Genomic DNA, 143851 nt, shown 5'->3' with positions numbered 1-143851 from the left:
ACTGGAGCTTGGGATAAGGAATCAAACGACAGGCTTTGGAGAATCTGTCTACAACGGACAGAATCACAGTCTTACCCTTGGAGACGGGGAGGTCTACCAGGAAGTCGATCGCTCCAAAGACGGGAAGGTGTGGGCAGGGGTTCCAGGAGCCATGCAGGTTTCAGAGTGGGGGTCCGGGCTTGGGAACAGATAGTACAGGCTTCCACGTAATCTCGGACATCATCCGGTAAAGAGGGTCACCAGAACCACCCTTGGAGGAGGGCTAGGGTTTTCCGGACGCCAGGATGCCTTGATTCGGGGGAGTCGTGGACCCTCTGCAATAGAGTGGACTGTAGACTGGTAGGCACGTATTCCAATCCTGCAGGTTTGCCGGGAGGAGTTGGTTCCAATGCTTAAGCCGCCTGGAAATCTTGAAAGAACTGCCAAAGAACTGGATCCACTATGCACCTGTCAGTAGAATACCCTCAGGGAGGTCCTGGGGATGCTCTGGGTCATGGATCCAGGACAGGGCGTCTGCTTTGACATTCTTTGACCCTGGTCTGTATGCAACTGTGAAATGAAACCAGGTAAAAAACAAAGCCCACCGAGCCTTACGGGAATTCAACCGACAAGCTTTCTCCAGGTACTCGAGGTTGCAATGATTGGTAAGCTCTAAAAACGGATGCACTGCACCCTCTAGCCAATACCACCACTCCTCTAGTGCGAGTTTTGCGACCAACAGCTCGTGGCTCCTGATCTCATAGTTGCGCTCGGCTGGTGAAAACTTGTGTAAGAAGTAGGCGCAGGGGAATAGTTTAGGTAGGGTTCCTTGTCTTTGGGAGAAAACTGCTCCTACTCCTACCTGTGACACATCTGCCTCGATCACAAAAGGCAGAGTTGGGTCGGGGTGTTTGAGCACTGGGGCTGACGTGAAGCCGTCCTTCAGGTCTCGGAAGGCTTTCTCTGCGTGTCATTCCAGGGTAATTGGGGTCCCTTGGAGGTGGTCAGAGCTGTGAGTGGGGCTCCCAGGGTAGTGGAACCTCTAATGAAATGTCTGTAAAAATTCGCAAGGCCTAAGAAACGTTGAAGTGCCCTCACCATAGTGGGTCTAGGCCAGTTAGTAACTACACTGACTTTCTGGGGGTCCATAGCCACCCCGTCTGGGCTCAGAATGTATCCCAGGAAGGATATGTGGGTTTGATGAAACTGGCATTTCTCAACCTTCACATACAACCGGTGTCTCAGGAGTCGACGCAATACTGCTCACACCTGCTTGATATGTTCCTCTCGGCTGTGGGAAAAGACCAAGATGTCGTCCAGGTACACCAGCACAAAGCCGTTGATGAAGTCTCCTAGTACATGGTTCACGAATGCCTGGAACACTGAGGGAGCATTCGATAAACCGAAAGGCATTACCAGGTACTCATAGTGTCCAAGGGAGGTGCTAAATGCTGTCTTCCGCTCATCTCCCTCACGTATGTGGATGAAGTTGTAAACACTCCTGAGATCCAACTTGGTAAAGATTGTGGCTCCCTGGATCCTTTCCAAGGCTGCTGTGATCAAGGGTAAGGGGTTAGGATAACGGATGGTGATAACATTTAAACCACAATAATCGATACAGGGACGGATACCTCCATCTTTCTTCTCAACAAAGAAAAACCTGGTGGGTGAGGTTGAGGGCCTGATGATGCCCGCATCCAGGGCCTCCTGGATATATGCTTGCATGGCTTGCTGTTCAGGCAAGGACAGGGGGTATATACGGCCTCTAGGAGGGGTCGTACCTCGCAATAAGTCTATCGCACAGTCCCACGGTCTATGGGGTGGCACCTCAGCTGCTCGAACCTTACTGAAGACCTCCTGGAGATCTTCGTATTCCCACGGGACCTCTCCCGGGGAAGGGTTAGCATACATCGACCGATATAGCCCAGCATGGGAGTTGCAGGCACGACTGTCGACAACCAGCCCCCTAGGAGATCAGCTCTCCTGTGCTCCAACGGAACGCTGGGTCATTTCAGACCAACTGTCAAGTCCACGCCCACAACCCAATCAACAGCACCTGACTCCAGTTCAGCACTTACCCTTTAAAAGACACTCCGCAACGGTCTCGTCAGGGACAACTGCCCTTTCCCGTGACACTTCGTTCACAAGCATCGCTAGCTCTTCGTTCACGTCCTCGGGTAGTTGATTCTTCCCTTCGTTTCTCGACCACGTCCACGGATCCTCGTTCCTGTCCTGTTCGCCGTTCGACCAACCCTTCGCTAAGTCCCCTGACCTCACCAATGGATCTTTGCTCTGACCCTGACCGCCGATCGACTGACCCTTTGCCTGTCCCCGACACCGAGAACTTGCCTCATTCCTCGTCTCCGGACGAACGACGCTGCACTTGGGTCCAGCCGTCCCAGGACCCTATGTTTAGCGTGACACCAGCCAAGAGAAACCTAGAATTATGGGTGTGTCTAGGGCTTGGATTAAATAAAAAACCAGGTCCTGGTGGTGACATGCCCCGATTGTGACCCGCAGGGGCATTGTACAGGTGTCCACCACCCCGGACCTGATAGGTTGACCGTCCAGGGCCCTGACCCGTAGCTGGAAATTACAGTCTTGACCCAGGACACGGTTCATCTGCGAGAAGTCCATGTCCATAAAACAGTCAGCAGCCCCTGAGTCCACTAATGCGCGAGTGTATACTTGACCTCCCTCCCAGGTTACGTGGATAGGTACAGTCAGTTGCCTGGGCTGACCCAAGTGGCTTACCTGTGGGTCCCGATGGGTTCCTCGCTGGGGGCACACTGGGCAGGCCGAGCGGATGTGACCAGATACGCCGCAATAGAGGCACAGGTTGTTCTGGAACCGAAGTCTCCTCTCCTCAGGGTCCAACCTTCCCTGTCCCAGCTGCATCAGCTCTGGTTCAGTGCCTTGGGGGGTCTGGGGCGGGAAGAATTATCTGACCACAGATTGACCACCATACACCTTAGAGGCACTAATGATGGCTTTGGTTGCAGTTGGTTCACATACTCTTGTAACTGTTCTTGTTCTAAAAAAAATAATAATAAAAAGAAAGAAAGAAGGTTAAACAAAAAAACTGGTCAAACCAGAAGATTGTGTTTACCTCAGGATAAGTAGCTTGTTTGAGAGACAGTTCTAGATTTTTCACTGAAGGTTATCGGATGTGCCAGTGGGTTCTTGAGCAGGGAATCAAAGTGGCCACCTTTGATGATTTTCTTTTCATAAGAAGTCATGTCTCCCCCTCCAGACAGAGAAATAAAAGCAAGAACCAAAATCTATAGAAACTGAGAAAAAGGACAATTCTGTTTAGTAAGTACTGATGAAAATACAATTCTGAGTTTCATTTCTAGTTGTCATTTATGACCCTGAATACAGAGCTATGAAAAATTATTTGCCCCCATTGCAGTTTATTCTATTTTTTCATCTTTTGGAAGCCACATGTGATCAGACCTTTTTAGTACTGTATGAAGTCTGAAAGAGAAAAAAATGACACCAGTGCTATTTTTGTGTAATTTCCATGATGTGGGAAATAAAGGAATCTGCAGTTATATGTGTGGAATTGTCCTTTCTCAGTCAATAATTGGTTGTGCTACCTTTTGCTGTAATGACTGCAACTAAAGCTTTCCTGTGGCTGGTGACCAGAGTCTCACATCACTGCGAAGGACTTTTCATGAACTCCTCCATGCAGAACTGCTTTGCTTTGATAACATTTGCAGGTTTTCCAGCAGTTCTTTTCTTGTCTTCCCACATCATCTCAGCTGGATTCCTTGTCAGGGTGGCAATGCTCTGGAGCTTATCCCAGAATCACTGGGTGCTAGGCTAAGAGGGGTACATCCTGGATGTGATTCTAGTCCATCGCAGAAGACTTTGACTGAGCCATTTAAAAACTTTAATTTTAGTTTTTTCACTCCTTTAGATGTTTACTTGTTTGTATGTTTGGAATCATTTCGTTGCTGCATGACCCAGCTATACTTCACTCTCTAGGGACTGATGGCCTGAAATTCATTTTGAATTTTCTGATGCAAAGAGAAAATCATAACTCCTTCAATGATAGCAAGGCATCCAGGTCCTGCGGCAACAAAACATCCTTAGACATCACACTGCCACCACCATGCGCATGTGGATAGGAGATTCTCACTCTGAAAAACTGCATTTGGTTTCTGTCAGAAATAACAAGGCTCATTTCATCCAAAAAGTTCTACTTTTCTTAGCCAGTCCACAGACCAATCTTCTATAAATCTAATACTTCTAACTTGCTGAAATACTTTTTGACGCTACTAGATTGATTTGGGAAAATGATAAAAATCATTAATTTTTCCTAGCCCCTCGAAGCAGAACGCCTTGGTTGTAATTATGTCACGGTTAACCTTTGAAAAGGTAGTCTGAGTTCTCACGTCTGTCTGGAGCATGTTTCCATTATGGTGACAAAAACACAGTTGAAACATCTAAGAGATGGTTAATACTTAACCAGAGCCCAGAGGCACTGAACCATTGGCACTATCAAATCAATTATTTCTTAAAGAGTCAGCATTGTTCTCACACCTTCCCCTCTGAAGGAAATTGTTTCACAGTTTTACTTCATTGCCTGGTCACAGTGTGTCTTAATTTGATGACCACCAGTAAAAATGTTAAATGTTCTTCATATTTAAGTCTTGACAATTGGTTGTACACAACATATATGGTACAGCTGGTAGCACAGTGGTTAGAGCTACTTACTTGGGCCCTGAAGGTCACAGGTTTGATTTCCCCCTCCAGCTGTAGTACCCTTGAGCAATGTTCTTACACTAAATTACTCCAGTAAAATTACGCAGCTGTACAAATGGAAAAATAATTGTTGTAGCTTAACAGTGTAAGTTGTGTTGGAGAAAAGTGTCAGATAAATGTAAATACTCTCCATCCCAGTCATCTACTGTAGATACTTGAACTTTCAATGACTATCAGGGCTCATGTCATGTGTTTCTGTTGCATTCTGCAATGCTGTGGACTCTTTGGATTGTGTATACTTCACATTTACATTTAAATGCTTTTTATTTTGTTGACATTGCTATCCAAAGTGATCAAAAAGTCATAAGCACATCATCATGCTCGCCAGCAAAGACTCAGGAAGTGTGCTGTCTAGGTATTACACAGTAAAGTTATTTTTTAGAGTTTAAATACACTATGCAGCAAGACTGGGAACAAGTGTAACACAATGTATGTACTAACTATTGTTACTTATCTCAGGTATGTTCAGAGCCAAAAAGGTTCAGCATGGGCCTCCCTGAGAGCAGTGTTGACTCTTGCAGTGTGGAAACTTCCGCGTCATACAAAAGCAATTCATTTGTCAGCAAAATGTACAACAGAGTAAAATGAAGCAAAGTAATTAGAGTGGTGTTTCATCAGTTTGGGCCTCTTTGCTAAAATGTGCAACAAACCTGTTGTTTTCTGTCGGCGAGTAGTTCTGCTGTCTCATAGCACCTGGGTGGTGTGAGAGGACGTGGGTTCGATCCCCACTCAGTCTGTGTGGAGTTTGCATGTTGTCTGCATGGGTTTCCTCTGGGTGCTCTGGTTCCCTCCCACAGTCCAAAGACATGCTGTTTAGGTTCCCCCATAGTGTGTGAACGACAGAGAGAGTGTGTTCCACTGATGTATGGATGAGTGACCCAGTGTAAGTAGTGTATCTAGCAGTGTAAGTCACTGCGGTGAATAAGGGGTGTGGCCTGATAACACTACATCGAGTTCACTGGAAGTTGCTTTTGATAAAAGCGTCTGCTGAATAAATAAATGTAAATGTTTTGTTTAACTATTTTGAATTCATTTATTTTCCACATACCTATATCTGTTATCGCTGTAGTGCTGTGATGATTGTCATTAAATTCTCTTGAATGGAGAGCATAAAGCATGAATAGACACATTGCATACACTTCCAGCTCAAAATCCAAACAACTTTTTACTGCTTACAGTTTAAACATGGCTTTCTATTGGAATACAAATAAAAACCCGCAAATGTACTTTTTAAAATAACACATTCATTGACAATTAAAATTTATATGTACCATTTCCACAGCTGAAACAAGACGTGTACCTTGGACAGATTTATAGCAAGGAAAATGTTAAGTGAAAATATAACACGTTAAATATAAGTTGCAGAAAGGTGCAGTGCAAGCTCTTCTGCGCTCAAAGCATGAGCCTGTCCCGCTCCTTTGTGGGGACACATTCTGACAAGCAAGCGCCCGAATTGCCTTGGCAGTGTGTGTTTTCTGCGCCCGAGTGTTTTACAAGTCCCCCAGGGAGTGGCAGCGCACGGTCTTCGCAACGAGGCCGCTACAGCTTGGTGAAAGGGATGTCTCCTACGAATCCACGGTTGACACCATCAGCTCCTTCCTCAACAGGATGAGAAACCCCGTTGCCTTTGTCACATGCTTCTTCTTCACAATCCTCCTCCTCTCCCTCAGTCACACCTTTCTTTCTAGGGGATGCAAGGACACGAAGTGACACAACAGAAATGAATGTTTTACATTTTTTCCTTGCACCGTAGCTCATCGCCTTACCTTCTCTTTTGTATGAAGCTGGATATGAGGAGGGCAATAATTCCGACGCCCACCACACCGATGACCACGCCGAAGACAATGAGCCAAGGGGGGGTGCCGGACTCGGCAGGGACCGCCAGCGTTGGGGGGATGTTTAGGAACTCCAGAGTCTCGTCTGTCAGCAAAAAGGCATTGTTGATACGATTCCTTGATATTCTGGGAAACGAAGAAGAAGAACAATACTTTGAACATCAGAATGAGAATCAGAATGAGTTTTACTGGCCAAGTGTGCTGACGCACACAAGGAGTTTGCTGTGATTTAAGATGCTTCCAGTAATTACAGACAACAAACAGCTGACACAGAATTACAGAATAAATAAATAACATATTTACAGAGTATACAAACATGAGTATAAATAAGCAATTGAATAAATTCTTAATTTCTTTAATTTTTTAATAATTAATACTTAAATAAATATTTCAAAAAGTGATTGGATAATGTTGCACTGACAAAAATTTTGAGGCAGCAGATGGTTTCCTTTATGCACCAGTTACCCATTGTTCCATAGGATTTCGTGTCCTATCATATTCTTAGAACTATTCCTGCAATGTAGTAGTATGTGATATGCAGCTGTTATGACATGCAGAGCTATATAAAGTTGTTCAACAATGTTCTACGATTATAGTTTTGAAAAATGCTTTATCGCGCCATCTCTTCATAAACCCACGATGAACAGCCGGTGAATAATAAACTCAGGCAATGAAATGGAATTTTGCAAATCTGGTTTATGTATTTTGTTCTAAAGGTTAATCTTTTCACGATTTAACTTCCTTGGAGAGTGTTAAGATTTTTTCATTCGCTGCATGCAAGTCCTGCACTTGGTTTTGAGTTTTTCTTCTTATCGTGACATTTAAACGAATAATAAACTCATTAACAATAACACATTACAATTTTGCATATTGCTTCTGCCTTGTGTGTTTGCACAGCAATTTATAAAACTGTTTTAGTTCACACTCTTTATTTCTGTTTAATTTACCTCACTGCGCGCTCCACATCTTTCCCAGAAATCAGCTCGGAAGTGTTTTCTGGGTCTGTCACCACAAACCAGAAAGATACCCGCTGCGTCTCATTACACACCAGTACATCAGAGACTCTGAAAGAGAAAATGTGCATTATTGCATTAAGCAGTGCACCGGGAAACAGGCTCTGGATCAGGCTGCTGCTGTTCACTGCCTCTTTTGAAACACAATAATGTAATTTCAATTCAGGTAATGGGTCAGTATGGGCAAGAATAAGTTTGTTTCAGCCCAGCTTGCTTGTTTTCAACCCATTATCACTATGTGTTTTAGCTTTATGTTCTAGGTCATTTCTCTGAGCTATTTTTACACAGCCATTCAAGGTGGGGTTGTAAAAATCATTATAGTATTTTATTTTTTACGGTCAAGTGCATTAGTTAAGAACATAACCCATCGCTCAGGCTCGTCTCTATAAGCAAATTAATTGGGATGGATTGTAATTCTGGGTGTGTTTTCACTCAACAAGGATTACTTTAAAAAGAAAGTAAAATAAGTTTTTTTTTACTCAAAGTGCTTTACACTTTTTGTTATGCTCGACTCTATGTTTATGTATTGCGCAATGCTTGTCGAAAATTTCCTGTTGCATTACGCTTAATTTGTGAAATAATACTGGTGAACAGGTTTTTTGTCTCATGAAAAAAATGCCTGTTTTCTATGTATTTTTGCACGTAGAACTCAAATATGTTTTCAGAATTTCTCTATCACCCATAGTTTTTATGTACCAGTATATTTACATATCATACTGTATAGTATTTTGGTACCGTTACTAAATGGGGCATTTGATACAAAAATGCACTTTTTGGACTCACTCTTGGACTATTTCCCAGACAATCTTGGGGCAGTCGGTGATGAGCATGGTGAAAGATTTCACCGAGACATTTTGGATATGGAAAAACGATACCAAGGCAAATGGAGTCCCAATATGTTGGCAGACTATTGCTGGACACTGAAGGGGGATGTTCCCGAGGCCAAATACAGCCGAAAAGCATACGCTCGTACGTTTTACAAGTAAGTTTGTACATATTTTAGGTCTAATAACAGCCTTATTTATGAATAAGTAATATGCATTTTTTCAAAACTTAATTGCTTTGTAACTTTTAAACCCTGCCTGATAGGGAAATTCTGGAAAAAGATCTGAATTCAGTGTAAAAAGTACTATAAGGCACACATATTTTAGTTCATAGGACAAAAAAAGTTGGAATTTTGTTGACCAGTGTTGTAGTTCAAGACTCGATAGGAACAGTTGTGGCTGAGGTGCAATGATCTGTAGCACACTTACTCGTATGGTTTTTGGTTGTATTTCCGCATGGCAAAGGCAAGCGTGGCCCTGAAGAGGAACATCTCGCTCTCGTCCCATTTGTACTGCAGTGCGAACCCACACATTTCAGTCAGAGCAAACACCACCTGATTGTACCATGCCACACACTGAGACCACCCAACACATTACACCAAAGCACTTCAGACATATGCAAGCCACATCACTCACTTCCACACCAATAAGAATTAAGCATAATAAAAATCACATTCTAAAAATTGCCTTCAATTTACAGTACATGAATGATTGTAAAATGTAAAAATACTGTACTCCCTATTGCCACCGCAACCCTAGAAGGACAAGCGGTCTGGAAAATGGATGATGGATGGATGGAATGTAAAAATCAAAATGTAATTACATTAAATACATGTAAAATCAAATGTAAAATGAAATTACATTTACTGATTGTCAGGAGGCTTGAGGAATAAGTGAATCACTTTTTTCATGTTAACTAAAAAACCACAATGCAATCCCACTTCACCGGTAAAACTGAAGACTGCGGTAACTCGATATTGAGTACCATGTTTGAGTGTGTGGAACCTCTAATGCTTACCGCATCATCTCCCAAAGCTGTTTTGATGCTGAGTCGCACTTTATAGCCATCAGCAGTATCTAGAAGATGAGAAAAAAACATCTGGAATGGTCCCTCATTCTTTTACTTCTAGAAGAAGCACAATGTAGAGTGGCTAAAAAGATATATGCCTGTTTGTGAAAATAAAATGAAAGCGTACTGTACTCATGCACATGTCTGCTACAGATGGGAAGAAAAAGAAGGAGTTTTTAATACTTATTGTGCAGATGGCTTGATTTGGGCCTCACCACACTTATTTACTTAGCAGACGCTTTTCTCCAAAGCAACTTCGAATGAACTCTACGTAGTATTATCAGCCCACACACTTCATTCACCAAGGTCATTTACACTGCTAGATACACTACTTACACTGGGTCACTCATCCATACATCAGTGGAACACACTCTCTCTGCATCACTCACACACTATGGGTGAACCTGATCAGCATGTCTTTGGACTGTGGGAGGAAACCCACACAGACAGAGAGAACATACAAATTCCACACAAACTGAGTATCAAACCCACATCCTCTCGCACCACCCAGGTGCTACGAGACAGCAGCCCTACTTGATGTGCCACCATGCTGTCGAACTGTAACTGGCAATCAAGTCTCTGATGCATCAGCTGTATTTCAGCCCATTTTGAACCACACTTCAATCTGCCAGGCTCAGATTCTCAGATTTCATGCCTATTCATATTCATTTAAAGAGATCTAGGCCGGCATAAAACTTCAGCTTCACATCACCAGCAAAGTGCAGTTGCATTATTTAAGATGTAAGTGTAAAACATAACCTTTGCATAGGGACAAAACTGTTTTGATTATATTTATACATTCAATAATGTGACAAGGTCCCCTTACCTGGGCACAAGGTGTGTACCAGGGTAGGTCCCAGTACAGCTGTGAAGCAGACTGCAAAGTGCAGCCTAGGGAACATTCTCAAGCAACGGGAGGAAGCCTTTCAGCTGGATGGGGAATTAAACTGCGACGAGATCCAGCCCAAGGGGGAGGTGACAAGGGTTTAATCATTAAGCCCTTCTACATCTCGCCCCACTTGCTGCCAAAACATATATCTAAAAGTGACTCGACAGCAATAAGCTGCATATTTATTTAAATGCATGTTTGGTGATATGTGCAGCGGTTCGATACACCCACGTGAGAAGAGCAAACAGTGTTACGGCAAAGAACAGAGATATGATTCCGCACGGCTGGCAGAAACACCACGGTTCTTACAGGGTGATAAAGGCACTGTTCAGGTGAACCTGTTTACCATGCTGTTGGGCTACCTCACCCACCCCAGTGATCCCCACCTTTAAAAGGCCCAGCTTGAGTCACTTAGGTACCAAGGCAAACCATGGACAAGCAAGACGACGGGGATCAATACAAATGTTGGACCAAAAATCATAAATCATAAATTAGAAAAAGTAGTTTCCTGTCATATATCTACCTAAATAAAGACTAATTATATAACCATCATAGATTTTAGGCCCTTCCCTCCTACCAGTTTCTCCAGGATATTATCTTTCAGTGTCAATATTCAACTAAACACAAAGAACTCCTTCTGTACCACAATACCGGTGTAAGGATAACACTTCATTTGTCACACCACAACCAACACTGCATGGCACGAAAGTTAGTAAAAATTATTATTAACCTGCTGAACTTGCCTAAATCGTTTTAACACAAGGTTAATTTGTTACTGGTGAATGGTGTATATTAACTCTGTTGTCGCTGACAGAGGGGGTTCATTTACTGATTTTCAGGCTTATTTGGATTTATTAGAGATTACATGGAATTTTTTCTAATAATTTTTTCTTTCAATATATGCAATGTGGGGGGCGCGGTGGCGCAGTGGGTTGGACCGGGTTCTGCTCTCCAGTGGGTCTGGGGTTCGAGTCCCGCTTGGCACGCCTTGCGATGGACTGGCGTCCCGTCCTGGGTGTGTCCCCTACGCCCTGTGTTGCCGGGTAGGCTCCGGTTCCCCGTATGGGACAAGCGGTTCCGAAAGTGTGTGTGTGTGTGTGTGATATATAATGCTGTGCTATGCTAAGACCTTTAAAAGGAGGGATGGGACGACTGTAACATTTTTCAGCTGTGTCGGATCAAATGTTATATTCAAATTAGTTTATGTATTTATAGTATGTTGTTATGACTACCAGGTCAGTACAGTATGAAATGAGTAAAGGATGGCTCTCCCCGTTCCCATGAACCACCTATCTGAACAAGGTTAAGGTGATCTGGAGCCGATTGCATGAAGGACAGGATGGGGTACACACGCAGACATACACAACACCTAAACCACGTGTGTTTTGACTGTCACATTAAACCCACACAAACATGTTGAACCTGCAGTATTCACATACAGGGCAGGGGTTGAGTTCCAACCTAACAACTGTAAGAGCTGCCAGGCACCACCATACCACAATGTGTAAAGCAAAGGAAATGACTCAGGGGGTGACAAGTTTTATAGTGACACAGATGGCTGCGATAAAATTGCACACGGAAGAGGTGAAACTACTTGCCAGCTCTCAAATGGCTAGAACACATTACAAGCGGCAGACAACACCCAGAGGTTATTGGTTCTTAGGGACAGAGAATGACATTAACCTGTGTTGTCCATGTGCAATCGTCTCTCAGAAATATAAAATAACAACGCTTTCTCATACAACAACAACCCAGATGCAGATATGAGGAGAACAAGGGAACTGTTAAGAAAGACATTACACTGCATGGGGTTAATTCACTCCTTAAATCAGGGAGTTGCATTTTAAAGTTGTTACTTGGCAAACAAATGTATCGTCCTTGACTGTGCAATAATATTGGAATCATGGCGTTTGTGATGGGGCTTTAAAGACATCAGTTCACTTGAAACACATCTCTTTGGACTGGAGGAGGAAACCAGAGCACCCAGGGGAAACTCACACAGACACAGCATGCAAACTCCCCGCAGACTGAGCTGGAGTCCGACCTATCCCCAAACAGCCCAGGCGCTGTGAGGCTGTAGCGTTACCCCTGCACCACCGTGACACCCACAGTTCTACTATCACTGCTTTTACATCTATTCATTCGGCTGATGCTTTTCTCCTAAGCAACACACAATGTTCAGCTGCTTACAAATATTTACTGATTTATATAGATGGGTAATTTTACTGGAGCAATTTTTACAGTAAGTGCCTTGCTACTACAGCTGGAGATTGGGAATCAAACCTGTGAAAGGAAAGCAGCTCTAACCACTATGCTAACAGCTGGCCTGCTCCAATAATGTCTCTTTTAATAACAACAAAATAATAATAATAGTTGTTATTATTATAGTAATAATAATCGAGAAAAAAATACATCACAGTGCATTACATCAGAGATGCTTTTCTACATTAGTTGCCTGCCCTGGGTCATGATGACATTTTGAGCATCAAAAATGCTGAAAATGGCATTTGGTTTGCCAATCGCCCTCATTACCACAAGGTGGCAGCAAACTCACGATTTCGCTCACACAGCTGGACAAGTTGTAAAGAACAGCCCTATTCAAGTAGCAGAGAGTTTGATATTATATCATTGAAGAAATGTTCTAATTGTTAACTTTTTTCTCTTTTTTTTTTTTTACTATTTCCATACATGTTAAGACAAAATAAATGTATAGCAATATTATCACACACTGGTGTCTGTGTTACTGATCACCACGCAGGGATTGGAAGTGCCGTCGAGTCCTGCTGAGCAACCAGTCACGTGGCTTCCAAGACTACAGCGCTTCCCCTGAACTGATGCGGTACAACGCGCTGCTGTTTAAGTGGATAAATCCCTGTGAAACTGTCAGCTGCCCTGAACAAAGGCATCAGCTAAATGATCCACTAGAATGCTTACTGGGTTTAGTCTCTCAACAGCTAAACATGTTGTCACGAAGTAAAGTCACTTTCTCCCTCGGCCACGCTTCCTTCGCCTGCGTACGAGCTCTTTAACCACTGAGAACAGCCTCGTTTGTCGGGAGACGCGAGGACACATTGGCAGAGCGCGGTCTGACGTAGAGGCCCTTGTCTTGTACAGTGGCGACACCTTGCGGCCGACGGCGGTACTGATTCGCGCTGCGCCCGAGCGCGGACGGAACGCTGCGGGACTGCGGAGAGCGGGCTGTGCCGGATCCCCCGGATCCCCCGGCTCCCTCCTCTTCCCCGGCTTGGCCGGATCGCCGCGCTCCGCCGCGCTCCGCCGCTCTTCGCTTCATGCAGTCGATGCGCGAACCCGAGCGCTGTGTTCCGTGCATGTGGGCGAGCCGGGGATGGATCGGGCAGCGGGCGCGGCCCCGGGAGGCACTTTCATGTGCATGAGTGAGAAGGAGCAGAGGCGCTACTCGGGGTTGTACACTTTGTGTCAGGCTGACAGCTCGGGGAAACTGGCGCCCGGCAAAGTGGGGGAGCTTTTCAGAGCCTCGCAGCTACCTGCCGACACCCTGCACCAGGTGAGTGTGCTCAGTGATGAGTGATGAGTGATGAGTGATGAGTCCTGCCTGCATGCGGCTCCTTCCAGCCCGTCAAACACGGCCGTCTCCACGGTGACGGCATCCCGACCCCCCACGAAGTGGCACCAGGTGCCACCTTTTCCAGGGGCCTTCTGTCTGTGGTGCCATATATAATATAATCAGTGTAAACTTACTCAGGGTCCCTGTGCATTTTTTTACACCACTGTGGCGTATTGAATTAAACAGCATGAAGTTGGTCAGCAATCTTTTTTTTTTCCCTGCAATTATGCAACTTATTTCTACTCAAATGACGCAGTGGTTGGGTTTTCGGCGTGAACTTCGGACACCAGCATCTGGACTGTGTTTTTCTCAGTTGTGTTACAGTGTCAGGTTGGGACCCTCGTGGTGTCTTCTGAAGGGTGAACGTGTCACCCAGGTGGCTCGCCACGGCCATGCGCACGGCTGACGGGGACCACCTTCCTGCGTCTGTTTTTACGGCCCTCTTCAGCCTGTCTTATGGAAGTGGGCTAATAATTATTTCTGCACTGCAATAATTCCACAGCGGTGATGGAAAAAGTGTCGCTGTGTGTTTGGGTTCAACAACTGAATGTTAAACAATGGGGGGTTTGTTTTAAAGCTGTGCCTTGTGCAGATGGCAGGAAGTTGTGCTGTGCCGTTCATTCGGAGACAAAAATTCAAAATAACCACGGGGTTGGGATGGGTGTGACTGAAACATTAATAACTTGTCGGGTCACAAGTGTGGAACGGGGCCGTGCTGACGGGTGATGTCTAGTTTGACAGCAGAGCAGAGAGTAAAATCTCATACATGTCTTTAAGTCATATCTAGTCTGAAAGCATTTAATTAAATTACATGGAACATATGCATTGCTCTTTGCAAAAATACATATACTGCCATTGCATTGATGGCAAAAAAGATATTGAAAGTGTGGGCGGCACAGTGAGTAGCACTGCTGTCTCACAGTGCCTGGGTGGTGAGAGAAAACATGGGCTTGATCCCCATTTAGTGTGTGTGGAGTTTGCATGTTCTCCCCGTGTCTGTGTGGGTTTCCTCCGGGTGCTCTGGTTTCCTCCCGCAGTCCAAAGACATGCTGTTCAGGTTCACCCATAGTGTGTGAGTGACACAGAGAGAGAGTGTGTTCCACTGATGTATGGATGAGTGACCCATAGTAAGTAGTGTATCTAGCAGTGTAAATGACCTTGGTGAATAAGGTGTGTGGCCTGATAACACTACGTAGAGTTCATTCGAAGTTGCTTTGGAGAAAAGCATCTACTAAATAAATAAATGTAGAATATGAGCTGCTGTGTGTTCCTTTTCCTACTGTTGGGATGAACTTGTGACAAAAGAATGTAGTAGTGAGAGCAAATCGTGTCTTCAGTAAACCAGCTCCATGTGGAAGGAGAGTGAACGGGCCAGAAGGTGGAGCACTAGTTAAGAACGTGAACTTGTCAGGTGTCTGCCGAACCAAATAAATATTAATACCCCATCGAGTTAAGCGCAAATATTTGGGAGGGATATTTGGCTTACTTGGTCACTGGGAGGGCATGTCCTCCGGTTGCACCATTTTCACTCACGGATTTTCCTTCTCAAACATCACTCACGCTACTGTTTTCCCTGTACTGCGGTAAAATACCCAGGTGTATAAAAGGGCCAAATATTTTACTGTTAGTCTCTTTAGATAAAAGTATCGGCTAAGCATCATAATAATTAATATAAAGGACCCTGACGATTAAAACATAATTGTTATAATTTTGATTTTAATTTGTGTTCTTTATTTTTACGTATTGTTCTCGGAGAGAAAAAATGCCTTTGCTGAAGTGCTGCTGGAGTTTTCATAGTTTGTTGTCTTTGACACGAGTACAGCTGAGACATCCTGGAGGCGTGTGTATTGTGCCTCGCTCCCGTTTCAGGATGTGTGGACCCGCATGGCGTTTCCTCTGCATCCGGCAAGCGCATTCGGGCCTCCTGTGAGTCGAGCTCGATTGACAGTGAGCCCGTCCAGACCCCCGGGCTCCTCACAGCAGGACGTCAACTTCTGCGCCGTACATAAAACACCGGCCGCTGAAGTCCTTCGGATTACAAGTGGATGGGAGACGAAAAGTTTTAATGAGTTTCGACAGAGAGGGGGGTGCGGTGGCGCAGTGGGTTGGACCACAGTCCTGCTTTCCGGTGGGTCTGGGGTTCGAGTCCCGCTTGGGGTGCCTTGCGACGGACTGGCGTCCCGTCCTGGGTGTGTCCCCTCCCCCTCCGGCCTTACGCCCTGTATTGCCGGATAGGCTCCGGTTCCCCGTGACCCCGTATGGGACGAGCGGTTCTGAAAATGTGTGTGTGTGTGTGTGTGTGTGAGTTTCGACAGACTGTAAACTCACTCGCATATTTCCACATTAAAAAGAAGCACACGAAAAAAAAAACGGTGGGATATTTGCAGTGCTGCTTATCAATAATAACACAATGTAACAAAATTTTTCAAAGTTCTTATGTCGATTTTTGCATTGATTGTGGTTATTTAAAGTTTGTTGATTACAAAAATAGCACTAGTTTCTCTAGTGTCAGCTACAGAATCTTGTAGCCTTCGGAAGGTTCTAGACGGCACCGGAACATTCTAGAAAGCGTCCGATCGTAAAAGGTGCCGGAATATTCGGTGCTTGGAACCCGGTGCTGAAATTTGCCCAAATCTGCTAATTTCAAGAATGTGGAATATTTTTGTAAAAACTGACAAAGATGAACACCAAAAGTATGCTGAGCAAAACTGAATGAAAAATGCAAAAAAAATCAACGTACTTAAATTTTTTTTTTATGTTGTGTAATTTTGTTTTTCTCGATGACACACAATGAAAGTTTTAAGTCATTCGTTTCGGTGCTTCCTGTGCCTGTAAAACCGCAACAACTGGCATCCGTCGGGACAGTGAGGAAACCCCCCTCCGTGGAAACACCTACATTTCAGCAGCAGCCCTTTCAGCCCCCCCCCCCCCCCCCCCCCAGCTACGGTCTTCTCTGTCGCCATCACTCGCTCCCCCTCGCCACCACCCAGCCCCCTGGATTAACGCTCATTGCGGACCAAGGCGAAGACAGTTCCGAGAGGACGGCGCCAGAGAAAAGCTGCAGGGCCCGATGGTGCTAATGACGGTACAGATGGTAATCTGTTTAGTGCCCCAACTGTACAAGCAAGTCTAACCCCCCCAAATAATTCTGTATAATTGTGTAGGGTACTATGACAATTATTTTTGGTCCCCCAATACCTGTCAAGTTTCAACTGCACTCGTGTGTTTTTTTTTTTAAATAGTTGAAAAAACAGTATGCTTTATGAGTTGGGTAGTAATACTTTGCTAAAATTGTGGATTTTACACTGATTTGACATTTATTTACACATGGGATTTTTTTAGATAAACTAAAACACTTTTACTTAGATTGTGGTATGAATGTTGGTAGTTACATTACCACATCGACTCTACACTTATGGGATTTGGTGATGTTTCCTGGTCCGTAGAGCTTGTTCTTATCAGGCCTCCGTAGGGTTATGTCTCAGAGGCCCTGGACAAACACCTGGGTTGACGTGCTTCATCTTGCCCGAAGTCCAGGGGAAAGACATAACCCCCTCATTGTTCTTCAGCTACTTCTGAACTGAGCATAACATCTGTTTTTGGGATGGAAGCCTGTGCGCTGCTAAGGTCTGAAGTGCTCCATCACAGCTGTTCTTCATGACAAACTTGTGGACGGATGCACATCTGAAACCTTCAATAAAACGCAGCGGCGCTATTGAAAAGCTGGTTAAAACAGTTGCAGGTTAGTTTGACCCTTGACTGTTCCTCACATTGCTTTTGCGTTTTATTATAGGCCTATAAACCTCAGATTCCGGATGCTGGAAATTGTTGAGAGTGAGGTAAGGCTGAAAAAGTGACGGCAGACAAATTGATCTCGGCATTCCAAGTTATCGCCTGCAGTATGGATCGGAGATCCGGACACTTTTTTTGCGGGATTCTTTTAGGTCCAGTTGTCCGTTGAGGCTTCCTCGACTTTGCTCTATCAGTGGATCAAGTTTTCTTCTGTTAAACATTTACATTTAAATTGATTTATTTAACAGACGCTTTTCTTCGAAGCGATGCACATCTCAGTGAAAAATACAATGAGCGCATTACGTGATTCACGTCATGGCAGGTGAGCGATCCGTTTTGGAGGAGCAGCGGACACTAATGTCTTCCTCTCCGTGGGGTGTGACTCGGTACACTGCACAACTAATGGACCGTCTCACCAGACACAACTGGTTCCTAAACCATTCATACTGAATCGGCACAATTAGATCTTCATGTGAACCTAACCTGTCCAAATATATTCTTGGACAGAAGAATGAGAACTTCTGGACATGTTTTTGTGCCCTTCATAAGTGGTGTTAAGTGTGTATCTTATTAGTAAATCCGACACCATCTGTCTTTTGTGGGTTTTGGGCTTCCGCCCGCAGTGGTTTGCTCTGTCTGGCTCAGAGCGGATCACCTGCTGGGACGACACCCTGCTAACTGCTTATACCGAGCGTTAGGGAACGTAATTTCCTCTTAGGATATCGGTAGATGTTAGTGTTTTTAATTGTGGATCTTGTTTGTGGTCGAGATCAAAAGTGGCAGAATGCAATAATACAGGTGAGCGGAGGATGCAGAGGCCTCAAATATAAATTTTCTTAATACATTTCTCAGTTATGGGACAGCAGGTAGATTAATGGTTAGACATGCTCCCTTCATCTTGAAGGACCCAGGTTCAAACCCCACTTTAATTCAAGCTTTTCTTTCTGACGCCGTGTGCTGAACAAGGTTGCTGCTAATGGTCCAAAATTATCATTTTAACAGATGTAGTTAACAGTAGAGTGAGTCAGGAGGTCACAGAGGAGAGGAAAACAAAAGCTCCCACTCTACAAAGAAAAGGGAAAACTTCTGTGGGAAAAAACCTGAAGAGCTTCTCCTGCGGTAATACCCTCGAGGAAGGTACTTCAACTGTATTGCTCCAGTAAAAGTTACCTAGCTCTATAAATGGGTGAGTAATTCTAAGTAGCTTAACCTTGTGAGCAGACGGTCAGTAGAAGAATGAAAAACGTTCTGGCTGTTGATTAATAAATTGAATTATTTTCGCTTTTGCGTACTAGGAATCAAAAGCATCCGGAATGTTCCAGTTAGACATGGAATTTTATATGCCTGGTATTGATAAGTCATTTCTGTTGGAAACATTCTGATAGATTTTGATCAGGCCCAAGGTTAAGTCTGCCATTCTGAAGAAGTCAAGCCTGCATTGTCACGAGATCCCAACTTTGCAACATCTCACAAGAGTCTGGCGAGACCCCAGGAAGTTCACAGCCACTTTGAGTCCTGCAGAGATGATGATTTGGATTTCTAGTCACAAGGCCAATACCTCTGTGTATGACTGCAATCTAGCGCTTCAGTGTCCAGGGGTTGGACCCCAACAATACCCAGAAGAGATCAGGAAGTAGAGACTCAACCCTCAGCCCAATACAGTGGACAAGGGCAGACAGCACCGAATGTCCACATCTCTGTTTCCTTTGGACTAGACCGTCCCACAGTGTCCACCCACGGCACGCAATGTGTCTCCTGCAACGTGTAGCAAACGAGCGAGGACATGGATTCGCTGAGCAAAAACATCTAGAACATTTGAGATGATTACGTCAAAAGTATGTTCCATTGCAACCCCTTTTTTCCCCCTTTGTAGCAACAGAGTGAGCGAGAATCAGAAATTAATGAGCAAATGAATTCACCTTGCATTGTCTCGGAAAACCAGAGCTGCTCAAGGCTATTGCCAGCGCTGTCAAAATAGCTGAGAAATTAGATGGAATCAGTGGACGGAAGAGCCAGTGGGACAGTGGTGGGAACACACACACACACACACACATTTTCAGAACCGCTTGTCCCGTACGGGGTCACGGGGAACCGGAGCCTACCCGGCAACACAGGGCGTAAAGTGGTGGGAACCCTGCTGAGAATTTTTAATGGAGCTTTACCTTTTATTTCATCGCTGGCCTTGGTCAAATTGAAATGTGGTATTTGCTTGTCTTAATTCTAGCCGACTCTAGAAGTTATACGGTCTTAAAGTCGCTCATCTGCATTTCGCAAAATTTTAATCGACAAAGTGATTAATTAATTCTCTTTAACTATGGCTTTCTGCTTTTATTTTACGCCGAGGGCGACAGGGTACCTGTTCTATCCGGAAATATCCTGTAAAAAGCCGTAACGGTTTTACCAGGAAGCCTACAGTGAGGCTGCCAAAGGTTTCCGAGCGACTCGTATTGATCAGGACAAATTGCTTTGTAAGCCCGTCCTCGTGCGCGGCCCGAAATGCTGGCATTGATACTGATACACCCGTTACCTTCTCTCATTGCTTATTGGGGGGTCTTCGCCCTGGGGTGAGGAGTGTGAGGTTTTATAGAGCATACACCATCCTGGTGTATTGTTTTCCAGTTGTTATGGAAACGCGCTGCCTAATTTTGAGAGAAATGCAGGTCGTGCAGAGATGATTTAGTCTCACCCTTAGTTTAAAAGATCCCACCCCCTGGCTGTAGTGAACATTGGTTATTAGTACAACGCCACTCACAGTTGGGTTCTGAACACTTTCCAGGTTAATATGATTTTTCTTTGCCAGACAGCAGAAATTTTCTGTACTAATCTTGTCCCTGGAACTGCTTCTGTCATCGTATCTCTGCTGGGGACTCATGGAGGGCAGTGTGTGTGGCTGGGTGTGTGTTTGTGTGTGTGCGCAGTGGCCCAGCGCAGTTAGACCCTTAAGACTTCTTCGCGAGCGCGTGCACACGTGAGTGTGCCTGTGAGCGTCTTCACGCCTCCCGTGGAGCGAAATCCATTGTGATCCCATGAAGCCTCACAAAGCAGCGCACCTGTCAGGTGGGCAGTTCTGTGTCCAGCTCTGCGCTCAGCACTCCTGCTCGGTGACCCTCTCTTCTTCAGCGCCCGTGGAGCTGTGGCCACAATGCAAATGAAGAGAAAAACGAAATATGGAGACAAGGTGGAGACCCTCGACACCTTGTAGATGCATCATGCTATTTTTTTATCAAACCAGTCAACTGAGTTAAATATTCATTATAATAGAATTATGTATAATTTAATATATATTAGAATATATGTGAATGAGGGGGGTGTGGTGGGTTGGATCGGATCCTGCTCTCCAGTGGGTCTGGGGTTCAAGTCCCGCTTGGGGTGCCTTGTGATGGACTGGCGTCCCGTCCTGGGTGTGTCCCCTCCCCCTCCAGCCTTATGCCCTGTGTTGCCGGGTTAGGCTCCGGCTCCCTGCGACCCCATATGGGACGAGCGGTTCAGACAATGTGTGTGTGTCTATGTGAATGATATTATATTAATAACATCACTATATTATTACACACACACACACACACACACACACACGCACATTTCGGAACCGCTTGTCCCATACAGGGTCACGGGGAACCGGAGCCTACCCGGTAACGCAGGGCGTAAGGCCGGAGGGGACACACCCAGGACGGGACGCCAGTCTGCCGCAAGGCACCCCAAGCGGTACTCAAACCCCAGACCAACCGGAGAGCAGGACCCACTACACCACCGCACTCCCCATGTGTGTGTATATATATATATATAATATATATATATATATATAAACTATATTATCATGTGATAGGATAAATACTGGTGCAGTTCTGATAAAACACATTTATGAGCCTTGAGCCTTATCAGGTGGCTCTAATGCCTTGTGTTGGAGAGCAGGACCTGGTCCAACCCACTGCGCCACCGCGCCCCTATTATATTCAATTTATTATAATTTAATTATTGCTTTTTTAGTACTCGCTGCAGCAAGTCCACCGACGATGAGTTAAGCGGTGTTTAAAAAATTATTTGCATGCTTATCGTGCATGTTTTCGGCAAGTACAGCGAGAGCACTACTTACTGCAGATTTCACCAAGTCCCCTGTTCTATTAGTAGCATCTCTGCTATGACAGCAGTTTACACAGCCCAGAGTAATAAAGCCGACGTGTGTTTTCCACGCGGGGCACAATATGCCAGCAAGGTGTTTGGGTCATAAGAGAAGGGAAGGGAATCTGGAGACGTGTCTTGACTGAACTGCGCATTCATTTAACCCTTGAAGTTCTGTCGTTCTTCATTCAAAGGGTACGCTGATAGCAGTCAGTTGGCTCACGTTCCAGTGTGGGACTGTGAGCAAGTTTTATTATAGATAACCAGTATGAGATGGGATCATGGTCATCAGTTGGTTCCACAGAAGGTTGCAAGTAGTTAAATGTGGATTTTAAGCAGTGCACCCTTTCTGTTCTTCCTGTTTCTGATATCTGAAGTACGGTCAAAGAACTGGGCTCTTGGCCATCATTTGTAGGCTTGAATTCCTGTATTAGCCTTGGTGCTAAAGCCTGGTGCTGGAGGGTAACCTGGATCTGCTTCAGTTACGAATAAAACAGTATAAATGGGAGGTGTGTGATATTTTAAGTCACAAACATGTGAAATCATCTGGAGCAAGGAACAGTGTTGTCTATGAGAATACGATGTTTGCAGAACTTTCCGACTGAAATATTACATTTACATGTATTCATTTAGCAGACGCTTTTCTCCAAAGCAACGTACATCTCATAGAAAATACAATGTGTTCATCACATTAGGAGAAAGAGACACATAGATGCAGACGTGTGACTCTTAAGTACAGTTAGTTTTCTTCACCATGTGGACCGACGTTCATCACACAAGTAGCTGCATAAAAATTTACCAGAATGTCCTAATCACCTTCCTAGTAGTTTTTTTTTTTTTTTTTGAGATACATATAAACATTTACGTTACATTGCAAGAGTGGCTCTGTAAAGGATTGATCCGAACATGGTCATGAACAATTATACTTTACATGAGCTTAAGAGATCATGGGCAAAGTGAGTTCAAGGAGATCAGTTTTAAGACCCTTTTTAAATGTGGACAGAGTTTCAGCAGTTCTGAGTGAGAGGGGGAGGTCGTTCCACCACAACGGAGCCAGAACTGAGAACCTCCGCGCTTTACTTTTTGATTGTGGAATCACCAAGCGAGCAGAAGTAACAGCTGATCAAGTCCTGTAAATAGCTGGGAGCAATTCTATTGATACATTTCTAGACAGTAACCAGGGTCTTGAATTTGATCCAGGCAGCTATAGGAAGCCAGTGCGGAGAAATGAGTAGGGGAGATACATGCGAACGCTTCGGCAAGTCGAACAAAACTCGAGCAGCAGCGTTCTGTATCAGCTGTAGAGGTTTGATGGCAGTAGCAGGAAGGCCACACAAGAGAGAGTTCCAGCAGTCCAGATGGGATGTCAGCACGGCCCGGACTAGGTGTATATTATTATTATGCAGTTTAATAACAGCGGCAGTTGATCAGCATTTTAGTTCCAATCTGTTCATTCCATTTATTGAGCTTGAAGACTCATTCACAGTCATCCCAAATCTTGTGAGAACCATTGCTGTGTTTGTCATTCACATGGCTGCGAGTCGAGGTGGCTCCTCATCATTACCTGGACACCATCAAGTTATGAACACCTGGACGCCTTTAAGTCGTGAACACCTGGACACCTTTAAGTCAAGAACTGCTCAGGGCTGAGACCCGCCGTGCTCCAGCAGCTTGAGACCAGTCTCCTCTGCCACAGCCCGCCGACCTACAAACTAGTAATTCGACTGGTGGTGGGTGAGGAATGGGGTGGGGGGAATGGGGTTGGCTGAGCCGGCTGTTATTTATGAGCTGTCAGCCCACAGAGGGCTAAGGCTGGAATGGAGGCCAACCAGCAGGCTGTGATCGATAGCCTGCATCCAGCAACTGCAGGATGAGGCCAAAGAGCTGACAAAAGGCTTTTTAAATGATGAAAAGGAGCGTAGTATTTATTCCGTTACCTGCCGTCCCTCTCTCTTCTGGTCCATCATGCTACAGAGTTTATACGTGCTGTACACGTTTGATCCTCAATCTGACTACCCTTTGTTTTTGTCAACAAAGAATCCAGGGTGCTGTGTGGAAAAACTATCCAACAGTTTTGAGAGCATGGTTCGCTCACTGTAGTAAGGTGAAGCAGTTTTTTTACAGCTTTTCAACAGTGTAAACCTGGGAAGGGACAGATGATGGATGACACCGATGTGTCAACCTGCTGTGGTTCTCTGTGCTAGAGATTACCAACATTTCAGCCGTGGTCCAGACTGACAAAGCATCTCCATTGCTGAGTTCTGATTATGTAACGGTATTGATTGTGTCTGTAAGTGGGAAACGCGGTACCGCTCAGTCCCAGGGCTCAGCGGAGTAATGATTCAAAGTGACCGGTGCAGAATGATGGAACACAATCCACTCAGGAAGCCTGACTACGAATCAGGTTTGCATATCGTTCAACGCGTGGAAGAGCCTGGAGGTTGCTGTATCAAACCTGGCCATGTGCGTGCTTGCAAAAACGATGATCCCATGGCAATGGCCACGACCGGTATTCCCGTGTTTCAGTGAACCCATCTGCCCTGAAAGCAACCCTTGTCCAGAGGAACCTCTCTTATATTTACCATAGGCACAGTTTTTTTCAGAATTTTTAAAAAGGAATCCCGAGAGCTTGGATATGGCTCAATGTTTTGACTAATCAGTATCTTGCAGCTTTTAATTTGGGGACTTATTGTATGCAAAGCATATTGTAAATTTCTTGCATGTCAGCCTCGGATTCATTGCAGCCATCACATTTTGGCATGGGTCATGGCTCATTCAATGTGGCACCCTTGAGCACAGAACACAGAGCATGCACACATATACAGTATACATCAGGCACACACACCTACATCAGCTTACCGTGGTAGGAACCATGCCACCAATGCACATATGCGTGCTCACCTAGTTTCCTTGACTCCCCAGTTTTAGCCTGTGCTTGATAGTGAGAAAGAGCTTGTCCTTGACTGAAAGACAGAGAAGGAGCAGCTTTGATTCCTTCATCCTGGACATCTCACTCAGCCTAAGACACACAATGTCTATAACCGCTCATCGCAAGTGGGGTCACGGCAAGCTGGAGCCTAACCTGGCAACACAGGCCGCAAGGCTGGAGGGGGAGGGGACACACCCAGGACAGGGCTCCAGTCCATCGTAAGGCACCCCAAGCAGGACTTGAACCCCAGCCCCAACACAGAGCAGGCCCCAGCCAAACCCGCTGCTAAGAGTTCTGCAATAAAGACCATTGAAAAACTAAAAAATCCTGAGTCAGTCTGACCAATCGGTACATTTGTCACATTCAGTCTAACAGTTTCTGTGAAAGGATTCAAAATCTGGAAATCATGGTTGTGGTTTTAGGGATTGGAAGTAAAACACACATGGAGAGGTCTTCTTGGATTGATTGATTGATTGATTGATTGATTGCTTAGGAACCCCTTAGAGATGTCCATTTCCCTCGGTCAGGTTCTCAAGCTGTAGGTTGAGCAGCAAGTCCATAATCCAGAGCTCTTGGCCCAGAAGATAAAGTCTTCATGTCTCAGGTGCCTGATCTCTTTGATGCAGGCTTTGAAAGCGTGACTCATAGTGTCACCAGGTCATCTACTGGAGATGGGGAGTGTAATGACTTTAGCAAGCAGGATGCTCAACAGAAACCAACATCTGAGCATGAACTTTCCTTACATAACACTGTTCAATACATTGTCAAATGGAAAAATGACATTACAGAGATACAGTGAGCAGAGACCAGCTGTACTACACCCATCCCATAAAGTGAGTACCGTCAGGGTCAAGTACTGTGAAAAGAGTCCGTAATGGGTTTTCTGTGAGAGAACAATGGCGTGATGTCAACCACCACAAGAACTACAGGCTTTCTGACCTTCAGGCCCAAAACCGAGAGCTGAACTCCCAGTGCAGTTCTTGGTATGCGCTGCAGTTCCGCTAGACTTCAAATTGTGAAGTTATAAACACCAGTTTTTTGCAGTATTTCAGCTATTTGTTTGGCTCTGTATTTATCTCTATAACCATTTGCCTTTTATATTGACATGTTTGTCCTTTATTTGGAGTTTGTTGTGACTGCTGAGGCACAAATAAAACATATTCCATAGTGTGTTGCTCATGAACAGGATGTTTTGCCATTTCATGATGTTCTAAAGTCTGAAAAAGCAGCATTTTTGGGTGTTATTCCCACACGATCTGGAAAGTCTGTTGCATAACGGTCTTTCATTACAAAAAATTGTGAGTCCTATGAGACAAAATCAGTCACACAGTTTTGTGGAGACCAAGGTTGTCTGCGGGATTAATGTAAAATGTGTTTCACTGCCTAATTTATGCAATGCATCATCTGTTTGCAAGGACAGAAAACAGGAAACTTTATATTCCAGTGAGTTATCCAACTCCCTCCAAAAGGCAACAAAAAGGGATTTTGTCCTCACAGTGTTTGAATGATCATATGATTTTTCTAAAAAAACCAACAGGATGCCTGAAAAATATTTCTGCATGTCTTGCTAACCTCCCACTGGAGTTGTTCTTCTGCTTGCTTGTATGCAAGGTTCTTCACAGGGAATCACTCCTTACGGAGGAACCAAAATGAAGCGACTCTTCTCGTGAAGGAAAACGTGACAAGGATTCATGTGACATGGAACGTGTGACGTGAAAATGAAAAAGTGAAAGAGTATATTGTAGAAATGTACTATTTATTAGAAATATTAAGTGCTGTTGCACCAAAGCCATCGAGGTAATGACTTTGCGTGGGATCCTACTTCGTGATGTCGAGATGCCATTGTTATTTTGCCTGCAGATTGCAGAGTTATGCGGTGCCAAGCAACTGGGTTACTTTGGCACTGGCCAATTCTACGTGGCGCTGAAGCTCCTGGCGGCGGCACAAGCTGGCCTCCCTGTCCGCCTAGAGAGCATTAAGAACGGTAAGCGGTTCGCCGGGTTCTCGTAAGCCCAGGGTCTGGGTGAGGGGCTAAGCGTGATGGGATTTGCGCTAATCGGTGCAGCGAGGAGGGTACGGAATAAGGGCTGAGCCTCACGCAGAGTCAGGCTGGAAGACCCATAGCCCAACATTCTCAGTACGTGGGCAATGGTGCAGGAAGGCGATACCACACTTCTGCCCCAGGATAGTAAAATTCATTAGGAGCTCCGGGTTGTTTCACATGTTTGGAAAGTACATCATTGTAAACTGGCAATGTAGACCGCCACTCAGATTGAACTCCGTTGTTAAGTTAGTTCTACAGTACCCATCAAAAGTTTGAGTACAAGAGGCATGTACTGAACAAGTGTGATCAAGAAATGAGCTGCCATATCTACCCAGCTCATGTGCAGCCATTCCCAGAGATGGAGGATGCTTGTGAGTTGCTTTTCTTTCACTCTTCTGTCCAGTTCATCTCATGCAAGTATTGCCCAGCTTGGCCAGATGTACTCCAATGTTTGACAGATACTCTCTCTGACGTGGATTTCATTTTTTGAGCTGGACTGAATTATTTCTTGACTTGGCTTAGTTACATGAATTATTGAATCATTTAGTAAGGTAATGTTTTTCTCAAGTATTCGCTATCAGCTGAGCATTTGCATATTCTGATCTCAAGTAGGAACTGAAAAATTGTCGCATCTGCTGGATTTAGTCTGAATTATTATTTTTTTTTTCCCAGCAGTGACAATCATTTCATGCGCTTGTCCACAGAGCTGCCGCTTCCCAGATTCTCTGACATGAAGGAGGAGGCAGAATCCCACTTTCATAACCATTCTCAAAACAGTGAAACCCAAAGTCACCACTTCGGCCTGCCATTGGACTCCACCCCGAGGGCGATGACAGACAGGAGAGGCTTCAGACGACAGGAGAGCAGTGCTGAGAAAAAGGTGAGGATACACCAGCCTCTCGCATGTACCGCAAAACAGCTGCAGTAACCATGGCACCACCAACTGCGGTTACTATGGCTACTACAAAAGGGCTTGGTCCTGCAGTTCGGATATGGAGACAGAACAAAAACTGGTGTTCAAACACGGGTCATGCGTCTGATTCATTATTCAAATCAGTTTGCTTGGGAGAATTCATTTGCTTTAGCCGGAAGATATTTCAGATGCAGTGTGAAAGCATCCAGTTCTAAGTGACCGAATGAGCAGTTTTTGGTGTTTTAAACTGCAGGACGTTAACATGGAGGCATTTTGAGTAGGAAGCAACGTGCTTGTGCTTGTGTTTGTGTTAGGAGCCCTGGTCCCCTCCACGCTCACCCTGCGGTTCCCCGCCCGCATCTCCACCCAGTTCTCATGGCTGCAGTCTTGGCACACAGAGGAACGGCGCGGAAGCGCACGCAGGTAAGCGGCCGCGCCCCTTGTTCAGTCAGGTCCTGTTCCACATGTTCCTGAGCTGAATTTTTTTTTTTTTTAACTAAGGCCTTTTGCCCAAGAAGTCAGTTTACAAACATTGCTGAAATCCATAGCCAGAATAAGTATGCAAATTTCTGCTACACACTGCAACGAATCAGTCTACGTTCACTGGTTAAAGGCACGGTAAACTAAAGTTAACCACATTCTGAAAATAAGTATATACTGCTTCCTCGTGTTATGAATGTTCGAGTTACAAATTTTTAAGGATTCAAACACCACCCGGTTTATATATTTACTTTTAATAGCTTTTTCCGAGCGAAAATCGAAAATTTCCATTTGCCACCATTAGTTGGCAGCAAAATGCATTCTAATAAAGTAGAAACCAATTTACATTGTGGAACAGTGTGCTTGTCTGGGGATCCTCATTGCCGTTGATCAATAGCAAGATGAGAGATGTTGCATGTGTTTGAGGGATGAATCAATCACCAGTCGGCATTTAGTAGGGAAAAGCAGGTTGAAAACAGACGTAATTCTATTGTCCAAGCGACTTGCTTTTTACGTGGCCATAAATTTATTCACTGTCAGGCACGGAAATGAATATGTAAACACAAAACCACTGGGTGATTTAATTACTGTTCCTTAGTTCCTGTTGAAATCCATACTGGGAACGGTTTCTTAGACTCTGCGTATCTGACAGCAAGGTCTGGAAAGAGAGCTGATTGTTCTTGCACACACATCTTCCCAGAATTCCAGTGTTTCTCTGGCTGTGAGCCTCAACCTCATTTCCACAATCTGTCCCTATTTTGAAAAGATTCAAAGGAAAAATTTGGCATCTGACAAATTTTGATATTTCCTTGAATCCTGGAATTTTCTAGTACAGTGCTGCTTGAAAGTATGCAAAACCCTTTTTTCCCTTCATTTTACCACGAAATGGTTACTGAATGAGAAGTAGTGTGTCTTGTGCGACATAATAGGTGTGTGATGACAAATTCCAAATGTTGCTTCAAAGGAAACCACACATGTAGTACAAACATGGAAGTAGTGCAGGTGCAAAAATAAGTGAAGCCCAAGTTGAACTGGTTAAACCATATAGGTAAATGGAATCGTTTATTAATTTTAGAAGTTTATTTTAACATTTAGGTTTTACAGTTTTAATATTTTATGCAAGAATAATGACAATCTCTATGGGATTCACATACTTTCATCCCTCACTGTATATTGTTATTTATGCTTTTTATATCCTGTTCCAAGAACTCGGGATATTTTATTGGTCGTCTCTGTATAAATGAGTCTTATGCTAAAGAAAAGAAGTTAAAGAAAATTTGTTATTGCAGCAAGAGCCTGGGATTCATTTTCTCAAGTAATTCACATGTGTAAGTTTATTGACTACGTATGAGTAGGTTAAATGTTAGTTCAGTTCTGGTAAAGCATTGCTGCGTGACTTCTGAATAACAACAGAAAGCATTGCTGCATTCTTCATGTCTTGTTCCATTTTAAGACTGATAAGACTGAATCTATGCAAGACACTGATCATTTTCCAGTCTCTTCGGGGACATAATGTGAGCACCATCTCAGACGAAATGTACCAAAGCGTTTCTCTTAATCCTTCATGGAATCCTTTTAAATTATACCTGCATTTCACTGTTACCTGGTCGCCAGACAATATTTAATTTGAAACTCACTTTGGACTCGGGACTTACTTCTTTGCTCTCGATATATCCAGTCAAGAATCCTGAATTGGTTTTTTTCACTCAACCCCATCTTGACACTGTGCTTTGCATATCTCCAAATGAAACAGATTTCTCCCACTAATACCTGCCAGGAGGTCATTTGGTTACATCCCCATACTGCGTTTACTCAGCCGTGTCCAGTCCTGAAACATCCAATAACGTCCAGCCCAGACAGAATCCAACAGCCAGCAGTACTTGAAGGAAGGCTTCTGACAGCACAGGCCTGAGCTTCACGTTGAGGGTGCCCACAGGAGGAGGGAGGCACGTCTGATGTCTCTTTAGCCCATGTACCACCACAGTCACGACGACTCTCAAACACATCAGAGAACCTGGCTTTGGAAAGCGCAGCTGATAGCTAGAGGGGTCGCTCTGCTCAGAGAACTCCTTCAGATCTGTGATATTCAGATATGAGAAACTCAGCCCTCCTCTTATGAAAAAAGATCTTAATCGTTGTGAGAACCTCTGAGCATTGTAAAATAATGTAGTCCACTAACGTTAGATAGTTAGAGCTCCACATTATTTCATATGTTTTTTGGATACTGCGCATTTTAAGCGTTTGCGTACCGTAATAGCACTGACATCAGAATATATTACGTACCAATGTGTGCCTGTGTGGTAAAACACAACAATAAGCTGTTTGCTGCACTTTCCTGTTCATCTTGTCTCTCTTTTTTTTAAAGCCAGTGTGCGATCTGGTGTGCAGCAGACTGTTTCCGTAGCCTTATTGAACTTTCCACGTTTAAGAAAACTCAGTAAATCAGTCTCGGTGAACGTAAAACAGCAAAAAAAACATGCTTTTGTGTAGCTTGAAGGGTTTTGAATATTTTAAATGGTTTGGTAAATGTGAGTCAGAAACATTTAGACATGATATTGATATCACAGTGCAGAAAAAACTGTCGGTTAATCTTTGATCTTCTTCCTTGTACCTTGTTAATTTTGATGTTGCAGTTGTGGGTACCGTGCTTTTGTGCACCAAGGCTCTGCTGCTCTGCTCTGTTGACTGAAGTGGGGCACATTTTTATAACCATCTAGAGCCTTGAAAACCTCGTTCAGATCAGTCCCACACAGATGAATATCAAAGCCGCACAGTCCAATATGTTCCTTCTTTGATTCACAGCCCAGATGCCAGGAGGCTCCGGATGGGTTCATGCTCAGCTGGAGACCTCCTCCCCTAGCCACTCGGGGAACAAGCCCCACCCGGAGCACACCAGTGTGGTAAACAACCCTCCACACACGCACATCACGCATGTGGCAATGTGATAACTGTGCATTCTAATTATAGTGCTGTTATTATGGGTGGGTAAAACGGTACAGTGATCTGTGTGGGAAAGTTAAGTAACTGGACATTGTTTAGTCTGGGAGAGAGACCGGTGTGATCGTTCAGTAACAGAGCAGTGTTGACGATTGTAAGAGTTGTAACTGCACACTCAGTAGGGCCAACGTTATGAAGTCCAGCTTACCCTGTTATATTAGTGCATTGAGTATATATGAGATGTAACATAAAGTCCAGACTGAGAGGTCTCTGCTGGCCAGGGTGCCCCCGTGGAGAGGCCTGGGGAGCAGGACGCGGGCATGGTGGACTACGCTGACGACCCCTGGAGGATAACGGAGGAACAGCGGGAGTACTACACCCACCAGTTCAAAAGCCTGCAGCCCAACCTAGGAGCGCTCATTCTGGGTAACCCAGTATTATCAGCACTCTTTGTACGAAATACCCCCAGTCGTCAGAAGTGTGTGCCCGTGCCCCTTGGCAGAAGGGACAGAAGGGGAATCAGACAGGAAGTGGGAAGTAAAGCTGATCGGCAATTGTACGTCAGTCAAATTTTCCAAAAAGGAGAGCTCGTGTGTGTTAGGTATACTGTTCGTTTTCCCACCTCTTTTTAGCTCTTTTTATGGAACAATGACAAATTTTTTGTATTTTTTTCCTCAAGGGTCTGTTGCAAAAAACTTCTTTACGAAGTCTAAGCTACCGATTCTGGAACTTTCTCATATATGGTAAGTGTGAAGGAACACCTTTGAACCTTTGAAGGTCATAATAATTGCGAAGTGTGAAACATGAGTTGTGTGTCAGTGGTGCAGCTCAGATGATGAGTATCTTATGTACAGAAGGTGGAGTCCAACTGACAATTCAAGTCTTTTTACACACGTTTCCACAGAAGGGCCAGGATTCATATCCAGGAATTACATCTTGTGTGCTTAGGTCACGTGTCTGTTGGGGAGGGAGTGACGTGATGTTAGTGTGCGCACGTGATGCACGTGGCCCTCAGACCGTGCTTTCCCGGGCGGAGGCGGATTAACGTGAGCTGGCTTCTGGAACCTCAGCCGATCGCTTTCCTCTGCCTGTCACCTACCCTAAGAAGAGCTTAGTGCAGATTAAAATGCGTTCTCAATTCCGGGCACCTGTGCGTTCTCTGGTTCGGCTCTGCTGACTTGTATGGTTCTGCGTGGCTCTTTGTGATTCTGTGGTCCTGCTCATGATGCATTCATGCCCCCATAGGGAGCTTAGCGATGTTGACCGCGATGGCGCCCTGACCTTGACAGAGTTCTGCATCGCCTTTCACCTCATCGTGGCGCGTAAGAATGGCTATCCGCTACCCGAGACACTGCCCCTGACTCTGCTGCCCCGTTTCCTGGAGAAGGATGCAGGTATTGATGATCTGGCTCCATGTTATATCATATAACATAAGGGAGTCGGATTATTGGGCACTCTGTGTTTAAACGGTGTGTGTTGTGGTCTTGCTCCCAGCACCTTCACGGACCGCGAATGAGGATGTGTTCTTCGCCATGTCTTTGGCCCAGCAGAAGAAAGATCCACCCCTAACTGAGGTGAGGTGTTCAAGTCACCACCATCCAACTCAGTTCCTGCAGGGCTGCAGGTATGCTGGTTTCTAGTGTCCCCTATTCCACAGTCTCATTTAAACAGATTCATAGGTAATTATTATTCCTATCTAATCTTACAAATTGCTATCATATAGTGCAATGGAAAAGACTATTTTTTGTTTACAAACCAGCTGCCGTATTAAAATTAATGTTATACAAACGTGAAATATATTAAAGTGCTTGGAAGTTCATTAAGTAGCTGAGAAGAGTTTCTAGAAAGAACCTTACAGTTTGGAATAAAGTTGAGTTGAAGACAATGATTGACAAGCTTTCACTGATTATTGCTGTCATACTAGCTTTTATTGGACTCTGTCTGGCCCAACAATGAGCTATCTTTTGTCTCACTAGACTTCAGGGGTCACAAATCCCTGTGTCTCGCACAACCATATTTGTCATTCATGTAGGTCCCGTGTCTCTTGCAAATCACCTCTGAGATACTAAGCATGCTTAGGAAAGGGTGATAGCACATCAAGTAAGCTGAAAGTCCATGAGTAGATGACTTGTGTTTTTCAGAAGACAGAGCCACTCATCTTCTTTGGAGAAACTGAACCAGGGCTCAGGCTACAAGTAAGGTTTCCCTTTAAGATGTTTCCCAAGGAAAGTAAACTTGTCCATTGACACTGGGTACCTACAGTATGTTGTGTCAGCACGGTGATGCTCTTTGATCAAGACCCAAAAAAGGTCCAAGAGGTGTCCCAAAGCATCTCCACCATGCCAGCATCTCCAAGCTCTTTGTTAAAAGTACAGAAACTTGGCATGAAAAGCACTGATTCTGCTCTTGTTTCTGTCTTTCCAACGTCATTGAAGAATGAAACTGATCATCAGATGCATCTTTCCGTGATGACTTTGTCCAAGCAGGACTTGAGAGAAGAACCTTCTAAGTCAGGTAATAAGATCTCTCCTTTAGATGTTGTTGCTGAAAACACAGAGCATAGAACTGCAGGTAGATGCACAGCTGAAGACGTTAATGAGTCACAAGTTATGGTTTCTACCTAAGCTTTGGACTCCAGATACTTTACTAGGATCTGAAGCAGACTGGATTGGACCTGAGAGCAACAAGTACTGTCATGGTTATAGCTTCTGCCTTGCACTAGAAGGCCCCAAGTTGAACTCACCCATCCTACTGTAATAAATGCATTGTATCCACAATCTCGTTCTTCTAGTCAGTACCCAAAGCTCACAACCATGGTTGAGGAGCAAACCGAGAGCTTTTTCTGAAGGTTCGGCTCCAGCTCCACCACCACAGATCGGTACCATCCCAGCAGAACTGCTGATGGTGCTCCAGTCTACCTTTCAGTCTCTCTACCCCTTTTCCATCAGTCATGAAAAAGACCCCAGGATACTTGAACTCTTTCACTATGGACATTTGTTCCCCCTTCACCTGGAAAGAAACACATCTGAACATAGTAAGTCTTTATGCAGAAAACCTTCATGTAGATTACACTTCAAACTGGACAACTCACTCACCTCAGCACATCGAAGCCACAACCCGGTCCTGCAGATACATTCTGCATAATATTCATAGGATCTGTCCCTACCTCACAACTGACTCTGCTCAACTACTTGTCCAGGCCATGGTGACATCCCGTCTGGACTACTGTAACTTTCTCTTGTGTGGCCTTCTTGCTACTGCCATCAAACCTCTGCAGCTGATACAGAATGCTGCAGCATGAGTTGTTGAAGACCCTGGTTATTGCCTACAAATGCATCAATAGAACTGCTCCCAGCTATTTACAGGACTTGATCAACTGCTACACCCCAACCAGAAGCCTTCGCTCATCTACTTCTGCTCGCTTGGTGGTCCCGCGCACGAAAAGTAAAGCACAGAGGTTCTCAGTTCTGGCTCAGTTGTGGTGAAATGACCTCCCCCTCTCACTCAGAACTGCTGAAACTCTGTCTACATTCAAAAAGGGTCTGAAAACTCGCCTTTTCGGGACTCACTTCGCCCAAGATCTCTCCAGGTCATGTATGGTGTAAATGTTCACGCACTGTAACTTTATGATCATCCCCACATAAGCCTTTACACAGCCGCTACTCCTGCATTGTATGTGAATGTTTGTGTACCTTATAAAAAAAAAAAAAATTTGTTGGAAGGTTATCAGGATTCATCTATCCTGCATTTTATGCACCTACTCAAGCGGTGAACATCAGTGCATCAAGTGGAAGGTAACAAACTAGGTTTACTTAAGAATCACATGTCTGCAGTTATGTCTCTTTCTCTTAATGTAATGCACAAATTGTATTTTTTCTGAGATGTACGTCGCTTTGGACAAAAGCATCTGCTAAATGAATAAATGGAAATGTAAATGTAGATAAATAAACAGAAAAGAAAATGCAAACAAAAAGCACAGAGTGGCAGAATTAAAGTCTTAATTCACACCCCAGCCCATACCTAAAGATCTCACAAGCAACTTCTTAGCTCTCTAGTCACATTACAGCAACAGTGATGTGCTGAGTTTGCTTCTTATTAGTTCCTGGTGACCTTTTGATTTACTGTATTAAGTTCCAGTGGCTGAATTTCAGTCATCTGCTTGCAGTTTTCAGCCCAAAGAGAATCCAAGTCACTACAGTTCAAGACAAACCTCCTGTCCACAGATCTACAGAGAAGCCAGGTATTATTATTATTATTATTATTATTATTATTATTATTATTATTACTTAAGGTTGCTTTATAATTTTACACTTCTAGTCATTTTCCTAAATATATACCTTGAAGTATTTGATTTTAAGCTTTTTGTTTTATGACACAGCAAACATTGTAATCTATTTGTCACTACACCTCCCAGTCCCCCTTTTGATTTCAGGTGGTATTCAAACCTTACTTTCCTAATTTGCATATATGGTTATGTAAATGATTGCTTTATATTTCAGTCTGAAAGTCGGCTGGAACACTTTAGAACCACTGAGTCAAATGTTGGACAAATTCCCAGGAGCTGCTCCTTTGCAGCAAGAAATGTTGAGCGAAGGAAGGGGATTAAGGGAAAGCAGAAGGGAGTACACGCATGAGTGACATGTAACATGTCTCTTTCCCCAGCCTGGATGAAGCTCTCAATGCTCCTTATCACACTGGATTTGAGGTGCACGTACCTGCGAAGTTCCACCGTGTGCCTATTCTTGTACTCACTGGAAATCTCGTGCTTAGTCGAGTCCGTCGCATTTATCATGAACAGCTCCACATGTTTCTGCTCTCTTGTACAGCGGCAGACAGATATTAACATGTGAATCATTTAGGTCTGTTGGGTTACTGTTCCGTTGGCTTGTCTCCATGCAAAGATTTCCTTCTTTAAGTCTTTCCTCGGTAAAAAAACTAACTTTTTGCTGTGCGTTGGGTTGTTTTCACGCGTGAACATGTTGTCAACTTCGACAACGAATGTAATTCACACGTAATGTATGATAACGCCAGTTCGGTTGAGCTTTTCGCAGGACAGGCGGAAAAGGAAATGCTGAAGCGCTGATGCTCCTTTCCAGAGTGGTTAAGTAAAATAGGCAAGAAGGCATGGTGGCGCTGCAGGTAGTGCCGTTGCCTCACAGCTCCTATGCTGTTTGGGTGCCAGTTTGAATCTAGCTCTATCTGTATGGAGTTTGCCTGTTCTCCCTGCATCTGCTTCTGCCAGGTGCTCTGGTTTCCTCCCACAGTCCTAAGACATGCTATTCAGGTGAACTGGAGATTTTAAATTGGCTGTAGTGTGCATCTGTGTTACCCTGCAATGGAATGTTTCCCATTCAGGGTGTACTCCCCTCTCTTGCCACACACTCAGTGATACCAACATAGGCTCCGGACCACCGTGACCCTGACCAGGACAAGCGGTTGCCGAAAAAGAATGATTAAGTGAGTTGAGTCCCATAAAGCCAGACTTCTATTTCTTAACAAAGAGGTCCGAATAAGTTTTGATAATTAATTCTGAAACCTTTTTCGTCAATCATAACAGGGGGTAATTTTTGATTGTGTTCTTATTATTAAAGACCACTAATTAGCTGATCAGTGCAGAAGCGTTTCAGCCAGTTCTCCTCTTATTTGGCAGCTGCATCCCTTCATATTCCTCCCACAGAGGTGCCCTCGGTGGTTGGAGATTGTTCCAGCGCTGCGCCAAGTCACTGGGGCACCAGTGCGCTTTCCGAACAGGATCTCAGTGATGGGGTTCGAACCCAGAATGGGAGAATGCTTTAGTCTTGCGGTAAAGCGGTTCAGTGTTAGAATGTCCGGTGGTCACGTTGAGCTAAAGGTTATAGGCGCATGACCGATGCCTCTAGTAACTTAAACAGGTTACATGGGATTTGAACTCACATGTTCAGCTGGATGTTTCCTAGAGTAATGTCATTTTATACACCGATATGGGGCACAATAGCAGTGCCTGTCCTGTTGCTTGAGTCACGAGTTTAACACCATAATAACACCACTGCCCACTTTTATTTCATAAAATTACGTTACGGGTTTCTAATAACATGGTGCGCAATGCAAAAAAGACCTCATTCCATTGCTTTGTGCGCTGAAAGATTTTTTTTTTTTAAATTTATACACTGCTCACTTTCAAATTAGTTTCCCTAATTTAAGTTGGACACTGAATTTGGCAATAGTTAAAGTCTAAAGTGTGGTTTCCAGTGCTAAAATAGCAACATTTTCTTTCGCAGGAATTCGCAGCAGTGCAGTAAAGCCTTGTTCATATTATTATAAGTTGTGTGTTTCAGATCCTCCACCTGAACTGGATCCTCACGTGAGATCAAGAACACGGCCGAGGTAAAGGAGCCATTGTACACTCCTACACCTCCCGGTTACGTTTAGTTCCTGATGCACTTCTCCATAACATGTCAGGTGAAGAGTTTCACTTTGCCGACTTGTGTTCCTAGACGAACCGTACCGGGGTATTTGGGCATCATTTCGGAAACTGTCCTAGGTCTGGCTACTTAAGGCATATAAAGGGTTAACGGAGGTGGCATTTGAGTTAGAACAACAGTCTGGCCGTGTGGGAGCTGGCAGAGATGTTTGTTTAACGTCTAAATCGTGGGTGTCGTTAACCTCCTTCGCACAAGTTTCTGCAAAGGTGTCAATATTAATGTGGTTCCCATGTAAATGTCTGAAACTGGTAGAGCTTTAAAGATCTGATCAGAAGACTCCATGTCAATGTTCACGAGCGTATGGAGGGGAAGGTGCCGCAAATCTGAAAAGCTGCGCCGTCGCCGCGTGGTTGTCGCCGCCAGGTCCTATTCCAGCGCCTCCATCGAAGAGGCCATGAAGAAAACGGAGGAGCCTCCCACACCTCCGCCGCGGCCCCAGAAAACGCACTCCCGCGCCTCCTCTCTGGATCTCAATAAGCTCTTCCAGCAGAGCGGCCAGGGTACGCCCCTCCTGTCCCGAGAACCACCGTCCGTTAGCCGTAAGGAGGAGACGAGAAGGAGCTGTGGTTGCGCCTCTTCACATCTCGTTCATCATGATCTCCCGGGTACTTTTGCGTCTTTCAGGGCTCAAGAGCGGACACCTCCTCCCTCCTCCTGCACTTCCTCCTAGACCCATGGCCACACAGGTGTGTACAATTCCAGATCCTTCAACAGGATGGATTCTTGGGTCTACTCTGCCTCTAATAGACTTTGGTTTCACTGCACTTTGGTCCGATCATGGTGCGTGTGGTCCCTCTGCTTCCAGCCTACTTTGGTCGCACTGTTTTGGTGTGAAGCTCAGTACTGTCTCGATCTTGCTGTCACTGCATCTTTTTCTATCTGGGTCTGGTCTATTTTGGTCTACCTCTTATTGGGTCTAGTCATGCTTGGTCTTGCTGTTCCAGAGTCGGGACCAAATGTACAAACTTTACAAGGTGACGGATGCTCCTGCGGTCTCGGTTTGAAGGGAAACAAATTGCATCTATCAGTTCCATATGCGGCCGCTCATGCGATGTTACTGTTAATATTATTCGTTTAAAACATTTTGTAATCTCCATCAATTCCGTATGCAGCTGCGTGTGTAATGTACTGTATGTTGGTTGAAGCAGTGAAATCAGACAGAATGACTGTACTTCGAGAATCACGTGTTTGCTTCTATGTGGAAAATCTGTCTCTGTCTGCTGGAAAAATGCGCTTTTCTCTGAGTTGTGAATTAAATTGTAACGTAAACGTCAAAGTGAAAGCGCCTTTGCCAAGTTTGCGTCCTCGCTGTTTTTGGTATTCCTTCTTAATTATAGAAGCAATTTTGAAATATTCAAATGAGAAAAAAAAAACTAAACAAGTCATCCAGTGCCGTTTGAGTCGTGTTTATTTATTTACTTTCTGACGGCGCTCCTGATGCGTTTCAGATTCCGCACTTCATCTCCGGCACAGACAAGAGCTCCCAGAAGGCCGTGCAGCAACCAAATTTCGCCGACTTCAGCAAGTTCCAAGAAGAGGTGGGTTCTCTAGTTTTCCCAACGCGACCTGTTTATTTGCTATAATTAATAATAGTGTGAGTGGTTCTCCAGTTCATCCACTTATTTGCTGAGTTTGAGTTTTTGGTGCAAACATTTCTGAAGCTTGTTACTGTAATGTATCTTTCTAGGTGTTTCATGATTAATCATTTTTGAATATCGAAATATTTTTTCAGATCAGTCACAACTTGAATGCTTCTCCAATAATAATAATAAGTCTAGTGGTTATTCCTTCGTTGTATGAGAGTAATTATGGAATTAAGGCCATTGTCTGCTCTTAAATAAGAGACCCAGCAAGCAAAAACATCCCTTCTTTATTTTTCAGCTTACATAAATATTTCATGATTTATTTCACCAGATTTATTTTTAGAATGGTTTCAGTTTTACGCACTGAATAACAATTACACGTGAAGATTTTGGAATTATAGACTTAAATGGTAGGTACCGCCTTCTCGCAGGAACCTGTTTGCCATTAAAGTGGAAGTGCTCAGTGCCGTTTTCTCCCAGCTGGCATGGCAGAGGACGAACATAACAGATCCATAAACATGTCACGCACGCCGCTGCGAGGAAATGTTCCTTTGGCAGGGAGCGGTCGCAGCCAGAGTGAGGTATCGCTCACAGGTGCTTCTCAGACAGGGCTCTATTAAACAAATTGCCTGCCATGTTTCCGCACCGTCGGCTCGACCCGTCACGTTGGCTTTATAAATAGCTTGTACTGTCGCCCCCTGAACCCCCTCCCCACCCACCGTCCGTCTCCTTATTCCTTGTCCTTTCCTCATTCAGGGCTGCAAACTCTACAGCTTTATAATATAATATATAGTTTATTATCCCTTGATCTATTACTGTTCACCATATAATTTTGTTATTTACACCGAGGAAAGTTTGCAAAAGTCCCTTCTTTACCTTAGATACTGTGAATAAGGGCACAAATGTGAAACATCTTTGCAGACTCTCCTTTCTTGTCCCTTTCTTTTTTGCTGTGACAAGATCTGCAAGGGCACAGTCGGTTGTGGACCGCAGTCCCTCCTCTGTGTCCCTGGAAAGTCCTAGTCCTACAATGCCTGCTTCGCCCGCAGAGCAACCTCCGCTGTCCGGAACTGCTCCATTTTCCTCCTGCTGAGTTCCGTTGACCGCGTGGGGGTGGAAAGAAGCTTCGCCGAATCCGCTGAAAAGGGACGAGAAGAATGTACAGATATAAATACACGTCACAGATACCACCATTCCGTACTCTGTGTCTCCCGAATGTATTTTTTTTTAAGCAACGTAACAGATTTGAGTCACAACAATATAGAAACACAAAAAAATATACAAGGAAAATGTAAAAAGTCCCATGTCTTGATGGTAGCATAGGGTCTAGGACTGCTGCCTTTAAACCCCAAGGTTGCAAATTCAGTTCCCACCTTTGGCTGCAGTGCCCTTGAGCAAGGTACTTACCTTAAATTGCTCCAGCAAAATTACCCAGCTGTATAAATGGGTGAACAATTATAAGTTGTTTGGAGAAAACCATCAGATAAATTAAATAATGTAAATGCAGGTACAATAATGCAACTCAGATGTGAAGGGTGGACAGTCCTTTCAAAGAAGACCCAAAAAAATGACCTTGTCTTCAGAGTTCACTTGCATTATCCCACACATCTAGCATTGACTTTTCTTTCCATCCTTGAGTTAATCACATGTTTATGAGAAATATAAAACAGCTGGTAGAGTAATGGGTAGAGCTACTGCCTTTAGATCCAAAGGGCAGAGGTTTGATTCCTAGCTGACATACCCTTGTGCAAGGTACTTACTCTAAATTGCTTCAGTAAAATTACCCAGTTATATAAATGTAACCTTAAGACTGTAAGTTGCTTTGGAGGAAAGCATCAGCTAAATAAATATGAGTATGAATAGTGTAGAAGTGATGTTTTGCATTTAACTTCAGCTCTTGAGTAATTAATAGTCAACTGTCTTATTTGTTTCTTCGTCTTGTCTTTGCTCTGTGTCACTGTGTGAGAAGAGCGTTCCATTTAAAACAAATTGAAAATGAAATCAATTAACACTTTTTAAGCATTTTCTTGGAATCACTTGGTTTTGAAGATGCTGACAATTTGGGTCAAATGTGTCTCTGGTTTCCAGCCTGTTGTTTGGGTTGTTCAGTGAGTGACAGAGAGATTTTTTGTCCCATTTTACGACCCATTTACAATCCCCCTTTCAGCTCCTCTTATTGCAAAATCTTGTGCCTGATGCTGATAACTGGGCCCATGTCTTGTTGCAGCCTGTTCTGTATCTGAAATGCTTTTAGTGTTGATGTTTCGATTGTCTTTTATGCTGCCGACACATCCCGTTTATGCTTTTCTTCTGCTGTAGTGTGTTGGTTGGGGGGAAAAAAAACGCATGTGTGAACTTTGTTCAGAAAAACTGAGGCTCTACTAGTGTATGATCTCCAGGATAATAGAGAAATACAGTAATTTCTTCGTTGTACGTTTCTGGGTCCTTTTTCCCCATGAGTCACATCAGGGTTAGATATCCCCTGATCTCCTGCCATGAAGGACTGTAGGCTACTGCTTCTTGGTTATCTTTAGAAGTTTAGGTGGCTCTATTAGAACCACATATTCGCATTTGTGTGATTTAGTAACTGAGGACAAGGGCTTATCAATAGTGAATCAATAGTGAGTAAGCAGGTGAGGAGATATCGAATTGGCACCACAGTTTTTCCAGCTTAAACGTGTAAAGTTGTGAACAGGTAGCACATAACTGTGTAAAAAAAAAAAAAAAAAAAAAAAGAAATTCACACAGTAGTCTCAAAAACATTTACCAAGGCATGGTACAGTGGACTGTTTGCGGTATTCAGCGTGAGTTTCGGCCTATCAATTAACAGATACCTTCAAGGCCTAAACACTTACTCCGCTGCTCCAACCAGACTGCTAACCTCCACCACCTGTCCAAAATCAGAACTTCTGGTTCCAATGTGGTACAATGAGCTCTTCCAGTCCCTCAGAACTGCTGAATCCCTTAACATTCAAGAAAAGTCTCAAAACACACCTCTTTTGGACTCACCTTTCCTCCGATCTCCTATGTGCTCAATAAACATGTACCATGCCATCTGTTTAATAATTTTAAAAACCCTATATGTACCTACTTGTGTAATGTATACTGGTTTATAATGTGGTATGAGACAAATTAACTGCACTCTAGAATCATGTGTTTGCATCTAGGTCTCTCCGTCTCTTGGCATAATGCACTTTTACATTTTCCTGTGAGATGTAACTCGCTTTGGAGAAAAAAAAGTATCTGCTAGTTGAATAAATGCAAATATTAATGTACTCAATCCTGTACTCGTAAAGCCTCCGGATTCCCTGTTGGATTCCCCTTCCTTCTTGCTCTTGTATGCTGCACACCACTAGATGGCGCTACCGTCTGCCACACTACTCATTTGCTCTGCATGCCCTGGCATCTCAAGAGATCTTTTCCCAGGATGCTCTGCTCCAGTATTAATTAGATGGATCCCTCAGTGGGCCAGACTGTGCTCACATCTGACCTGGAGGCAGAGGCTGAACCTCAAGCTCCTCCCAGGAGAGAGTCTGGGTTCTCAGCAGACGGTCACTGTTGAGCTGCATCTGTAGAAGTCTGTTGTCCGTGTCTCACACCGTAGTATTAGTGGTGTAAACTATGTAATGGTTGTGGATGAATTCCCCCTCTGGTGCTGAGAGAACATGAGCAGATTTTTGTGTGACTGCACAGCTCACCAGCCACACTATGGATTCCTCAGCATCTCCTGAGCATATCCATTGTAATACTGCACTTTACTGTGTTCTAGGCCATGTTGTGTGATGCACATTAATATTTATTGTTCGGCATGAATGGATGAAACGGACATTCGTGATATTTGCCTGTTTTTCCTTTTTGTCCAGGCTGGACAGTCGGGGCAGTGCTAGAATACCTTGTTTTTATATATTTATGGACTAATGTTTAAAGGTGACACGGTGGCACAGCGAGTAGCGCAGCTGTCTCACAGGGCCTGGGTAGTGCAAGAGGACATGTGTTTGATCCCTGCACAGTCTGTGTGGAGTTTGCATGTTCTCCCTGTGTCTGTGTGGGCTTCCTCTGGGTGCTCTGGTTTCCTCCCACAGTCCAAAGACATAGTGTGTGAGTGACAGAGAGAGCATGTGTGTTCCACTGATGTATGGATGAGTGACCCAGTGGAAGTAGTGTATCTAGTAGTGTACGTCACCACGGTGAATAAGGTGTGTGGGCTGATGACACTACATAGAGTTTATTGGAAGTTGCTTTGGAGAAAAGCTGTATGCTTCTTAGAAAAGGCCTCTAGAATGCACAACATGCATCAAATAAGTGAAAGTGCAAAGTGTGTGTTTCCTTTGATGGGCCAATCATTCGTTTTTCATTTTCATTCTTTGCTGTGACAAAGAGACACAGCTTCACTGTAATTTGTGTATCAAAACAAATACAGGTCATTTTGACCTTGCACTGGCGTCATGCGGAGGGGTGTTCAAAATAAGCACATACTTGTCTTTCTGTGTTTCAAAGCCTGACATTTAACATTTTTACTGGTCTGTGGCCCAATACACAATGAAACAGTGAAGTGTGCAAATTAGCATATCAAAACAAATATGGTCATTTTTTAATCTGTGTTCTGCTTTCTACAGGTTCTCGTAAGCATAAAATTGTACTTCTGTGTTTGCGTTAGCATTTCATATTTTGGGACTCGTAACCCCATAAATATGTGCCTGGGGTCAAACGGACTCATCGCTATAGGTGTCGTTCCATCTGACCGGGGTTCATAGGCAGGGACCTGAAACTGGAAGCGTGATGATTCAAATCCATCCAGGGCTTCTGTTGTTAAAAAAATAGGTGCTTGAGTAGCCAAGGTTAAAAATTATGGCAGTTAATCTGTACGATGCAAAACTTTAACTTACATTGGTAATTTTGGATTAAATAGTAACTAAATAACAGGGCAGTGCAGTATCTCAGCAGTACATTGGGATGCGTCCGCATTGGTGATAAGGCACACAGATAGGAGGTGGGAGGAATTACTGGGCGGCAGGTGGCCAGGAAATGTGCCCCACCCATGACCCTGACACACCCCTGACTCTTAGCTTTGAGGTCCTGCCAGTGGAGAGGGCTTTTCTTGGATATGGTGAAAACCTTGAGTTTCCGAGCGTTACCAGGAGGTCGGTGAAGCCCAACATCACTTGTTGAGCCCAGTGAGGCCCAGTTTGTCCAAATTTCATACTGTCATGTTCACAGTCCACAGCTCTGTTTCCCACCCAGAGGTGCTGCAGAGAGAAGCATGACAGGTCTTTCCAGGGAAGCAGAACAGGGGGGTGATGGGTGCGAGATGCATGTGAGTCACGCCTGTGTTTGCTGGCTTGCGTTGAAGGAGGAGAACGCTATCCAAGCAGAGGAGCAGAACAGGGAGGACGCCGGCCCCCTCAGGACAGTAAGAACCCCTGCATGCGTGTGGCACAGTTTATTACACCGACTTGCTGTTAAGGGATCGAGATCATTATCAAAGCAGAATGCACATCCATGCTGCCAATTAGTGTTGCTAGTGAAGTATGTAGTCGCCGTGAAACGGATTAGCGTGCGGGTCCAATGACCTCAGCATGCAGCCCGCTGTGTGTGCATGAACAGCATGAATGCATAAATCCTTATTGCGGTGACACGCTTCTCGGGCACTTAGTCTGCATACTGTGAGTAAAGATTACACACATTAGTCAAATCTTAAAGTCACAGGTTTAGTTTTGTGCGTGTATGTACTGTACACACATACAGTATATGTATATATACACACACGCTGTCTAAAGCCACCTGTCCCAAGCGAGGTCACGAGGAGCCGTAGCCTAACCCGGCAACACAGGGCGTAAGGCCAAAGGGGGAGGGGACACACCCAGGACGGGACGCCAGTCCATTGCAAGGCACCCCAAGCGGGACTCGAACCCCAGACCAACCGGAGAGCAGGACCCACTGCACCACCGCACCCCTCATGTGTATATATGTATATATATATATATATATAAACTATATTATCATGTGATAGGATAAGTACTGGTGCAGTTCTGATGAAACACATTTATGAGCCTTGAGCCTTGAACCTTATCAGGTGGCTCTAATGCCTTGTGTTTTCTGTGTTACAGCCCCCGCAAAAACCAGTCCGCAGGAAGTACCGCACCGAGAGCCAGGTTCTAGACTCCCTGCAGCCCTTCCCCTCACCCTCGCACCCGCTCACTGGGAGCAAACCCCCCCAAAAGTAAGTAATGGGCTCACATATTATATGGTGCGTAACATAGTCTTTATTCAACTGTGAGTGATAACAGGCCTGAAAATTATATCTGTAAGTCCCATTCTAACTGTATCCTATAATTCTGCATATTGCATTTATACAAAAAGAGGATTATGTTTATTTTATCTGGTCCTGAAAGAGCTAAGTTCTGTTTAGAGCGGCAAGCCACAGTGATGTTTCATGGTCATATACAGTGCTGCGTGAAAGTATGTGAACTCTATAGGGATGGTCATTATTCTCGTATGAGACATTAAAATAAACGTATAAAATCGGAATATTAAAATAAACGTATAAAATGGATAATATGATTTACACACCTGATTCTACTTACCTACGTGGTTTACGCAATACAACTTTGGCTTCACTTATTTTTACACCTGAATTACTACCGTGTTTCTGCTACACCCACGATTTGCTCTAAAGCAACATATGGAATCGGTCTTTACGCACCTATTCACGTCACACGAGAAACACCGACTCTCATTAAATGAGCATTTTGTGGTAAAACTAAGGGACACACAAGCTTCGCGTATTTTCGAATAGCACCATAGGTTTTTTTCTGTATGACGCTGTCTCTGATTACATTGTTTTTAAAATAAACCGGAGGAATCCAGAGTTGTCCCACTAACCCCTGGTTGCAGAAACCCTGATCAGGCTTGCAAGGTATCGGTCCAAGGTGAAAAGTAGCGCGTCTTGTGCTGCCTCCGCAAGTTCTGTAGATAACGTGGACGAGCGACACGACCCTCGGCAGCTGCAGCTGTCACCGTAAGGGTAAACCACTGTACGCCAGGGTGCGCTCACTGTCCCGCTGCCGTACTCGCAGGCTCTCGTCCAGGCAGAAAAAGGAGATCCAGACAGCCATCCGCAAGAACAAGGAGACCAACGCCGTGCTCACCCGGCTCAACAGCGAGCTTCAGCAGCAGCTCAAGGTCAGAGGTCACCCCCCCCGTGCGTCAGCCGGGGTCCAGTCTGTAGGACTCACGAGAGAAGAAGGTCCACTTGAGCAAAACGCCAATCATAGCCCTTTACATATTTTTAAGAACTGAGCATCTTCTCCATGAACATCACTGTCCCGTGTACGACTTCTAGGCGCGCAAGACCGGTAATGATGATTTGCACAGTACAGTCGGTCTTATGGAATTTCGGAGAATTTTGGAGCACGCAGTTGTGGTGCGGAGAAGCCAAAGCCGTCAAAACGTAACGAGGGAACGTGACGCGTCTCTCATTTCCCATTGGAATGACGAGGCAGTTAAAACACAGTCCGTTCATATCTAGGTTGTGTTTTGTTGGAGACTCAATAACGCAGAGAGGCCTAGCATAGATAACAGATCCCGAAATACCAGCTTGCTTTAAAAAGTCGTCTTCTTAAATTGCACTTTTCATTCTACGTCAACTTCAAGCGAGCAACGTTTTTTAATGACGATGTCGGTTGTGTTTTCTGCAGTGCGAGCAATTCTTTTGTCGTTTAATGCCATATTATGGATAATATTTCCACCAGTTCTCAGACACATGCTACTGAGCTATATATAAAGAAAAGGATTTGCCCCGCATTCCATACGGGTACCACGCCTTTCTTAAAATACCCAGTAGCATCGGTATTTGCAACTGTCCTTTCGGAACCAGAGCCGGCACCAAACGCACACACCGAAACAGCCCACTGGGTGAGAAATGACCACACATTTGACATTTAAGGAGTTAATTTTGCAACATGCCTCAGAGCTTAAACATATACCACGTTATCTTTTTTTAAAAAAAAAGCCCTATATACAGCTACTGGTTTATACAGTGGTATGTGACAAATTAACTGTACTCTAGAACCACATGACTGCATCCAAAATTCTCCTGCTGTTGATGCAGCACGCTTTTTGTATCATTCTCCGAGACGTACATCGCTGGAGAGAAGCATCTTACATTTATTTATTCAACAGACACTTTTCTCCAAAGCAACTTCCAATGAACTTCATGTAGTGTTGTCATCCAACACACCTTATTCACCGTGGTGACGTACACTGCTAGATACACTCCTTACAAGGGGTCACTCATCCATACATCAGTGGAACACACTCTCTGTCACTCACACACTATGGGTGACTTAGAGTCAACAATCCAGATGAACATCATGTCTTTGGACTGTGAGAGGAAACCAGAGCACCCAAAAGAAACATGCAAACTTCACACAGACTGAGTGGGGATTGAACCCATGTCCTCTCATACCACCCAGGCACTGTGAGACAGCAGCGCTCCTCGCTGTGCCACCATGCCACCCCGATAGGGCTTCCTAAATGGACAAATAGAAATTTTTTGCTGAGACGTACATCGCTTTGGACAAAAGCGTCTGCTAAATGAATAAATGTAAACGTAAATGTAGATGTAAACGCAACGCGTCTTATTGCGTATACATACGACACACTCTGCGTACATATGCTGCTGAGCGTCTTGCCTGCAGCTAATGAAAATGTTGATGTCACAAGTGGAGGTGGCATTTAATTCCTTTAAGACGGTAATATACGAGGGTGAGTCAAAAAGTGTCCGCAGTAATAAAACTCGGGTAAAATGCAAATCACTGCAGATACTTTTTGACTTACCCTAGCATAAGCCCCACCCACTCAGCACGGTATTCAGATCAAGTCAGGTTCTGGAGTTATGGAGGCCTGGGCCTTCGCCATGTTAACTTGTTCTTTCTCTCTCAGGAAGTTCATCAAGAAAGAGTCAACCTGGAGTCCCAGCTGGAGGTCCTGCGGCCCGTCGCCTTTCTCTGAGCGCCTCGGCAGGTTCGAACAGGTCCTGCAAAACATCCCGCAACTCAAGAGCAAGCTGACCGTGATGAAGATGCCCTCCTTCGCGAAACACATCCCGGTCTGCAACCTTTTGTTACTCTAAACACCTTTCAAGCGGGTGCGGGCAGAAGGTTCCAGAACCTGTCTCACGCCGGCTCTCCTTACATTTTGCACGGTTTGAGTTTGTCCGAAGCTGAGCGGTGCATGCGCGATTGCGTCGACGCGAAACTAAGAAGAGCAAAGACGCGTCTTTGGAGACGTTGAGGAGAAATGCGATGATGTGAAAGAGGTCATTAATCTCCGGAGGTCAAAGGTCAAATATGGCGTTGCTGTCAAAACAGCTACAGAAGAATAGAAATGCCAATCTGGAACGGTATTTGTGAATTTGTCAAGACTTCAGGCATTTTTAATTAAGTTCTACATTTTTCAAATAATTAATTTTCCCCCATGTAATAATAATTATATTAGTGTTTTTTGCGTCAATGTCTAAATTTTTATCTGCTCCGGTCTTGATGCTTAACGTGAGTTGATGTATTATGATTTTAATGGTCCGGGTGCTGTATTTGTACTGGATAATGAGGTAAAAGTAAATATATTTCTTCTGTCTGTGTTTGTGTAAAAGAGTCATGATTAATTATCGCAAAATGGCATTCAGGCTCTTAATAATTAAGAAACCGAATAGTTTATTTATCTTTCGAATGCAGCGTAGCAGTATATTTGTGCGGCATAAATGAAGCAAGTCAGCTCAGAGGATGAGGGCTTACATTTTTGCACAATGACCATGCTTTCAACCAACAACCTGTGATTTATATGTTCATGAATGTGACATCTGAGTCAGTATATTGTAACGGCCAACGAGAGCAGATCTGCGACGAGGTGTGTTGGAGCACACTGTGCACACACACACACGGGGGGCTGAGATCCCGCGTGCGGAAACGTGGCGATTGGCTGGAGCATGATCCGATGTCCATCCGCGCTGTTCTCTTCTCGGCTCCGTAGGCTGGCAGCGGCAAGGTCACATCTCAGGAAGCTCACCGGAGAGCAGGTAGAGTGGTCGTCAGACATGACCAGTAGCGTGATCTCCACCGTGTCCAAGACTATGAGCCTGTCTGAGTTCAGGTGAAGAGTTTGTATAGATTAAACCTAAAGTGAAGGGCAGAGGCTTTATTTTACACGTGATGACACTCAAATGTGAATTGTTAAAATAAATCAGAATTTTCTAACATGAAGCTCGTTACGAAATATATCTGGGGCACCTCACCCCTAGTATTCCAGAAGAGAAATTATGAGTATTAGAATATTTATTTTAATACATATGTAGCCAATGTCAGAATAAAAGAAGCACAATCCCTTGAACTGTCTGAGAAAAAATATGAGAGAGTTATAAAAAAATATTCTTTATGTGCAACTGTCTCTGATTCTCTATGCAAATATTGTGGTGCTGGGTAAATGAGCTTATGGCTATGTTTTTGATACATCTCTCTATGATCGTACTTGTATATAGGTATGAACAGGAAGTGTTTTGCATTTTAGTTGCGTAATATAAACTGTTAATACATAACAGCATACTAATGGTGTGTGCTGAAGTGTGTGCAGTCCGTAAAAATCCACAATAAAGACACGATCGCAGAACGCCTTTTGTGTATGTTTTATTTATTTTAATAAAATGTTACATTAATGGGGGGGCGCGGTGGCGCAGTGGGTTGGACTGGGTCCTGCTCTCCAGTGGGTCTGGGGTTCGAGTCCCACTTGGGGTGCCTTGCGATGGACTGGCGTCCCGTCCTGGGTGTATCCCCTCCCCCTCCATCCTTACGCCCTGTGTTGCCGGGTAGGCTCCGGTTCCCCGTGACCCTGTATGGGACAAGTGGTTCAGAAAATGTGTGTGTGTGTGTTACATTAATGTGCTTCGCAACAAAGTTATTGCGCATTAATTCAGTTGCTTGACATGTCTGTCTTCCTTCCGCACTATCATAAAAACGAATACCTTTTCTGAAACATACCTAGTTCAGAGTACTAGTACAGTACCACCACACAGCTGGATCCTACCAAAGATTTAAGGTTTGAAAACAGTGTAATAGTGGGATAGCTTTTCGACACTGGTGAAATGAATCCTCATGTCTTCATATTTACCATGTGACTTATCTGTGTATTGATCTGAAAGGGGAAATTGAGATATCTAGTAATAACATACATTTACATTTACTTGTACTCATTTAGCAGATGCTTTTCTCCAAAGCGACGTACATCTCCGAGAAAATACAATTTGCACATAGGGAGGAAGAGGGACATATAGTTACAGACGTGTGATTAAGTAAACAGTTTGTTTCTTTCCACTTCATGCACCGATGTTCATTGCACGAGTAGGTGCATTAAACTCAGGACAGACTAGTCCTGATCACCTTCCTATAATTTTTAAAAAGGTACACAAACATTTGCATACAGTACAGGAGTAGCGGCTGTGTAAAGCCTTATCTGGGCGTGGTCATAAAGTTACGGTGCATGAACATTTACAGCATACGTCATAATTAATCTCATGTACAGTACTGCTTGAAAGTATGTGAACCCCGTACGGATCGTCATTGTTCTTGTAAAAAATACTAAAGTAAAACTATAAAAACTGCATCTTACAATAAACTTATACAAAGAATAAATAATTATGATGTACACACCTGATTCTACTTACCTACTTGGTTTAATGCAACTTGGGTTCACTTATTTTTACACCTGCACTACTACCGTGTTTCTACTACGCACACGATTTCCACATACTTTTGAGCAGCACTATATAGAACTGCAATATATTCTATTGCTTACCTGCTGCGTATCCTAAGATATACTCATAGTTGCCTATCAGGGTTTATTTAAATATGGGCTCCATAGGTCTGCTGATGTCTACCATGCACCCTTCTCATAGACGTTGTTTGCCATCAGGATGATGTATCTACACATGGCAGCGCAGCGAATGGCTTTTATAGCCAGGAAGATCACATCGAGCAAGACGGTGTGCCATCATTCACAATGTCCCATCGTCTCTGTCACCAGCGGCGTCCCTGGTGCGACAGGCCTGTATTTCACGCGAAGGACTGAAGATGGGAAGAGAGAACATTTGGCAAGCAAGATATAATATATGCTGACCTTCCTACAAAATACAACCTCCAAATTTAATGGAATCGGCCAGTAATTGACTGTTGTCGGAGCTCTTTAAATGGGGTGTGTAAACATATTTCTGTCACCCGAAAAAGGGATGGGAAGGAAAACGGAGTGGTGTATAACCTCCAGATCAGGACAGGAGCTGCTCAGTGTGCAAAAAAGTGTTATAGCGTGTATGCGTCAACCAGCTCCGTTCGTGGGTGTCCGTCCGTGCTCATGGACCGATCATCTGCCAGAGTGCCATGTGAGTTCCCCGAGGGAAGAAAGAAAGCAAGGCATACCGCGGTGATTAAACTTCCCCGCAACTTGCTTACAGTGCGACCTTTAAATAGCACCAGTGAAGGGGAGGATCAGAGAGCACTGTCTTACTGGGGGTGTCGTATGTCTCTCGGGATCATAACAGCGGGTAATTTCTGCGGAAAACGAGCTGCACCCCCCACCCCCACCCCCACCCACCCACCACCTTGGTGCCTACCCTCTCGCTGTTGCACTGGTGAAGGAGGGCTGCTTCTCAGACGGCGTGGTGTGTAAACACTGTTTTCTGCCAAGTGCTGCACACAAGCACCAATTTTCCGCCGAGCCAAACACCCAGGGTTCACGCTCGGTTCAGGCTCGCTGGGAGACTGATCTGCTTGCTGTAAGACGGCTGAAATCCCTTTGAGGAAACAGCACTGAACGCAGCACCTGAAACCAGGGCTGCCACATGGTGCTAAATTTAGTCCTTCCTACTTATTTGTGTGTTTTCACTCCTTAAAGGACTCAATGTTTCTCTCACGTCCCGGTGTGAAATCCCACGATATGCTACACATTAAAGAAAACCATCTGCGAAATGAATGAGTGTTAATGTAAATCGAAGGTAAAGGGGAACGCCATAAGGTAATCAAAGTACACAGACAATGAGTCGAGGGTGAAAAAAAAGGGCATTCCACGTTCTGTAAAGTCTTCCAAAGGACCGCTCTCTCCCTGAGGGATATAACAATATAAAGAAACGTGGATGTCGGGAGCCGGGGGGGGGGGTGTCAGAGTGCTGTCTCAGAGCTTCACCCAAAATAACACAGTTTTACTGTATGAGTTGTAATAATATACGGCCCATGGGATCACAGCCCAGGGAGCTCCCAGACTCATGGGCACTATCTGCACCCTATCTAAGAAACTGAGCACATGGCCTGGGTTATCATCACCTTAGTCCTGCCCTCCTTCCGGCACCATCTACACAACACCTTCCCGAGCTGTGAGATGCAGATATCTCCATGGAATGGACCCAAGTCTGATCCACCTGGGGGAAACTCCACAGACAATGGCCACAAGTCAGTGTTAATTACCTGTGGTTGAGATCCAGCACATATGATTCCTACAGGTAACATGAATGCTCAGCCATTTGGTCAAGGCTCATAGCCTGATTTCTCCTGCACTCCGAACAAACTACCCAAAACAAGCCGAGCTCATCTGGAACACAGCGTTCCTTCTGCATTACCATCTCCGCCCTGATGAAAATGTGCTGCACAGAGCGGCAACATTCTGTTACTATAGAAACCACTTTAGTAGTGATTGATCTGTTCTTCTGGATAGCATGCAATTTATTTAAAGTAATGCCTGGCCAGTGTTCTGCCAGTTGATACTTTGCAAGCCCCACAGGTGGACCTATCGACCGGACCATGAATTTCATATAAGCCATTAGAAGATATATTAATGATGTGTGCTGTCGCATCTGGCTTGAGGCGTGGACATGGCTGAAAAACAAAGTTGGGAAAGTTTATCTGAACGCCACTGCTATCCAGCCCTAGCGTCTCCCCTCGGCCCTCAAAAAAAGGATTAAAGAGCAGGAAACGTGTTGTTTAGGAAGCCAGAACTCGATATGTTACCAAATGAAGAAGAGAGATGAATGTGTAAAACAAGACCTCAAAGTCCACAGGCCCGTCAGCCTATTAGCACTAGTTTCAGAGTATTATCCAAAAGAACTTGCTTTTTAACCATTTGTGCAGTTATCCTTATTCTTCTTATTATTATTATTATTATTAACACTAATCGTGGCTTGGCTTCGCAAACAAAGATTTAGGAAGGGGGCTGCCCACAAAAATGTTTGTTGTTCAACCGCATTTGAAGATGCTGGTTGACCGTGGCTAACCATCTGGGGGAAATGGAAACAAGCTTTGTTTAGGCCACCTTTTCTAGGCCCCTCTCCATATGGAGCAAGCAGTGCTGTCCCTAGAGAAGGATGCTTGGTCGTTCAGGGTGCTGTCGAATGATGTCGTCTTTCAGCATGAGGTCAGCATCAGACAACCCTTACACCTGGGCAGTCTGTATGCAGGATCAGAACCGTGACTTCCAGTGTCATCTTCCACCTCCCATTTCACCCCTTTCCCATCACCGCAGGACTTGATGGTGACGTTTCTTGTAGATGTGGCTGTGCTCTTCGAGCTTGTGCAGTGGAGTTTTTAGGTGGAGTGTGGAGTGCAGTGTGCGCAGCACTGGCCCCACCTTTTATACCTGGGGTTCATCTGCCATTGCCTAGCAAGCTGGGATGGTGAGAACGAGGTCCTCAGGTCGTAGGTGTTATAGAGGCGGTTTATTGCACGTGCACTTTCCCTAGGTGAGCGGGATGTCTGGCCCAGACCTCACCCTGCCACCATAATAATAATCTGATAAAAGCATGAATGTGTGGTGTATTTCCACAGCTAGAAAATTTTACAGCAGCTCTAGAAAATACCTTGCTCAAGGGTACTACACCAGAAACAGAGCCTGGGACTAGAATCAGCAGTCTGCAGGTTACAGTTCCCTACCTATAATAGCTGGAGCATAGTGGTTAAAAGAGCTGCTTTTTGACCCAAAGGTTGTAGGTTCAAATCTCTCTTCTAGCTATATTGCATCTGAGCAAAGAAGTTCCCATAAACTATGTCAGTAAATCTATCCTGATGGATAAAGAATTATAACTAGTTTAATATTGCCGGTTGCTTTGGAGAAAAGCATCAGGTAAATGCTAATACCTCCTACTCCTGGATACTTAACTGCCCAAATTTAGGTTATTTACCTGCTTAAGGCCACTATGGAACAGTCAATCCCAGAGTTTAAAGCAGCGGAACACACTCAAGTTTTTCCCCTTAACACAGATGGCTCATAGCTTGGCTGAGCTGCACCACAGCAACATGTGGTTTACCGTGCCTCCTCACCGTATCTGCAGAAGTGATGATGATGCACAACAGCATCTGTCCCGATGAGTCCTATCAGTCACCCATAAGCCCCCTTTTGGTTCATCCCCTGTTGCTCAGAAGCGGTGAGCAGCCATACGTTTATAAAACTCGACAGGCCATCGTGGGCACATGCATTTGCACTATAAATACCACCAAACACCGTGCAGCTTCAGTTCTTCACAGCAGCTGCACGACATGGGCTTATATGTGTCTCTGGCATATCTCAATATGAACACGTACCAGATGACAGACAGTTTGATGTACTTTTCTGAACAGATTTTCTCATTTGCACCCTTTCCAAACTGCGGCACTCCCTTTCATTTTTTTTTTTATTTTAATGTTTCACGCCTCAGTTTTACTGTCAGTCTTACTTTGCATCCAGTATCTTGAGGAAGAGATTTTGGAGAGCTGCTCTCTGGGGGCTGTCAGTGGAGTTGGAGATACTGACATAAGCTGGAAATGTCACCGCTGGGGGACGCCAAACAAGCTGTACAAGTTTTCAAGAAAGGGAAACGTTATCCAGCACATTTAAGCTATTTAAATAAATATAAACACTCCCAATATAATGAAATACATCTTACAACCTTTAGTATGACCTTTCTTATTTATCCCAGTAATAAAGTCCCATCAGCAGGGCAACTGTGTGCAAAATGAATTATGCTAAATTTAGTCACCCGGAGGGGAATTTAATATTTGATAAAATGACTTATTCCTTTTGTATTTTTGAAGTTATAAAATTTTTAGCTGGAACTGTACATTTAGCAACTATCACATTTCTTGGTGCACACTGGAGACAAGTGTTTGTGTGTCGCTATCAATTTCCTCTTAAATGTCTCACTTAACTTTGGAACAAACAGACAGGAATGTGGAATGCAGGCCAGGAGGGTAGCGTCCTATTACAGCTTCAGTTTAATCCCCGTCGTCTCTTTACGCAAACTGCACAAGACTAGGAGGAGACATCTGACACTGGACCAGGCGAAACCCTTCTAATTGTAATGCCAGTTAGAAAATTGCCAGTTTACCCCTCTGTTTGATTATAGACTTGTTTAGGAATGTTTGGATAGCCTAAGGGAAAGATTTAAGACACGGTATAATTTCATACATCTCACCAGCTAATTGGTTAGCTGGTATCTGTGTGTGTGAGTTCTGAAGCACACCTGTCCCACAGCAGTGACACAGATCAGTGTTCCTGAGTCAAAAGCAGTGATTGTCACGGAGCAGCACTATTCCTTACATCCTGATGGACTCCAAAGGTTTTAATCCATGTTCTAAAGAAATGTTCTTTTAAAACAGATCAAATTCTAAATATATTTCCTCAAACAATGTGAATCAGGCATCTCGATACCAAATATCAATGGTTAAAATAATTTATAAATAAATAAATAAAAAGTAATAACTTTTCAGATTTCCTCTTGGTGGAGTTTAAAGAACAAGCGTCAACTCTCGAACCAGGGCCGGATTTTGGTGTTTTTAGGACTGGGCGCTTTCAGTTCGAAATGTTCAAAAAGAAGGATCAACGCCACTTGAATCACGTCAACCAACATGATGCACTTTAAATTATTCAGACTTCAAACCGTGCGACTGGTGGAGAAGTGGAAGGGGGGAACTTTCTTAGAAAATGCCTAGAAAGTACAAAATTATGTTTCTGAGATGTAATTTTTAAGTTTTAGTTATGATCAGAGAGGGTGGGGTGGTGCAGTGAGTTGGACCAGGTCCTCCTCTTTGGTGGGTCTGGGGTTTGAGTCCCGTGGCGGGCTGGCATCCTGCCCTGGGTGTGTCCCTGCCCCCTCCAGCCTTATACCCTGAGTTGCCGGGTAGGCTCTGTTTCCCTGTGACCCCGTATGGGACAAGCAGTTCAGAAAATGTGTGAGTTGTGATCAGTTTCTGTCTCCATCTTTTTCCTTTATTTTTCTGCCTTTCAAAATGACCTTCACAGGCCTTACATTTTTCGTAGGTCTTCCAAACCGCGCTTACAGAGCCCAACGGGAAAAGCGGCCCTCCGCACCTGACACTTCCGGCACCGGCGGACTTCAGCCTAGTGTCAGCAGGCCGGCGCATGGCGACACATCCCCCCCCCCACGGGTCGCCTCGGCCCTTTTGCAGTTCCGCCCGCAGACATCAGCGTTCGCACAGGAAGGGCTTAGGCTGTCACCTCCGTGTGGCCTGGCATCGGCTATCAGGGATTTAGCGAAAGCACCCACTCAGCGATTGCGAATGGGCCTCGCGCCGGCGACGGGTGCGCGAACGCCCAAGTGAAAGCGCCGTGCGACCATGCGGCACAGGAATGCCAGCGGATCGGGAGATTACCGAGTGGTCCAGCAGCGTGAAAATGGCCACTCAGCTTTATATGTTGTCAGTGCTGCATTTTGGATCTGGCATTACCACTGTGATTGAAATTAACTTAAGCTGGAACAATATAATTTGCCTAATTTTTCATTTATTATTCAAAAAAACCTCCTCCTTAGGTAATATGAATATTTATAGTGCTATCCTGAAGAGGAAATGTCAGCTGATATTAGGTTACTTTATTAAAACTGGCATTTTTTACCTCAGGATACATTCAGATTGTTCAGTGACCCACATTTTTTATACGTCTGCGTAGTGTACATCTGCCTTTTACTAAATAAAGTGGGTTATTTTCAAAATTTTGGAGGACAGTGACATTTATCAGGAGCAATGTCACTGAGGTGGCGCCGAACGGCAAGATAAATTAATGCGATTCCCGCCAAAATTGTGGCGCTTTATTCTTGCTATAGCCCATTCATGCGTCAGAACAATGGCCATCACGAGAATCGCGTTTATTTAAGCTACTTATTCAAACTTGGTTCTAAAACGTGACGTTCTTTCGGATCCCGTGACGTAAACGGAGCGTGATTTTTGTATTTTAACGTTTTGCGTTGCCGCGGAGGACCGCACGAGACTCTCGTGCTCCGCCGACTGCGCGCGCCCAGTCAAATGAATGAGGTGCGGCTCCGGTTCCCGGAAAGCCACTCCGGGTTTTCACAAGATCGCCTGCTTTTTTTTTTCTTTTTTTTTTTTTTTTCCTTTTTTTTTTTTTTTTTTAAATTCACCTCTAGTTTATAGCACTGGGGAAAAATGCAGCGAGAGGCAGCTGATGGTGAGGAGAGCAGCGGAGACCCCCGTCGGAAGGCAGTCTGCGTTACTTTCTAACTGCGCGACAACATGGAGGATTTTAACACACGTTCGGGGATGTCGGACTGAGGGGGGGACGACTGTAACCTGAGGCACAACCGATCGCTCGGATTTGATCTTTTTCGAGGGGGATTTGGTTTCGCGCGCAGAATGCCGTTCGCCAAGCGGATCGTGGAGCCGCAGCTGCTGCGCAGGCACGCCGTCCCCAGCGACGACTCGGGCGCGCTCTTCGAGGACCTGCGCTCCATCAGCAATGTGGCTCTTTCTCGAACCCTGAGGCAGCTCTCGGACCTGGCCAAGCACGCGTGCTCGCTCTTCCAGGAGCTCGAGGACGAGATCGCGTCCACGAACCAGCGCCTTTGGACTCTGCAGGGCAGAATCGGCAGAATCCAGCAGACGGCCAGCGGACTGGACCCCAAGCAGGAGGCTGTGCGTAAGTACCAGATTCCAGCTCGCGATGCGCGCGCGCGCGCCAGGGAGGGAGGGACGGACGGACAAGAGCGCCGCTTCGCTTTCTCGGGATTTCGGCTTTATTTATTTATTTCTTTATTTACACACAGTGAGCGCCCGACGGAAAACTGAAAGTCGTCCCATCGAATTACAAAATGAAACGCGATCGGATGTGTGTAAAAACCTGTTGTTACGCGGCATCCTCGGCGATTCGCGCAGATACGTCAACGGAACATGAACGCGCGCTGAAATCGTGCGGATCGGGCAGAGGGGCGTGTGCGCGGCGCGGGGACGCGCGCCGTGATTATTAATATGGGCGAGCGCGATGGAGGCACTGCAGGTGCGGAGCCGCTCCGGGGGGCGGCGGGACCCTCCGTCTGAGAGGAGTCCTGCCTGAGGCCACCGGGCACGGCCAACCCCCCCACCTGCGCCGCACCGAATTCGTGTTATTACAATAATAAATAAGATTAATTTAATGTGTTGGGTCGTGGGGGGGAGGTTGCGCTGGGAGGAGGTTGCGCTTACATGTCAAACGCGAGAGCGTTTTTTTTTTTTTTTTTGTATTGGAAGCTTCGATGGAGACCCGTGTTTACCGCAGACAAACACCGACAGGGCGACGGTCGTGGGTTCGAGCGGCTCGTGGTGCGGGGCGTCTTTTACGTCTGTCTGGGCCACGGAGCGGTCATCCTCGCTATTCATCCCTCAACCCAGGTCCGTCCTCAGCACATCCATATTCAGACTCAGCCTATAACTTGATAGCACGACTGTGTGCTGCCAAATTATGAATTTCTAATTTTCCGCCCTAAATTGAAGCACAGACCCTACAGGCTACTCCGGTATGAGGACACGACGAGGGGTGGAAAGTGAATCCATGATCTCCACAGACGATGAGAGACAGGGCTGTTGATGGTGAACGGCAACGCTGCGATGGTGTTTATGTCGCGAACCCGACCGACGGCTCGGAAGCAGAGTGTTTATTCTCGGGGAAGCGGGATCGCGCTTCGGGAGCGCTGCGAGGCAGCGGGGACGCGCCTGTACTCCGCGCACGCACTGCCTGGCAAGAAAAGGCTTCTTCAGTGTGATTTGGGGCAAACGGCAATGGAATTCCCGTGTATGGTGGCTGGAATGGTGCTGTGCAGGTCCAGTGAGCTGTGGTTCGAGTCCCCCGGGTGAAGGATGGGTCCCAGCACTGTGCTCGTCGGGTGACAGTCTGAGGTCCCCTTGCTGAATGCATGAATCTGAAGCCCAACATTGTCAGTCAGTGTAGCCAGCACTTGTGTCCAAGGTGAACGTCAACTTTACAGTGCTTTACCTATTTGCACAGCGGGGTAAACTTATTGTATCGACTCGGGTTCAGTACTGTACCTCGATCAAAGGTACTGCAGCTCGAGTAGGGGTCGCAGGAGCATCATTCAGATTAGAACACAGCAGCTTTAACCGTGTGGGCTGCAGGTGGTCGTGGTTGAAGGTGCTGCCTTTGGATTCTGAGAACCCAGGTTTGAATCCCACCTCCTGCTGTTGAACCCTTGAGAGAGGTACTCACCTTGGACTGACACTGAAAGATTTACCCAGCTTTAAAAATAGGTAAATTAGTATAAGTTACTTTGGAGAAAAGCATAACTTAAATATGTAACCGCTGTGGTACCTGTTGAAGACTGAACGTGTTTCTGGGATGCAATGACTTTTTCCCAGTTCAAGGTGAAAGCCTCGCTCAGGGCACTTTTCGTGAACATTCGATCATGTATAGTATCGGATGCCCCGCACTCTTAAAGAAGACGCAGGTGAAATGATATAAAAGCCAGCCCCAGGCAGGTGAAACACCGTAAAAATTCTCATAGGTAGTACTGCAGACACTTTTTTGGACATTACGAATGACAACGGACTCGTAGCTCAATCATCCCGGACGCCGCTGAGAGGCACGGAACACCCGCACAACTTGTTTCGTTACTTTCTTTGTTTTACCCCTTTGTGCACAGTGAATTGCAGTGTTCGATAATGAGCTTTACAACGACTTACCTATTTATACAGCAGGGTATTTGTAACGGGAGAAACGCAGGGTAGAATCTTGATCGAGGGTTTTATCGTAGGAGGGTAGGATTCAAACCAAGAACCTTCCGATCACATGGTGATAGCAGTGACCACTACTCCACCTGCAGTTTTTACTCAGTCACGGTAAATGTAATCGTAAGTGATATAGCAGAGTTATTTAAGTACCTTGGAGCATGCATGGCCCCTCCTGGGACTTGAAACAACAACCTTCTGCATTTCTTTTCCTTTTTCTAGTTACTGAAATGTAATCATAGATCTCGCTCCCATGGGACGTTTGGCTGGGAACTCGCTGTCGGCACTACGGTTCCTCAGCTCATGGGGACAGACCTCTAGTCCTCGCACCCAGAATCCATTGCTCACCACGGCAGAGGTTGTGTGCGCATATGCTTAAGAAAAGAAATGCTCTTCTTTTGTGCGTCTGGTGTCTGCCCTTGCTTAAAAGGATAAAGCAAAGACCACCCCCCCCCCACCCCAAAGGTGTCCCGTACTCTCCGAAAGACTCATCCCCCCCAAGGTGTTTCACATGCTTTGTGTATATGGACCTCACGACTTTGTTCCACCCCCACATGCCACTCAGGTGGAAATATGTGCCCTGGGGGTCCAACTGTGCTCTTGTGGTCTCCCAGAAAGAAAAGCAGGGGCAGATTCTTCAAGCATCACTTCAGCTTTCTGGGCACCAGAACGTGCTCTGCCGGACGGCGATGAAAAGAGCAATATCTGGCCATACCATTAGCATTTCTGGGACACATGATGTCAGCACAGTGACCCGGGCATAACGGAGAGATGAGTATTCTGAATAGTCTGCACCGAGCCATAGTGGCGAATGCATGAGTGGTGCTGTTCCTCCGGACTCAGGAAGAACATGGACAGGTGGTGGATGCATTATCTCGTCTTTGTCAATTTCTGACTGTATCTCTTAGATGTTCCTGAGCTCATCAGTGCTTGGATTTGGAGTCGCAATCAGTAGACATATTGCCATATTGCGGATTGGCTCGCTGTCCTCTCGGTTGGTGTTTAGGGATTTTGTTTTGGCTTCTTAATTGTTTGGCAACAGTCTGTGTTTAGGACAGTCTAGCGCTGCAGCTTGAAACTGACAGGACTTTGTTCAGTAAGCAGGTGTGTGTGTGTGTGTGTGTGTGTGTGTTAACCCTTTTTGAGAAGATTCTCAAAGACCCCCAAACACTAGGTATTTTTTAATTGCTTATTTTTTATTTGTTGTGTTCTGCATAATAATGAGGGGGGTGGTTGTATGCAAATAAAAGTTGATGCTAATGTTTCTCTGTCCGTTTGGGTCTGACTTTCAGCTGCGCTCTCAAGAGAGTGCACCCCCCACCCCCAGTTTACAGGTGTTTTGATGTTGCTTTTCTTTCACGCTCTCATACAGACCCTTGGAGACCTGAACATCAGCTGGGGAGGTTAAGGTGGTTAAGGTGAACCCAGGACCAAAATAGATTTGACAGGACCTGAAATTTAAGCACCTTTCTACCCACAATACTTTGCTCACGCTGACATAGCGCTGCAGTAAACTGAGAAGAGGGCCAGCCAGTCTCCACGTGAGTTATCCCCGGTGGGGGTCTGTTTCTGCTCCACATTTCAGTGTCACGAGACGGGACAGCGACACAATCGGGGCAGCGCACAGAAACAAACACGACCCTCCAGCATGCTGGCCTGTGGAAGAGCAGCATGTTCTCGTACGATGTGCGCACAGTCTGCCTGTGACCTCCTCCTGCTGCAGTACCCTAAGCAAGGTACTTTGAACCAATACCCTAAAAATGATCCCTCCGTATAAATGGGTAAATGACTCTAAGCCGCTTTGGAGAAAAGCGTCACGTAAATAACTAAATGCCTTTATCCCACGTGGCAGATTAATCCACAGTTGGAGAAAAATCTCTCTCCCGAGTTTGAGGTTTGCAGCTCAGTGTTGTGCTTGCTTCCTCCCCCTGTTGACAGTCAGACAGCCATTAGCAGCAGGGATGGGCAATGAAGCTGCACATTCCGGCACTTTCTCTCCGTGGAAGGGGCAATGCATTTCCCGAATGCCGCTCAGCTCTTGGTTGGTTCACTTTCACGGCTCATGCACTTATTATATTCGAACATTGTCGTTTATGTACAAAAAGTTGTAAGGAGCCAGTGTGAAGTAGCGGCACTAGGGGTTGCCATGGGCAACAGAAGGTAAACAACAGTGCCCTTGCAGCTGTGAGATTGTGGTCCTTTACCTGATGCCAGAGCAGATGGGTGCAGTGATCCCTACATGAAAAGGAGGTAACACAAATGTAATTTTCTTTTCCTTACTTTGCCAAATTTTTTCTAGAAGTTTCTCCTCCAAACATCACTTGTATGTTACACATGGACTGAAGCAGTCTTAGGCATTAGCCTTTGTCTGAACAGAATTTATATTTACATTTATTAATTTAGCTGACACTTTTCTCCATTGCAGCTTACAAATGTTGAGTTACCTACAATTATTTACCCATTTATATAGCCAGGTAATTTTACTGGGGCAATTTAGGGTAAATTCTTTCCTCAAGGGTGCTGCAGTTGGAGGTGGGATTCAAACCTGTGACCTTTGGGTCTAAAAGCATCAGGTCTAACCACCATGCTTCCAGCTGAATTGCCGTCAATTATTGATGTTTCTTGCACTAAAAGTACGGCGAGTTCCAACTCGTGCTGTGTCTCTACAGAATGGTTCGTGCTCCTGCACCACACTCAGCGGGACGAGAGCCTCCTTCCGTGTCTACGGTGCTTTAACCGGCATTGGGCAAATGGACAACGAAATGCATGCATGAATTCCCTTATCTGACATTTTTGTCGGCATTTTGGTTTCTTGTTCAATATAGGGAACCAGGAATATATGGTCCCTGTCTGGAAAGGCCGCTGAAACTTTCCCACTAGGCCTCGCTCAATCATGGTTTAATCCCGATGTGGCAATAGGTGAACTCCCTTTTCCACCCTCACCCTTTTCCATCCCGACTCCTAGCCAATTATGCCCCCACCCCGGCGCCTCCTTGGGGCTTTTGCTGTCCTGTGTTTAGACTGGGATGTTCTTCCCATACCTCAGACTGCTAGTTTTGGTTTACTGTGGGGATAAAGGGCCATGTAGCACTCAAGGCCTGCTGGGGGGTCTGGATTTCCCTTGACCCCTAAGGGGAGGCTTGGGAGAAGGCGGCAGGGCAGAAGGAGGGGCATATCTTCATGTCTGCTCCACATCCCAACAGAGCCCCCAACTGCACCCTTGTGTCAGTCTTCTAAGCAAGCATTCATACCCCCACTTGTAGCAGGTCAGATGAAGGTGACGCTCACAAATGCAGGCTATTCTCCCCCAGGAGCAAGCTAGCTGGAGATGCAGCTTATTGAGGAGGAAGTCATTTGCATGCGCTTTGTGATAGTGGTGATAGTGTGGTGGTTCTGGCTTCGTGGTGCTGCTTGCGAGCCTGACAATTTACCTAAGTGCTAAATATAGAGCCCTGGAAAACAAGCTGTAATGGGTTCCTGGTCTCCTGCTATTAAAGGGTAGTTCCAAAGATGGTTGCTTTGTCACGCCTAATCCAGAGGACATTCTTTGGTAGGTCTCGTCTGCAGAATGCAAGGAAGTTAGGGCTGGATGCTGTAAACGCACTGTGGTTCTGTGCCCAGAACGTCTCATCAGAGGGAAGTTCTCGTTTACCTGCGGTGTATACGAGTATCACTGCTTCTTTCTTCTGCATGTCAGAGTGCATGGAAAACTTTTGAGTCCCAGCAGATGGAGCAGGTGGTAGTTGTATGGGGCCACCGGTAGTGTAGTAGTTAGTGCTAATGCCTTTGGACCTAAACGTTGCAGGTTTGATTCCCACCTCCAGCTGTACCCTTGAGCAAGGTACTTATTTTATTGCTGCAGTAAAATTACCCAGCTGTATAAATGGGTCAATAATTGTAAATACCTTAAAATTGTAAGTTTCTCTGGATAAAAGTGTCAGATAAATGAATAAAAGTAAATGTATCGCTGCCTCAGTTGTATTGTCCTAAATACATCAGCTGTGGAGATGCTCGCTAACAGCTGGGCTGGATAGTCTTCATCCAGACTCATATTCATCATTCCAGGTGATGATGCACCTGTTGGCCTATTGGAATGACCAGTCCAGAGCAGCACAATAATATTGAAGATAAGTAAAATTCTGGAAAAATTTTCATAAAGAAATAAAGATAAAATAGAACACAAATTGATTTAAAAAAAAAAAAAAAAAAAACTTTGGTGCAGTATTTGAAATGATTAGTTGTGTAAAATATTATGAATGCAGGCTCGGTAAGTAATTGTCCTAAATTCTTTGCGACACTGACTATGCAAAAGTAATTTTTTTCGTAGTGTGTTTTTATTAAATTGTTTCCTTTATCTATATGAATCAGATGAAGATGATTTAAAAACTCACATTTATGATACTTTTGAATTACTGCTCACTTGTATGACTCCGCCCCCAACCCCCTATTAGTCCGGTCACGTGAGGACAGTCTGTATGAAGCTCTTCTTGTCCTGTGATTCTTCTACACCTTGCCACAAGAACCAGAGGGCAACCACAGCGGGATGGCTAAAGAAATGCGGTCCAACATGTCGTCCTGCAATTTTGGGGTGAAGATATGTTACTTCCTCCATCGCTCTGACTTGAGTTCTTTGTTATGCTATCTGACAACTTTTGTTTACTCCTTGATCTTCCAGAACTGTGTGGTGTTTTTGCAGGACATAAACAGGAAGGCCTTTGGGTAACAGGAACGTTTGAAAGCGGTATGAATGGCACAAATAGGGGGCGTGGCTTGTGACTTAGTGTGGGTGTCCAAAAGGGAGCCTCGCTTCGTTTTCAGGCTGGAGGGGTCTTATTTTTTGTCTCGGCGTGACCGTTAAAACCAGCACACCCACACCTCCCCACGTTAAGGGCAAGCTCTTGAAGGGTACAACTAAGCAGAACAATGGACCCACCACCAGAGCCCTTTTTAATCGGACGATGCTCCGCGGCACCTCACCTGCCGAACTGGTTTGTAATTTAAAGAAAAGCTGTGATTGTGCAGGGGTAGGATTTCTGCTCCCACTTCTGTGCCTTACCTGCACCTGTTGAGGAGATTCATCTTCGCTCTTTGACATGCCTCACATTTCAGCGTGGGCGTGTTTACGTAGGTCTTACAGGCATGGGCCAGGACGGTTTAAACCCTCGAACCCAATTGTGTACATCAGCCTTGAAGGGGAATCGCATTGAGGGACAAGCAGTAATAAAAGGAAAAGTAGGCGGATGCAAATCGCCCTGCGCTCTCTTTAGACGTTCCTTCTTTGTACATTTACATTTCACCGTGCATCAAGTTCACCATATATGTACTTGCAAAAACTGACACCGAGCCCAAAAAGCAATCTCTGAGTAGCACATAACAGATGATAATACACAGATGGAATGCGTTGCAAAATTTTTTTTGATTTATTGTTCTACAGCAGTAAGTGTATTGACTTAATAATATTCCCATTTTTCGCCCCACAGCTAGTCGTAAGTATTTTTCACGAAAGGAGAGTTCATCGCCAGCTGGAGCACGAACCGTCGTTCGCTGTAAAATTAAAGTCGTGTTCTTTAATTTGATCCTTAAGGCTGCTTCGTTGTTTGACGCCGTTCCCAGAGTTCTCTTAATAGACGTACCCCTTAAATCCAGCAGCGAACAATGATTTCGTTTTTACTGTGCAGCGATGAATAATTTATAGTGGAAGTCAAAATAATTCCATGCGCCTGCTATTAAATGGTTATCTTGTGAGTAACTCAAGATTTCACATGCATAATGTATCACTGTATAATTTTTATTTATTTTATTTTTGGAGGGCGGGACCAAAGTCCAAGAAAATCCACCCGTCTCTCGCACGCATCTCTGCATGTTGTCTTCCAGGACAAAAGCGCAGAGTAATGTGGACAGGGTGTGCTTGGGCTCTCGCCGGCTACCTATGACATGCAGTTTTAGCCGCTGCTGCTAAGGGAACAGAAAAATCACGGCTGTCCAATCGTCTGCTGCCGCCGCGTGTTTCTGGGCTAACGTGCTAGCTGGGGAGTGCCCGCTTTCCCCCGTGGTGCTTGTCAGGCAGCGCTCAGAATAGGCCGGAGCGTGAGCCCACCGCGCTCCACTGTAGTCTGCATGGTAACAGCAGCCGGGGGAGCCGGCAGCCAACCTACTGCTCTCCACGCTGTGCTTCCCACTCGGTCCGAAAGACCCCCCAGGGGGCGCAGTTCTTTTTTCTTTTTTTCCCTGCTTTTTAATTCCTCCTATTCTAGCACCCCGCCCGTCTCTCCCCAACCTTGATTCTTGCTCATTCCGCAGTGCTAGGCAGAGGATGCGGAGGAGCAGAGGCGCGACGGATTGCTCGCAGCAAGGGTAAACGTGAAGGTTCTGGGAGCTTCCGCTACCGGGCAGGTGTGATGCAGTCAGACTCTTGAACCAACTGGTGGCACGGTAGCACAGCAAGTAGTACTGCTGTCTCCCAGAGCCTCTGTGGTGTGAGAGGCTGTGGGTTCGATCCCCACTCAGTCTGTGTGGAGTTTGCATGTTCTCTCTGTGTGGGTTTGCTCTGGTTTCCTCCCCCACTCCAAAGACATGCTGCTCAGGTTCATACATAGTGTGTGAGTGACAGAAAGAGTGTGTTCCACTGTTGTATGGATGAGGTAAGTAGTGTACCTAGCAGTGTAAGTCACCTTGTTCAATAAGGTGTGTGGGCTGGTAACACTATGTAGACTTTTTGGAAGTGGCTTTGGAGAAAAGTGTTTGCAACATAAATTAAATATAAATGAACAGGAACGTCCATAGGATCCACAGCTGGAGAAGAGCATCATATCCCTGTCTCCTCCGTGCTCGGGGATGTACGGTGTGCAGGTGACATGCTGAAACGCCACCCGCATGCTGGTTTCGGCACCTGCTGCGTGATCGTGGGGATTTGCAGCTCTGGATTTGCTGCTTACACATGCTTGGCACAATGCAGACTGGCAGCGTGGAGCCCGTGTATTAGCCACTTCGTACCCTAAGCTTTTCCCCTCCGCATTCGAACGGCGCTGCCCGCCATCCATCCCAACAGCCGAGCTGTGCGATTAATTTCCGCGCCGCCTAAACCAAAACAAGCAACGTGTTAAAACGGCAGCGCTCGTTCGGTCAGGAGAAGGACAATTTCAAATTAGAGTAACCGTGTACGGTCGGAAAATCTTGCTACCAGCTGCTGTGTGTCAGCAAAATTTAATATCGTAAACATGCAAGGGCAAATTGGCGCAAACAAGCTGGAAAAATCCTAAACATCCCCTTTTATGTATTTGACTGTTCTGTGATTATCCGTTTGGAACGGAGAGGGTGAATAATATCAGCATTTATCTACTCTATTAATCTAAAGTAGCGCAGCTATTAAGAGAGCTTGGTTCCAAAAGGTGCACCGTAACGAATAAATCGTTAGAACACGATTGTCTCATTAAAGGCTAATTGCTTTGATCGATCACGACTATCGGTTTCGTGGGTGTCCACAATGCTCGAGCGTCGTCATGTGCTTTACGTACAGCTCAACTGCTGCCCATGGTTAAGGAGTCAAAATCGATGAGCCCTTCAAACCCTGGCACCATAAAGCTCCTTTCCCTGCAGTCCGTGTGGGTTGCTCTGCCGTGGCAACGTGTAAACGGCATCCAGGATATGGGTCGAGTCACAGATGGCCTGCAGGTGGAGGGTGTGGCACCAGGTGACCTCGCATCAGCACGGTTAACTGCTGCTGGGAGGTCACTGGAAGTCTCTCGTCGAGATAAACAAGGTAAACGCTGAGGCTTGCTTTTGTGTGCCCCCCCCTTTTTTCCCCCCATCTCTGGGTAGGGCCAGAATGATGAAAAAGGCTTTCCATCAGTCCCTTCATCCTTCTCTCTCTGTACAAAAGACTCCTCTCTCGCCACGGTGCAGCTCTGGGTTCGACACGATGAAGAACTGGCACTAATTATAGAACCATTTCAAAGGCTCTCTCTCTCTTATCCCCCCCCCCCCCCCCCCCCCTTCACTTTTCAACGAGCAAGGTAGAGAAAGGGAATATAGGCCTTCGCTTGCTTTCGCTTTCTGTTTTTCTTTGCATCTTCAGATGGGCTCGGAGACCACGATGCCTAAAAATGACAGGTAACAAGATGTTCGTGTTTAACACAAATAGGCACCCAACTTTACTCTGTTACCAGGAGCCTCTGTGTGCGCAACTTGTTTTCACATGCCATTGAAATAACTCCCACTTGTCTACCTTATGCTAGACTGGATAGTGGTTAAGGACGGGGGTTTTGCTTCGGATGGGTCTGAAGGTTGCTGGATCGAGCCTCGTGAGGGACCCTATTGTTGTGTCCTCGAACATGGTGCTTAACCTGAGTCCCCATGATTAAAACATAAAGCTGTGGAAGTATGGCACGTGAACTTGCCTTGGGACAGTGTGTCGGCCCAGAATAGTGAAATATTAGTAATAATAAGAAGGGAGATTTATTGCTCAGAGGAGAGGGCTTGGCCTCGCTCCCTGCTGGTGTGCCCCGCCCCTCTTTTAAACCGTTTGCTTGAGTCCGGCATTTCGGAATGGCAGAGAGTCCCAGGGAATGGGAAAACCACAGGAAGCCCCCGGAGCCGCCCGCTGCACATGCTTCCCAGATTGGAGCGAGAACCAGAATAATTAGCGGGGACGGCGGGCGCGGTGGGGGCTGGGGAACGGGTGGGGCTGGGCGCACATGTGCGTCTGTTTTTGAATGGGAACGTGGCCACGGACTGAAAAGTGATCAGATGGTTTTGCCGGGAAGGCGTGCACGGGCTGTTAGGGTTCCTTCGTGAAAGCGTGCCTGTCTCACAAGCCGAGGATGTCTCCGGGTTCGAGCCGTTGTGGCGCAGCCAGTCCTACGTACAGCGACCGAGTGGTGCTTGTGGCTTACGTTCAGGGGAGGCCAGCGATGCTGGTTGACCCGAAGTTCACCCGAAACCTCAGTAAACATGCCTGTCATTTTTTGCAGGCAGTATGGTTGACAAATATTTTTAGCTCAACAGGCAGAATTTGGCTCTGCTCCTTAGTGCATATATATATAGTTCTCATTTTTTTAAAAACAGTGTAAAGATACTAATATATAGTTAAAAACTGGATTATGGAATGGATTGTCCTTTTATTAAAATTTTCAAAATTTATCAAAATTTTCAAGTACTCCCGTATGAACATACTGCGTCCAAGTCAGGGTCGCAGTGGTTCAGAGCCTATCCCGGAAGCACAGGGCATTAAGCTGCTTGGGGATGGTGCTGCATCCTCGTCCACTATGGACTTACTGCGACTTACTTTTATTCTTTGCAGTTTCAGTCCTGCAGTTTATTTCTTAACCTTTAATTGACGAGGCTCTAGCCAATTATGAAAAATATGTTGGGATCGATTGGTGGGTACGAGCTTTCAGATTGAAGGGGGACAGTGGGGAAAAATGGAGGGAAAAGATATACAAGGAGCATCAAAAAGGATGGGTCATCAAAAAAAATGCGTGACGCGAATAAAGAGGGACACTGAAGATGAGAACAAAGCCAGAGTTGAGACGTGAGGATTGACCTGTCCACCGCTGTTTTCTTTATTTTTGGACGGATTTGTGTCCTGTGTGGTGATTGAACGCTTGTGCGCCGGTGCAAAGGTTATGTTTGGCTTGCCGAGAAACTCTGAGGTGTTGAGTAGATGAATGGTGTGGCCTGATGGGAGCACACTTCGTCCCAAGGTATACAGTTTACACGGAGGGGTCGAGGTCGGGGTGAAGGTAGACCCGAGGGGAGCAACTTCCCCAGCGTACGCCATTAATCCCTGGGGCCGCAACCCTCCCAGCAGTGAAAGGGGGTCTGTTTGGTGGGGTTGGAAGGAACGAGCGGAAGTGGCTGGTGCTGGATGGACGTTACCTCTGACCTCCCAGACCATGCACCTCTCCATGCCGAACCCAGAACAAACAAAGCAGACCTCCTGCTACGGCGATCGCTCAACCTGAAAGCCGAAGCAAGTTAATGAAGGTGAATTTGACCTTTGACCCCACGTGTCAAGGCAGGGTGGTTCAGGACCGCCGCATTCTTACCTTCACCTAATCGCACATCCGGGTGGTCACCTGGAGAGCAGGCATGTGCAATATCCCGGAGGCCGCGAGTCAAGTCCGACCCGTTCTGGGCCACGGGATTTATTTCGCCTCTACACTTTAAGCTTTTGCAAATGGCCCGTTCTTTTTACAGAGGTTTGAAAGACAAACAAACTCAGTGACTTCTGAGTGTGAAGGATTTACAGCCTGCTTCGTTTGATCAAGCAAAAAAAATTGTAGGAGGAGGAGGTACTTGTCTGCTGCTGTCGGCCGGCCTTCGCAAGCGAGGTGTTACCTGGCGCTTTGCTCCGCGAGCTCCGCCCACGGTTGGGGGTCTTGGCGACCTTAACTGTGATTTAGTGCAGACGCCGGTTGTAGGGAAGGGGGCCCATCAGGAAGACAACCATGTAATTTCCCTTTTAAAAAATGATTGTTATGGCTTCATTGCGCCGTCTCGAGTGACGGCATCAAAGGCATTCCTCTCGCCTGGTGCCAGTAGGGGTTGGGCGTGCAGCCCCTCCAGCCTACCTCTTTGTTGCCGTGGGAGCCCTTTCTAAAGACGCCGCGGTCACCTGTCCCTTCGATTCGGCTATCAAATCTGCCCTCACCAAACACGGGTTGCCTCCCCCGTCTGCACCCAGCTCTTATGTCATTTCTAAAAAAAACTACACGAGACAAAGACAACCCTTCTTTTTGTCGTTTCGTCATTCATTCTTTTTTTCTTTTTCTGAATTGTTCTAGTGCCGTCGGCCACCTGCCCGTCTTTCCGGAGACGCCGAACCAGTTTGACCATTCTCTCAAAGTTCTCGCTGTAGTTCTAGCCCTTCTGCGCCTAAATGGCCGTATCAGAAGAAAGGGATTGGATCCTTATGAACTTATACCTCTGTTTCTATAAACGTTTACTCCAGTTGAGGGCTTAAAGCTTATTAGTTATGAAATGGCTTCCTCTAGACAAAACCGTGTGCCGGATGAGTTGAGCTCGTAATGTAACGTACATCCGTTCTCCCGAGGGAGGTGGTCATGGCGTGAGCTCGGTGAGGGCGTCCGCTTCCCCTTCTGAGCAACGTGACGGAGGCGAGGCGACGCAAAGGATCTCGCCTTTCTCGCTTCTCCAGTACCGTGTTGGGATAGCGCCGGAGAGCAGGACATCTGCGAACGTTGACCTCCCATGTAGATGGCAAGAAGAGCTTAGATTTAAATGTGTTAATCTTTCTAAAATTAATTCTTGGCTGGAGATAACATACGGGTCCATCTGGTTGTTTTTTTTTTTTTTTTTTTTGCGTGTTCACATGGGCTTCCTCCCGGTGCTCTGGTTTCCTCCCACAGTCTGAAGATGTGTCCCAGATAGACTGGGGTTGCTAACTTGCCCTGTGTGTCTGTGTCTGTCTGCGTGTTACTCTGCAAATAGGTGAATAACTGTAGATACTTTACCGTAGTGTATCTAACACTGTAATTCACGTTGGTTCAAACTGTGGGCCAAATACCGGTTAATAATCATTGTACATCACTTTAGAGAAAAGCATCTGCTAAATTAATAAACGCATTATGGAAACATGACAGAAATGATACTGCATTAAAATATCTTTTTTTAGAGACATGATGTATAACGTTTGTGCGAAACGTAGTAAAAGTAGTCATATTAAAAAAAAGTAGTATATTAGTCATAAAAGTAGTCATATTAGTTAAATGCGAGCAAGTGACAAAGGGGAAAGGAACGAGGAAGAAGGTGTCACCACTTTGTTGTGAGTAGCAGAAAAAAACTCATTCATCAGAGCACATAGCTTTGTTAATCCCCGCCTTCTCTGACCATGATTTACTTCATTTTGAAAACGAGAGGTTCTTGACAATTCGTATTGAAAAGACAGGGGCCTGGACCAAAGGTGCACTCAGCCTCTTCTGTTCAAGACTTCCTTATCCCTTTCTGTAAGACAGACCCCTCACTGTTGTTTCTGTGATTCCCCCCCCCCAAGATAAAGGGGGTCGCGACAGGTGCCAGGCACGCAGCTGCCGCCTGTCTTTTCGGGGCCCGCATCCCTTCCCGAACGACCCTGCCCCACATGGATCTGCACGGTCTGGAAGGGGTGTTGAAAACCCTTTCAAATACAGCGGTTCTTCTAAACGCTCGCCGCCAAACCAGAGAGGGTACGTTCAAAATGGGGAGCGTTTTTAACCTCCGAGACACTTTACTACATTTCCACTCATTTTAATGTGTTTTTTTGCTTTTGGTATAGTCCTGAAGTGCTGGTGCATAAACTTTAAAGGGAAAATTGCATTTATTTAAAGGAATCATTGGTGTGAGTGAGAGTTGGGCTGTGACTACGCGGGGTTGACTGCTTTCCACGTGTTTGGCATAAACCTCACAAGTGCGCCTGCTACATCCTCCTCCTCGCTTTTTAATCTGTAGACATGTGGAGGAACAGTGTCCTGACCTTCAAGTCTGTGTTTATAAGGAGGTAAGTACAGTATAATGTACTTGGGTTCGGAGTTGGTCTCGGTCACATTTAATTCAACCCTCGTGAGCTTTGCTTCCTTACAGGTAGTCTAGCAGTTAGGGCTGCTGTTGTGTAACCGGAAGGTCGTTGGTTCGGATCCCGCATCCACTGCGGTATGCTTGATGAAGGTACTTACCCTGCAGTGATGCAGTATGAATCCCCTGCTATGAAATCAGTGAATGATTTAAGTTGATTGTCCAACGCTGGACCGAGGTGTTGGCTGAACAAAGGTTAATCATAATAACATAAGAGTAAGTGCCAGTCCGCCAGTCTCCCTTCCCCCCCTACTGGATCTAAAGTATCCCTTTACATTACAAGAGGGATCATTAGCTTTTCACAGTGGGCGGTAACAGCTCACAGCTCCTAGTCTGCAGAGTCTGGCAGCGGTACCCTCACTCCGTTTTCCATGGGAATACAAGACTCGCAGAAGTCTGGACAGTCTCCAGCTGGGACAGAGCAGCTCCCATCGCGCTGCGTGTTATTACACAGGATCCGGAGCCGAGTTCTGCCTGGCAGCGGGGCTTGGCTTCCCTTCATGACGCCGGCGCCTGCCTTGAAAGCTGGCGACTTCCCTGTTTCTGCCGTGGAAGGATGCGAGTGTCTTTCTACAGGGTGACATTTAATATTCTGTAGAGGTTAACCGCAGCGAGGCTTCCTTCGGGTCTCCAGGCTGCCCGACGTCGGCTGTATTCCGTGAACCAAGTTGGCTCCCGATCGAGGCAAACGTGACCGAGAACTGAGACGGTGCCATATCCCGGTCTCCGATTGGCTGGGAGGGTGATGCTTGCATTTGGAAACAGTTGCCCCTCTCAGAAGCGAAGAGAACCTGACATCGCTCATGGAAAACATCTCGTGATGCCTGTTGTGTGTGTGTGTGTGTGTGTGTGTGTGTTGGGAGGGGGGGGGGGGGTTGATTCATTTGTCACCTGCTAAGATTAAAGTACAGAATTTACCACAGCTATCAATGGAGGGGGGCGGCTGGCATGCTGCTTTGAGCTTCCAGCTTCAACTCTCGGAACACTTGAGCAAGGTATTTGCCCTGAATTGATACAGTAAAAATTACCTTGCTGCGTAAGTGGGTAAAACAGTGCAAGATAACATTGTGAAACAGCTTAAAATTGTATGGCATTGTGGAGAAAGCCATCAGATAAGTAAATAAATGTAAACATCGCTGTAGGCTGTACGGTTGTGCGGTGAGTACAGTTGTGCCTTGAAAATAGTCTGTTTAAATTTCATTCCTTTTTGGGTGGCAAACACAAATTCATTACATCATTTTACCTCCCTTTTTCTAGGGTGCTTCCAGTTCTTTCTGTTCTTTTCAGCCTTACTTGTAACATCCAGACATGGTGCTGTTGCTATCCAGGGGCAGCAGGTGCTGTGGTGATTCAAGCTACTGTCTTGAGCTCAGGTTCAAATCCCACCTCCTGCTATGGTACCCTTGTGCAAGATACTTACTCTGAAACCGCTCGTCCCAAGTGGGTCGTGGCAAACCGGAGCCTAACCCGGCAATACAGGGTACAAGGCTGGAGGGGGAGGGGACGCACCCAGGATGGGGCGCAAGTCCATTGCAAGGGACTCGAACCCCAGACCCACCAGAGAGCGGGATCCAGCCGAACCCGATGCATTACCGTGCCCCCCTACTCTGAACTGGTCCAGTGAAAATTTGAAACCTGTAGGGATGAGTAAATCTCTGTAAGTAGCTTAACACTAAGTCTCTTTGGAGGAAAGTGTCAGCTAAATAAATAAGTAAATAGGGACAGTTGGTAGCGTAGGTGTTACAGCTGCTGCCTTTGGACCCAAATTTTGCAGGTTTGAATTTCACCTCTGCCTGTAGTACCTTTAAGCAATGTACTTACCCTAAATTGCTGTAGTAAAATTACCCAGCTGTATGAGTGGGTAAATAATTATAAGTAACTCAACATTGTAAGTTGCTCTGGAGAAAAGTGTCAGATGAATAAATAATGTAAATGTATTTATGCACTAGGAAATTAGGATGGTTTGCAGAGCCTCCTGTTTTAGAGAGAAGTGCTTTGATTTGGTGGTGGTCCACGTGCCTTTAGCTAGGAGAATGTGCCATACCTGAGCAGGAGCTCCATGATCTCTCCCCTGCCTCCGCTCTCTCCGCTCATCTGCAGAATCTTCTAGTGTTTCAGAATCTCGCTCTCGGACACACAGCGCTTCGTGATCGTGCTTTCGAGGCGGATGGGAAAAGGGTATCCCTTGCACGTCTGCCGCAAATCTGCTCTTTTCTGCCACTTGCTTTCAGCCCAAGCGCAGACCCAGTGTCCCCCAATGACCCCCACCCCCGAAAGCTGGACACCCACACCTGCTGTTCCTGGAAGGCGCACCCACCGTGTCACTGAGACGTCTGGGTGATCAAAGCGTTGCTGCTAACTGTACTCATATGTAATCATGAGCCAATTCACCTGTTGCATACCCTTATAAATTCCCCTTTTTTTTTTTTTTTGGTGAAGATTTTGATAGTCTCTGAATAATGGATTTATTTTGGCTGACTTCAGTACCTTTCTCACATCGGAACCTTTTCCCTTGCGAGTATAATGGCTCTGCGTGAGGGGTGTCACGGTTTTCATCTGATGTGGTTTTAATGCTCCAGATAATATCACCTCGGCTGGGGTTCCCAAGCAGGCATGCGAAGGTCATCCTGCAAGCAGAAGCAAAATTCCACCCCCCATATCCTCGCATTCCAGTCACCTTGAATCCGCTTCTCCGGTGAGGGTGAAAAAAAATTTGTCTGCATTGAAAGAATGCACTGATATGGCACTGATAGTACCTCAGGGCGCTTTCATCACTTCTAGTTTTGGAGGGGAGGAGGTATCCAGTCCATGAATGTAAGTACAGTATTACTGAGGTATCATGGAATGCACATTAGCCACATCCTTCCTCCTCTATTATGTGGCTGTGAACCATAGATCAACACATTAGCGGAAAGAAAAGTCTCATCGCTACCGCAAGAGCATTAAAAAGAGTTTGTATCATAAACAAGACGGACCACGTTAGACACTCAGAAACAAGGAGAATGTGAGGAATCGGATATGTTGCGGAAACATATGACAGTAAAAACAGATGGGAAGGTCTTCTGGCAAGAATCAGACAACAGATGATGGACGATCAAGGTCTCTGACTGGAACAAGGGATGTCAGAAGAAGTCCAGGAAGGGTGCCCCTAAGGGGAAGACCCCCGATCAAGGCTTCTTGAAGAAAATGGAGAAGGAATGTTCAAGACGGGCATCTTTGGCATCACTGCGACCTGCAGTCGTGGAGAAATTCAGATTGAAGATACAGGTCCCTCAAGGGGTCAAGGGATCGTCTAATGCAGCCTCCCATTCAAAAATCCTTTCAGGACATTACTGCAGTCTGTGTGAGAAGCAGGAAGAGGCATTGTAGATGGGGCGGCGCAAGTCTATTTTCAGGAGAAATCTGATTTGCATCCCAAATGGTGTGGTGCCTTCATATGTTCATCATGCTGGAGGGGGATAAACCCAAAGGCATGGTGGGTGTGCAAGCCCAGGCTGGAGTGCTGGGTTTCCCCTTCATTCCCCAGACACCCAAAACACATCTTGGACAGCAGTGATGTCACCCTTGGAGGAAGATGGGTAGAGTTCACCAGAGGTCATGGAGAAAAAAGCTCACAATGGGCACAATTGTAGATCACTAAGGCGTTCTCTCACAACATCCCGTTTTAAGGTTAAACATGCGGAAGACTCACTTGTTGAGGGTGAGAACAGACCAACTTGAAGTGTTAGCATTAGTATGTTCTGTTGAATCCTCATCAGAAATGCGTGATTCTTCATTATTGTGTATCTGCACGATATGGTCGTCTTTGAGATATGCTCGTTTGGGTTACGAGAAATTAACTCCGCAAGGAGTTTCTTTTAATACCCATACTTTGATCGACTTTGCTCGTTTGCAATGACTAAATTTGGATGTTGGGAGCCCCCCGAGAGCGGAGTGGTGCGACACCCGATCCACCCTGAGGTTGTCTTTACATTTTGACTCATGTTACTTTGAGTTTTTACCTCCGTTAGCCCATGTTTGCTAGTGTCACCTGTTGTTATCTTGGTAGTCATGGCCTCATATGAGTGAATTAATGAATAAATGAATGTGTGGAATGGTCACTGCGACATCTCCTTTGACCATTTTCTGTGCTGTTTCTACATTTTCAGAAGTAAACATGAAGACTAGGTTCTCAGGACGTTGCGCTCTGCTCAGTCATCGTGAGATAGCAGTGAGAGGTAAATGAGACACCGCAGCACGTGCCCTACCGGACACCAATTCTAGTGCCAGCACATTAAAATATCCATTTGGTAGTTAGCTTAAAGGCCTGCATCAATTTAAAAACCAACTTGTTCTTAAATTTTCTCTCCAGTAATTCTATAGCTGTAAATAAGAAGCAGTGATTTTTTTTTTTTTCCAATTACATTAATTAAAATCAAATAATTGTCACTGCAGATTCCTCATCACGGTAACTAGTTTCCCTTCCTGATTGGTTAATTATTAGTCTCTTTGAGGGTAGTTATTTGAAACGTGAGTGTTTATGACTACGGAACGCACACTGAATTATACCGTGCCCCGTGTTTATCTGATTTTAATTACAGTGGTTACAATAAAGTGGCCCTTATTTCCCTTGGGCAAATCTTATGTTGAGCGTAGATCTGCGAGATGCGTCAGCGTCTAGGTGCGTTCATTCTCACGAAAATAAATCTGGAAGGCTGTTGCTGCAGTGCAAATGTAAGGTGCTGATGCCCTCCATGGGGTGCAGCCTGAGCCGTGTGCTCCGTTCCCGGGGTCGTCCGTTATTTCGTGTCGCTTCCTGTAGCAGCCCGAGCGGTGGCCGTCCGTGCCAGACGGAGTCCTTTTACTGCTCCTCTCCTTTAATGTGGCCGACGGCCTGTTTGCGTTCACACACTGCGGAAATGGTTCTTGGAAGTCCCGTTTTCCCTGGTATTTAGACTTTTACTGGAATTCAGAGAGGAGCAGTGCCAGAGCTAGGTTGGAGGGCGGAGCTTGGCCCTGACGTATAGCCGCCAACAAAATTAACGCGGTTTTCTGCGGTCCGGTCACCGACACACTCATTCAGGTTACTAGAGTTTTCCTTTGCGGGGATATTCATTTAACACTCATGCTTTGTTTTATGGGACATTATATTGCGTTTCTGAGAACTAGATGTGGTTTTTGTGCACCTCCTGACAGCTGGGACGTTTAAAAAGCTTAGATGTTTAGTTCTATTCTTTTAGCGAGCACTTTTCTCCAAAGTGACACAACGATTATTAACTAGCATTTAACTGACGCCAGTTAAAGTGTTAGATACACTACAGTCATTCACTCCCTTATGCAGCAGAGCAATGTAACGCACTTTCAACACACACAGACAGGGCAATTTAGTCATCAGTTTGTCCGGAACACCTGTCTTTGAGAGTAAACCCATGTGTTGGGGACAACATGCAAACTCTGAGTTGGGATCGAACCCGCACCCAGTCGCACAGCCAAGGAGCCACCATGTATACTTGTTCAATGAGTGTGAATTCATTTGCGTTGTTTTTACCGTTCTGCTTTTTTGCATTAAAGTTTGAATTAAATGCAGATCGTTATATGGATGTATAATAAAAAGCAATTTATTACCCATTTATACAGCAAGGTTATTTTTATCAGAGCAATTCAGGGTAAGTATCTCACTCAAGGGTACAACAGCTGGAAGTGGGATTCAACCCTATAACCTTTGGCACCAAAGACAGCAGCACTAACCACTGTGCTACCAGCTGTATTTTTTATTTTTTTTTGTGAAAATAAAGTGTATGGTACAGAATAGCTACAGAAGGGTTGAATGATTGCAGGCAGACAGCCGTACAGTATTACAGAGTAAAAATGAAGTTAAATTGTCTTGTTCTGCTGTTTATGATAACAAATGTTTATTATCAAAATAAATGTGTCCATTTCAACAGCATTTGGTGATATTCCATCATAAAAACCTGAATGCACCCATTGAAACTTATGCTCAGTATGTCTTGGAGTTAGATTTCCCTTTACAAAGGGCTTTTCGGAAGTGCCGGCGCTGAAGGAGTTAAGTGCGAGGTCATCGTGTCGCCAAGCACCCTCAGCTCAGAGGGGGCCCCCCGGAGCTCCGTGGAGAGCGGACGTCCCTAATACGCGCACATCTGCGACAAACGCATGCGTTTGAACGCTCCTCCCCGTGTCCTCCGTTTCAACGCATCCGACACAACCTGTTTTTCCAGCTGTCGCGATGTTGTCGTTTTGTTAGTAAGACGTGGCTCTCATGTAACAATCCCACTTTGTCAATGAAGGAAAACTACAGTGAGCTCTAAGCTTTCATTGTCATGCATTCGTGCTGCGGTGGGTGAACTTTTTGCTCTTTTTTTATGTAATACAAACAGCAAAATATAACTTCTCTACCATTTTATTCATTTAGCAGAGGCTTTTCTCCAAAGCGACTTCCAGTGAACTCTATGTAGTGTTATGAACCCACACACCTTATTCAGCGCAGTGACTTACACTGTTAGATACACTACTTACACTGGGTCACTCATCCATACATCAGTGGAACACACACTCTCCGTCACTCAAACGCTATGGGTGAACCTGGACAGCATGTCTTTGGACTGTGGGAGGAAACCAGAGCACCCGGAGGAAACCCACACAGACACGGGGGAACATGCAAACCCCACACAGACTGAGCAAGGATTGAACCCCCGTCCTCTCTCACCACCCAGGCCCCAGACTCCTTCGTTTCCGCGGGTACAGAACACTTACGTGTCCTCCGGCGGGACGGTCCTTTTCCCATATACCCACGAGCTTCAACAACTTGACCAGTTTCCATCTGCATTACATAATGAGGGGCCTGTGTAGTAGTGTGAAGTAGAAGGTTGTTGGCTTATAACCTGAAGGGTCCTGGTTCTTGTCTCACTGAGAGTTTGCTCTAGAACCGTACTTCCTCCGATGTTAATAGGTAAAATTACGGAGTGATTTAGATGAAACTGTCAGCCAAATACGAGTGTGTGTTTCAGCTGAAACGCCTCCTGTCGAAATCTCTAATTCTTTATTCTGTGTTTATTCATTATCATGTTTATATGTATCTCGGACAAAAAAAAAAAAAAATTACAAGGAAGCTGGTTTAGAATCAGCGATATTGTGGTAAAATTTTATTTTATGTAAAATTTTATGCAGCTACTCATGTGATGAACATTGTTTCATATGGTGGAAACAAATTAACTGCACACAAACACAGAGAATCGCACATTTGCAGCTCTTTCTCCTAATGTAATGCACACGTTGTATTTTCTATGAGATGTAAGTCAGTTTGGAGAAAAGCGTCTGCTAAATGACTACATCTAAATGTGTTCGACACTTTTTTTTTTTCCCCAAAGGGAGTTGGTGTTAATGTACTTAACATTATTTACCCAGTCATGCTACTGGGTAATTTTAGTGGAGCAATTTTGGGTAAGTGCATTGCTCAAGAGTACTATAGCTGGAAGTGGGATTCAAACCTGCAACCTTTAGGTCCAAAGACAGCAGCTCAAACCACAACACGACCAGCTGTCCCACTTTTTTATGCTGCCCTGCTTATCTTTGGACCCAAGGTACAAATTAATATGAGTTATTACACCGTTTTACAACGCCCTCTTCCTCCTGCCTTTTTTTTTTTTTTCGTAAGCCGTGGGACTGTATTTTCTAATTTAAAAGTAAACATCTAGCTTGTAGGTTTTCAGTGTTTTTGTGCCTGGGATACAGAATAATTCAGCACAAAGTAATTTTCTTATGAAATTGATGTAAGACAGGGGATCACACTCCACGAAAACAAAACACAAAAATCTTTATTTTACTCTTAAATATGAAACACATGTTAAAGGTGGGGGGTGGGGGGGGGGGCATAGACGGCGTGTTTGAGTATTGTGCAATTCTTTCCACTACCATGACTTTCACTTCAGTACTTTCCAGGGATCCAGGGATAGATTTCCCATAAAAGCTGGACGGGGGCCACCAGCCTCTAGCGCTCGCTTTCGGAGGAGCGAAAACTCGAACCGTGCGCAGCATCCTAGATGCACCATCGCGGCACCGAGGAGAAGGTTTGCCGTAGCATTACCTCACCGAGGGCGACGTGTCTCAACAGGAGGCCGAAATCAGTTCCTGTGGCGCGGCACCTCCAGCGACACTGCACTCCTCGCCAGAAGCAGTTTATTTGATTGCCAGGTGTGTGTGTGGGTGTAGGTGTGTGTTGGAGAGAGAGAGAGAGGGCATGACTTTTTTTTTTTTTTTTTTTTTTTAACATATATACTATATACATATATATGTCTATATATATGTTTCTGTGTGTATATGTATTAATGCGTGTGTATACATATGTGTGTGTGTGTGTGTGTGTGTGTGTGTGTGTGTGTGTGTGTGTTTGAGTCCCACTTGGGGTGCCTTGCAACGGACTGGCATCCCGTCCTGGGTGCGTCCCCTCCCCGTCCAGCCTCGCGCCCTGTGGTGGACAACTGGTTATTAATGGATGGATGTTTGTGTGTGTGTGTGTGTGTGTGTGTGGGGTAAATATTATAGTATTTGTATATAATAAAAAATGTATTATAAATGGAGCGATGACAAACAACTGGCCGGATGCCATCACAGCAGCACTTGAGAATATGAGATATGATCAATATCATACACACAAATTAAAAAGCCGGTTGCTCTCGATACCTCTGGAACGGGATACTGCAGACAAGACGGAGCCACTGGAAATAAGACCGTGACCTGGGACACGGCTGCATTTCTATGGTTAGTGACACGGGCCGTGGAGCGGGACCGATGGCCCCTCCCACCATCACATGGGTTAATTCAGAGGAAATTCTTCCCTGTCTGTACAGTTCAGTGATCACATGAACTATACAACATGGGAGCTCAGGCAGCAGCACCTTTACGGGGTGTGTGTAACGTCCTTGTGAACTTTGAGTTTTTAATCACTTCTGTATAAGATTTAACTCCTCTGTAAAATAGCAGAGAGGGAATTTTTTTGAGGTTTAAATAAAATTACTGATTCACTTGTTCTGATTTTTTTTTAATTGTCCTTATAATTCAATTCAGTTTATTTTTTATGGAGTGCTCATCTCACACAGTGACACAGAGCGCTGAACAAAGGCGTAAGACGAATAGACAGAGAGTTGGCTATATATTAAGTGACTACATTATCCATGCAGTTATTAAAGCTGTAAGTTACCCTACTGGCCACGGAGGAAAGAACAAAAAACTCCCAGCTGAAATGGATGGGAGAAAAAACTTCTGGGGGTCCAAGTGCCAGTGGCTGCCCACCCCTCCTGGCCATCCTACATTAAAAAAGACTTAGAAGTCAATTTACAACTAATAACAATATTGTAGATGAGTGTTAACATGATGTCCCAGTTCGCATCGGCAGGTCTCGCCCATCACGGCAGGCGGTCATCAGCTTCAGTCAGCATGGGGCGCTTGTATCGTACAGCAAATCGTACGCCGTACCTAACGGCTTCTGCCGAACGTGGAACGTTGGACGTTGAGAAGGTCAGCGGTTGAGCTGCTTCTCCGGCTGCTGGAGCTGAACTCTCTCTCATCCATCAGAAAAAGCGGTTAACGCTCCTATGCTTACCTACGCATTTTACAGTTTGCGTAAATCTTATATATAAATTAAAACTTTTTACTTTAGTCCGTAGAAACTTACAGTGTTAGTCTACCTGCGAGTGTTTCTTCGATTTCACAGCTGGATAATTTCACTGGCAGAAATTACAGTTAAGTGCCTTGCTCGAGGGTACAGCAGCCAGAGGTGGGATTTGAACCTGTGACATTTGAGGTCTAAAGGCAGCCACTTTAATGCTACCTGCTGTCCCCTGTCTTATGGCTTATTTGACGGAGGCCTTTAGCGAGCACCCCTGCGGTTGTGCAATTCTGTACTTGTCCTCTGTCTGCATATCAACAGATGATAAAACAGCTGATGCTTATCTGAGCGGGAGATGATCGCGCCCCTGGTTACGCGTAAGGCAGCCAGCAATGATCTAACCAGTCGTGGTTGATGATTTGATCCCGATTTTGTTTTTTCAGTTTCGGTTCTCCCGGGGGCTCCCCCCCCCCACCCTAACACTGGTTTGGACAGTCTTTCCTGTGAAGTCCAGCCATCAGTGCGTGTCTGGGACACGGGTCTGTTGTTCACCACGGTAACTCTATCAGCTTGTACACAACACACTGTGAATAAATACAAGTACATGCAGCAAATGTGAATCAGTAAGGGGGAAGTATGTGGGCAAAGGATGAGAAGAAATGAAATTCAGGAGAAGTTGAAGGTTTCGAGCGAGTCGTTCCTTTTTGGCGGCTCGCCGGTCCGCTCTATTAAGGGGCACATTGTGTATAACCGCAAATCTGAATCGTAGCAAAATAATTACGGTGACATTTTGTTTATCCATGTGTTTTTCATAAAAGCACTTTTTCCTTCCCGAGTGCAGTTTCTGTCTCCTTGCTGGGTGTTTTTTTTTTTTTTTTTTGTTCCCCTCCCCACTTTGGCACGTCGCCAGGCAGCGGCCTGCTGTCCCACAAACTGCGATGAAGGCTCGGTCCAGGAGCAGACGGCTCGGAGGAGGGCTGCGGCGAGACGGATGGAGAAGTCTGGAGGAATCCGCCGTCTGCACTGCGGTTGAGGGTTGGATCGCTTCAATACCAGACTTCGACCCTCACCTCCCATTCACACAGATTACTCTAATAAACACTTTGCGGTGCACCAGAGAAGGTTACATCGCTGGGGGGGGCAAACCATTGCTTATCGAAAGAACTTGTTGTGTACGTGAAGATGTGGAATTTAAATACCGAAGCACCACAACGCTTGCGTTCGGCAGGTGGGTCGCAATAGGCCGTAATGCCAAGCCATTGTCTGCCTTTGTAGCTGGTATTAAGAAATGGGTGACTCGTTTCCCACACCTAATGTTGTTTTACCGCATTGCTTAAAGAGCAGCTTGGAAAGTGTTAGGCACCAAGTGTTCTTTCACTCCTTCACAATGGCAATATGAATGCAGTTTAACCCGATTGTACCAGTTAAGGTGCTTTGCTGGAAGCTGGTTCTGCTGGGGAGGGGCACGGGTTTGGCCTGGTCCTGCTCTCTGGTGGGTCTGGGATTCAAGTCCCGTTTGGGGTGCCATGCGATGGACTGGCGTCCCATCCTGGGTGTGTCCCCTCCCGCTCCGGCCTTGCACGCTGTGTTGCCGGGTTAGGCCCGGGCTTGCCGTGAACCTGCTTGGGACAGGTGGTTGCAGACAATGTGTGTGGTTGTGCTGGATTGCAAACTACAAGCAGCTGTAAGCAAGTAAGTGATTTATATTTAAAAAAACAAAAAAATCCAGTCCTAGTACATCTGAAAACAATTGACCAAGGAGAACAGAATCCATAATTAGTTTACCAGAACAGATATTTAATGTTTTTGTTTACGTGCAGCACTGAGAAGACAAGTGCACTTTCGGCGAGCAAGAGTGGAGACCGGCTTAGTGATGCCGCTCTCTTGGTGCTGACCCTTGCACCATCCCATCCTTTTTTTGGCATCCTCACACCGACATTCCCTCCAACTGGGCATCCGTGCGACGAACAGATTCTGTTTGGGTGCCTCGACCGCACAACTTGTATACACCAGGTTGCTGAGAAATATGTTGAGAATGAATGAGGGCATTTTCTTGACTTTCCCAGTACTGTACATATTCTTGTACCTCAGGTCATGAACAAAGCTGAGACCAGGAGTTTGTTCATAAGTCCACACACACACACACACACACACACACACACACACACACACACACACACACATTTTCAGAACCACTCATCCCATACAGGGTCACAGGGAACCAGAGCCTACCCGGCAACACAGGGCATAAGGCCGGAGGGGGAGGGGACACACCCAGGACAGGACACCAGTCCATCGCAAGGCACCCCAAGCAGGACTCGAACCCCAGACCCACTGAAAGGCAGGACTGTGGTCCAACCCACTGCGCCACAGCACCCCCTCATCACAATCCATAAAAGCTTAACAATACAGTTTAATCCGGTTCTGTCGAAAACATCACATCAAGCCATAATGAATCATAAAATTTGCTGTAAGACTATTATTTTTTCATTAAAAGCTCACACAGTTCAGGGTCTCAGTGTCCCTCTATATTGGAGAATTCAGGCATGAGACGGAACTCCTTAGACGGGACACCAGATTATTTTCTTATATTGACATGAAACAACATTCAAATTAAATCGCCTGAAATTACTGACAAATATCTGCTTCTCACCATCTCCTGATCAGTGTCTTGTATTCTGCTTTACATACCCGGGACAGTGTGGTGTTCCTTCTTTGGTTCAGGTACCGCAGGAGAAAGAAAGAGCAGAGTAACTGGGATCATCCCACATCATACAGCCTGTATCCCATCAACATTGCTTTCCCATCCCGTGTTGCTTTTGAGGCATGTGTTTCTTCTTCAATGCATTCAGACTAAATACCTTCATCTTCCAAAAAAAAAAAAACACTAGCATGGCACCACTGCTGAAAGTGCTGCTGCCAAGCTGCTGTTAGAGATATTAGTATGTTTAACCATAGCTGGAGGAACTGGTAGGGGGCAGCACAGTGGCACAGCAGGTAGCACTGGTGCCTCACAGCACCGGTGGAATGCGACGTAGGTTCGAATGTGGCTTAGTGTGTGAGGAGTTTACTTTTTCTCCCCATTTCCCCTGTGTGCTTCGTCCGCGTGCTCTGGTTTCTGCTCATAGTCCAAAGACGTGAATTAGTGCACTGCGTATAATGCATGCGTTACATTTCTCACGTGGGCGTGGTGGCACAGTGGGTTTGGCCTGTGCCTGCTCTCTGGTGGGTCTGGGGTTTGAGTCCCGCTTGGGGTGCCTTGCGATGGACTGGCGTCCCGTCCTGGGTGTGTCCCCTCCCCCTCCGGCCTTGCGCCCTGTGTTGCCAGGTTAGACTCTGGCTTGCTGCGACCCCGCTTGGGACAAGTGGTTTCTGACTCAGTCTGTGTGTCTATCGGCCGTTGCGTTCTGTTTACAGAAACACAGCCTTGTTTACAGAATACTTTGTCTGTCATTCGAGCCAGGTTACCTTTTTCAACAACAGCCAAAGCGAAAGTGTGAGTATTTTGGCAGTGCAGAAAAGAAGGATTGAAAGAAATATTAGAATTGAAAGTGATAGTGAAGCATGAACATGTAAGTATAATACTGTCCTCTATTTATATAATTTTTCCATACTATTATTATCTTAACATTAATAATTAGTGATGAAATATAATGAAATCCTAGTAAACACCATAGTGGTCACATAGGCTAATTACATTTATCTGGTGCTTTTCCTCAAAGCAATTTACAATATTAAGTTACTTACCCTTTAGCTCAGCAGGGTAATTTTGTGGGAGCAGTTCTGGGGAAATTACTTTGCTTGAGGGTATTATAGTTAAAGGTGGGATTCAAACCTGTAACCTTTGGGTCTGAAAGCAGCCACTGTAACCACTATGCTACAAGTGTCCCTGTGGGCATTTCGTTATATAGCCTTATGATCATATATCCGTATGGTTTATGCAGTACACTATAAGGGGCTTTGCGACTTATGACCAGGTAATTGGAGCGGAACCCTTTCGGAAGTCAAGAACCGCCTGTACTGGAACAGCGTGACCTTCCAGAGCCTGCCCTTCGGTAGCCGTGGGAATCGATGGCCACTGAACTTCCTGATCAGTTCCTGTACATCCAGGGGAAGAGGTTCATGCTTAATGCTCACACCTGTGTGGGTGGTCAGATCCTAGAAGCTCGTTGCAGCGGCGAAGACGTTGTCCTGGCGTGGCTCCTGATTTGCCGCCGCTATATCCTGCGTATCTCTCAACGCCAACGTGCTCACGCCGCTGAGTCAGAGCTTCTTCCTGGTGGAAGAGCAGCCCGCCAGGCCCCCGAGGTAACGCAAACTCGCGATTACTCATAACCACAGCGGTGGTTAACGCCGCTTCGCAAACCGTCACGATGCGGTTGTTTACAGACCTCTTTCCACTCCATCGGGGGCAAGCAAAGCGTGTCGTGGACTGAGGCCGCATGGTTCCCGGGGCCTTGCTGTTACCACTTGCGTTGTCTCTTAACACGGCATGTCCTCAGTGAGGAAGAAGATGAAGTGCTCTACTGTAATAACACTGCGCTTATACAATCAGGTGTGCTTTGCCCTATTATTAATTTTATTATTATTAATTATTAGGTTGTGTAGCTGATGCTTTTAATCAGAAAGCATCTTATAATTATAGTCCTGTAGACAGGTGATATTTACTGGAGCTGTCCAGGTTGAGTTCCTCACTTGCTGGGTGCCACCTGGGATTTGAACTCACAACCTTCCAGTGAAAAGTGCCTCTTAATCACCGTGTTGTGCCTTCCTCTTATGTTCGCAAATAGCCGTGTCTCTGCTGGTGAGCGGTCGCCCATCAGAGAGAATATGGAGCTCCACAGGTCCGCTCAGGTTGTGATGGAAATGTGAAAATCTGCGCGTTCCCTTCACCGTAACTGCCGGAATCGGGACGCTGGCGATGCTCGGCCAGCTGAACCCGGCGCTCCTTTTCCGGGAAGTGTGGCGGTGCCGCTCTCGGTTGGCTCGCCTCGCTCAAATTGAATGTGAAGTGCTGCCGTCCCATTGGACGAGCTCTCTCAGGGAGTCCAGCTTTCGCCGCAGACGTTTCCAAGGGAACCAACCCGGACTGTGTGTGTGTGCTGCTGTGTGACCGAGGGGCTACATCCCCCCCCCCCCCTCCTCTCCCAGCCCTGGCAGCCTTTCGCCTCTCTCCCCTCATCTGTTCTTTTAAATGACCCTCCTGACACTTGACCCCAGTCTCTCCCCACTGTAGGTAACCCCTAGGGCCCCTTGCAGGCCTGGACAAAACCAGACGTCGTGCTCTTGTGGTATCCCCACCCTTTCCCATCAGCCCCCGGGCTGTGAGGCATCTGTTGTTTTTTGGGAATCGCTGCCCTGTCATCATGAAACTAACTGTGTTCCCTTTCTGGTTACTTTAACGTTTGCTTCGTATTAGCAGCCGTGTAGAATTCCTGGAACATCACGCAGCCGCATTTCAGTCCGCTGACAAGTCATCCGATATAACTTAATTGCTTCTAATTTTAGCAACTCAGATTTAAACATTCAGCACATGTGTCGTTCAAGCCATATGAATGAACTAATATGTTGATAGCAAACACAACCTTGTTCAGTGAAGATTGCTGGGAATGGAAAGAAGCAGAATATGATGTATGTATTTAAAATATGTAAATAATGATATGTCATGAAATTACTTCCTTTTTCCAGTTATTCTTACATAACTTGTGTGTGTGTGTGTGTGTGTGTGTGTGTGTATATATATATATATATACACACAAGTGTAGATGTATGTATGTGTATATATATTATACATGTAGTGTATATATAGTGTATATATATATACATATATACTTGTGTATATCTTCAATATGCATGTATGTATGTATGTATATTAAAAGAAAATTTATACAGCATACATATATATATATGTCCCAAACATTTTCAAGCTGTATGCAGGCCACGCTCAAATGTTTCTTGACGTCTCTCACCTCCTGCTTTATTTCCCGGCCCCCTGAATTAGCGAGCGAGGGCGGCCGTAGCTCTCCGGCGCCTGTCTTGCACAACGCCATTTGATTCCCATTAAGAGCTTGCGGTGCGTGATAAATGAACTGTTTGGGATGATGTCACCCGCCGTGCCACAGGCTTGATGCGATTACCATCGCGGGAATCGTTGCCGGAGCGGAACTGCAGAGTCTGCTCTCCCTCGTTCTCCCGGCTTCTCTCGGTCGCTCGCCCCGGGGGCCAGCCGGGCTCTGATGTCACCCCCGGCGAAGCCTCGGTGAAAGCATTACTTTCCCCGTGCTTCTTCCTGTGATGGGGGTGTGATGGGTTATGGAGCGGCTGCGGAGGCTGGTCTGGACCTGGAAAGCAAAGCCACAGAGAAAATGAGGCGAGACCCCCGGCAGTGAAGCGTTCCCTGGTTGTAGCACTGCGCTCACAGTAAGAGTACGTTGAGGATCCACGCCTTGGACCACCTCGGTTTGGCTCTGCAGGGGGGCCTGATATGGTGGGCTGCAGCTTGCTGGTGGGGTTTTGGAGCTGCAGGCCAGGGGCTTCCTTCCGGTGAGGTGACCAGACCCACAATTCCTTGCCAGGACATCGCTGATTTACAGAGTTGAGGCCCACCTTGTTGCCCAGGCGCTCTCCTGCGTCTGGCGTCAAAACAGCGACGACGCCATGAAATATTTACCGTTCCGAGCTGAATGCGTGGCGTGCTCTCATGCCCCCGTTCCGTGACTGACGAGCGAGCGGTAGGATTTCATCCGAAGCGGGGTTCACTCTCAGTTCACCGCCGACGAGAATCTCTGCGTTTAAAAATATCTCTTGCAGGCGCTCCCGGGAAGAGTGCGGCCGTCTGACTTGTGTGTAAATGTGATGTCGCTGCCTCTGATCTCTTTGCCAGGGTTTCGGCTCATGGGGCCGTGGTGTGCGCGGAGGGCTCTGCCGCACACACCGAGTCTACGAGGCACCCTGTCTCGTACCTTCTCGTACCTTCCACCTGGGCCTGGTCTTCTGTAAATCAGTGCCTTGAGGACCCGGCGTGCCGTGGCGACAGCTCAGCGCCGGAGCCTCTTCCAGCATGGAAAAAGGGTCGGTTTTTCCCTCTCGCCGCAGTAAATTGTCCATCTCTCCGGCGCTGGCAGATCTCATCCACCGCTCTCCTGAAATGCGCCGCCAACCGCGTGTTCTTTACTTCCACGCACATACCACGAATTCTTCCTGTTCATCGCTCATGAAAAATTTATGGTTGGCCTGAGACTGATATAAAATTCCTCAATTTGATTTGAATTGTGGTTATTATAAAATGGGCCACACTCATTGGGACAGGGGTAAAACGCGCAGTGAAAGTGCCCAAGATCGCTCCCAAGTTAGATCTTTACGACGGTCGTCCTGCTCAATAACCGAAATCACTAAGTGCGCGACAACCACGAGTTCTGCCGTGTTGCGGTTGGGGTGCACCATCGGTGTCGGTTATTGTGAGGTTAATATTCTCCGATTCAAATTCGCATCAATCTTAAATAATCTGATCGCTTTCGGAATGATTTTTTTTTAATAGCCCCAGTAAAATCACCCAGCTGTATAAATGGGTAAATAACTGCAAGTAGCTTAATGTTGTAAGTCGTCAGATTAATGAATAAAAGTAATGTATGATTTTCACCAAAGCGGAGTGCAGTGATTGCTTACTAATATTTATATACACACACTTTCCGAACCGCTTGTCCCATACGGGGCCGTGGGGAACCGGAGCCTAACCCGGCAACACAGGGCGTAAGACTGGAGGGGGAGGGGACACACACCCAGGACAGGACGCCAGTCTGTCGCAAGGCACCCCAAGCGGGACTCGAACCCCAGACCCACCGGAGAGCAGGACCCGGTCCAACCCACTGCGCCACCGCACCCCCGTTAATATTTATATACCACACCTTAATTTAGCAGAACAGTGCAAGACACAAATAAACCCCAGATCACCTGCATGGTGTCGAGGCAGAGGTGTGCGTCCTCACTTGCCATCCCTGCCAGGGGTTCTGCTGTACCCTAGTGATGCTGACAGTGTAGCCCTGAACACGGTGCACCCCCATCCCACATACCGCACGCGACACGTGTTGCTTCCCATCTTCTGGCCACGGGGAACTGAGCGCCATTCAATCGGAAAGATTTAAATCGTGGTTAACTACACAGATTTGTGTAATTTGACCGATAGTTTGGTGATGTGCGGATTTGCGCTTGAGCTGAGTTTATTTCATAATACAAATGTATGTTCCGACGAAGCGGTCCAGACACGTTTATTGGGGGATTTTCTTTTTCGAGGGCACAGCAGATGCTGTTTACAGTATTCACTGAGGTTTTTCCAATTTGCACATGGTAGCTGTCCTGTAAACACTCCCGTTTTGAATTAATTTAAGTGCCGTTGCGTCAGCACTCTGTTGTTCCCCTAAACAAGCTGCTACGTTTAGCTTCTCAGGGTTTTCCCGTCAGATAACGCACGTGCTTCTAGGGCCTGCGAGGGGTGGGCCGAGCGTAAAGCGCGGCTGGGAGACGGCGGGGCGTCCGGAGCAGAGCGCACACGCGTTGCCAGACGGACGAAGCCCCGAGCTGCCGGCTTACGTTTACATCGGCTCCGCGGCAGCAGCCGAGAAGAAAGGGGCGTAAAAGATTTAGCGTCGCCGGGAAGCCGAGCGCAGAACAACACGCTCGGTGTTGGCGGAGTTGGGAGGGCGGGATTCGTGTCCCCCTGTGTCGGAGGGAGCGGCGTGGAAACGTTACGGTTTAAAGTGAGGAAGAACAACGCGACGGAGAAATGATCCCTTTTTCAGGATGGCACTCCAGCACCGAGGGCAGGGAAATGTCAGCGTGTGGGGCGGGGGGATCCTATGTGTCTGTGTTTGGGGACGGCGAGAGGGGTGTGTAAAACCATTGTTCCCCGGACTCATTTGGAAGCGGGGACTGATTGGATATTAAGCAGCGGAGCCACGAAAGTCTAAAAATCGGGAACAATGAGGTTATTTTGGCTTCGCCGCCGCTTTTGGGACACTCCGCCACCCCCCTCCCCCCTGTAGGCCCGGCTCGGCACGCTACGCAGGGGGACCAGAAAGCAGAGGGCCAGTAAACACAACAACCGCCCACTCCCTGCTGTCTGGAACAGACTGTGAGAACATAACAAACAATGAAAAAATAAGGCCGCTGACTGCACAACCCCGTCACAGTCGCTTATGCATGTAGCTCACACTTTCCCCTTTCCTTACCCTGATTTACTGCTTTAAACGGATCATTTTTACTTTATTAATCCAGGGTAGGTACCTCAGTGAAGGTTACTATAGCAGGACGTGGGATTTGAACCCCGGATCTTCGAGATCCAGGCGGCAGGCTAACCACTACACTACTTCCCACATGTAAACTTTGCGAAGACTCCCATGTGGCTCATCTGCGTGATTTAAAACAATCTAATAACATCTTCGCTATATACTGTAGATGTGTGTGCGTGTGTGTGTGTATATATAATTATTGGTTTTATAATAAACCTGTGTGACAACAAATTTGGTTTGGATTGTGCCTAAAAAGTTATTTTCGTCCAGCTGGGAGCAGAATCACTGGCAACGTATAGGAGTGTGTTTAACCATAACGGGTCTGGACCCGAACCAGGTGGCCGGTGCCGTAATCGAGCGAAGACCCAGCTCCGCCGGACACTGATGCAACCCGAATGGATGCTCTGTTTGCCTCCCAACACATACGCACCGTCCTCTCACCGCTGAGCAGGGGCTTCCCGGCATGCCGAGCAGACAATGGGGGTGACAGCTGTGGCGCGCGGGGTGGAGCCCAGCACGGCCCGGCGTGGGTGGAGGGTTAAAGCTGCCATGACAACGCACAACTCAATAAGTAGCAGGAAGTCCTGGGTTCATGTCTGAGTGTGTATGGGTGCGTGAGAAAAGGCCTGTGGGAAAGAGCGTGTGCTGAGCGACGATGGACATGCTGAGATCCCACCATCTGGTGTCTGATTACATTCTCTGATCCTGACCTGCGTTTGTAAGAGTTGGCCGCACCTCCCCGAGAATGACGTGTGGGTGACTGCGTCGGGACAATCGTGTTATGAGATGTGTCCGCGGTCCTTCGGTTGAGGCCCGGGTCCTTGTCAACAGGCTGGAGAAGGGGTTCGGTGTGTCGGGTCTCATTTCCGTGGGCGCTCGTTCACCTGCCTCGGTTTGCTTCGCACCTCGATCCTGCGTCTCTCCACGCCGTTGATGCGTAACTGCTTCGCGTGAACCTGGAAATACCTCCGTGCCCCCACACCGTGCCGCTCGCCACACCCCTCCTCCAACGTACGCCGTGTCAAAGTGGGTACAGCTTCCAACCCACTTGGTCATCTTGCAAAAAGTGACCCCTCGGCTCAGCTCGGGGTCAGGATGGAGAGGTGGAAATATTTCTATTAATATTTCTCTTGGAGACCTACATGTCCACCAACCCTTACGCACCCATATGATGGTACACTCCGACACACAGCTACCCTTAGAGACCCCCTTGACATGCAGAGTAGCTGTTGGGACAGTTGGGAATGTAGTGGTTTGAGGTCTGTTCTTTGGACCCAAAGGTTGCAGTTTCAAGCCTCACTTCCAACTGTAGTACTCTTGAACAAGGTGCTTACCCTAAATTGATCTGGTAACATTACCCAGCTGTATAAATGGGCGAATAATTCAGCTGAATGAATAAATGTGAAGGTACAAACACTACCAGTAACCCTCCCCTGCTTTATGACATTTTACTATAAGAAGCCATTTATCAATTTTGCAGCTCAGGAATGCATAATTTTTTTTAGCATGGAAACTAATGGTAAATTCAATTTAAGCTTGTAAGAATTCACCTTACGAAGGGTTTTTCAGGAATGAAAGACTGCGGCAGTGTTCAATTACTTGTAAATTGTTTTTATCCGAAACGTGTTAGAACCCAACACCCATTTGTTTATTACGCCTTCAAGGGGTGTAACAAGCAGGGCCCTCACTGGGATTTGAACCTGTTTTGGCCCCCAGTCCACATCCTGCCTGTCCCTTCTTTTTCAGCTCAGCTGTAGCTGTCAACGTTGTTATTTGGAGGCCATAAAAGAGGGGCGATGAATAAGAGTCAGGTGATTGTTGAAGTCGCTGCCATGTTTGTTCTCGGCCAAGGAAGGTTGCCCATACTCAATGGGCTTTGTCCGCTGAGTGTTCCTCAGCGAGAGGCCTGGGGTGTTATTTCGCCGGGATTAGTTCAGCTACCGCGGTAACTTTGGGATATTTAGTAAGTTTGGCCTGCTGAAATAATCCAGCCATGTCATACTGGACAATACCGCATTCTTTCAGCATTTCTCCTGCATTGCCCAGCTGACTGAGTCATTGAATTGTGTCCTTTTGTTAAACTCCCCTTGTTCTCATCCCTCTCAGGCCACGCCCCCAACAGGGATTTTAAGATCTACTCTTTGGGGGGTACCACTTTTGACATGTTACCCAGGGAGATTGTTCCTTCGTGTATACAAAGCAGGCGCCGGGTGGTCCTTGTGCTAAAGGAGGTTAAAGGAAGCGGAAGCCCCTTGGTGTCATTCTGATCATCTCCTGGGCTCTTTTATTAGCATCGCAGTGCCCTACTGGGGTGGTGTTAAAGTGGATTGTTTGGCAGCGGGAAGGCAGCCATGGATACGGACCCAACTAGCAGCATAACGCAGAAGGAGTGTCCTCAGTCCTGTCTTCCTTCGCAGTGATTTCAAGAGGGAGCGGAGCAGTCATGCCGCCGGGCCGCACATGGGCTTCAAAGGACGTCAGCTGACCTGGACCACAAATCTGAGCATTCAGCAGCAGCCCGGGTCTCATGTGTTTCGGCGTCCAGCGTCCGCGACTGAGAGAGGGCGAGATTTGAGGCTGCGGTTGCTGACAGCCCGAGAAAAGGGCTCCGGACGCCTGCGGAGACCTAAGCTTTGGCACGATCCTTGGGTGCGTCTCGCAGATTGAACCACACGCAACTGGTTTATGTTGGGCTGAAGATTGAGGGGCTGGAAGTGCTCAGAGGGACCGCTTCCAAGCTGCCCGCTGCACCGAATAACAACTGGGACCGGGATGCGGAGCGCTTGTCCATACATGGACACAGTATTCAGCTGGTCTCCGCACCTTTTGGCGGGCAGGCTCTGTCCTCCGGGGCGGCCAAGGGTTCGGTGCATTCGGACACCTGGCTCGTCTCACCTTTCCTCGTCCTAGTCGGTGAAAAAAAGGCGAAGCGTCTTATTACTGATGCTTCAACTCTTTCCCAAATAGAACGTGCGCTTCCTGATCCTTTGGGACCCTCTCAAGTGCAAGGGACAAATGCAAAGAGGTTTTATACCAGATTGTATATTTGGGGATTTGATTCACTGACATTTGTCAACTGTGTCATTTTATTATGCAGTAGATACCCTTTGAAATTTTAATTTATATGCAGCGTATAAGAGAGATATAAAAGAAACCAGCATGCATGGCACTCTCTTATATAACGGGTTGCATTTCTGCACATGGTCGTTCCAATGAATCAGCTGCTGGATTTGTGTAAGAGCACCTTGGTGATGGAAAAACAACCGTGCCTGTGCCCGGAGTGTGTTTGTGTTGGCTTGCAGCCCACGGCAGGGTAAATAACCTCGTCCGCTACAAGGTACACTTTCAGGGCAATTTCACCTCGGCCGAACAAGTTGTTCAGCACCACGAACAGTGTAAGAAATTAATGCGACAATTAATGTACCTCCCTCGAGAAAACTGTTACGTGCGGGATTCAGTAGCAGCGGTGCTGGCAAACTGATGTGGTGTTTTGGCCATGTGAGGAACAGTAAGGGAGTTTACACTGCCATTTATGATATACGTGTATATTATTTATGATGCATTTTCCCTGGAAGCAATTTACATATTTTTACTATATCAATTAAGGTTGAGTGCTTTGGTCAAGGAGTGGGATTCAAACCTTTGTCCTTCATGTGAAGGTGGCAGCACTAACCACCACACCATCTGCTGGCAGCATCACACAAAACCCTGCCTTCACAGGCGAGAGGAGCTCAGCGCCTCAAAAACTGTGAAGAGTGAAAATTAAGGTCCTTCTTCCCGCCTCCCAGTCGGAGATGAGAGACGAAGGGTCCAAAGCGCGTTTAGGAAAAGGTCAAAGCCGGAGCCCCAACAGGCATCGGGCTGACGGCACGTGTTAGATACCAAAACCATTGAATGTGAAATTCATTCAGATCCAGCAACCGTGCATCTAAGATTATCGCAGACCTTTCCCAGCCAGGTCGTGACGTGTTCCAGACCCTCCCTCCTGGAGGAGGTCGAGGGCAAATGGGACTGAAACACCGAGGCGCTAAAAGAGCAGTTTCCCTCAACCGCGGTCCCTCATCGGCCTCTCTGGTGCACATCATCATCCGTACCCACACCTGAATGGACGTCGCCATTCCGCCCTCGGTGTCCACCTGTCAGCTAATTTAATGCAAGTGAGATGTGGACTGAGAGCATATTATATAGCCTAAAATAATGTATTTATTAGCGTGACACCAACTGCACCTATTTGTTTAATCTTTTATTATTTCCAGCTGTGATCATATTACTTACATGCGCTCATACACATCACTCTGAGTATTTGTACTGTACTCTTTGTACGCTCTTTATTATCCATCCATCCATCCATTATCACCAACCACTTGTCCCAAGCTCATTATTATTATTCTTATTATTATTATTTATTGTGGTTTTTACTATTTTACTTTATGGTTACCCTGCCACTTTGATGTTGTTCTGTATGTTGAATATGTGTGAAGACACACCCGCCGTGTCTGACCGCGTGTGTGCGCGGCGTACTTGGTCGTTGCAGTTATCTCATTTGCTGTTTTTGTTCGCAGTACCTTTGACCCCTATGTTTGCACACCTTCGCCCCCCCCTCCCCCCTCAACATTCATACTTGGACCCCCGACGCTGGGTGCCACTAAGTGCTGAATGAGGACTATTTGTTCAGGTGTGACGAATAGCCGCATCCCTGTCACAGGACAGTGGCCAGAGGGCTCAAATTTCACAGAGCCCCTCCCCCCATATTATCAAATACCACTCGAACCGTGGAGCCTTGCAGCTCTCAGTCGGGCTGTTTATATTTCTTCTTCTTTACAGTCCTCTTCTTCATCCCCTGAATAGTACCAGGCGGGGCTCAGTGAGCAGATTTAGAGGCTCATTTCATTTTTATTGCCTGCCTGTAGCCTCCACAGGTGCTCTGGTGGCGGCAGGGTAGGGGCTGGGGTTGGGGCGCGGTGCGGGGGAGGTTATGATCCACATTCTAAGCTTCCTGAAAATTAGCTTTTTTTGTTTTCCACACAGGCTGTGTCAAACGACAGGAAATGTCCTGGCAGGGTGGCTGTTCCACACAGCGTCCTGTGTCCCTCTCGTCCAACGTCCCTGGTTGGAAAATTATTTTCAGCTCGCGGCTTTCCAACGCCCCCCCATCCTGGACTCCCGTTACACGAAGGGACCATTGCTGATCATAAAGCGTGGTCCATTTCTCTCTGAGTTCAAACGGTCCAGTGGAAGCTGATGAAAAAGGGGGGGGTGGCAGGAACCTCATGGTTGGGTGTGCAAAACGCTCCGAGCTGGAATCCCTTTCCAGTGTGATGAGCCAATGTTTCATATGTGGTGGAGGAGGTCCGTTTCGCTCTGCATAACAACGTCACCAAGCACCGTCCCTCTCTTACCATTGCTCTGATTCCGGAATCTTCTGAACCCAGGAAACCCTATGTTCTTGAGGTTCTTTGTTTGTCGTCCTCGTGACAATGCTGACCAGTCAGGACACCGAAAGGAGACCATCTGGGAGCTGGCACCGTGTGGTCAAGGCCCCGACCTTGCTCCAATGTTCAAGACGATGCTGAGAAGAAAAGAGGCCAGGGATCTGAGGTGTGGATCTGGGGCCCTGTGGTTCACGATGGCTCTTTCTTGCAGGAGCACGGTCCGCAGTATCCTGTTCACCGCGGTGTTTTTGCGGTCATGCTCACGGACGGCACACATCTGCTTCACGTCACCTAACATTGGAAACAGGTTTTGCGGTTAAAGGTAGCGGTTTTCTTTCCACCCCTCCTCCCAGTTCGGTCTGCCGCAGTGTGGGTGGCCGCACCGCCCCGGCCGGCCGAACCGCAACCCGCTCCGCAGGGAACGCTCTGGAACACTCAGGACGGGTGGAGCCGCCACGTGCAGAATGGCCAAGGGGGCCGTAACTCACTCTGTGAGCACTTTGAGTCAGAAGGATCTCGTTCTTCAACACACAGCTCCACACGTGCTGTGGTCGGTTCCTGATTGTTGTTTGGCTCCACGTGCCCCCCCTGCCCAAAAAACCCCCAGTGATTCACGTGACAGAGTGTTCACTGTATAACTGCTCTGCCTATAAGGCAAAGGCTTGTAACACACTCTGTGGGGTATGTCCAACGTGTGTAAGTTGCACGCTCGGTCCGCGTGAATCTCACCTCAGACAGGAGAAAGTGAACCCAATCAGAACAGCTTTTTTTTTTTTTTTAAATGTGCTTAGCTGGTGCTTTCATCTGAAGCAACTTTGGCTCTTTTTTGGTTGTTTTAATGCACACAGCTGGATGTTCTGCTCAATGAGTTTTCTTTGATTATTCCACACCCGGTGCTCCAGGGTACAAGGGCAGAGACCCCCTGCGGTGCCACAAAGAGTACCGCTTTCATCAGTGTATCAGCCTTAAAGTACCGTTTCATTCACTTCCTTTCATGTAGCTCACGCTTTTCCCTTCTTGCTCACAGTGTTCTCGCTGATTTACCCATTCATACAGCATGGTAATTTTTACTGTTAGTTCAGCATACATACCTTACTCAGGGGTGCTATAGCAAGAGATGGGACTTGAACACTGGATGTGGGAGTCTGAAGGTAGACGCTCTAACCACTGTGTCCCCAGCCACTGTGCCTTCTGCTGCTCCAGGTTTGAGCCTGGGTTGCAGGGATCACGACACAGAGCACTAACAACTCTGTGGTTACTCTGGTAAAGGACATGGTAACGCTAGTTCGAACAGCGAGCGTCGCGACTCCAGGAATCGTACCTGTGACAAGGGCTCTTGGTGCTGCAGACTTGACTCGTGAAAGAGGGGATTGCTTCCGTTTGTGGCACGATGGAGATGTGAAGCGACTGACCTATATTCTCCAGGCCTTGAGCAGTGTGAAGCGAGAGCGTCACAGCAAGGGCCGCGCGCCCACAGCGGGAGAGATGCACACGGACTGGGATCCAGGGAGGGAGAGAGGCTGAAAGCAACTGAAAGCAATAAAGGCAGTGGCATAGCGTGTGGCGCTGCTGTGTTTGGCCCTAAAGGCTCTGGGTTCAAATCCCCCCCTTTTCTTGTCATCTCTTTGATCAAGGTAGTGACCATGCTTTTAGTATACAGTGAGGCTGAACAGCATGTCTCTGGACTGTGGGAGGAAACCGGAGCACCCGAGCAGAGCTTGTGGAGTGTGGTGGGGGCATGATGTAGCTCTTGTTTGTGTTTTTTCTTTATAATATCTATTTATTTATTACTGGGGACAGTAATAAATAAATAGATATTATAAATAGATATTAGGGGACAGCATAGTGGTTAGAACACCTGCCTTTGGGCCCAAATGTCGCAGGTCGGAGCCTCACCTCCAGCTGTAGTACCTTTGAGCAAGGTACTTACCCTCAGTTGCTCAAGTAAAAATTACTCAGCTGTCTAAATGGGTAAATAATTGTAATATTAACATTGTAAGTTGCTTTGGTGAAAAGTGTCAGTTAAATGATTAACTGTAAATGTACAGTCAAGAGAAAATACCTCTGATTGGTTAATGGTGTTCGGGGCAGCAGGTGGTGTAGGTCATAGGTTCAAATGCCACCTCTTAAAACCTTTAAGTAAGATATTTACCCAAAATTGCTCCAGTGCAAAAATTACCTGTCTGTATTGACAGTTCAACGTGGCAAGAGGTGCACACCTCAGAGACAAAACCACTTTCAGCAGCAGCTCAGCTTTTTGATATATGGAACCAATAAATAGAGGGACGAGAACCCACTCTTTTCGAAAAACGTCGAGCTTCCCACGTAACGGATGGGTTCGGTACTCGAGGGGCCCACACTGTGGAACGTTCTTGCTCCATATCCAATTTCATTCCTCAGGATTTTGAAGAGTTTCGAGGTGGTCCCATTTTCTCACATCTGCTTGGTTTATGGAAATATTCCAGGACTGATTCCTAAACAAAAAAATGCCCTCGAAAAGGTACGTTGGGGGATTTGTGTGTGGATGTTGTGGCAAGTGTGTGTGTTTTGTTCCCCAAACTGAAGCTGTGGAATAACCTTGGCTCTGTCCTCAATTGCTTCGCCCCTTGATGTGAGCCCGCGGGTTATCTGTCAAAGTGTGAGATACACACAGCGATGTGCGTTGTTGGCTCATGGGATTGGAAGAGAAGGCCGTGTCCCGCACCCGGTTTTTTATTACTCCAAATACTGTGTCCCGTGGGGTTCAAAGCAGGGACAGTTATACAACCAAAGTAGATATGAAGTCGGAATGCTGCCGAGAGTTCGTTCGTTAATTGCTTACGTTTGTTCGTTCGTAAGTTAGTTTGTTCATTTGTTTGTTGATTCCTGTCCTTTGTTTCTTTGTTTTTAACTATACTTTCTTCATTTGTCTGTTTTCAGCTATTTGTGACGTAGCAAACGCCACCTGCATTTCCAAGTCCAGCCATTAGTGGGCAGCAAAGAGCACCCAGAAAGAGTACTATTGGGGGGCGGGGGGTGGATTAATAGCAGTTCACGTCTGGTGTTTGCGAATGTTGGTCGTCGGTTACAACATGAAGGACGTTGCACGTTTGTAGCTTGGATCGGTCGACAGTTGGCTTTCAATAGGGGTTTGTGGAAACAGCGTATTTTTATTTTCAGTACTTTTTATGTTTATTTTTAAAGTAGGTCAAAGTTATTTAAAATGTTTAAATCCTTTAAGTGCATTTTTAATTTATCGTAGTTACATCTAAAGTGTTTACAGGACCTGGACTGTGTATGAATCTAGGGACACCTGTAACTTTAAGCTTTTCTTGTGTGTGATGTTGTGGTTGGATTTACAAACAAATCAAGTTACAAACAGGCTTCCAGTCCCAGTTGTGTTTGCAGGTTGAGGACCCAGTGTACCCACCCTGAACTGATTCAGTAAAAATGAGCCAGCTGTATAAATAGGCTGTATAATATTCAACCCTAACAAATTTAAGCTGTTTTGGAGAAAAATAAGAGATAAATGAATAAATGTAAATACCGAGGAGCCTGTGAATTGTGTAAAATGACTGCGTTTACACCGTCAGGGAGAAGCGGCGGTCCTGGAGCACTGCGGATTCACCCGTCAGCTCAGTTTTATTTACTTTGGAGGAGAGGCCCGCTGCCTTTACCTCCCACTTCACAGCACGCAAGATATGAAAATAAAATGGTTTCATCTCTGGGAATTGAGTACAGTCTGTTTAGCCAGAAGACTGTTTTAAGAACATTGGAACAAAATGTTACAATCAGTCCCTTTGGTTTAGGGAAGATGTCATGGACTTGGATTTATGGCCATGGGCACTCCATCAGAGAAGTGTTCTCGCTTCCTTAGTTCACAGTAACCTTTCTGTCATCTGCAACTATGTGTTTATTCTGCTGTATAACGGTGCCAGGACTACATGGGGATATCGGCAGAGTTTGAACAGTGTAACGTGTAAGTGAAGCAAACTTGTAATTACCATCGTAAACACCACAGAGGCAGCTAATGGGGGATTTTTGAAAAATTTAAGAAACTTGGTGATACTTTCCAAAGGCCCCCAGCAGGGGGTCTCCACCACCCAAACAGTAAACCTCACATGTGTGCTGGTTCCATAGTGGTCAGACCTGCTGCCTTTGGACCCTTTTGCAGGTTTGAATCCCACCTAGTACCCTTGAGCGAGGTGCTTATCCTGAATTGTTCCAGTAAAATAATCCAGCTGTGTAAATAATCAAAAAACATCAGCTTATTGAATAAATTAAAATTAAATTGACTGTACTTTAGAATCTCGTGTCTGCATCCAAAACTCTCATTCTGTTGACGTGATACGCTCGTTGTATTGTTCTCTGAGATACAAGCTGCTTTGGAGAAAAGCTTCTGCAAAATGAATACATGCAAATGTAAATAAATATAAATTTGCCCTGCCCTGCTGTAGCTGTATGTCAGCACCTGCAGTGGCTCAGCCCATCCACTAGGGGGTGACAGTGTTCTGCCACAGTCTCTCGTCTCTTTCCTGGCCTTCTGGCTGGCCTCCCTTCCAGGTTGGGTGAATAACTGTAAATGCAGCAACACTACGGAGGTCTGCGATCCAAATATTTGACCCCTGGACCAGGGAGAGCAGGTGGCGCAGTGATTGAAGCCAGTGCCTTGGAGTTAGAACATCTTGGGTTCAAATCCCAACTCTTGCTGTAGTACCCTTTATCGAGGTACTTACCCTGAGCTGATACGGTAAGAATACCAAGCTGTATGCGGATAAATAATTATAAAGTTGATTATCTGTACTGTGAGCTACTAGAGGAGTCGGCTATATTAATAATAATTTTGAGGCACTTTCTACCTTCCTGGTGTTAGGAGGTACCAGGAGGTGCTGTACCTCTGATTAAAACCTCACCTCCTTTACGACATTGTAAGCTACCGAGACCAGTTTGGTTCCACAGTCCATTTACCTTGAAGCTCTGAGTCATTTTATGTAACATATTTATTTTAATTTTCATATGCGTGTGGGGGCTCAGCCTTCTGTGGAAGTGTGACTATAAAGTTTATAAAGTTTGTCTTCCATGGATAGTGTGGATGTCAGGGTAAGAACAGCAGACCTACTTTTCCTTTTGACTTCTGCCAGTTGCTAGTGGGAATCTTTAGTGGCGTATTACTTAGTGCTTTCTGCTTTATTGTGGTTTTTTTTGGGGGGGGGGGCAGGAGGTTGAGGGGATGTTATAATAATGCTGTGCCGTCTGTGAATGTATTCTCTGACTCTTCCTTTTTATTTTCCTTGGCCTCTCATTCAGCTGTGGAATTTTAATATGAAAGTGGAAACAAGCTTTGTTTTCCTTTTATACCAGTGACTGTGTGCCATCGTTTATGCAGGTGAATTGCAGTGACATCACGGGGTAAAAAGCACTGGTAGAAAACATGATGGACAGACAAACGTGTTCCACTAAGATCAAATAGCTTCTTTATCCACATTTAGTTATCTATTAATCTTTCTCCAAAGCAACTACCAACACTGCCTCCCCATTCATACAGTTAGGTTATTTTTACTCCATCAATTCAGGGTAAGTACCTTGCTGCAGGGTACTGCAGCAGGAGGTTGGATTCAAATCTGAGTTCTCTGACTGCAAGGTGGCAGCTCTAACCACCACGCCACCTGCTGTCCGTGTTTTTTGGTAACTTTCTTTGTGTGCGGGACCTCTGTTGTAGGACTAATTGTTTGTAGGCTTTGGGCTGGACGCAAGAAGTTTTGTATTTTAATAATTTTCGTAGTTTGTCACTCAGTTGCTGCACCTTTGTTAAATGTATGGAGTGGAAAGGGAAAAGATGAGTGGGGTTAAATGTCATCAAAGCGGAACTGGTGAACTGACAGTCCAGATGTTTCTGAAGAAGAGAGACTCGTGCCCCCCCCACACTTCCACCCCGCACTCATCGTATACACACTTTAAAGGCCTTTGCTGCGCATAGGCACCTGGGTCAAGAACGGTCACCAGCCCAGCCCAACGCGGTAAATGACATGATCGAAGGCGTCGGGCAGTTTACTGTGGTATGGGGGGGGGGGCGGGGGGGTGTCCTGTCCTGGTTTAAAAGGTGCAGGAAGTTCAGTGATGCCAGCAGGACTGTTGCCATTGCATTCTTTCCTTTCGTCATAAAGTGAGTGTCTTTCATTTGCCTTTTACCGTGCCTTTCTACACCGGCGGTGTGCTTTTACGCGCTTTTCTCCACAGAGAAGCACGACAGGGATTAATGTGGCCTACGCCTATTTTTAACTCGTCACCCTGCTATTTTTTTTCTTCTACTTTGTCTTTTTGAGAGTGCTTTTGATGGGATCTAACTGCCGTCCTGTCCTTTGACTTACTGCATACATGCTTCACGCGATAAGAACCTGTTGAGACACGAAAGGAACAGCTTAGGTGGGAATGGAGTCGAGGGTTTGCCCGGCCTTTTGAAGCCCTCGGCTACACCTGCGGATGGAGCGGAAGCCTGGCAGACGGTGGAGAAAGAAGGGATCAACATTTTTTTGAAGAAGAGAGTTCACGTGGGCGCTTAGCAGCACTCGGGAGCCACGTTCCTCCTATTGTTTACTCGTGTGAAACATATCCAGTTCAGTTCATGACTGCTTCCAGTTAAAGAATAACAAGAGCGTGTTAAAGCCCAGACAGGCGTGGAGAACGATTTCACCTTCACTTTGCCGCCATCAACTGCTCAGCTGGTTTTTGTTCCTTCGCCATGCAGTGAATGGAACCACCGCCTATCAACTGACTCCTCAACATACAATGAGAGTCAAATGTCTGTTCGTAACTCAAATTGTTTGTAACTCCAAAGTCGCTTATAGCAATAAGTCAGTCAGCAAAAGCTGGATAATACAGGTCTCCCTCCACTTATTAATAGGTTGGGATTATTTATTATAACTATAGTAAAGGAAAAAAACGCTCTAAAACTTCCATGCGTTCGTTATCAGTGACCCCTTGTGCAGTGCAGAGTCACGCTGGTCTGCGGAAAATCAGAAAGAAACGGTGGACTTCCTGGACAGGCTGCCATCGCATCACAGTGTAACACTTTTGTTTTATTACCCCCATTCGCTTCAGACTACATTAAGCTTAAAACCTGTTTAAAACGACTGAAAATTAAAATGTCATCTCTACAACCTGGCATTGAGTGCCATTGAGCTCATATAAGGAAGTCCAGTGTCTGTTAGCTTCAGAACGCATTATTTCTTTACTTACAAAACCAACGAAAGCTTAATAAAATGGATGTCCCTCGAATTACAAAACGAAATAGCTTGAGAAAAAAACTTAAGAAAATAAAAATACTTTCTAAGACTCTTTATTGCACCATTTTTGTTAATGTTCCAGCTACTGCTAGAGCTGTGAACGCTGGAATATTTGAGATCTTTCTTATAACTATTACAATTGATATGTTTATCATGGCAGTCATGATCCATTGGCAATTTCAGTAACAAATAAGTCCATAGTTCTGGCTGTTCTGGCTCCTCCTGTTATAAATGTTTTGTCACAAATTTTCAAAGATACAAACAATTTTTCCATTTATTTAATTATTTTTACATTAAAGTCTCCTTGGGGCACAGTGGTGCAGTGGGTTTTGCCAGGGCCTGCTCTCTGGTCGGTCTGAGGTTCGAGTCCCGCTTGGGGTGCCTTGCAATGGACTGGCATCCCATCCTGGGTGTGACCCCCCTCGCCCTCCAGCCTTACACTCTGCGTTGCCGGGTTAGGCTCCGGTTCACCGCGACCCCACTTGGGATGAGTGGTTTCAGACTGTGTGTGTGTGTGTGCACATGCGTTAAAGTCTCCTCACTTCAATTTACTTCCACAGTTTTTACAGCTTGTTCCTCGCGTTTGTTTGGCCGTTAATAATAAGCTGAGGAAAACAGCAGCAGTTTGTGGAGACAACGTGCTTTTGTTCTCAGTCTCTGTGAAGTAATTTTTAATTTTTATGAAGTTCAAAGTCAAAAATCTGATAATGTATCTGAGTACTTGTATATACAGTATTACAGGTGGTTTATATTATAGGTATTATTATGGGTATATTCAAGTTTATTGCAGAATGTAACCCCTGGATAAATGCAGACACATCCGTATTAAGATTTTATTGATGGTGTAGATATAAAGTTGAACGTGTCCAGAAGCTGACAAACATTGAATATGCTTGATAACTGATCGACAGCTTGGTAAATAATCAACAAGTGGCATTCAGTAGGAGGACAGGAGCATGTGTAGATGAAGTATTTTCATTTTCTGTCATTTTAAACTGATTTTAACTGAAATAATCAATTTAGAATTTAGTAAGAAAAATAAGAGTATTTCTATTATTGCTTTAGCCGTATTTGCGCAATAAAACCTGTGAATAAAACAAGTGACATAAAAATTCTTAAGGTTTTTTTTTAATCGTGATTTAGTAGTAAAAGGGACTGGATTTACTAGGAAATCGAGTTATGAACGGATTTCTAGTCCCGGTGTACCGCAGTAATGCCGTCTGCCACTAAAGGGCGCTGTAATTTCTGTAATTCTACATAGAAGCACTTGCACTAACTGTGTGTTTGGAAGTGTCAGGTGTTTAACATGGTAATACAGCCCAGAGAGAGTCCTGGCCTTGTCTCGGAGCTGTAGAATATAACGGAAGAATGGAGAAAATGTTTTACTCATGGCTCTTGCGCAAGGCCCGCGTGTTTATTTTGTGATCCCTGCGGTCCAGACCGTGTTTACATTTTCTAGAACATGCCGAGTTGTTTCCTCTGCCGAAGTGCAGCCTGGCTTCCCGAAAAGGCCGCGTGCGTGCCACACACTTGAACTTTTGCGGGAGGAAAAGTATCTCAGAAACAACACAGAGTACCGCTGTTGGAACCGTGCGCCTGTGATCCGAAACAGCTGAAAAAACACCCCTGTTTCCGGGAGCTTCTGCAGACTTCGGCCCCCGGGCCTGATCTGAAGCAGACGTCGGTGGTGCTCGCACCTCGCGGATGCCCAGCGAGAGCACGAAGTAGTACGTTACCATTTACTCATTAAGCTCTTTTTTTTTTCTCCGAAGCAAATTGCGCCATAAGCTACTTACAGCGATTTACCCATTAATACAGCGTTTATAAATTGATTATGGGACCTGCGGCCGGAGGGGGGGATTCGAGTCCGAAGGTAGCAGCTTTAACTACTACGCCACCTTCTGTTTTATTTAGTGCTCCGTACGTGCGCCGTTAAATATTCATGAACCCAGAGCCTCACCCTGGGGTTTTGGTGTTTCGAGGTTGTTGCGGGGCAGACTTGGTGCCGGGGCAGGGGCAGGGCTCTGCGGCGCGGACGCCCTGAAGCGCACATCTCCCTCGGCTGTCAGGCTGCATTAGGGTCACGATGGGAGCTTGATGTCTCCCCACCCCCGCTACGTGAACGACGGCGCTCGCACATATGCTCCAGTATGTCATCCGCCGCATCCTTATTCGACGAGGGCGGTTGGGTTGACGGACGGACGGACGGGGGCGGGGCACCGATGCCTCGCGCCATAATTAGATCATTTGGCAACGCAAACAAACCGTTTGTGTGTGGGCTCGCTGTGCGTTTCCATTCGAACCGCTGCACACGGGGGATGGGGATGAAGGCTCGCCGGAGAGACGGCGAAACCCCCTCGGGCATCCTCTCGCTCACGCAGCGAAGCATCTCGCTTTGGCACGCGCCTCTCAAAAACAGCCATTCTCCTACCCACAATGCTCCAGCCTAGACCGTCTCCCCGCTTACACAACAGGCCTGGTATGTCTGGAGGATTTTACACTGTTGTACATGGCTGCGGTTTCCCCGCTGCACCTCACCGCAGGCTGCACACACCCATCCGGGAGTTACCCGGCATGCACGCTGGCCAGTCCGGTTCCTTTTGTTTCATTCGATTCTAACGATTTCCGTAAGATTGGAATAATGCAACGCGACAAAATTTTGCAAAGTTCTTAGTGATGCTGATTTTTGCATTGATTGTGATTAAAGTTTACTGATTACAGAAATACCACTAGTTCTTCTAGACTGTCAGTTTCAGTCATAAAATTTTGCTTTCACTTTTTTTATGAATTTTTTAAAGAATTTATGAGAATTTTTGCTCACACGTGTATAAAGCACTACATTGAGAGATTTTAAATGCCATTTATTAACAGAAGAAATTACATAGATATTCTGCACTGGAACATTCTAGAAAAGCGCTGAAACAAAGCAGGCACTGGAAGATTGTAGAAGGCACCAGAATCTCCTGGAAAGTACCAAACCTTCTAGAAAGCATCAGATCGGAAGGTACTGGAATATTCAGTGCTTGGAACCCGGTGCCAAAATTCGCATCAAAAGCAACATACAGGACAAACAAATGCCAGAAGTATGCTTAATCTGAGAAAACTGAATGGAAAATGCAAAAAAATCGACATAAAATTATGGCTACGTTGTGTAATCAAATAAAATGATTGTTTGGGGAAAAAAATAATAAAATCATAATAAAAATATTAACGTGACGAAACAAGTGAAATAATGAGTGTGCAAAGTGCAGCCCAACGATGAAAAAATAACTGCACCTGGTGAACAAATACGTGTTAAATACGAACGAATAATGATAAGAATAACTTCTGAAAAAAAAAAACTCAAGCTTTTCATTTCGGTTGTTTCTTTAATGCCAGAAACTCTTTCAAAAATCACCGACTCTCTGGCTGCCCTTGTGGAGGTTCCTCCACGTGTACGAGTGTGTTTATACACTGTCGACCCATTTCTCATCGTCTGGCGGTCACGTTAGAACAGAACGGTGCCTGAAGCCGTCCACCTCATACTGTGCATGCGTTTAATTTGTTCTGCATCTGGAGTGTGCTGGATTTTGGCACATGTGCTCCAGGTGTCCAGTAAACTGGAAACCCTTCTGGAAGGGCATCTTTGTCAGCTTTTCCAGTAACTGACCACACCTTTTCCCCATTGTCAGCTGTGCAATAGAGGTATTTACTGTGTCCCAGTCTGGTGATAAAAACACCTGCTTATTAAGCAAGCACGTATCCTACCATTAAAGTTGTATGTTTTCCCATAAATGCTACATGTAATCGCTGAGAGATCAGCCCCAGAACTGCTCTCACATCTGGGGGGTCTTCTACCAGATAGGGGCTGGTGTTAGTTAAGGAGACCATCAATAAAAATAGTTAAAAAAAAAATGCAAAAACTTTTTTCGAACATTCGAGTTAAAAAGTTTTGAAGGTACAAAAATTTCCTATTTTTTTTTTTAATTTATAGCTTTTTCTTCAGTGTTCTGTTTTCAGAAATCTCTGGGAGCTGCAAAGCGAAAATGACCTGCGTTTCCACTCGGCGCCATTAGTTGGCAGCAAAACGTACTCAGAGTAGAAGCTCAGTGCAAGTTCAGGACTGCCTTCACGGTGTTTACCGTGTTTACAGCTCTGCAGCGATCGAGAACAAAATGAGGAACGCTCCGCATGAGTCTGTCAACAGTGTTCACGCAATAAGGAGTTGTGGAGAGATTGTATTTTTATTTTCAGTCATTTGTAAATGCGGGCATGGGAGCATGGTGGCTTGGCTGGGTCCCACTCTCTGACAGGTCTGGGGTTCGAGTCCTGCTTGGGGTGCCTTGTGATGGACTGGCATCCTGTCCTGGGTGTCCCCCCTCCAGCCTTACGCACTGTGTTGCCGGGTTGGGCTCTGGCTCCCTGCGACCCCACATGGGACAAGCGGTTTCAGACAATGTGTGAAGTTGTGGAGATGATACATTTATTTTCTGTACTTTTAAGGTGTTTTTAAGGTTTTAATTTCATTAGAGTAGTTTTGAAGTTAATAAAAAGTGTTTCACTAGTATTTAGTGGCGTCAGCATGGATCCTGCCCCGTGACTCCTTTCTGGAATAGGCTGCAGAGACCATGACACTGCATTGGGCAAGGGATAGGGTTAGGATTTAGGATTAGGGTTAATAATAGATGAGAGAGATCCAGAGTATTTTTTATTTATTATAGCTTTTTGTGAGTTTTGCATAGATGTAACCTTTTAAAATGTGGACACATAGTTATTATTAAGCCACATATTTTTGATTGCGGCATGGTAAAATAGACTTTGGAGTTGTGAACAAACTGAGTTGCGAACAAACTTCAAGTCTCGGTTTTGTTTGTAAAATGAGGGTCCGGTGTTCTTTGCTGATCCTGCGTAGAACTACGCAAGGCTCCAGCAACACCCAGTGACAAAAATATACATACATGTAGTGACAGAACATACAAGTTGTGACAGAAAGGCCACGAGGATAAAAAATAAAATAAAATAAAAAAAGGGTAAAAGGGTAAAAATGAAAAAATACAGTCGTCAGAGCGGAGCAGTGTAAAAATAGAGAGTAATGCAAAAAGTACGGAAGTATAAAAGTAGCACCGTCATCTCAGCACCATTTAGGCACCCTGAGGGCTCATTATAGAGGGAAATGCTGAGTGACAGCAGCTATGAGGGAATGAGTAATACTCGGTGATTCGGGGTGGCGAGGAAACGGTCTGGATGTTTAATTACAGCACGTGGGCCGTTTATTTCTGTACCTGGAGGGGGCAGAGAGGGGAGGGTTGTCTTGTTTGGCAGGGAGGTGGACGCATTCCACACACCTCCCTGCCCCGAGATGAAAGAGGGCGGCTGGTAGCCGTCATGGCGTTCCGAGACAAGCTGGCTGTCAGCACCGGGAGGGGATGCGGTGAAGGAGAAAAGGCGGACAATGGAACAGGTGTGCTATGCCGGGGGTTGGGGGAGGGAGGGAGGGAGGGAGGGCTGGTCTTCTCTACTTTTATCGTTCTTTCTTCTTTCTCTTCGGGTTTGATGTGTCCAGGCCTTTGGTGGAGCTTGGATTTGTGGGGCCGTTGGGAACGCCTGTCCTTGTTCCTCTAGAACCAGGGACCTTTGATGTGAAGATGGGTCATGGTGGCACTTGGCAAATCTGCAGTTTTTCTGGTTCATTCTACTGCAGAAGCACTCCTGGGACTCGATGCAGTTGTTTCTTACCCACACCTTTCATACACACAAACACACATTCACAGTCCAGGTGTTTTGCTTCAGGGACCAGTGAGGCGTGGAGCCTTTGCTTAGTAATAATATGGCCATCTTATGGAGTCGGAACACACACTGGAGGTGACCTCACTTAAGTCGGTCCAACCAATTTTCCCAAAATCATAGCCACATGTGAGAGTTACATACCAAGGGCCCCACCACCAGGTATCTGCCACCACCCTCCTCAGGGCCTTGGTTTGGCCTTAGGGTTAGGATTAGAGTTAGGGAAAAGGGTATGGACAGAGATAGGTTTCTAACCTTAATTCTTACCCTATACCTTTCTAACCCTAACCCTTCTAACCCTAATCCTTACCTTTCCTAACTCTAACCCTTCGTAATCTTAATCCTAACTTTAGCCCTAACCCTTCTAACCCTAACCCTTCCTAACCCAAATCCTTCTAATTCTAACTCTAAACCTTCTAACCCTTACCTTTCCTAACCCTAATCCTTCTAACCTTTCCAACCCTAACCCTATATGTTCAGATGGGGACACTGTTTCCGCGAGCGGTGGCATGAAGGACTGTTATGACCGTTATGATTGCTCCTAAGACGTATATGTCCTCTGTCTCTGATGACACAAAGTAAAACTGTCCTGTTTTTTTCCTGGGAAAGATGGAAAACCAGAAATATCAGTGAGCTTTCCCGGTGCCATCGGCAGCCAGTGTTTGGCCATTTTCACCACCGAATGTCTATTGATCCCAGAGTTGCTGAAATGCGTACTAAGTATTCTATTACACATACAGTGTTTTGAGTGTACAGTGTGGTACAATAATTGCTCTATTATACTTATACTCAGACATTAGAACGACACACATTGAGCTTTAATGCTTTTAATTGTGACGTCTGAGAATCGCCCTATTATGACGGTGTTCGGTGAGCCAGCTGTGCGGAAGATGAAGCATCACGTGATGTCACTGTACATGTGACTCCTTCTGTGCACGTGTGTGTGTGTGTGTGTGTGTTCGCGCGCAATTCTGAACCCTTCTCATAAAGACCTGCCAGGACCTATTGCTTTGGCTTTGGCTGCATTCCTCACAGTTAAGGAGGAAGAAGAGGAACCCACACACTGCTCCAAGAGCAACGCTGTCCGCAAGAAGATGAGACCGGAAATAACGCAGCGGCGTCTCTACCTCATCTGATAATGTGCGCAGCAACCGGCGAATGTGAAACGCTGCAGCTGCGATGGCTTGGGAACCCATCTGTCACTGTTTGGGCGCAGCCCCCCCCGACTGAGAAGTGCACCGCTGTGGGCATCTGTCCCGCTGCGGACTCTTGGTTCTGTGGGCATCGAGGTCCTTGGGGAACCACCCCCCCCCCCTTCTCGCAGAAAGGCCAGGGTTCCAGCCTCTAATTGGTTGGTTCAGCTCCCTCAAACTGGATTCCCTCCCCGTTGGCTCAGTGATTAAACCACGTTATAACTACATACGAGCTTCCTTATAATTTAGCTTTTTTGTCGTCGGATGTATTTTACAGTTCATGATGTGTTCCACTGTCGCTATTATATTGTTTACATTGTTCACTGCTTAGCAGATGCTTCTCTCCAAATCGACGCACTATGGCGGTTATGAACTAGCATTCGGCATTTTCACCTTTATCCACTCCTTTTCTCTCTCTCTCTCTCACACACACACACACACACACGATGGATAATTTAGAGCCATCAGTCCACATGAAACACATCTTTGGAGGGTGGGAGGAAATGCACAAATGTGGGGGGAAAAGTGCAAGCTTTACACAGATTGAGCCAGATTGAAACCCACATTGAAATGTACAGCTGTGGGGCACCAGTGCTACCTGCTGTGCCATTACTACTATTATTATTATTATTAGGTTGCTTTGCAGACACTGTTACTTTAGCCAGTTATACATGTTGCACTCTTATATACTACCCAGTGATGCAGCAATATACCGAAGAAATTTGGTGTCATTACTTTTTTAGGTGCCCAGTAGCAGGGATTCAAACCTGCAACCTCTTGGCTATGCTGGATGGGAAGGGTGTCATTACACGTCAGTCACACAATGTGCCTCTCCAGCTGTGTGGGACAGGCTCTCATTGCACCGCAGGCTTTCTTCCGCTGCCAGCACACCCGGATGAACTTTAACTGTGGTACTTGAGGGCTGTGAGCTCACCACACCGCACTCAAAGGGTAAAGTCCTCGGCGAGTATTCAGTTCTAACCACCGCGGTAGATCGAGCCAGGCTTGGCAGCAGTGGCGGGGACATCCCGCCGTCGACACCACGTGTAAGAGCCTTGGGAAGGCAGCCACACCGCGGTCTTGTGACGCACAGACCCCATGCACGGGGGTCGCCACGGAACTGACCGGCCTACCCCCGCCCTCGCCGGCCCCCCCGGCCAATTAGCATGCGCCAAATGGCACGTATCACCGCACCGCTGTCAATGATAAGCAATTATAATCATGTTAAATTAGCGTGTTCAGGAAGCAGAATGATAGGGAGCGCAACACCATACCGTTTTGTATAAACAGATAACTAACGGGAAGAATAAGAGCAGCATTCGCCGATGTGTGACGGGTACGTTAGCGCAAACTCTGCGGTTCGGCTTGATGTCGTAAATAAACACGGCGTTGTTTCATATGCCGGGTTTTATTCTATGTTGTCGCTTACCTTTCTCCACCGAATACGTTCGTTTCCCTGCTCCAGACGTCGGCACTTGGATGCCGTGATGGGAAAACGCTGCCCGCTGTTACGCCGCAGCGGACGCGTCCGGTGTGGGCATCAATCACGAGTATGCTGGAAGCTCATGAAGAAAATGTTGCTCTAAGTCAGAGGCGTAATTTTGCATTTGAAATATTTAACACTCAGGATGTTGCTTACTATGATTTTTACACGTGTGGCCCTCAGACCAGTTCACAATAGTAGCTGTGGCCCTTGATGTATGCGGTAAAGTAGGGGGCTGCAGCTGAAGGAATGCAGGTGGTGTGGGGGGTCCGAGCTGCTGTCTTCCGCTCAAAGGACCCCCGTTTCAGTCCCACGCCCTGCTCTTGTACCCTTGATCAGGGTACTTACCCTGAATCGCTCTGGAAAAAACACCCAGCTATATGCAGTTGTAAGACATTGTCAGTCACACTCGAGAAAAAGAAGAGCTAGTACTGGGGCAGCTGGTAGTGTAGTGGTTAGTACTACTACCTTTGGACCTCAAGGTTATGGGTTTGATTCCCACTTCCAGCTATACTACCCTTGAGCAACATACTTAGTTTAAAGTGGTAGAGTGAAATTACTTAGCTGTGGAAATAATGGTAAGCACCATAACATTATAATTCTCTTTAGAGAAAAGCATCAGCTAGATGAATGTATGTAAAGATAGTAATTTTTGTCACCCCACAGCTGTACAAGCTAAACTCTAACCGCTCCAATTTATATGAATTCAGGCAGGCAGTAGGAAGAGTTAAAGCCGCAGTAGAGCGACAGCAGGGATTAACGTGCCTCTGCTCTGCAGCTTCCTCTATTGAACTGTAAAGAGATTAGAGGCTGCTGGGCTGGACCATCTGCACCCAGCCCCCTGGGGGCGGGGCGGGATCAGCCGGGCAGGCTGAGGGGGGTTACAGATGTTGCTGCGAAGCTCAGTCGGTGTGCGGGCTTGGGCCGGGCTGCTGTGTGGTGCTGCCGTGTGGAGGAGCGGGGGGACCCTTTGCTCGCGGCTTGGGGCGGGAGGCCGGAAAGAGACTCGGCATCCCCGACACCGGCGAACCGGCGCCACGGGAAGCTCCCGCGGCCATGGCCCTGGGGTGCTGCGTACCGCTCCGATCGCGAGGTATGGACCGCCACCTCCCCCCGTACCCCGCGCTCCGCTTTGCTCGTCTGCCGTTGCTGCTGGACTCAGGGTTCGCGGGACAGGAGCGCAGCGGCTCTTCCGAACCCACCGTGGCCGACGCACGGTAACGGCGGGTGTTTCCCGCTGTCCGTACTCTGTGGACGCACCGGTCATCGAAAAGGATGAAAAACTTCATTAGTGCTGTGTCGCTACTTCCTTTGCACTCCTAGAAGAGTCAGTGGTCAATGGGGTTGCCTGGATGCGGCAAGGGGGGGTTACCGTCGCCTCTCGTCCCACCGTGGACTTTAAATCTCAAGTGCTGCCCAGTGCCCTCGTTGCACATGCCTCGTTTTCCGCATTTGGGCCACTTCTTGTTTTAGTCCATATTACTCGTTGGGCTCGTTTAACAACCCATTTATTATGCACTTTATTTTCTGTAAAGTGCTTTGAATGACCATTGCATTTGAAAATGTGCTATAGAAATAAACTTGACTTTGCCTGATATCTGATAAGATCTAGGCCGGTTTTTCACCGCGGTAACGTGAGCCGTGCCGATGGAGGGACCAGTCCGTTGGTGAGGGCTATGAGAGCAACGCCGGCACCGGGACTCTAATTGCATTTCTTTTAGATGTGGAGTCGAGCGCCGAGCCTGAGCAGGTCGGTGGTAACGACAGGGCCGAGCGCGACCGTTTGCTCTTCGGGCTGTTTTGGGGGAGGCAGCGTTGAGGGAATGCGGCTATGTCTGCCCGGCGATCTCTGACTTTTTACCCTGTTTTTTCTAGTGAATTTACTTGCTCTGCCTGCAGAGATAAAGAGGCATCGAACCGAGGCTCCCGAACGTTGACGGTCGTCCGGCAGAAGGGTTCTTATTATCTCTGACAGCAGGATGGAAAATCTTATCACGGCAGTGACCTCATATCAGGTGCTCGTGTGTGTCATTTTGGAGATTGTTGTGTGTTTTAGAGGTCAAAGGGGAAATGACCTTTTCTTGGTGGCGCTCAGGTCTCGTCCGTTGCGATCCGGATGGGCTGGAGAGTCGACGCCTCTACGGCACAAATGGCGTGACGCGGGTGGGGGTTGGGGGTATTCGTGTGGCAGCCTGCATGCCTTTCTTTGTCCAACCCCAGGGGTCTCACTTTAAGCCCACGGGTGCAGGATCAGTCCACCGTTTGGCAATCAAAGGGTCGCTCTGGGTTCGATGGAGGGTTCCTTACCTTGTTCACGATGGTCCGATTCACTGTTATTGTCGAAATACACGTCTAACGAAATTCAGTTTCTAGAAAAATACAGAATAAATAGTGTTGTTCAAAGGGAACCCTGGAGAGGAAAAGCTATTTCAGGTCTCGCAGACCCAAGTGTGGCCAAAATTGCAAAAGCATCCTTTAAATGGAGACTAGTATTTAATGCGGCTACATTGAGCAGCCCTGCAATGGCTGGATTCTGTACCACGGTAGGGGCGCTCTGGAGGCGTGGTTACAGTCTAACACAGTGTAGGCATGAGGTAAGACCCAGGCGGTGTGTGATGGGGGTGGGGGCGGGGTGGTTGAAGCCATGGGCCATCTGACAGGGTGCTGTCCTGGGGTAGCCCTCCATCCACGGGCTGCCATTAGGCACATTGCAGATTAGAGCCCCATTTGATGGCATCCTCTCACCTCGCTCTCCTGAGCCTTTCCTAAGCACCTTTTTACCGCGGTGTTCCGTGAGGGTCGGGGGGCATGCCGGGCAGGCTGCTGATGTTTGTCGGCACCGACAAGGAGTTTGGGCTTCGCCAGCTGAGCTGAGGAGTGCCGCCATCGCCGTAAACAAAGGAGAGATGCGTTCAGACGCTTGCGTCCTTCTGACCAGACACGCTCTTGCCGTGTTACTGTGTGGAGATGATCCCCGGTCGGGGGGGGGGAGAGCGGCAAGTCCGTTCAGTTTAAGCTACCTAATTCCCTCGGTGCCAACAGTCGCGTTGAGCTGTGTGTGCGCCGTGTGTGCACTGTGCGTGTTCTAATTGGAGCCGACAGTGGCCCAAGCTGACCTCTTCTCACCCCTAGAGGGCTCGCATTGGCTGCCGGCGTGAGCACACACTCCTCCCTACTGAGTCTTACTTGGTTGAAAGCCTTTGTCGTATGCCCCCGCCTCCCAGGGACGGTGAAAGTCCTCCCTTTGACACCACGAAGCTGCTGTTTCTCTTGGGATCCTTTAACGCCTTGCTGTCCAGAAGGATTGATCGCTCCAGGTTGGGGGTCGAGGGCTGTGCTCTTTCTCCTCCGGCCACTCGGTGATCTTACTCATAACATGTCCAAAAGTTCAAACTTGTCAGATCTCAGTCTTAGCACTGATGTGGTGGACTGAGCTCCCCGCTCCCAGCCCTCGGAACTGCTGAATCCCTTTTAACATTCAAGTAGGGTCTGGAAACCCCGCTGGACCCATTTCTCCCCCGAACTCCTGACTCCGTCGAAAGTTAGTTCTTCGCCACCTGCGCTTCCATCTACTCCGAGTCGCTTTGCAGCGCAGCATCTGCCAAAAATGTAAATGTTAATGTAAAACTAGTTATTATTGAAGTTCACACTTCGATTTGAAGTCAGAAAGCAGAGACACTATCAGCAAAGACTATGTCCTGTCATAGTGAAGCTTTGCCAATGTCTCGGTGAGGAACAGAACAGCTGTCGGCTCTGTGCAGGTGACCGGGCTTTTCCTGCGCTCGACCAATGAGCGCGCAGTTTTATTATCAATAAAATTTTTTTTAACAACTTTCAGTTGTTATTAGCCATATATTAGCCATTTTTACTGTGTCGATCCTAGGTAAGAATCTTGATCTAAAGTGCTGCAGCCGGAGTGTGATCTGAACCGAGGCCTTCGCAGTGTAGACAACAGCCATAACCGCTACGCCACCTACTGCCCTCATTTTAAACTGCGATTCAGAGGGCATAGGAGGTCACCACACTTCGCTGTGTGTTTAACCGGGGTTTTGACCTGCCAGGTAAAACTGTGTTGGGGGTGGGTGTCGGCTCCCCACCGTGACCCCCGGATTGGCCGATAAGCAGCGAACCATTATCTGATGGTATCTCGGCCCCTCGTGTGACAGTTTATAGATGGTCCCCTCCCCAAGTCATTGAGGAAGGGCGTTGGACCTCGTCAACGTCAACATGGTTGTGTCATCGACACCAGCACCCAGAATGCCGCAGGAGGCTGGGCCCTCTGATCCGTTCGCATACCAATGGTCAAGTGACAGAATAATCCAGAGGTGACACCTGGCACGGAGCCCAATTCGTGGCTTTCAGCTTTTCTGCTCTTTGTTTTGTGTCCAGAACCAAAAGCTTTGCTTACTGTGCCGCTGCGGCTCATATAGGCCACATAACTGTCGGGAAAATAGCTCAACTCATACTCGTTTTTGTCTGCAGACGAAACATCGCCCACGCGGCCTGACTTTTCATACGACACACGGGCAGATGCGAACGTTTCCCAGTTGGTGCCGTTCAATTTAAAATTTTTAATTTTTTCCCCGCTCTTCTGTTTTGTTGAATTTGTCCGTTGTGGAGAGGAAGTGACCGTGTTCTCGAAGTGACCAGCTGTTGGTGCCTAGTGAAATGCGCTGAAACCGATGAGGAGCGAAACACCGTCTAATTCGCCTTGTTTCCATGGCGTTTACAGCGCATGCCTGATATTTTTCGGTGCTGGTGATCAATAATGCGATGATGAGTGTTTCATGTGGTTATGGGAAGAACTGGCCAATGGAATTTTTATTTTCAGTGATTTTCAATTAGTCTTATTTTTAATGTAGCTCTAAATTAAACTCTTTGAAATTAAAAATCTTTTTATAACAATCATATTGGAGATTTTTACACAACCTCAGCTTTAAATGAAACAAAGGACAATTAGATAATAGATATATAATAAAGAAAGGCGGAAGTGTCGACACGGAGCAGCTCGGCACGCGCTGATGTCACAGATGTGTCGGGAGTCAGCGCTGAAAAGGAGACGCTGGAGATGTTTTTTAGTTTTTTTTCTCGTAATTTTTAAAGAGTTTTGACATTAATGTAGTTTAAGAAAACTAAAAAATAATAATAATAGTGTGAAAGTATTGGATTTCTTTGACCTGCACTGGGCAGAGAACTACTGCTATTGGATGGAACTCGTACCGGAAGTGCAACAGAAGGGAATTTTTCTTAATAATAATTTTAAATTATTAATAATTAAATTTTTAATTACTACGTAGGAGCTCCGACTGGTAGCGTCTCTCCGGCGAATAAGTGAAGGCACGTCGGTGTTGTACGGCTTTTACTGTGACTTAGTTGTATAAGTGACTTTTGAGTTACAAACAGAATGAGTCACAAACAGTCCTCTGGTCCCACTGGGTTCATAACTTGATGAGCCAGTATATTTTGTTTTGAGCTGAGATTATTATTACCTTTTTTTTTAAAAAAATCAAAAAAAATCTGACACCTATGTCCAAGGTGACTTAGTGGCTGAGTTTAAAGTACCCTTCACTTAGTTCATACACTTATTTTATACATGTGCAGCGTGACCCTAAAAGACTCCGGAGTGCAGGAGACTCCAGTAAGGCGGTCGTGACAGCTGGACCTTTGCTTTGACAGAGCTGCTGGGATGGGGCTGTTTAGTGTCACTCAAGGGTTCATTTGAGCCTGTCGGGAAGGGGAGCAGAAGCCAGTGGGGTCACATCCCTGAGATGTTCGGGATTGGCCCCCCGTGCACCGTGTGACGGGTCACCGGTGAATGGAGTCTGTGCATCGCTGTGACCGCTCGCTCGTGACTGTAGACCAAGAAGGGTCTCTCCTCTAGAATACGCCGTGCTACATGAGGCGAACAGACATGCGGTGTTCTTCTCAAATCCTGACCTACATTTCTCTAATGCTTTAGACTACAGATGACTTGGGCCTCTTGCATACAGAGGAGGTTCAGACTGTTTTTTTTTTTTTTTTAACCCGCATTAAATCGCTCTGAGCCTGTGGTACCGTTGGCTGCAGTGAAGAGCATCACATCTTAGTGCAGAAGCATTCTTATGCTTTTTTGTATGTAGGGGTGGGGAATTAGGGTTAGAAAGGTTGATGGGTGAGAAAGATACCCGGAGGCTTGGGAAACCAGGGGAAAAGAGATGCCATCGCTGATTTCCTTTAGTTCAGTAAAGTGCCACTCAGTGATGGTAGACTCTGCACAACAGCTTATGAATATATATCAGTTTTCCACATAATGGGTTTATTATTCGCTACAACATGCTAAGTGTACTTTCATAACTGGTGTGTTGCGTAGGGCCCGGTATTCTACTCAGGGCAAGCGGTTACTGAAATTGGATGGATGGATGAGTGTTGGTGTTATCATTGCCACTCATGAAGGAATACCTTGTATTTTGGTTAATTTTTAATTTTAGTTGAGGTATTTTTTCACCCAGGAGCCTTATAATTTTTCCCATAGTAAATAGTGGTAATTTGACTTCTAATAACAGGAATCCATCTGCCTAATGGGCTGACTGCTTCGATTGAGGACTGGGCGTGCCATGTGTGAAAATGAAGCGCATTCCATGGTTCCGGAGCGCACGCTGCAGTGTGCGTTCGTACTGCAACGTTTCTTCCTCCTGCATTTCTACGCCATCGGTGCCCGCGGCCCTTTTTCGGTGCGCGAAATTAAGAGTGAACTCACTGGTTATGCATGGATGAGCTTCTGTGATGTCTCAGCGGAACCCGTGAAATCTGTGAGTTGGAGGGATCGGTGAATCCACCCTCACGCTACCCACCGGGCAAGAGCTTAATGCAGTGAGGTGGCGGGACACGGTAGCATCCTCGTTGGATTTCACCCGAGCAGGATCTGGAAGACGACCTGAAGGTCTGGAATGGCCGAGAAGACCATTAGAATATCCCAGGAGCACGTGAGCGAGATGAACCAAGGGTCTTTGTCGGTGAGATGTGAGAATACCCAGCCATGGATCTCATCACCAGCATTTGACAGATGGGGTTTCCCTTTTCAGCAGTTTATCGCAGAGTTCATCGGGGAGATAAGTAGCTCCTCCCTTATAGAGAATGAGCATCGGTGGCACTACTCGGGGCAGGTCCAGCAAAGAGGGGGACCGAACGACTGTTCTGTTTCTCCTCCGATGTTTGGGAGATCTGTCCCACGCTGGCTGGTTTGTGAAGCTGCTGACTGTGCACTGAGCAGTAAAGGACTGAGGGCGAGAGAGAGAGAGAGAGAGAGCGAACGGGTGAACAGAGGAGCCCTGATACTCTGCTCTGCTGTAGTTTGGATGTACCTGGAGCAGCAGTCCTCCCAGGAACAGATGGGTAACTCACAACGGAAGCCATCGACCCCCCATCTGCACAGACAGAGGACGCCGAGCGGAGGACGAAAGCAGGATGAAGCAGGTTTGCTCCCTACATTTATAAAGATAGGAGTGATGAAGTAGCCGTTACCCGTCATGAGTAATGGACCTTGGATGAAGCACTCCGATGGGTGTGCTGCGAATGGTCTGAGCCACTGGCAAGGATGTCACCAGCGTTGAAACGCAGTCCCCCCCCCCAACGGGCGGACAGAGGGCTGGTACCCTGTTTGTCTCTGCGATATTTTTTATTTGACTGCTTGATGACTGTCCTCTGCGCTGGTTATCTGTATGGTCCACCTTTCACCGTGTTTGTTAGTGTTGTGCAGCCTGTCATTATGCTGCTTCACGGGCAAGTGTATATTATGCAGAATTTTCTTTGTTAATGTGAATAAGAAGGAATGAAGTGATGGCATTAGAACGCTGTTCGGTGTCCTCTTAGAAGGACGTAAGGGTTTATACAGAGCAATTTGGGAAAATTGCTGAGAAATCAAGTTTTTTTTGTGTGTGTGTGTGTGTGTGTGAGAATGCGGCACTCAACTGAGCTTCTCATTAACTGCGTCACAGTGAAGTGGAGTTTAGGAGAAGAGAGCCGTCTCCTAGACGTCACGCCCACCCCAACACCGGTGGGTAAGTAGCGGGGAGGTCTATATCCAAAGCCGGCTTGCTTCCCGAGCCCGATTCAGCACGGGCCTGGTAAGTTCCATCATTGTGGTCCATAATTTCAGACCACTGGCTCTTCCCACCAATAAAAAGGTCACCTCTGGTATAGGTCCACATACTGGTGAAGAATGCCACAGATATCAGGTAGCAGTAGGGCCCATTGTCTCCAGCCTCACCACTTAGGCTTCTGATCAGGCCCATTTGGGCTTTCAAGGTTGTTGAGAGGTTAAGCTGCTTCTGTTGGTTCTCCACGAGTCATTGAACGCCACGATGGGATATCTTCAAAGCTGAGAGTCTTGTTACATTCCCAAATACATGGAGTCACATGTCCAGGCCCCCTACTCATTTACGGGGTAGAACACGCTTATGATCAAATGGCTCGGCCTCGGACTGTGTCGTGCAGCCCACAGCCCCTCTGCAGCAAAGGCTGGAGGTACCCCGATGTATCCCTCTGATGATCGAGGAGTCTAAGAGTCAGGGTGGCTGAGACCACAACTACTGGTACTTCACCAGAAGAGGCAGATGGGGATTTTAGAATTGCGGCAGACGTTTGATCCAAAAGGTGAGCACACGCATACCTGCAGCACCGGAAAGCTGCGCTGTATTGGACCGACTCCTCCGTGGCAATACAGCCAGCCGGTGATGTTTGCTGCCCACTGTTTCCATAAATTATCATCTCTTGGCTTCTCAGATACACACACACACAGTATAAGCCCAGTTCACCTCACTCCCCAGAGCGCTGAACCCCCACAGTCTTCATGCTTGTCCCTAATCTTCACACGTCTACTCTGAAGCAGCTGAGCCTGTGTTCTGTCCCCTTTGATATGCCTGTTTGGTGCAAGTCTTGCAAAAAAACTTATCTTTCCTGTTATGCGGGCAATTATGGTCCGATAAAGATCTGCCAAATCACTGTAAATTAAATTCGAAGGGTTGCTTGGATATAGACGGTAGTGGGATTGCAGCAGCGATGGCATGTTAAAGGGTAATGATGGACAATGGCTTCTTGAGAGAGACAGAAAGAGGACAGGCAGAGAAGGGGGAGGGGGGCCGTCTATGATTTCCCTTCTTTCTCTGTAAATTGACCAAACCCGTTGAGGTGACGTGTGCCTTGTGTTCTGTCCATTATTTCAAAACCAGACTGGACAGATGAACATGGAAAATATCTCAGCAACAATGATAAAATGAAACATAGTTAAGGAGACACCAGACTTCCAGGAGCTTTCCTGCTCACTTGGTTATTTTTGCATCACCCAAGTTTTTAATGGTCTGAAAAGGATCTCAGAATTTGTTTAGCTGGACAGTATACCGGCACAGTTACAGTTAAGGAATCAGAAGTGTAACAGGAGAGCATCTGCCAGGCTACAGTAAGTGTGTCTTTGTCCCGACTGTCCACTTCGAGTCCTTCTTTGTGTCCTTCAACTCTTGCTGGTTCACTTCATCTGATGGGGGTCCAGTCATGCAAGGATGAACTGGAGAGTCCAATGTATCATATACGTGATTTTTTTAAAAAAAAAAAATTTGACGTGAGTACGCCCGCTGCTTCCGGGATAGACGCTGAACTACCACGACCCTGATCAGGACAAGCTGTTAATGGAAATGGGTGGACGAATGGAATTGTGACACGATTCTCGTCTTTTTTTTTAATTTAAATTTTTTTTTTTTTTTAACATTTTATTTCAACCTGGATGTGGATGGCAAGATGACTTTAATCTTTAATACATTTTCCTTTTTTTTTTCTATTTAGAGTTGTATGCTTGCAAATTGCATGAAAGGCTGAAATAAAGTTACTTTTCACAAATTTCACCCAAAATCATACTACTAAGGAGGAAAATTGTCGATGATCTTAATGGGCGGGAGGAGGCCGGTACGAAGAAAATGACAATTCCTTCCCCAAAAAAAAAAGTATATGAATTCGTATGTTTGAACATCACTTGAAGTGATTTTTAAAAACAATTTCTCTTCAGCAGTTAACCCACCACACACACACACACACACACACACACACCTTTTCTGAACCGCTTGTCCCATACGGGGTCAGGGGGAACCAGAGCCTAACCCGGCAACATAGGGCATAAGGGCAGAGGGGGAGGGGACACACCCAGGACAGGACGCCAGTCCGCTGCAAGGCACCCCAAGCGGGACTCGAACCCCAGACCCACCAGGGAGGAGGACCCGGTCCAATCCACCACGCCACCGCACCCCCGTTAACCCACCACTTCTTTCCAAACTTTTGCTTTGAAAATTGAGGAAAATATGTTTTAAAAAATAATATTGCGATGTACCGGACTGTCCCGTCATTCCAGTATCCAGTCAGCTGAGGCCTGCTCATGAGCACATTAACCGTATTTACATTCTGAAGCAGTGACCTTTTCAGAAAAGGGGGCATAAGCATCTGTATTCGTCTTTCACATCGCTGCTTTTAACTCAAACACTACCCGCTGCGTAAACATGGCCCGACCACAAACAGCCGCCCACATGAGCTTCGGCAGGTTAGCATGTCCTTTTTACCTGTTGTGTTGGTCCTTCTACTCCCTTCAGCTACGAAGTCATCGAACGGACGCCGTGGAGCATTTCTTTAAAGAGTTCCGACTCTTTGTTTACGTCGAGGGTTGAGAAGCTGCTTGGCGACGGGTGGAGTTCGTGTGACGTGACTATTTTCTGTCCAACGAACGTGTGACACAGAAGGCTTCATAGTGAGGGGGCCACCAGGGGGCGTGCTGCTTAGAGCTGCTGCCTTTGCACTTGAAAGACTCGGGTTCGAAGTCCAGCCTTTGGCCATAGTGCCCTTGACTACGGTAGTGAATTCCTACAATATCGATATATGATATCCTACTGTGTAAATGGGTTAAATCGCACGAGATAAAGATGCGGCTAAATACTAGCTAATAATCATTATGTGTCGCGTTGGAGAGAAGTGTCTGATACATAAAAACTGAAAACGTGTCTGGAAAAACCTGAGCTGTGAGGTGTTTCAATCGCTGCCAGTGTATTACAGCTTTGAAAAAATGGATATTCTTCAGTGTTACGATTAATCGTCACCAAAGCTCTTGGCACTCGGAACGAAAAGTCTTTTTTTTCTTACCCAAAATTCGGAAATGTGACACATTGTGACCACAACAACAATTACTGAGCCACTCAGGGTGTAATCCTTTACAGTTATTCTTATAATAAAAGAATATTTTATTTTATTTTATTTTATATTGTACCCGTTATTGCTGGTCGTGGAGACTTAAAATGTACCCTGTTTTGGGTCTTTTCGCTTGATGGTTGACGGCTGGTCAGAGTAAGACTGGAGTAAAATGACGACAGGGAGTTGTGACTGTGTTCCTGCAGCTGGTATGTTGCACTGTTAATGAAGGTACCGCATTGACATTTTGGACTTTTTTTGAGCGACAGCAACTTTTTCGCCTCCGTTAATCTGTCACTGGGCTCCACTGAGTAGCGTGTTGCTCTAAACCAAGGGCGTCCAACGTGTGCCCCTAGGGGTCATTCAGGTCACCGCGAGAATGTTTGCAAAATTATTTTTATATAATATCCCTACCATAAATACTGTAAATTCATTCGAATCACATGGTAATAGATGCACATAAACACACTGCACATGAATATATTAAAGTAAAACAGTAATTTTTCAATTTAAGATTCAGTATGTCACTTATTTTGATTTTTACACATTGCCCTCAAAGCCATCCACAGTAACGCCTGTGGCCCTTGGCCAAAAACGGTTGGGCACCAGTGCTGTGAAGGGTCCCTTGGTCAAGAAAGCCGTGTCACAAATGGTGTTTCTCACTGTTTCCTTGAGGCGGGTGGTGCGGCTAAGGTTACGCACCTCTGTATTTCCTTCTGCTCAGTAACCTTTTGTCACCTTCCAAACAACTGTCTGCACTGGTGAACCGGTGTCCCACAGGGGACTGACGCGGACCCCTCTCTTCTGTTCTTCCTCGACAGCCGTGTCCAACCTGGACGTGGAGAGCAAGCTGACGTCGCACTACCAGGCCCCATGGCACCAGCAGCGCAATGTGTTCCACCCCTCCACCCGGCCGCCGTGCCTGGAGGAGCTGCACCGGCACGCCAAGCAGAACCTGCGGGCGCTGCACCGAGGTGAGATGCCCTCCCCGCCTCCGGCCGGCGTCCGCCGGTTTTCCGCCGACCGCATATAGTATTGATATAAGCATCTGTATTCGTAAGTTCGCTTTGTTCATATGTAGCTGCGCTTTCGGATCGATTTTTCGTATCGACTGCTGCGAGGATGTGTCACATACGCTGGGTGCTGAACTTACATACACAACTGGGACTGAAAGTCTCTTCATAGCTCAGTTGGTTTGTAAATCCGACCACTTTGTCACAGTCAGTAAAAGCTTAATAACACTGATGTCCCTCATGTAAGGTTTTCTAAAAAGCCGCAGGTGACGCTGCAATTAAAAATTTTGCTAAAGATTTCTATTTAGTTATATATTCCATTTTCACGAACCGCTTGTCCTGTGAGAACTTGCTGTGTTCTGGAGTCCATCCTGGGAACACGGTAGAGAGGATTGCAAGTCGTGTGCAGGAATTTTATTTTATTATCGTTTATTAACTCGAAACCACACGTGGAACATTTATCAGGCAATTTTCAGTTTATTTTATTATCTATAAAATGAACAAAAGCATAATAATAGTGCCTTGATTTATTCACCGGGAAGGTTCTGTGAAAGTCTCTGATATAGCTATAATAAATATAAAAATAACACTTTAAGACTTCATTTTGACCTTTTCATTGTCATCAGGCTACATTAAAAACTAATTTAAAATGATTGAAAGTAAAAGTACACACACACACACACACACACACACACACACACACACACACACACACACACACTTTCTGAACGGCTTGTCCCATACTGGGTCGCGGGGAGCCGGAGCCTACCCGGTAACGCAGGGCGTAAGGCCGGAGGGGACACACCCAGGACGGGACGCCAGTCCGTCGCAAGGCACCCCAAGCGGGACTCGAACCCCAGACCCACCGGAGAGCAGGACCCGGTCCAACCCACCGCACCACCGCACCCCCCGCGCCCCCCTCAGTAAAAGTACATTGTACACAAATTCCCATTAGTTCCTGTCCTTCTCTAATTTATCCCATAATCATGTGCAGAGTTTGTGTTCTCTTACTGTTCATTAAAACACTCGGTCAGCATCACACCTGGCGGCTGCAAACACCATGGAAGCAGTCGAGTTACTGCAGCGTCACACTGCTGGTCTCTTTCGGTGGGATTTACTGCCAACTACAGACTCGATGCGGAAATGCAGGTGACATTCGGTCGGCAAAAAAAACAAAGTTTTGCAGACTTGCTGTTAAAAACACAATGACACAGTTAAACTATTACTAACAATCTGCAACTTGACCATTTGTAACATTGGGATTCAGTGTATGTATTTTTGAGATCTGCCAGTTTATGGATGTATAGTAACAAAATAAACGGTATAATACTGTTAAAATACAAGATATTCCTATATAAGTGACCTCACACACACGCCCTACCTGGACTCACAACCACACTTGACGTGTGTGTGAGACAAGTGGTTCTTTGATATTTGCTGTGTTGGGTCTTTTTAGGGAAGGAGAGACTCTGGCTTGAGTTTGCGGTAATGTTTCTATTGGACGACACTTACATTTATTCATTTAGCCGACGCTTTTCTCCAAAGCAGCTTACAGCATTAAGGTGCCTGCAGTTATTTATCCATTTATACAGATAGGTAGTTTTTACTGGAGTAATTTTTAGGGTAAGTACCTTGCTCAAGGGTACCACAGTTAAAGGTTGGATTTGAATCTGAGACCTGGGGGTCCAAAGGCGGCAGCGCTACGCTACCAGCTCATACAAACTGCTAAGAATTAATACGTTTTGCTTTCCTCTGCTGTCACATAGCTTTCTTCATTTATTCTCCTTCGTTCTTATTGCACTGTGAGTAGTTAGCATGGGAACTGGGGGGTGGGGGCTTGGCGTTCAAATTTCGGAAATGAAGGCCTGCAGCGCCCCCTGGTGCGTGAGACGTGTCAAGTGGCTGTCGCATCTAATTGAAGGGTGCAGGAAGCGTTTGGAAGTGGCCGTGTGCTGCAGGCCACGCGGGGCCCAGCCGTGTCACCTGACCTGCCACGTTATAGTGCGCCCGAGCCGTGCGGCTCCCGTGTGACCCGCTTCTCCCCCATCGACGGCAGATCAACAGCAGCGGCAGCGGTCCGGCAGTCGGGAGCGCCGGGTGACCATCTCCATCTCGGTGGCACCCCCGATGCCCACCTACCCCTCGCCGCGGACCCTCCGGCGCCGCGAACAAAGGAGCCGGCACCCGAGAACGGTAAGGGCCTGCGGTCCCGTGCTCTTGCGCGAACTCGCTTCGTCCCAAGCAGCGGAAAAGCAAAGGGATCAAAAACACGCGTGCGAATATGGAAAATGTGCGTGGTCGTGTGTGATTAGCCGTGTTTTACATACATATCAGTTTACATGTCCTGCGCATCTATCTTTCTATTGATATACAGCAGGAGGGGCAAGGGAAACATGTAGAATATCAACAAATGCAAAGAAAGGTAATATATTTGTGTTCTTTTTTTTTTTTTTTTACTTATGTCCTGTTTTAAGAGTTGATTGATTTTTCTTGATCCTTTTGCCCTTTTGAGTCCTAACTGCATGGAGTTCAATGTGCAAAAAATATTAATCGTAAACATTATCTGACAGAATCTATTCAGCCGCTATTCCCCCAGCAGACAGAGAGAGGACAGTGGGAGCGCGTAACTGCGTAGCGCAGTGCGTCTGGTTATTTGCAGGGTTCAGCATACTTCTCTTATGTTGCTCTCACCATCTGAGCATAAATTCATCAAGGGTGGAGGGTAAACTGGCAGGGGGGGGTCACAGCCAGACTCTTTAAAGCAGGGGTGTCCAATGTGCAGCCCGTAAAGACATTTGTAAAATGAGAAATACTACTAGACCTACCATTAATATTATTATTTATTCTGTTGAATCACATGATAATGCAGTTATAGTTAGACATTCACATTTGAGCACACGTTGCACCTAAATAAAATCCAATAAAATAAATATAAATTTTTCAGTTTGGACATTCAGGGCTCATCATGTCAATTACTGTGATTTTTACTGGAGTCAGACCAGTTCGCGATAATGATGGGGCCCTTGGCCAGCAAAGGACGGACACCTCGGCTTTAAAGCAATAAAACAATCGTAACCCCTGAGCTCTGGAGTACACACCGGGCACTCATAGAGATGGCAGCCTGAGCACATCATAGGCATTAAATTTTGTGTGTGTGTGTGTGGTCTGCAGTTAAATCTGCTCTTCCTTCATGGACCACACAGCGATCACCTGTAGGCAGAAGGACTGGTGTTGTTTTGCACTTAAGGAGAAAAAAAAGGAAGGTCACACACCCTGTTTGTCATCATGCACTTTTTTCCTTCCCCCTCAACTGTCCCCAAACAGGAGAGGCCGGTGAAGGAGTCTGAAATTCAGGCCGCACAAAGAAAGGTAACGGCATGATGGGTAGAAATCGGGACGCTGTGTATCAACAGACAGTCACACCCATAGGTCACTCCGATGTGCCGTTTTTTTTTTCCTTTTAATTATTTTTCTATACAATTTTCCTATAATGTTTTTTTGTTATTTAAATTTTCAAGCAGATCTTTCATGGCAGCGATTAACCGTAAAAGTAACTCATACAATTTGACTGTCCACTCGTACAAATAGATGTGGACATGCTGGACACGGCAGCGTGAAACCGAATATATCTTTCATTCGCTCATCACTATGGCGACGTGTTACTTCAGCACAGCGGCCCGTGGCGCTCATGTACCGTGTCACGCAATCCACGTGAACCTGTCCTGTCGTGGCTGATGGCCTGTTTCTATACTCTGTGCTGCAGGAGAAGCCAATAAGGGAAACTGAGTTTCAGCAAATGCAGAGAAAGGTAAATGGTGTGCCCAGCCATGCTCCGTGTGTGACCGTGTGTGACCGTGTGTGACCGTGTGTGATCGTGCTGCTTCCCAAGCCATTGAGTCATTTTTCATGTGACCACTCCCGGACCATTCCTATCTGGGCACCGGTGGCGTACCCTAACCGCCAGCGTCCGCGCACACTCGGCGGAACGGACAGCGTTCGGCAGCGGCAGGAGCGAACGCCTCCGGCCCTTTTTCAGTCACGCCTTGTTTTTCTTTTTATTCCGACGGATTTCTGACTTTTTTTGTCCAAGGGTGTTTTTCCACATTAACATGTGTGCTCTTTGCTGTTCCTGACACATTTGCTTAACAGGTGGACCCCGTGCGTGTGTTGGTGTGTGTTTTGGCTGTCTGTGAGAACAGTTACAGGAGCAGTAAATCGTGTTACCCTTGGATGAACTCACAATGCCGGGGGGTGGGGTGGGCACAGAACGGCATGGTGAGCAGGGGTCACGAACACCTGACTGGTGTCGCTGCCATTGTTCTCTAACCTGCACATTTAATCCCAATTTCCCGAGACGAAGAAAGGGCTCGTACCCGTCTCACGCTCCCAAGTCCGTGGTTTTGCCCTAGGTGCCGTGCGCCGATTTGCAGCATAAAGGCTCAGCTGTTACGTTTTAACAGAAATGTTTCACCCCCAGGCTCCGGACAGGACATCCAGCATATTGTATGAAATACGTTACTCCTTATTATTCCTCCGTGTTCCTGCAGTGATTTAAGATCCCTTGTTATTGGTTCAGTTTTCTTTTTTGTGCCAGGATTCTTTCATTCTGCCCTCCTGTTAACCACACGCATCGCCCTGTTTCTGTTCCGTTTGTGCTGTTTTTATGTTTTTAGTTTGAGAGAAAGCGGTCCTCCTCCCCCACTGAGTGTTGCCACTTTACCCCCTGGAGTAGAAAGGTATTTGCTCCTCCCCCTGCGCCACCCCACCCACTTGCTCTGGTGGCTCCTCCCCCCTAATGACACTCCGTCTCCTTGTACCGTTGCCTGGCTTCCAGCACTAATTCCTGCTCTCTGTGCTCTTTTAGACCACTAACAAGTGTCTCGCTCCTCTCACTCCTCACACACTGAGCGAAAGGGAGAAGTTCTCACATGCTGGCAGCTGATCGGTGTCCGTGAACGTTAGCGCTTCCGTCCACCGCCCTTATTCAGACAGCTGCGTTAGCCGCAAATGTTTGGATTTCTTGGGAAAACACCCATTTGAAATGATCCTGTGCGCTTCTCAGCCTTTCGCCATTGCCGACAGCTGTTCGGAACCATCAGAGTGGATTATTAACGTGAATAACTACGGGTATTTATTGTCCAAAGTGCTTCAGGGTCGATTCTTCCTCATTTTTTTTCAATTGACGCTTTTTCTAAGTCATTGCATGAATATTTGAATTCCTGCTGTTTATAATGTACAAAGCTGATACTTTTCTCCAAACTTACAACATTAAAGTACCTACAATTATTTACCCATGTCAACAGCTGGGTAATTTTACTGGAGCAATTTAGGAGAAGTACCATGTTCAAGGGTATTACAGGTAGAAATAGGATTCAAACCTGCAACCTCTGGGTTGAGGGGCAGCAGATCGAATTGCTGCGCTAGTAGCTCTCCCTTATTTTCGTGGCTTCTGTGATTCTTCATCGTGTCGAAAATGCTGCTCATGCATGACGAGTGAATTCGGCGTGATCCCTCTTGATAATGTGACGAGAGAGGAAAAATAAAGTTTATTATTTCGCTTCGGGGAAGCGATTTTCTAACCGCAGTCTGCTTGGCGTTCGAACCCGGGGTCCAGTTAATGCAAGAGCCTGTGGCAGAACCCTGGGCGCCGTGAACCTGCTTCCCAAGTGTGTCTGGTGCTGTGTGTTCCCCAGCCTTGCCATCGAGGCTCTGATTACTCCGAAGAGTGTTCGGGGGCCATCCGGGGCCCCTCCGCTGCTGCAGGCTCCATGAATGGCATTCTTTAATGCTTGGACCCGAGACGCCTCTCCTTTTTCAAATGAAAATAGCCTCTGGCAAGAAGCCAGTGACTAAATCCAACGTGCCAGCTTCGCCTTTCTGATAGACGCCCCCCAGTTCCCTCCATCTCACTCGTCTTTCGCTCTTGCTCTCTTCACCCCCCCGCGCCACTGAGAAATTATTATTCTCAGGACGAATCGGCTAAAAATGCACTCCCTCTGATTTTTTTCCCCCCCTTCCTTTTTGCATCAGTAAAACTTGGAAGTTTCCAAGGAAACAAGACCCTTTTGTGGCCAATGTTTTGTTACGGCCTCATTCGTCTACTGGGAAGTATAATACAAAGGCTTTAGGGCAGGTTCTAAATCAGAGCTCACTTGAGGGCTCCGGGGAAATGGGACGCGTTCCGTCTCCTCCACTAGCAGAGGTTCGCATGCATCTCTTTACAGACACGAAGAGGTAAGCGCATGATTCTTTCAGAAAATGAGCAGGCAGACGGGCAGGGATGCGAGGCAGACTTTTTCCACCTATGAGATACTCTAATTCTTGAAATGTTTACATCTGCAGGAATCGGTTTGTACTTTCAGATCTCGGCTTCCAGGGATGAATTCCCAATGGAAGTGATCAGCTTGAATCCATTTGGAACAGCGAACATTTTTGTGATTTTCCAGGTGTAGAAAAGAGCAAATTTAAATATCGGGATTTTTTCGTACCTTGAAATTAGTTGCTCGGTCGGCGACGCGACGAATGACGGTCTTTTGAAAATGCACTCAGGATCGCAATCAGGATCCGAGTGTTCGGTCTGACTTGCCCAGAACTCGATTACGTTACTTTATTTTATTTTATTTAATTTCATTTATGTTTCTACAAATTACAGTTGCGAAGACAAGCTCTGCAGTAGCTGCCAGGCCAGTATTAAGTTGTAACAGTAGGGAATTTGGGTTGTGGGAACAATTTCTCCCACTGCATCCTCTTCTTTCTTGTCCATTTGTAGCTATCTGATTTATGAAAGGCAAAGACGGCGTGAGCTTCCCAGTTAATAGTCCTTGACATCCCCCCACTGTCTGTCATAGAAAGTCCACGCGCTCCCCCCCACAAAGCTTCAGCCACATAGCAGAGCAAACACATAATTGAAATTCTGTGCCGGATGTGTAAGTGGGAACATTAATCCAAGCGTGTTTAAGGAATCCTTACAGCTACAGCCAGTCCTGTCACCGCCGTGTCTTTCGCACCGTGCGACCTTTGCATCGTCTTCACATCTCCTAAACTAACCTTCTGCCTTTCAACGTTTTTTTTTTCCAGTTTCCGCTTTCCCTTTATTTCAGATGGCTGCTTACGCTGTGTTTTCCAGGACTTGCCGTAGTTAACACAGTAAAATAAGAGCATCGGTTTAAGAGAATTAACTGAAAATATGAGGTGCTGCTGTTATGTGTGGTTTCAACATGTGCTCTCTTTTTAGGAACAGGCTCAAGCTGGAATGTGTGCTAACTTGAACATTGCATGTGCTTCATTGACTCCATCGTAAACATCACCAGCATCCACTTACGGACAGCGTTGTACTCTTTTAACCAGCACAGACGCATCCTATTTAACATCCAGAACGTACCTTTAACGCTAACGCTACACCCTTTTCCCTCCATCACCCCCATAACCCCCATCACCCACCTCCCTGCCTGTACCCCATGACTGTCAGTCCATGACACCCTTAACCTGCATTTGATTGAACGGCATTAATGTCCATCTGTTCCAGGCCCCTCCTCCCTCAGATTCAGACATGGATGTGGTGGCCCTAGGCCACCGGCCCCGGTGCCCTGTGCCTAATGTTCCCTCCACCCTGGACAAGCAGACTAACTGGTCCAGAGCCCTGCCCCTTCCCACCCCGGAGGAGAAGATGAAAACAGAGTCCCAAGTGATTTCGTCATGCATAATTCCCATTAACGTCACCGGTAAATTAACAGCTAATTAGTCCACTACTCCAATTGCCGCTCTGTGTTTGTCTGTCTGACTGTGTCTAAATGAAAGGACAGCTCTGGTTGAACGCGGGTGTTGATGCACAGTGCAGATTGTTATTGACAGCCTCAACAGGGAACTGCCTTCAGTGCGTAGTAGGATTCAGAGACAAATCTCAGCCAAACATTCGTGCAACGGAGAGATCCTATAATTGACTCAGCAGCTGATTGTCGGGTCAATAAACATCAGAACAGCAATATCTGATAAGTTGAATATACCGACTGTGATTTGATTTCTTTGCCTGCTTTTGGGCCAGGTCTGACAATAAGAAACCAGCTCTATGTTATTTCAGATCATGAACTTTGACCAGACTTCTCCTTTAAAAAAAAAAACAAAAAAACAAACGAGAAAAAAATGATAGCGTGCTTCTCTTGTAAGTGTGTTGAACTTGCTGTGTGTCACTTTCAGACGTACCCGTTGTTGCCTCTTCTCCAGCGATTTCTGCATTTCTCAGTGAGCCACGTTTTACGTATACATTTTTTTGCCCGTGCCCTTGCTGTGTCTTGCCACGTTTCATGTTTACATTTTTTTGCACAATTTTTTTTAGTAAGGAGGATGGATTTGTGGGGGAATCAAGCCCTTCAGCTCCCCCAACACGGTTCCTTAATACGGATATGAACATCCCCATTGGCTAACCCTCAAACAATGCGCATCGCCTGTGCTGACTCTCTGCCCCGCTGCTCATCTGGTACAGCGGTACAGACAGCACTGCTCAGTCAGACACAGCGTTCTCTGTACCCGCCACCTAACCAGCTTCGGCGTCGGTGGAAATTAAACCTATACTCACCGGCATGAAAATCATATGCTGAGCAATCCGATGCTATCCATTGTCCTGGAAAACCTACAAAAAATGTGCAAGTCATGGTTTGTGAACCAGTAGCAACACTCCCATACCCTTTCCTCTCGTTTGTCAAAGTTTGTTTGTGCCAGGGACTGTGGAATGGAGAGCTGTCACCTCATGCATGCCAATTAGTTCCATTAGAATTATAATAGGGAGCCGGAATTTATTTACCCCTCGTTACACTAAGTTGAGAAACCAGATTGTTTTTGGTATGTTAGTGGAGACTGAGCTGAGTCAGAGGTGGCTTCAGTGAAATTGCGGGATCCTGGTGCTGAAAGGCCCACTGTTATCACATGACAGTCAGGAAGTATGGTGGGGCACGACAAGAGTACCCGAGAAAGCGGCATCGCTATACGAGAGCACACTGCAGGCCTGTAGCTTCAGCACTCAGACCAGAAAAACTAAAGAACTGAAAGTTTGCAGCCTAGGAGGGTTCTCAGGTAGGACTGCGGATGATTTTCGCTTCATTTTCTCCCCCAGTTTGCTGCCCTCTGTGCGTCATACTTGTCAGCTTCCATGTGGTTTAATTCAAGTCTTGTTAACTGTTACTGTACATTTATTTTGAAGACCCTACCCTACATGTTTGCATCTGCATTATAAACCAAATCACTTAAGAACAGCAAAGAAAAATACAGAATGCTTTCTATATAAAGTAAAACATTATGAGTTGTTCCGTATTGCATATTGTAATTCAGGGCAATTTATGCAGCACGTGGAGTCTCTAAAATGTAATTGTTAATGGAATAACAGAGGGGATTCAGCAAAAAGCATAATCAAATGTCCTCTTAGTTTTTCTGAGTGGAGAGAATCCAAGTGCGATTAAAGGCAGAGTGCTTCCTGGATGGGAGTGCAAGAGGGAGCGTTTCAGAGCATGCAGGAGTCTCTGAGATCTGTAGTCTGCTTTTCCAGGAGTTGGATTTGACAGAGAAGCCAGCGCTCGCTGCTCCCTTGTTCACTCGCAGTCGGTGCTCCAGAGGCGCCGCAAGCTGAGAAGACGGAAAACCATCTCGGGAATTCCAAGACGCGTGCAGCAAGATATAGGTGTGCCCTCCTCAGTCGCTTTCATTCCAGCAGCGCTTCTGTAATTTCATGCCATTTTTCCATAAAAGATGTACGTATTTAAAAAAAAAAAAAAGAGACTATGGAAAACTAGCATTTTGTAATGTCCGTTGTTTTTTTTTTCTTTTTGACTTTTTTTGACTATATCTCAGATTCCGATGAGTCCCCTGTGGCCAGAGAACGGACTGTGATCGTCCACACAAACCCTGATTTCTCCCTACGCCATGAAGAGCTTGCCCTGAGCAGCCGTCTCAATACCAAGGACTCTGGCTGTCAGACAGAAGACTTACTGTTCACCGCACCCTCACGAAGGAGAATCCGAGCACAGAGGGGCCAAGGGATCCCATCCTCTCTCTCTCACTCCACCGGCAATATCACCTCCCTGCCAGACAGCTCTGACTCCATGTTTACTGCGATGGCAGGCACCCGCCTGCGCTCCCGTAGCCTACCGCGTGAAGGTGGTCGCCTCGTAGACGAGGGCCATGACGACAGCGATGATGAAGAACTCTCTCCCTACGAAGCGGAGGAGTTCCTGCCAGGACCGGGTGAGAGGATTCTGAAGGATGAGGAGGAGAGCACGGATGACCAGGCTGTGCCAGAGCATCACCAACTGGCAAACCTGAAACAGCACCCAGGGAGTCCGGACCACACCTGGATTGATAGAGGGAGGTCCAGGCTCCCGCGGAAAGTCGATATGGGGAGCTGTGAGATTTCCTCCAGTTCAGACACCTTCAGCAGCCCCATTCACTCTGTATCCACTACAGGAGTGCTGGGCAGCCAGATAGATCACAAGGAAGATCACCAGTCCTCCAGTGGTAACTGGAGCGGAAGCAGCTCGACATGCCCTTCCCAAACGTCAGAGACCATTCCCCCCGCCGCCTCACCTCCTCTGACTGGATCTTCGCACTGTGACTCGGAGCTGTCGCTTAACACGGCTCTTCACACTACTGACGACTCCACTGGTTTTGCGATTGACCCTTTCCAGACTGACATGCCGCAAGATTCAGGCCACCAGGCGAGTTCCTTTACTTCTGGCGCAGCTGACCTGCTGGACGATTCGAATACGGGTGCAGCAAACAGCGGCGAGTGGAACTACCTGCACCACCAGCATGACAAGTCCTGCCGCCTGGACTTCTGTCCTCTGCGTCAGAGGGAGGATAAGGGTGGCCTCGAGTGTCCCAGTTGTACGAGTGTGGCAACTTATGACAGCTTCATTGACAAGCTTCCATCCGAAAAGACCGACTCCAGCTCGCATTACTCGATAGACACAGAAGGTTACTATACCTCCATGCACTTTGACTGTGGTCTTAAAGGTAGCAGAAGCTACATTCATGACTATGCAGCCTTGGGCTCTGACTGTAGTGAGAGCATAAATGTTGCAACTAGCGTGGGTGGATATCGTCAGCCAGACTACAGTGGTACCCGGACAATAGGAAAGCACTGTCTTTCTTTGAAGAAACCAAAGGTGAAGCCAGCCCCACCAAAACGCAGTTCATCGTTGAAGAAAACCGTTCTTGACAAGAACGAACCAAAGATAAATAGTGGACAGCACCTGCAATTGTCTTCCAGAGAAGTTAAGCTGCAGCTGGACTTGGCCAGCTCTCCGGGTCAGCTGGAGAACCCCACCTTAAATGAGGAACCGGTTGAGTCGTGGGTGGCAGAGAACGTTGTCGAAATGAGTGACCCCTCCCTGTTTGGCCCTACAGACACACACTCATTTAAGGATGAAGGTGCTGTCCAGTCTGACTATGCAGATCTCTGGCTCCTTAATGACTTGAAATCCAATGATCCCTATCGATCGTTGTCCAACTCCAGCACTGCTACGGGTACTACAGTCATCGAATGCATCAAGTCACCAGAGAGCTCGGAATCGCAGACCTCCCAGTCGGGATCAAGAGCCACCACCCCTTCTCTTCCCTCTGTGGAAAGCGAGTTCAAACTGGCCTCTCCCGAGAAGCTAGCTGGATTAGCATCGCCCTCCAGTGGCTACTCTAGCCAGTCGGAGACACCGACATCTTCCTTTCCATCTGCTTTCTTCCCTGGGCCCTTATCCCCAACCAGTGGAAAGAGGAAACCCAAAGTCCCAGAGAGAAAGTCCTCCCTCTCTTCCCTACAGCAGCAGCAGCTCTCCAGAGATGGGAGCATCTCCAAGAGAGACCTTGAGCTGCCGATCATACCTCCAACCCATCTTGACCTAAGTGCTCTTCACACCGTGCTCAGCAAGCCTTCGGCCCACAGAAACCAGATACACATCCTTCATCAGAACAAACAGAAGGCGGCTGCAGCAGCAAAGCTGGAGGCATCTGGCTCGGTTCCCATGGCCATAACTCCCACCGTGCTCCGCTCAGTCCAGCTGCGGTCCATTGGCAGGCTAAGCGAGGGAGGCCAGGAGCAGCATGGTTCTGACGCCAGACCTAAGTGTCCCACGGTCACAGTTGTCAGCACACCCTCCAGCAGCACATCCCCAGAATCAAAGAAGCCTGCAGTTCACAAACCCTACGAACCCCCGTCTCAGGAGTACTGTGATATACTGTTTACCCAGGGTGACAAACCCTTCCCAAGGGATGTAGCGTATCAGGAGTGCGTGGGACAAAGGCTGGAGAGATGTGGCCCCAGTCCCTTCTGGGCAATGACGGCATTCAGAACCCCTTCAGACCCGATCTGCGCAGAGGAGGACCCACCACTGAGACCACAACTTCACCGGGAAGCCCCCGACCTTGCATATGACCCAGCTTCTGATAGCACGTTATGCCCCAAGGAGGAAGCAGAACTCACAGGAGATAGTTCAAGACCTCTCTCTCATAGTAGCAGCATGGAGAGGGAGCAACATTTACCACTGACACCTGAGAAAGCTGCTGAATCCCCCCTTATGGCGACAAAAACGGGTTCTCCCCCAGCTCCACACATCATAGCAAAGAGGTGTGACCTTAATCCGTGCGACAGTCCTGAAAAAGTGCCTGTAAATACTTATCAATCAGAATCATCGCAAGCTTACACAATCAGCGATACAAGTAGCAAAGAGGATGAATATGAGATATCAGGAGTTCCTACCAGAAGTGCCTCACAGGAAAGACAGGAAGAGGAGACCTCACCAGATACGGAAGATTACTTCAGCAAAGGTGACATTTCGCGCATTATCATTTCTTAGCTGCCCTGCATTCTGAGCAAACTGTAGTGAGGACAGTGGGAATAAATACATCTAAAAGTGGGAACTTGCTGGGCGAGCGTACTGCTAATGCAATAGAGCTTTCGAACTGTGGATTATTAATCCTATAGCCACTTTTTCTCCTGGAATAAAAGAATGGGCAAAACCATGCTTCTACTCAGATGAACTTGTACAAGTGGCTGTCGTGTAAAAATGTTTGCTGCATAAAATAAAACAAAATGACATCTCTCTGTTTTCTAGAATCTACACCCAGTGACAGCTTGGTTTCTCCCCTGTATGATGAGACAAAACCTGAGGATGACAGCGTTTTCATGTCTCCCAACAAAGTACGCACAACAGAGGATCTCTTTGCCATGATCCACAGGTGTGTTCATTTTCGTCACTTATTGGTGTCTTTCTCACGAAACAGCCTCCTTTGATAAAACGGTAAGCGAAGGGCCACAGACAGAAAGAAACAAATGACTGAAGTGGCAGCATTAAGTAGCTACTCGTTTTTAATTGTTGCAGTCCTGCTTTATATGAAATTGTGTTTGCTGTTATTTAACTGGATCCAACCTTTTGCGTTGTAGGTCCAAAAGGAAAGTTCTGGGACGAAAGGACTCAGGAGAGCTTAGTACAAGAAACCGTTCAAGTACGGCCTCTGGAAGCACCGCAGCAGGTACTCCAGTGACATCTCCAAGCACACCTGTGACACCAGGCATCTCCACCAACTCCCAGAGACCTCCAGGGCCCATCTACAGGTGTGCCAAGAAGTCCAGCACCTCCAACGAAGAGTTCAAGCTGTTGCTCTTGAAAAAAGGCAGCCGTACCGACTCCAGCTACCGCATGTCGGCCACCGAGATCCTGAAGAGCCCCGTCGCACCCAAGTCCCCGGGTGACCCAACGTCCGAGGGGTGTAGGCACCCTGAGGAGATGCCCTCTCCGTTGCAGCAGTCCCCGGCGGGTGCTGAGCACCTGCCGGGCCCTTTCCCTAGAGCCAACACCGAGGGTTTCTCCCCAAAAACCTTCTCCAGCTCTGCTTCCTCCAGGCAGGGCCGATCCAGGATCCCACCGCCAGCCAACAGCAGTCGCTACAGCATGCGCAATCGCCTCTACACGGCGCCCATGCAGGCCATCTCCGAAGGGGAAACCGAGAATTCGGATGGGAGTCCGCACGACGACCGTTCCTCACAGAGCTCCACCTAGACCCGCCGGGCGTTTCGCGTTTTTCGGGCCCCCAGAGGTACCGCCATTATTTGGAAAGAAGGTGGAGCGCTGAACCAGTGAGGACCAGTTCTGAACCTTTAAATTATATGAGATGAAAACGAAAAAACAAGAAAAAAAAAAAACCCTGTGTTGAATTTGTACACTTTTTCCAAAACTTGGCAAATGGGTGAACTGCTGATAGTAAAAAAAAAGGAAAAGGGGTAGAAGAAATGGTAAATAACCATATTGTTTTTGTTCAAGGAACTGCCATTTCTCATTCATGTATAGTTTTGGTCGTCTTTTTTTGGGAAAAAAATCATCCCAATACTCTAATATCACAATGCAAACACATTCGGAGAGTATAAAGGTATCAGGATCCAAAACCACATCTTCACTCTAACTGATTGCAAGTGAAATTGCAACATTTCTATATATTTTGGGTGCCATTGCAACCATTACAGGGGGCAATATCGTATCAAACCATACTTGTGTCCCGTCCGTAAGATTCACACGCGTCACGTTGTTCGTCATTCAGGAATACGAAAAAATACGATGTGCTGCCATACGTTCTCCGTTCACACGTCGGAGCCTAAGCAGTGACACGGGAAGGCAAAAGGTACCTGAATCTTGTATAACAATCTGTCTTTCGACAGGTTTACTTGGGACAATCGAACTGTGGCCTTTACGTACTGGAGCTTTTAACAACAGGGGATTTGATACTCTAAACACGTGCTGTATACAGGTACTTTCCAATACGTTCGCTAGGAATTGATGTTGCTCATTTACAATTGGGTCTTTAAATGAATATCTTTGGCTGGAACTTTGAACGGGTAGGTGCTCAGAGCCTACGTCATATTGCACTCCATTCTTCAAGATTATCCCTTGAAAATGTGTTTTGTGATGAACTGTATCATACATAAGCGGAACATAAAATAGATATATATGAAAATATAAATTTTAATTTTAATGACACAAAGCTCACGAGGCACAAAACAATGAGACCTAGTGCTGTAATACTTACCTAGATTTGTGAAGTTGGTAACCTGGGGCATGACACAGTACCCACCACAGGGTCCTGCAAAGCAACAATACTTTAAAAAAAAAAAAAAAAAAAAAAAAGAGTTCAGTTTTTGCTCATAAGAAACGCTGGACGACTGAACAGCTGGGCCTGTGCTCGTAGTACTTGTACGTTTTACAGGTTTGTATTAAAATATAAGCTATCCCTCTGAGGTCAACGCTTAAAAGTTTTGTGACATATTAACTGAGAATCATCTCGATTAGGGGGAAATTGTGCGTAATGATGATATGACCCAATGTATTCTATGAATACCTTTGGAGCCCTTGCTGATACTTTGGTGAAATACTATTTTTTTGCAATGAGATTAATGAATGAAAGTCATAAATGCTGAGAAAATTGAAGACGATTTGTAAAACTGACACTGTGCTCGCTTGTCGAAGGGGAAGCTGTGAAGCCCATAGATTTTTCCTTGATCCTGTCTGTTGCTGGTCGGCGGCGCGCTTCGACCCGTACGCGGCAGGTGTGCGTTTCGTTCTCCTTTCTGTTTTTTTCATTGACGACATGCAATAAAAAAAACAACGGTGGAATTCCGAGAAAGAAATTTCAGATACAGAGAGACGTTTGTGTATGAGAGGATGTTGCTTTCGGCTCACTCGAGCGTATTCGATAGCTGTGCAAAACGTAAAAATTTTTCGTGACCGTTCGCCGAAGAGTTGGGTTGTCTGTTTTGTGGACTAACTGGACATGGTGTTATGGATCCATTTTTCGAGAACCTGGCGGAAGTAGAAAGTAGGAAGCAAAGTGGCGTGGGCGTTGGAAGACGCGCGAGACAAGGGTGCGAGCCGAGCCTGGAAGAAAGGGTGCGGGGAGAGAGGCGAACAGGAGAAGTACGTGAAGGGAGCGGCGGTGCGGAGGAACATCTAAACGTTTGAACCGGGTTGGCGTCGATAGGAAATGAGGGGAGGAGGTGGGAAGTGCGGCGAAGGAACTCGTGATGAGTTTTTCCTTGGAGAAGCATGTTGTCCTTTCCTGGCAACCTCAGCTATTGCCCCTTCCTATGCACGGCAGCGGCGAACTTGAGAACCTGTGCTCAGTTGCGACCGCAGAATTTTTTTAGCGGCCAGAGTGTTTTCTTAGGACTAACACCTGCTACTCGGTGAGAGTGCGTGAAGTCGAGGATTTTGAAATATTGTGCAAGTCTTGGTTGCGGTGTGGCAGTTTGAAGTTGTTTTAGTAGGTTGTTAACACGCTGTAGTTGTGGAGACAGTTTTGGGTCCTAGCGTGCTGACGCTAGCTGGGAAGATGGTGAACAAATGCAGTACTAGGTACTGCTTTCCAGAAAGTGACTGGGAAAAGGAATGAGGATTTCAGTTGTAAAGGTACGTGCTGCAGTATCAGCTGCTGTTTAAGACAGGCCTCTGGATTTTTTTTTTTTAATTTATCTTATTTAATTTTACTCCACTTGGAAATTTTGCGTTTAGGAGTTTCATCTGAGATACTGTTATGGCAGATTTTTTTCTTTTTTTTTTTTTTTAATGTAACAAATTATTAAGATTAAATGCATTTCTTTGTTTTTGTTAGTAAAAGGTGAAATCAGACAACGAAAGGAGTTAGTCTGAGTTTAAAGTTTCGCGAATTTTTATGTCTGCATTCGGCTCACGATCATTCGGTCTGCTAAATCTGTACAATCTTTATATGATATTATGGTGTGACAAAGAAGATATTTTTAATGACAAGATATTTTATCCAGAGACTTATTTTGTTTATAAAAAAAAAAACAGATCTAGAATATGATAAAGCTTTATTTAATAAGACACTGGCTGAGAACGTGTTCTGTCACTTCATATCAAAGACATGGCATGAAATGGACTGACTGGTGTGAACCGCTCAGAGAGGACACAAATCACCTGTCTGGACATAAAAGTTGCCGTGTACAAAATCCAGTGGTGTTCTCGTAGGGGTGCTCCGAATTTCCGTTGCTCGTCCAACAGCCACGTGTCCGTCTGTTGCCACTAAGGACCGGTGATGGCCGTTGACTGGTTTTATTGTACATTTCTCACACTTACATGAGGTCTGGTTTTCTCTGAGCACAGCACGTATACAATGTAGATGATGAAAGTTAAAAAAAAAAAAAAAAAAAAAAGAAAAAAAAGGTTCAATTCGGGGGTACCTATGTACACTCACCTGCTCACTAGTGACATTTTTAAATCGTGGTATCAATGTAGCCATATTCGTTCACAGACATTATCGAATGGCACTGCAGTAGCTCTGTCCACAGAAGTACTTTAACTGTTAACCTTATTCATGCCTTATGTAATAAAACACATTTTAAAGGGGAGAAGACGTAGCTGCTTCCCTTTACGCTACACGTTCGGGTTTGACACATCAACGCTGCGACAAAGAGCAAAAATGACATTTATCTCGGGTTAACGTTAAGATAAAGAAGCTCTTGATACAAGTACTGTTGTCGACTGCCATCTTTTAACGGTGCACAGGGGGGATGATTCTGTGAACACTATTCCATATTTTAAAAATATCAATTTGCACTGATATAGTGGCGTTTGTGAAGTTTTCTTTCTGTTTTGCTGAACTTATTTATATAGAATTCCTTTTGAGACTGTTTGAGTTTCCATTTCGCAATTCGACATGGCTCGTGAACCATGTTTGTATGGGGGAAAGCACAGTAAATGCTTTTGCCAAAGGATTTCGGAAGTGTCCGCGTGTGAGCAACATTAAATGGATTTTGGTTACTTGCATAACAAAAGAAATAGAGGCAAACACACCACAAACGAAGGTTACAGTGTAACTGTTTCTGTACAAGATGCATTTCATTCAGGCTGAGAGCTACAAGTTAATGGATTTGCATAGATTTTGTATTTTTGTACAAATCTGTAAATATAACCTTTTTAAATTGTTGCAAAGATGTTTCTTTTGTAAAAAAAAATGTTTTCAAAAGTTTACATTAATTCCAAGCCTTTGTATATTTTTGAGCTGTGCAACACTTTAAGTCTTGTATTTATTTTTTAGTAAACATTGTGAAAATTCCATTGTAAATCCTCTCGGAACCATCTGCCAGGCCTTCTGGCTGCTTAGTAATTGTGCATAGAACAGACCAATAAATGTGACTGCACTGAGAAATGTAAGTGTCCGTGCGACTCTCCTTGCGCCGCTCCAAGTAGTATTTTGGTCATTTTGGACCATCTCTGGGGCCTTTCGGCGAAGACGACAAGAAGCTCGGCAGCGAACTCAGGGATTTGCTTGTCTCTTTATTCATTAAGCTCATGATTTTCTCCAAAGCAACTTAGATTATAATATTAACTTACATACATTTACACAGCTGGGTAATTTTACTGGAGCAATTTAGGGTAAGTACCTGGCTCAAGGGTACTACAGCCAGAGGTGGGGATCAAACCTGCAACCCTTTGGGTCTAAAGGCAGCAGCTCTAACCACTACAGTACCAGCTGTCTAGTTGCCTCCTACCTTTTCCTCACTCAGGACACACTGAATTGATTAAAACACCTAAACAGTTTACAAATGACTTGGTGCGTGAAAGATCCAGTTTGAATGGGCAGGAGGAAGGGGTCCGTCGTGACGGTGATGTAGGTGACACCTGAAATTCATTGCCTAACGGAGGGAGGTCTTACAATGAATACCGTACCGTTTTTTTATTCAAGTTTTATTTGTGAACAAACATTAGGAAGATTAACAGTCCTGCCTGACAGTGTGTGCAGCCCTCGCGCCCCTCAG

The 143851-nt window shown here is 46.2% G+C and overlaps 3 protein-coding genes across 9 annotated transcripts; 2 read left to right on the top strand and 1 right to left on the bottom strand.

Moving 5' to 3' along the window:
- Positions 1-6188: 6188 nt before the first annotated feature.
- cltrn (collectrin, amino acid transport regulator) lies at positions 6189-10392 on the bottom strand. Its single transcript, XM_018749926.1, has 6 exons — positions 10317-10392; positions 9440-9498; positions 8851-8933; positions 7532-7648; positions 6516-6710; positions 6189-6433 (listed from the first exon to the last, which is right to left on the bottom strand). Exons 1-6 carry the CDS (start codon positions 10390-10392, stop codon positions 6289-6291), a joined length of 675 nt encoding a protein of 224 aa, XP_018605442.1. The 3' UTR covers positions 6189-6288.
- A 3148-nt stretch (positions 10393-13540) lies between these two features.
- reps2 (RALBP1 associated Eps domain containing 2) lies at positions 13541-49589 on the top strand. 3 transcript variants are annotated; one of them, XM_018749885.2, is made up of 20 exons: positions 13541-13905; positions 26663-26786; positions 27551-27726; positions 28074-28182; positions 31042-31139; positions 31458-31602; positions 31856-31919; positions 32422-32570; positions 32671-32750; positions 33321-33371; positions 33612-33690; positions 35342-35416; positions 37491-37539; positions 38001-38137; positions 38262-38323; positions 39086-39175; positions 44571-44630; positions 45328-45440; positions 46297-46402; positions 48164-49589. In XM_018749885.2, the coding sequence occupies exons 1-20, from the start codon at positions 13726-13728 to the stop codon at positions 48230-48232; spliced, it is 2016 nt and encodes a 671-aa protein (XP_018605401.2). In that variant the 5' UTR covers positions 13541-13725; the 3' UTR covers positions 48233-49589. The 3 variants fall into 3 exon arrangements, with proteins under 3 accessions (XP_018605401.2, XP_018605400.2, XP_018605402.2); XM_018749884.2 differs by having other exon boundaries at positions 33318-33371; XM_018749886.2 differs by lacking the exons at positions 44571-44630; positions 45328-45440; positions 46297-46402; positions 48164-49589 and adding an exon at positions 40181-40256 and having other exon boundaries at positions 33318-33371.
- Positions 49590-57667: 8078 nt separating this feature from the next.
- LOC108933161 (Nance-Horan syndrome protein-like) lies at positions 57668-143228 on the top strand. Of its 5 annotated transcripts, XM_029256824.1 has the most exons (12): positions 57668-58174; positions 124858-125010; positions 127106-127242; positions 128374-128418; positions 128813-128857; positions 129723-129785; positions 132575-132770; positions 133243-133287; positions 134585-134716; positions 134887-137853; positions 138141-138264; positions 138470-143228. In XM_029256824.1, exons 1-12 carry the CDS (start codon positions 57892-57894, stop codon positions 139083-139085), a joined length of 4806 nt encoding a protein of 1601 aa, XP_029112657.1. In that variant the 5' UTR covers positions 57668-57891; the 3' UTR covers positions 139086-143228. The 5 variants fall into 5 exon arrangements, with proteins under 5 accessions (XP_029112657.1, XP_018605522.2, XP_029112659.1 ...); XM_018750006.2 differs by lacking the exon at positions 133243-133287; XM_029256826.1 differs by lacking the exons at positions 128374-128418; positions 128813-128857.
- The last annotated feature ends 623 nt before the right edge of the window (positions 143229-143851 follow it).

This window comes from Scleropages formosus, chromosome 1 (assembly GCF_900964775.1).
Source record: "Scleropages formosus chromosome 1, fSclFor1.1, whole genome shotgun sequence".
Taxonomy (NCBI): Eukaryota; Metazoa; Chordata; class Actinopteri; order Osteoglossiformes; family Osteoglossidae; genus Scleropages; species Scleropages formosus.
This window is presented reverse-complemented; position numbering and strand designations above follow the sequence as displayed.

Coding starts and splice junctions, on each gene's coding strand:
- cltrn (XM_018749926.1), bottom strand. CDS start 10,392: ATGTTCCCTAGGCTGCACTTTGCAGTCTGCTTCACAGCTGTACTGGGA. Junction 8,934..9,439: donor CAGCTTTGGGAGATGATGCG/GTAAGCATTAGA, acceptor TTCGCACTGCAG/TACAAATGGGACGAGAGCGA. Junction 7,649..8,850: donor TACAACCAAAAACCATACGA/GTAAGTGTGCTA, acceptor TTTCTCTTTCAG/AGTCTCTGATGTACTGGTGT.
- reps2 (XM_018749884.2), top strand. CDS start 13,726: ATGGATCGGGCAGCGGGCGCGGCCCCGGGAGGCACTTTCATGTGCATG. Junction 38,324..39,085: donor CTAGACCCATGGCCACACAG/GTGTGTACAATT, acceptor GATGCGTTTCAG/ATTCCGCACTTCATCTCCGG. Junction 46,403..48,163: donor AGCTTCAGCAGCAGCTCAAG/GTCAGAGGTCAC, acceptor TTTCTCTCTCAG/GAAGTTCATCAAGAAAGAGT.
- LOC108933161 (XM_029256824.1), top strand. CDS start 57,892: ATGCCGTTCGCCAAGCGGATCGTGGAGCCGCAGCTGCTGCGCAGGCAC. Junction 128,419..128,812: donor TTCAGGCCGCACAAAGAAAG/GTAACGGCATGA, acceptor TCTGTGCTGCAG/GAGAAGCCAATAAGGGAAAC. Junction 128,858..129,722: donor TTCAGCAAATGCAGAGAAAG/GTAAATGGTGTG, acceptor TTATGTTTTTAG/TTTGAGAGAAAGCGGTCCTC.